Genomic DNA, 144179 nt, shown 5'->3' with positions numbered 1-144179 from the left:
ACCACTTAACTTTGAAAGTCTCCCAAACCATTAATGGTTAACTCAACCCTCTAGCATGGTTAAAGAATTTCCCTAAACTCAACCTCCATGTACCCCAAGGGTCTCATCAAGCATTTATTGCTTTGACCATGGTTATCCTTAATCTTTTGCACAAGACTTTATCCTTTGGGTAAAACCTTTATTCAATGGGTAATCTTAACTTAACCATAACCCTTACCCCTAAGATAACCATGAGGTCTTCTCAAACATTTAATGCTTCCTACCTCTCTTCTCAACCCAGTCTTATGTTGACATTTGTCACCATTTCATTGGTGACAATTGCAAACTTGGATTCCCAACTTTCAAACTCAACCCTTGATTAACTCTTTCAATCCTGACCATCCATTTCCCTATTTTTGCTATAAATAGAGCTCTCGTTCCTCCATTTTCATCATCCAAGTCTTTAGCATCACACTTATACTAAAATCCATCCAAGCTTTAATATATCATTTGTGCTCATTATTTAGCCTCTTTTTCAATAGGAATTAATCTAAATATGCATGTTTAGAGTATTTTCCTTATCATTTAGCTTAATCATAGACTAATATAGCATGCTAGGATAGTCGTGTTACTAATCTTGTCATCTTATAACTAGTTTATTGCATTTATAGGATCATGTATAACTTAGGATGCATTTCATCTTAAAATCAACCAAAGGATCCCTCGTTCTTGTATTTGTCATCCCTAAACCACTTTGCTCAGTGATCTGAGAGAAAAGACATTGGTTTGAGGGACCTTGTGAGATAGAGAACCATGGAACCAACCTTAGGAAGATGAGCCATACTTCATGACTCCATAGCTTGCACCAAGAAGTCCTGTGGGTGTGTGAGCAAGGCTCCTTAGACTCCATTTTTCCACATATTGAGTTCTATCGACCCGCTTTTCCCGCATACAACATGATCTCAGGGGGAGAAGCATATTGAATTTATCATTCACCCCCTCAGTGAAGAAGGCAACACAAAAGAACATGTTGTTTTCGATGTGAAGAGAGAACATGAGAAGATAAGTGTGTGTAGAAGCTACCTTGACTACACACCCACAGAACATTATTGGATCACTACAGCATGTGTCAATAAATGGAGGTTAACAATTGGTATCAGATGTTAATTGGTATGTGCAGGTTGTTATCGACATGTGTGCCAACAGGTACTTGCAGGTTATGTAAGACAATGATGTTGGGAGTTCATTGCATTAACCCTGGTAACATGGAATGAGGTTTCTATGTCTCAGGTGGTATTGGAAAAGCCCTTAATGATAGATGTTGGCCCGGTTGTTGATCATGCAGACATCCATGTCTTTGGGCTAATCGGTTTAATGTATGGGATGGTGGTGTCATTGTATGGCATTATGAGGTTTTCAGATCATGTCATAGGTTGTGGTAGATGCAATGGAATTGAAGGATCATTTGATGATCACAAATGCCAACTAAACCGGTATATGGAGGAGATTGGAGTCCCAACATTGTACCTGACCGGAGATAAGAACCTGAGATGTATGACTCAGGGGGATTTCACGTGCTCATAATGCAGAGCCGGCTTGCTTGAACTCGAAAGGTAAGTAAACTAACTACCCAAACTACAGATAATGAAAGTTACAGTAGGAATACCCAGGAGAGCTTCATTGTAAGGGGTATCTACTTGTTCTTTAGCTAGTTGTATGGGTATTACAATCACATTTGATTCCTAAAGAATTTTGTGATCAAATAAGAAGTGATGCAATTTGACCGGTAAGTGAGCAGTGTTTATTGACACATCCCTCTGAGTACTTTAACAATTGGTATAATTTTTTCTTAATCAATTGGTGTCAGTTGATGGTTGAGTCCTTTATCTCAAAGAGTTGTGACTTGAGAAAATGTACCATCTTGTAACAATTGGTCTCAAAGGAGGAAGTACATCTAGTAAAGAAAAGGGGGATAAAAGACTTTGTCAGTGATCGGTAACAATGAGGAATGATATCCTGATAGTTCCCTTTGTCATTGTTGTCAAAGGGGGAGAAAGATTTTGTAGTATACTGCATACTACATATGTGAGAATCCATGGACCACAGTAAGGGGGAGAACGACTATGTAGGATGCCAGATACTACATGAGTTGACATCAATGCCAAAGGGGGAGATTGTTGGCATTCTATTGTTATTGATGTCAACCAGTATGGGATGACTACCGATATGAGAGGAATAGGCTATGTGCAACACTATAAAGAAGGACTATAGAGCAGGATGAGATATCTTTGATATCTCTATATGTTGCAGGACACCAGTAAGGTTACCAATACAGTGTATCACCAGTAAGGAAAGGATGTCAACTGGTACATGATGTGTTGACATGAAGAAGTCAGATCAACCAAGTTAGTGGTTGACAACTAGCAAGATGATGACCAAGGCACTAGCAGGATGGGTAAGGTGCTTGAGCGGTTGTTTTGTGATGAAGAGATGGAATGCTACCAAAATCACATCAACATAGGAGGATAAGGATGAATAGGTCATCAATTTGTTGTAAGGTTGTAGAACAACAATACTCCCACCAGATGAAGATGCAATCATCATGAGATGTCATGTGAGTGCACCGCAAGATGCAGGTTACAAAGACTCACTCTCACCGGAATATGCACTAGACTATCTAAGAACGCATGTTGAGATGCCAGTACAAATGATGGGTGATGAGTTTGTCACTTTGACAAACTAGTTGTGACATGGTCCGAGTTGATCAAGGAGAAGACAAGGCTAGGAAGATGCAGTCAGAAGAAAAGGTTCGATAGAAGATGGAGTTAGTTGAAGGTTGATGGCAAGGTGTCATCAAGAGGGTTTTACCGGTATGGATGAGCACCAGTAATATGGACAAGGTGTAGATGTAGATGACTCCTCATCTGATGAAGTTGTACATAATGTGGGTTAGCAAGTGTGCTAACTGATTGAGCAGTCCACCAGAACAAAAACAAAGTGCAAGACAGATGATAGACTTGATTGAGGGTTTGACCGGAAGGGTTAGCAAACTGGCAGATAAGAGGAACCAGTAGAGTGTTTGGTCAAGGAACCTATATGAACTGACATGATGATCTAAGCTTGAAGTTGGTTGACATGGATGTCGCATAGAGTCAAGGTGGTGAACCTGCATGCAGCTATAGAAGGAATGTACACCGACAGGGTAGCTACTAAGTTGGTCGACATTAATGACAGATCCCAAAAGTCATAGAATATGTTGCAGAGTTGTTGCAGGGGTTTGTGTCTCAAGGTTTGGAGGATAACTATGAGCCAGCTAAGAGTGATTGAGGAGATATAGGCAGATGAAAGAAACAGCAGGACCAATCTTGGTGTTTGGCTAAGAGACCAGCCGATGGGGCAAAAAGAAGATCGCCAGGGATGGAAGGCGTGATCAAGAAGGCGCATCAATGGCGGAGTCATACAGTTTCCTATCTGGAAGATCAGATCAGATAGGATCTCATTGGATTTAGATTTCCTCGATGGTGATGAGGAAACCCTAACTGCCTAGAATTTGAATTGTCTTTTGGTAGGAAACTCGGGCTACAAATATGCAAGTAAAAGACATTATTAAGTGTTGCTAAATAGAAGAAGGATGTATTGTTGTGAAGTGATTAAGGGTTAATTCTTCATGTTAAAGCAAATCATCCAAGTGCTCAACAAGTATATTAGAAAAGAGGGAGATTGAAGAGTAGAATGGGTAGTGTCCATACCGGCAGATCAGAAGAGAAGGAAGTTGCAGAGAAGGCAGATATAGAATTGGCAGAGTGTAGTACTACTGAAGAGCTAAGAGTGAGGAAGAGATCCAATAGAGAAGAAGAAGAGGAGAGGTGTACTCGTAGAGTCTACCGGTAGTAGATGAGAGCAACAGAGGAGTGAGTCAGTGTAGCAAAGAAGGTATCTCACCAAAAGAGTAAGGTATATGGAATGGTTGCAAGATTCACTTGTAACAAGACAACTACTTTTTTAATTGAAGTTATCTTTGAATTCACTAAATTGTAGCTCGATGCAGGGGTTGTATCTCCTTTGGGTTGTAGCCCATAAAATATATAGGGTTTGGTGCTCCTTGGGTTGGTGCCCTAAATCAGGGGTTGGTGCTCCTTGGTTTGGTGCCCTAAAAATTATAATAGTTTTTCATTGTGAGGCTGGATTGGAGCAGTAGAATCCAGCAACATTACTTGCTGAGGTTTTTCCCATCTTGGGTTTTCCTCGTATATGCTGGTGTTATGTGTTGTCCTTTTGTGTGCTTGCATTTGAGTTGTTCTCCCTACTAATCGGTAAATTTTCTCAGAGTTAGATCTCATAACTGGTATGCACACTTAGGTTGGTTTAAGAGAAAAGTTTGAGAGCCACTGATTCATCCCCCCCCCCCCTCTCAGTGGTGCATTGTGTCTTACAGTTAGAGCTTACCTAGTTAGGGGATTTTACTGTTGTAATTATTAGAAAACAACAAGAGTTTGTTTATCTATTATAATAGCACTACACTTGCTTATTCAGATCCTTTTCATGCTCTTATCTTCTTTTACACAAACTACAAATCCATCATCCAGTTTGGCAACCACACACTCAATTACAACTTTGCCAACACTTTAAAAAAACAACTCATCGACCTTATAAACAAATCAATTAGGTCGGTAACACAACAAAAGCCTAATCCTCATAGATATTACAAACAAGTCAGTTCATGTGTGATCATTGGATTACCTAACAATCTTTGCACATCATTCAAGAAAGCCTCGACCACTCCTTGATCACCGCTTCATCGAACTCAGTAACTCATCACACACTTTACATTACATGCAATGTACTTGCTCATTCCCAAGATGAAAACCATTAACTCAACGCACCAAAAACACGTTTAAACTCTCCTTATACAATATGCATATGTGTCATAATCATTACCGCTCATCATCAAATCATAAACCAATACAACCAATTCACCAAATTTAATCGATTAGGGTTTATCAAAACAATACGTAGAGTTTACCGGTTCAACTCTCCAATACTTAGCAATACCGGTTCACCCCACAAACTTACCAACCGGTTACAGTTCCCTTCACTAGCTCTTCCTACCGGTTACAAAACAACATTATAACAATATCATTATGGGTTAATTGACATCAATGATAACATAATATTTCATTAATGCAATCTTCATGCAAATGCCAAAAATCTCCCCCTTTGGCATTGATGGCAATATAAATATCAATACCATTTATTGTTGTGATTGTGAATAGGAATCTCAGTGTACATTTTATCATGCACTCTCATTGTCTTCAACTTGTAGCTGCCAATAGATCAATCATAAAATTCTGCTCCCCAAAAATCATATAGTTCTTCTCCCCCTTTGACAACAATACCAATTGAAAGTAAAACGTGCAATGTCAAACTCACTGATCAGCATCAACAACGTGCAACTTGATGCTCCCCCTGTAGAATAACTCCACTTCTACACCAATCATGCCATAAATTTTTGCAAGTAGCTCTGGGTCTAATGTAATCTACATCATGCTCAATTAACCTCATGAAGGGGTACAACTACTAGCTGACTTCTAAGATACTCAAAATTAGTCTTAGGCAGAGGTTTAGTAAGATATCTGCAAGCGGCTCCTTGGTAAAAACATGCTCCAAGATCACATCTTTACTCTACACTTTTTCCGTCAATAAATGATACTGCAATTCAATATGCTTGGTTTGTGCGTGCAAAACAGGGTTCTTGTAAATATTTATGGCACTAGTATTGTCACATAAACTCTTTACAGGTTGTGTAAACTTCATCTTGAAACCTTCCAAAATGTGCCTCATCCAGATAGCCTAGGTACAATTCATATAAGCAACAACATACTTAGCTTCAGCAGTAGACTCTAATATACAACAATGCTTCTTGCTACTCCATGAAACAAGTCTTCCTCCCAGAAAGAATGTTGCACCAGTTGTGCTTTTCCGATCATCAACATTACCAGCCCAATCTGCATCTGTATACACTTTCAAGTCAAAGTTACCTTCAAATGGATACCATAATCCATAGTCAATAGTGTCTTTCAAATATCTGAATATCCTCTTGGTTGTTGTCAATTGTTTTTTCATAGGATTCTTTTGAAATCTAGGAACTAGACCAACTACATGAGCCATATTCGGTTTGCTGTGAACAAAATAGTGCAATTTTCCGATCATTGACTTGTACTCCTTTTCATCAATAGATGTGGCATCATCTTCCTTAGACAACTTACAACCTGTAACCATTAGTGTCCCAACTAGTTTACAGTCACTCATACCAAATGTCTTTAATACCTCTTTCACATACTTAGACTATGTAATGAAAATACCACACTTCATTTGTTGTATTTGCAAACCTATAAAATAAATTATCTCTCCCACTAGAGACATTTCAAACTCACTTTTCATTTCATTTGCAAAGTCATTGCTCATGTCATCATTGCCACCAAATATTATATCATCCACAAACACTTCACTAACCAGTATCTTATCTCCTTCATATTTGAGATATATGTTGCTATCTTCACTGCTTCTCTAAAAACCTATCTTCATCACGTGTGAATGAAGCCTTTCATACCATGCTCTCAGTGCTTTCTTTAATCCATATAATTCCTTGTACAACTTACATACCATGTATTTTTCATCAGTCAAAGCATAACCATATGGCTACTCAATATATGCTTCTTCTTCGAGTATACCATTCAAAAATGCAGACTTCACATCCATCTAGTATACTTTGAATCCTTTATGTGCTGAAAACACCAGTAACCTTCCAGTATATAAACTGGTGCAAAAGTCTCACAGTAATCTTCTCCTTCTTGTGCATAACCTTTTAAAACTAATATAGCTTTGTTTCAGACTACTACACCATCTTCATTCATCTTCTTCTAAGTCTACCTATTCCGGTTGAACTGGTGTATCAGTATTTACTTTACTAGTTTCAAGTTTCATAGGTTCTGGTTCCAAAAACAAAATGCAAGGATCTTCATCCTTTTTCTCCACACTAGTTTCCCCTAAGACTTCAAGATACTCATCCACTCGAACATCAACACTCTCAATGATTCTTTGTGTCTAGTTGTTGTAACATTTGTAGGCCTTACTCTTGGTGGAATAACCAAGAAATATACCTTCATCACTTTTAGCCTCAAACTTACTAACATAGTCACCTCTCTTAATAAAACATTTGTTGTCAAATATCTTGAAATAAATAACATTAGGTGATCTACCATACCAATATTCATAAGGAGTCTTGTCCTTAACTCTTTTTACCAAAACCCGGTTCATAGTGTAGACAGGTGACAACTTCTCTCCAGAAAGTCTTTGCTACACCTCCTTGTATCAACATCATCCTAGCATCTTCAACAACTGACTCGTTGTTCCTCTCTACAATACCATTCTATTGTGGTATCCTCAGTGCAGAAATTTTTTTTTGATACCATTTTCTTCACAATATCTAGTGAATTCCTTAGAAGTAAATTCATTCCCTTGATCAGTACTCAAACACTTTATCTTCTTGCCACTTTCCTTTTTAGCTAAGTCCCTAAATGCCTTGAATTTACCAAATGATTTTGTTTTATCCTTCAAGAATGTGACCCGCGTCATCCTTGAGCAATCATCAATGAAGATCATAAAATATCTATCACCTTGAATACTTTTAGTTCTTATTGGTCCACATATGTCTGTATGAACCAAATCTAACAGATGTTTCACTGAAAAAAGACTTGCTTTTAAAAGTTGAGGATGTAATCTTCCCCAACTGATATTCCTTACATAGAGCATTAACCAGTTTGTCCAACTGAGGCAAACCTCTCACTGTCTTGGACTTACTCACTTTAACATTGTTATCAGAATTTAAATGACAAAATCTCTGGCAATCATCCATCTTAGCAATTAAACAGTTGTTGACTTTAGGATTCAAGTGAAACAAGTTACCTTTAGTCTTCTTTTCGGTTGCAATCAGCTCACCTTTGCTCCCATATATTTTTCACATATTGTTCTTAAACGCCAATGGGTATCATCTGTCATTGAGTTGAGCAACACTCAAAAGATTGTGCTTGAGACCTTCAACCTAGTAAACATCATTTGCACTGCTCTTTCCATTAAGAGAAATAGTTCCCTTACCTTTAACCATGCAGAGTGAGTTATTACCAAATCTTACAACTCTGCCATCAAATTCCTTCAAAGAAATAAATTTGCTCTGGTCACCGGTCGTGATGTGAACAACCACTATCAATTATCCAATCAGTAGAATTATCCATGCAATAAACTAAAGCCTTCTAATCAGATGTCTCCTCTTTAATGGCTACAAAGATAATGTCTTCATTAGCATCACCTTCATATTTCTCATCAGTGATACCACCATCAACTGCAATAAGATAATCTATTTTTCCTTTTCCCTTGTACTTCTTGAAATTTTCTCGCTTGTGCTCATTATCACCATTAGGACAGTTAGTTGTAATGTGTCCAATCTGGTTGCATGCAAAAAATTTCAAAGGTAATTTACCTTTGTATTTACCGGTACCTCTGGGCAACCGCTTGGCCAACAATGATTCAAGCTCAACCAAACTGTCTTCATCATCAATTTCTCTACTGGATCTAGATTCATAATTGTGACTGACATCTCTACTTTTCCTCATAGATTGGCTAGAAATTGAAGCTCTAAATGCAGATTCAGATTTCTGAATACTACCATCATAACCATTTAATTCAAAAGCAGTAAGCTTACCAATGATGGATTCAAGGGTTGCCTTGGTTTTGTCAATTGACTTTAGCTCTTGAATGGTTGCAACTCGAATAGTGTAGACCGATAGTAGGGTTCTCAACACCTTACTAACCATTATGGCATCTTCCACTTTACCACCAGTACTCTTGATCTCTCCAGCTATCTCTTTTATCCTCTAACCATATTGTTGGATATTCTCACCTTCAGCCATCCACATGTCATCAAACTTTCCTCTTAGACTCTCTTGCTTGGCGATATTCACATGTTCATCACCTCTATAAAACTCTTCAAGTTTCTTCCATACCTCATATACAGTCTCTAGACCATAGACATCAACATATTCTACATCAGACAAAGAACTGATAATAGCCTCCAGTGCTTGATTGTTTTCTTGTTTCTCTTTCTTTTGATCATCAGTCATAATCCCACTAGGTGCAACATATTGAGTACTAACATGTTCCCAATATTGATTACCTAGACTTTTGATATAAATTTTCATTTTGTCACTCCATATTTTGTAGTTCTCTTTGTTAAACTTCAGACCTTCCTTCTTCATCATGTTCAACAAGATTTTTACCTCAAGTTGTTAGGATTAGACCTTAGAGGACCTGAGAAGAGATCTGATACCAATTGATGGTATGATGAAAGAATAAGGATCTAGTCAACTACTGAGAGCAGGGGTGAATCAATAGATAGAAAAACTGATAAACTTTCACCTAACTCAGAAACAACCTCTCAAAGTAAACTTTAAACTAACAAGTTAAACCACTAAACTATAAATGCAATATCACTGTCAGAATAAATCGGTTGACTATTACAACAGATTAATAGTAAACAAATTAAAACTCACAAACATCCAAATACATTTTCTAACATAAGTAAAACCTTATTTTTGATTTATGTCTGTTAACATAACTTATCAAAGTGGATTAAGTAGTTAAGCAATTCAAATATAGAAAACATAACCACAAAAACATTCACCACTTGACACAATATTTTTTACATGGAAACCCAAATGGGAAAAACCACGGTGAGATGAGACTCACAAGATAACTATTTGAACTCTTCTTAAGTTCGCTCTATTAGGAGCCAAGCCTGTTAAAGCTTTTACAAAAAGTCATGTTAAGAACAGATCTTGTTAGGGACCACTCGGTTAAGAGATTGACTATAATGCCCTATTAGAAGAAATACCATGTGAGGAGTAACCTCAGTAGAGGATTTGAAATCCAAGCTAATGGATCACCTGGTTAGAGGATTTGAATAACACTAAGCTTGTTAGAGCTTACCCGATTAGGGGATTTTAGTGATGTAATTGTTAGAAAACAATAAGAGTTTGTAGATTTGTTATAATAGCACTACACTTGCTTGTTCAGATCCTTTTCATGCTCTTATATTCTTTTACACAAACTACAGATACATCATCTGGTTCGGCAACCACACACTCAATTATGAATTTTCCAACACTTAAATAAAACAACTCATCGACCTTATAAACAAATCAATTAGGTTGGTAACACAACAAAAACCTAATCCTCATGGAGATTAAAAACAAGTTGGTTCAGGTCTGACCATTGGATTACATAACAATCTCTACACATCATTCAAGAAATCCTCGACCACTCCATGATCGTCGCTTCATCGAACTCAGTAACTCATCACGTGCTTTGCATTACATACAATGTACTTGCTCATTCCCAAGATGAAAACCATTAACTCAACGCGCCAAAAACACTTTAAAAACTCTCCTTATACAATATGCATTTGTGTCATAATCATTACTACTCATCATCAGATCATAAACCAATACAACTAATTCACCAAACTTAATTGGTTAGGGTTTATCAAAACAACAAGTAGGGTTTATCAGTTCACTCCACAAACTTACCTATCAGTTATAGTTCCCTTCAATAGCTCTTCCTACCGCTTACAAAACAACATTATAACAATATCATTGTCGGTTAATTGACATCAATGACAACATAACATTTCATTAATGCAATCTTCATGCAAATGCCAACATTAACATGTCAAGTTATCATGAATTCCCAATTAGGAATCAACTAATGCAATCTAGTTCACTTCCTTAAGTATAACCATACATCCTACAAGCTACTCATTCGTATCCATATTCTAGAGATATTTATGACCCAAGAATAACATCATTTCCATTAAGAATATTCATTTAATTCCAACACACACATCACTCAATCATTTGGTCTTTTCCAATCTAGAATTATATACATAATAAATATCCAATTACAACATAGTCATTTACAATGATTTCAACAATAATATTCTATTACAATACATCATTATCTCAATCCACTACAAATCCTATTATATATGATTACAAGATACTAATACATATTCTTCCTTTAACAGTTACACCTTCCTCATGTTACAAGATACATAATCTAAGTTTCCAATACATAGAATATATTCCAAGAATCCATCTACATGAAGAGAAGATATGAATCCACATCCACGCATAAGAGCATCTGATGAAGAACATCCCAATGGAAGAAGGCACCAAACCACCCAACCATGTGGAACCATAAGGAACCACCCCCATGCTAAGAGATGACACAAGATCCCACACACACTCTAGACCTAGGTTGACACCTAACAACCAAAGGTTAACACTCCACACATCACACGGCTAAAGCAAGGATCAAAGAATCATAAGACCTCCAACATAAAATCTTTAGAGGCAACATATCAAATCAATACTCAAGGCACTAGGACCTACATGTAGGGAAAGAGTGTCATCACATGTGGAGCCATCTCAAACTTGAAGGGAGTAAGGGAGATTAGATTTCTTGGGTTACCAAGGCCTTCCCAATCCTATCCCAAATTGCTACCACTGGGAAAGGCAGAGGGGCCACCATCACCATTTCTTATCTTATTAAGGTGAATAGCTAATACTACCCAAACCCCATAGAATTAATTAATATTTATTATCATTTGATTACAAGATAAAACTCCAAATGAGATATCTTGGTGGCCTAGACTTCGGGTAACCTAGCCCTCTACTCCCCATGACACCCCAGTCACTCACTTGGAATCTCACTCCCCCTAGCATGCATTTAGACCTTAGGGTTACAACAAATACAAACATAATATTAAATGACCAAGGGATTTCAACAATACATACTTGGATATCAAAGGTTCTCAAATAGATAAACAACATCAAATTCCATCACAGTAGCCTCATAAACAGTATACATCAATTCCTCAATAACAAAGATCATATCCAACATGAGCCCGAGTAAATAATCACAAATAATCTAATATAGCTAATAAGCTAGTCCTGGAACAAATCAGGAAATAAAATAACAGCCTCTAAAAAGAAACAAAATTTAGGAAATCAACTCAGAAAGCTCAAAAACTAACACATAAGGACACAATAACAGTCCAACACATTTGTTCAACAAAGTAGCGCATTTGATTACCAATTCAACGCTTTTGATCAATGAAACAGCACTTAAAACACATAAACTATTGTATCTGACTAACTGAACAACGCATATAATACGTACGTTAGCGCATCTGACGAACAGAACAGTGAATATAACACGTATGTTAACACATATAACATAGATTCCAGAAAACTTAGAAATGAACTTAGACAATTGAAAATCCAAAATAAATTAATTTAAGGTACAATCAAGTTCTCAAACCAACTCAAAAAGAGACGCAAAGTCAAACAAAACCAAGATAATTCAAATTGAAACAATAAATATAAACATCTCTAAGCAAAGCAATCTGTCAACAATCACACATAGGAACAACAGAGAAGCTACTCACGGAAAAACCCAAGAGATATAATCATTATAACCAAAATCCCCAAAGTACTATATATTTATCTCCTCTTAACTATACAATTTAAATCCTCCCAATTCTGCGAACAAACTTTACACAGACACAATGCAGACACTCCTTTCCAAAAATCAAATATAAGAGACACGGGTGTAATATCTCCAACCTAAAAACATAGAAGTGATGGCCAAATGGAATTGAAGAAGAGCAATCCAAATCTTTAACCATCCAAACGAAGCAAAGATCCAAGAAAACAAAAACCAGATACAGTCTTCAACAAATACAAAATTCTTCCCGGAAGCCAACCCAAGCAAATTCCCAGAAAATCTAATAAATAGAAAATCAAAGCCAAACTATATAAAATGTTGGCCAATAAAAATAATCAAATAAAATATATTTCTTACCAACCTTCTCAAAACCCAAGGTAAGAATAATAAAATATTATTTAATCAACTTACCCCAAAATCACAACCAATAGTAAAATAGGGTAAGTAAGGAATATAATATTTAATTAACTCAATAGATAAAAGGGTAAATAACAATATAAACAACCAACGATAATTGAAATTATGAGCACAATTAAATACAAAATCCCATCAATAAAATAAGAAATTGTATATAAACAAAAACCCAAATTAATAAATAATAAATATCCAATAGTCATTAAATCAATAATATAAAATCACTTATTAAATATAAATCCCAATAATAATCTCTTATTAATATTAAATATTAATGTCAACTATTTATTTAATTTATTATTATAAACTATGTAAATCTATTAATTTAATTTAACATAATTAAACTATATAAATCAATTAATTAATTAATAATCATAACACTTCAAAGCAACCCAGCATAATATAACTCAAGAGACTACTTGACGCTAAAGAACAACTCACACCAAGACACTAAACTAACAAGGGTAATCAACTTAAACCTAGAGTATAGAATGGGATTTCATATCATCTTCGATCAACTTGCCATTGGGATGAAGACACGCTCAGACTTGTGAAGCCAGGTGGATTTGGTGTCTAGTACCTGCAAACCTATCACCACCAATACATGCACGAAAACATAAACAATAACATATATCATGAAATAGGAAGACAAGTGAAGGGGAATCGCAACATCATATCGTGCTCATACATGAGTGGTATGACATCGTCCCTTTCACAACCACCGTAGAAGACACTCACAATCAACAAGCACTATCATAGTCATCATCATATCATAAAATAGGGTTAGTACATAGTATGATACCATCAATTTCTATATGTAAACATGAATCACACATATAAAATGAGTTCATATTAATCATCAAGCATGAGTCCATCATCACAATAATCTAGAAATGTCATCATCCACATTTAATCATAATGTCAAATGCAAGCATAATATGTCCAACATCAATAATGAAGCATCTAAATCATAAATAAATCCATAGGCATCTATCAAAATCATCATAAAATAGTCTAAGCTATGACAATATAGTCTATCGATGCACAAAAAGGAAATATGAATCAGGGAGGGGCACTACAAACCAAGCATAAAATATTATAATCTGTCATTTTCACTAGCTCTTCAAGATGTTAGTGTGCTTAGAAGACACCAATGTGTATGGGTTTTGGATACTAGTGTGTTGCTTGGACAATAGCATGGGACTTGGATACCAACAAGACATTCGTCTTAGGACGAACACGCAAGTCCAGGACACACATGCAAACAAGGGATGCATATGTTGCCTTGATTCTAAAAATGCCTATAAAATGTTTTAAAATTAACAAAAAGGCATGAAACAAGGCTTACCTCATCTGGTAGGTTGCCCTGCTCCATGGTGGTGCACAACTCCTCGACCTTGGTGGCTTGAAATTCTCATATATGAGGTATTTTTGCTGAGGCTTTATACAAATCTAGGAGAAAATCCTTGTGCTTAATAGTAACAATGACCCTTTTAGGGGCCCGCGTGTTGAGTATATAGCTGAATTTTCACCCAAAATTTGTTCAAAATTGTTGTGGTAGTTCTAGATCATCCTCCTTCCTATTTTTCCCATCTCACTAGGGGAAACACACGAGGGGACATATACGCATCCTCTATCAGTTTCTTCTTTTTTTTACTTCTATTAACTCCTCTCAAGCATTCTTCTCATCAAAGTAGTTTTTTTTTTTCATTTTGTGCTAACAAATCTTGATTCTTGCAGCACTTGAACTTTTTACATTGGACATTATATTCTTCATTGCGCATTTGGGGCATTGTTCATGTTCACCTAGATGACTTATGCGACCTCTACAATATCCTTTTTCATAAGGTAATCAACACATTTAATGCATTGCATGAGTTTATTGAATCTATCTTTCTAAGATACTTTAGTGCAACATATTCCTAGAGTTGATCAATTCACTAAAGTTGAGGCAAAATACAATGTCATAAATTACACCTAGTGCATTTATGACACTTTTGCATTACGCATAATTCAATTATGACAGAGCTCATGATCAGAATTTCATCATTCTAACATCATGAATTTCAAATATTAAGTGATGCCAATCCCTCCTAAATCCCATCTGAGATCATTTTCAGATGAAATTTACTAAAAGACTTGAATTCAAAATGGCATATATTCTACATCAAGTTTCTACTGATGCCTATCCCCTCACTTAGGTGCATCAGAAACAGTCACTCTCACCCATCTTGGGTATCAAAACTCCATTCTTTACTCATTCACTCTCTCTAACTCCTCATTTATTTCAAACACTTTAGCTTTTGGTTGTCTTTATCTCTTTGGCTCTCATCTTCCTATAGTGAAGCCTTGCTGGAATTTATATTGAAAGCACTATCACACTATCTCAAGAGATGGATTTGGCTATAATGATTCTTCTTCTCTCTTATCTTATTTATCTCTACTCTTGCAACATTGCATGATCATATTCATTAAATCTTCTAATGCATCTATCATCTAGTTTCTTGTTTATCAATTTATCTTACCATCTCTTGTAATAGGGGTTTTCCTCCATTGAGTAAGGTCTATTTCTATTACAATATCAATTTATATTTTATCTAATCCATCTATTCGTCTATCTATCTATGGAGGTGGAAACACCAAATTGGGGATTTGGCTGAGGCAAACCCCTATACAGCCCCAACATTTTCCCCTTGTCTGAGTGTGGGTAGGTGACAAACAGATTATGTGCACATAGCTGAGTTCAAGGAAACATTTTGGTGATTCTCTATCTTTTGGCCACATAGATGATAGCACGGTGTGCAGACATCCTCATAGCATGCTAGCATCCTAAATCTGAAACTTGATAGATTGGTGGTAACATTTGTATTTTGTTAATAATTGATCTTATATTGTTAGAATACCTTGTATCATTTTATATGGTTCTTTTATAAGAAACATAATATTTTTTATATTCTCTTATTGATCCACTTGATCAATAGAGCACTAGTAAAGTAAGGTAGTGAAGATAGATTTGTTCCTTGAGATCTTGTTATCTTGAGGGTAGAAAATGCCCTCTTCTACAATTATGCACTACAAGAACATGCTCTACCTTTGCAACTTCACATTGGGTCATATGTGTGAAACATATAGAATATCATCATCCACACATTATACCTCTATATGCATTTCACAATTGGCAAGCCCATTGCCACAAGAGTTAGCTCCACATAAGTTTGAAATGTGCAACCATATGCATTTAGCACCTAACAATATTGCAATCCACATGCAATCCACATCATAAAAAATTTGGCAACATCATATCCACATCTACCATGAAAATATATGTGCATGATCATTGTTAACAAGCATGGATATCAATTGCCAACCTAAATTATAAATAAGCAGTGTACACCTTGCAATTGCGCTGCAATATAATGAGTCCAACACTCAAACTCAATTTTTTCACATTAGCAAGTTCCTTGATGGTTTGTATTCTCATTTCTAGCATTCTATATCATTAATGCACGGATGTATTGATCCCTAAGATCATTTATGAGTAGAACTACCAATTCTGCTAATCTATATCCAAATGTATTATGGTTTTTGAATCTTCTTTTCTAGTATGTATACATATTCTACAATTCATAGCACTATTTATATGGCCTATATCATCTGATAACTTATGAATTGTAATTCAATAATTAAGAAAGTATAAAGGAAACAACATTCAACTAATATCAATATCACCTAAGATCATGCCTAAGAAATTTATAAAAAACAAATCCAAAAGGTAAGAGGAGAGAGAAGGTTCATAAAATTATAGAAGGAAATGCATTCAATTGATACCAATACCAATTATATTCTTAGGTCAAAAATAAATTTATAATCATCAACAACAAAAATTGGACAATACAATTATTACAAGATAAACCTAAAATTGAGAAGGAAATGACATCAATTACCAAGAATAATTCAATCAAAGATATTAATTTTCCACAATGCACATTAATAATTCAAGTTTTATTGTCAATATTATTGATAATAATAACCACCAATCCCTTGGAAGAATAAATTTCTTACAAAAATGAAAAATCATAAAATTCAATTAACAATTAGAAAAGTAAAGAAAGGGATCAAAATCTTGGTTTCCAAACAATCAAAATTAATTAATTATTTGATATGTCATCACTTTATTTGAATTATTTGAAATCTAATAATGAAGAAGGAGAAGAAAAAATTGGAATATAATTTGTGTGTGAAGACATTGTTAAAATAAAAGTAATTAGTTTTTGTTTAAAGTAGTGTATTATAAAAGTATGTATTATTGAAAATAATTTGATTAATATACATGATTAAAAAAAATTACTAAAATAACAATTATTTATTATGCACACAATTAAAATTTGACAATAATCTATAAGTATCAAATAATTTGTGTTTGTGAAAGTATTGTTAAAATAATAGTGATTGGTTTTTGTTTTTATTGGTGTATTATAGTCATATGTAATATCAAAAAATAAATTTATAAAGCGTGTCACTTAAAAAGTGTGATGATTATAGAGGATCATCAAGTTTTAATTATGTGTACAATCAATTATTGATATTTTTATCATGTGTATTAATGATAATCATAAGGCAAAGAAATTTACTTAGCATAAAAGCCTCATTTAATGTTCATGAATGATTGTCGAATTTGATGCATGTGGACCATGAGTAGTCATTATACTAATAAAAAACTTGTCGTACATTAATGATAATTACAAGATAAATTGATTCACTTAATATATGTTAGTAAAGAAGAAACGATGAATGTAATAATTATTTAAGGATACTCGATTTATAGTCTATTTTATGATGAATGTAGTCAACTTGATTAGATTAAATAGGCGTACACATTTTCAAATACAAATATTGTTTTCAAACATTTAGTCATTTTGTTATAATTTAAATATCTCTAGATCATACGAATGGCATGGAAAAGTCAAATTGGTCTATAGGATCAAACAATATTCTTTTTAATTTGAAATTATGTATGATTTATGTGTTCTTATATGTTGATGATTATGAATATATTTGCAATTTCTGATGTTATTATATAGTGTGTTCATGTTAAATAAAATGTGTCTTATGAATATATTTGAATGTAATAATTATTTAAGGATACTCGATTTATAGTCTATTTTATGATGAATGTAGTCAACTTGATTAGATTAAATAGGCGTACACATTTTCAAATATAAATATTGTTTTCAAACATTAAGTAGTCATTTTGTTATAATTTAAATATCTCTAGATCATACGAATGGCATGGAAAAGTCAAATTGGTCAATAGGATCAAACAATATTCTTTTTAATTTGAAATTATGTATGATTTATGTGTTCTTATATGTTGATGATTATGAATATATTTGCAATTTCTTATGTTATTATATAGTGTGTTCATGTTAAATAAAATGTGTCTTGTCACTATTTTATTTAGAAGAGGTGGTATGTGCATGGATTAATCTTGACAAACTTATTGAAGAATAAGTACACTTTAATATCTTGTATCCTATTCTTTTTTAAATGTACATAATTAAATTAAAAATTCACTTAGAATGTGTATAGTGCATTCAATTCATTTTAACAATACAAGCATTATACTATTACTATATGTTGCATCTTGTTATACTTTCTAAAACTTCATAAATTTTGAAAAAAAAAAATAGTGTATTTTCTAAACAACTCACTATGTTATTTTTCTAACCACCAATTGTAACTTTTATTTTCCTCCAAATATTTGGGAGTTATAGGTAGTCATGAAATTGATTTTGAACATATACTTGTTTTAGAATATGCACATTAAAAAACTCTACCATGGTTGAGAAAATAATTACATGAGTGATGAAATCTTAAATATTATAAAAAGAAGATATTATTATATATGTTTCAAATGTATAGTATTTTTCCTCAACAATTGCAAACACTAAGATAAAAGTGTGTCTCGAGTGACAAAATGAAACCAAACAAATTAAAAATATATCACTAAATTAAATAATTAAATATACCTTCTTTCCATATTTGAGGTGAATAGCTCTTTATTGAAATAAATTGTGCACACAACCATTAACAACTAAGAAAAAGGTAAATCGTGTTGATTTAACATAGGTGTAAAGCAGAAAAATCGAACCCTAGTCGTTCTCCCCTCCCCAACTCCGAGGAGGGAGAAGGGAGAGTCACTAGGGTTGATGGTTTTCACTTAGGAGGGACTTTACATTCAAAAGAGGGGTTGAAACCCACAAGATCCAATCCCATGCAATGCAAGATTGGATTCTATATGAGTTTCAAGGGTTTGTGATAGCAAGGATACCCTCTTTTGTAAAGAATGTAGATGGAAAGATTGAACTAGGAATGCATAGAAAGTGATAAAGATTCACTTATAAACTGAGATAGGGATATGATATGAAGTTGCGGACCTGGAATTAGCAGTAAAATGTCGAGACGGCGCTGTCCTGCAAATTTGAGCAAAAGTTGACGGGACGATGGCGCCCGGCGTGCACACGGTCCTCCGAAAAATCCGCGAAACGAAGGGGGATCTGTTCGTCTCTGCACAAGGATTCCAGATCTTCAATTTCAGCCGCGTACCTGCAACCTACACACAGAAAAGCGAAGACGATTGGGGAGTTAGGGATTAGGGGTTTGCCCTTAGGTCAAACCCCGGTTTTGGAATTAACCAAGAAATGAGAAATGCTGTAAATGTAATGTAAAACAAGTACTAGTACCTTGTTGTAAGGATGTTTGTATCCTTATGTGTGAAGGTATAGATGTTGTTGTTTGTTGTATGTTGTATGTTGTAGCATGTAATGTGTTGTAAGTGATCTCCTCTTCAATGGTTGAATCCTTGTCTTGAATGCAACACTTAGCCTTGAATGGAGACTCAGAATGATCAATTGCTTGAAGGAATGCTTGAATGCTTGAATGCTTGAAGGCTTGAGTATATTTTCCATGCTTTTTCCCTCATATCGAATGAAAGAGGAAAATGTAGTTTATATACTTGTCAATTAGGGCTGATAGACTGATTTTCCCGACCTTAGGCCGACCAGGAAATGTTATTTTCCAATTTGCAAACAAAAAGGCCCGAAGTCCCATAGGAGACCGGGCCCAAAATAGGGCCAGGGACCAGGGCGCTGGGCGCCATGGTCCTGGGGGACCAGGGCACTGGGCGCCATGGTCCTGGGGGACCAGGGCACTGGGCGCCATGGTCCTGGGGGACAAGAGCACTGGGCGCCATGGTCCTGGGGGACCAGGGCGCTGGGCGCCTTGGTCCTGAAGGACTAGGGCACTGGGCGCTCTGGTCCCACCTCACGGGACAGCAGGGTGCAAAGGAGGTTCAGGCCAGGGTGCTTGAAAAATGCAGTTTTTGGTGTCGTGGACAAGTTTCGGGGTCTCCATTCAGGTTTAGTGTTGCGTCGCCATCGTGAAGACCCAAATGCAGTCGAAATTGCAAGTGTCACAATTTTAGGACGCTACATTTAGCCCCCACTTTAGCGGGAGTATAAGCGTACGCTCATACTTCCGGTAAAGTACAAGGAAACAACATTGAAAAACTTTCACCACGTCAAGGAGGCAAGATACACCAAGCCCCCAATGGACTAAGGATCTTACGACTTCGATTGACAAGGTAAAAGGGAAGATCACGAGGGAGAACCATGACTGTCAGTAGCAAGGTTCCCTCACTATGAGTCATGCAAGAAAGATATCAAAAATTTTCAAGGCAAAGCTAAATTTGTCAAGAAATTTTCAAGTATCTTGAAAAGATATGGACGGGATGTATGCCCCCTACGTTAAAGCGATCGCACACGCCTCACCGGGGGTGATTGCTTTAAGGTAGTGATACATATAAGAAATGAGAAAGGAGCACGTTATCACAAGGATTTAGCCCCCAAGTGTGAGATAAGCCCAAGGATAATAGACACAAAACACAAAGCACGAGGTGACTTCGCTTTCCTCAGGGTCAGTATGCTGTATGATAATTCATGTATATCATATGTATGTATGCATAATTGTTCTTCATTCCCCAATCAAGGAAGGTCACCTAGAAGAAGGGAACACATGTGTCTTTTGAGTCAACATGAGAGAGATCGAGAGATCTCAATGCTTTGCATCGTCCTCAAGTAGACAACACTAAGGACAACAAATAGAAGAATGAGAATAACACATAGAAGAAGTAACGAAAGAGAGGAGGAGAGAATCTGCTATGCTAATGAAACTAGTCTAGCACGTCATCTACCCCCCGATCTTGCTGATCAATGTTTCGGGAAGGCAGGGAACACGCTAGAGGAGGAACATCCAACACAGCAGATGGAGCTATCACAAGATCCAAACAAGGGCTATGTTCATATCCCAAGCCACGGTGTTCTTGTCTAGGAGCTAGGATAAGTGCTTTAGAAAATTCGTTAGATAAATGGTTATCAATATCAACAAGTTCATATTCACTATCAGAATGAACAGGAGAAGTAGCATTTTCATCATGAATAACATTTTCATTTATATCATCATCAAGATTTATAAAAATAGGATCTTTAACTCGCACAGGATCAAGACCATCATGCATCTTATGTTTAGGAGATTTTGGCTCAATTTCCGGCTGAGGAGAAAATGGAATAATGCTTGTTGAAGGTGTTTTTGGGGATTGCAAAGTTTTAGCTCTAAGACGACGCTTTCGCCGGTGTTCACATGCAGAACGATTTCGTCTAGTCTTAGTAAGAAGTTGAGAAGATTGAGGAGGAGGAATGTTCTCATCCTTATCACTTGGGTGTTTAGGTTGTGGTCTCTTAGGCTGAACAATAGGAGAAGAGGAAGGTCTCTTCTCTCCATAAGAGGAAGGAGGAGAAACTGCTCCATATAAGGGAGGAATATTTGGTTTTGGGAGGAGACCAAGTCCATCATGATGAGGAGGGATAGGTCTACTTTTAGGAAGTTTATTAATCATAGGCATAGTCACATCCATAGGGATGGGTTGGGAATCTTCTTGAGGAAAGACATTAGTTTTATCTTTCAAAGGAAGAACTTCCTTCTCAAGAATGATAGGAATGTCAAGTTTGGGTGTTCTAGGTTCACTTAGAGATAGGATCATATCTGTTTTCCACTTTTGATAAGATTTGAAAAGATGATCACTTCGCGGAGGAAGAGATTGGAATTGTTTAGGCCAAAAGTAATCAAGAGGAACGCTAGAAGTTCTTTCAGCTGGTTTAAAGAGACTATGATTGACAGTAACAACTTCACCATTATGGGGAAATTTCAAACACTTGTGAATAGGAGAAGCAATAGCTTTCATGGAAGATAGCCAAGAATAGCCAAGCTTCACACGAAATTGTTCAGAAGATGGAATAATAGAAAAGTTCACATCAAGGGATTTGTTACGGACCTCAATAGGTAATGTAATAGAACCAATTGCAGGAGAAGAAAATGCATCAAATAGTTTCACAACCACATCTGTTTCATCATAGATTACTTGATTCAATTGTAAAGTAAAAAGAAATTCTTCAGTAATGATTTTAACCATGCAAGAAGGATCAATAAGCACTCCACGGCAAGGTGTATTTTTGACTTTTGCAACTATATATAAAGGACCATCAGGTGCCCTGATAGTTTCGCTAGAATCAAAGGTGATGGAAAGTTCTTTAGGGATTTTCTGCTGCTCTACAAAGTTAATCACATTCGGAGTCATGGACACAAGATCATCAAGTGAGACAGAGGAATCAGTAGTATCAATCGCATTAGAGGTGTGAGAAGGTAATGGATCAGTGAAAATCTGAAGATTTTGGTTAGGAGGAGCTACAGATGTATTGCCTTTATCATTCACACCAGAAACAGAGATAGTATTATTATCAATCAAATCTTGAATTTTCCCCTTTAAAGAAAAACATTTTTCAGTATCATGCCCAGGTTGACGATGAAATTGACAAAAAGATTTGTTATCAAAATAAGGTGAAGTAATCTTTGCAGGATCAATTTGCCTTATAGGAGGAAGAGTAAGCACATTTTGTTCCAATAACTTATTCATAATACTATGCAATGATTCATTCAAAGGAGTAAACTTTCTTTCTCTCTTGAAAAACTTAGAAATAGGAGACACACCTGATGCTGCATTCACATTGTTGTTGATGATGTTTTCATTGAATTTAATGGACTCTCTGTTCGGTTTAAACTTCCCAAATGGTTGTTGACTACTATCACCCTTATCACTCAGAGTCATAGGATGTGATTGTTCCATTTGACTCACAGTTAGTTGATAATTGTGAAGAGTTGCGCACAACTGTTGGAAAGAAGTAAACTCAGAAAATAGGAGTTTGTCTCGAATATCTTTTTGTAAATTAGAAATAAAGATTCTTTGAATATCATTGTCAGGCACTGGAAAAGAAATTTGAGCATACAAATGCTTATATCTACCAATGAAATCAGTCACTTTTTCTTTAACACCTTGTTTACAATGCATTAAATCAATCAAAGTAACTTTAGGACTTATGTTGTTTTGAAATTGTTGAATGAAAGCATTTGCAAGTTGTTTGAAAGAAGTAATAAAATAGGAAGGCAACGAGCAATACCATTGTAGGGCTTTGTCTCTTAATGTTCTAGTAAACAATTTTGCAAGCAACCTTTGGTCATAAGCAAAATCAGTACATATTGTTTGAAAGGTCTTAACATGTGTTAGAGGATCACCCTTACCATTATAAAGCTCCAAATGTGGAATTTCAACATGTTTAGGGGGAATAGCTCGAACAATGTCAAGAGAAAGTGGACTCGCAACATCAAATGTGGGCACACTAAACTTAGATTGATTCATAGAGGCAATTTGTTGCTGTAAAGAAGAGATAGTTTGTGCAAGATTGTTAATGGTCGCTTCAGTCGAAGAGTTCATATTAGACGTGTTAGATTGTGATGGAGGTGTTATGTTATTGAAAGAAGGTAGAGAGTAAGGTGGTGGGACACTATGATAGTTAGTCATAGGAGATGATTGGACAGGAGGAACACTACAAGGAGGAATGGAAAACAAATTGCCCCCTTGTGTCATGTTCATTTGTGGTGATATAATAGGAACACTCATTGAAGGAATGAATGAAGAAGTTGGATTGAATGAAGGAAGAGGGTTAATTGAAGAAGAGGGATTGCCCCTATGACTGGTGATCATAGGAGGAATGTCTTGTGTTGAAGTAGTCATTATGTTTGATGTAAAAGTAGGTATACTAGCAATAGGAGTCGTCAAAGGAATAGAATGATTGTCTTGAGTAGGAGGTTGTGTATAACCTAAAGTTTCATCACAACTTTTCATAGGCATCACATTTGAATCCACAATGTGTGCAATACCACGCAAAATATCAATTCCATTCTTATCACTTTGAAGCATACGTTTTAGACCCTCAATTAAAGGAAGAGCTTGACTATCAGGGTATTCTTGAGACATCCATGTTGAAAATCATCAAATTGGTTATCCAATTTTGAAAGTTGTTCTACAGAAACCTCATGGAGAGCTTCTTCATCATTAAGAGGATTAGAGGAATTACCCATGTCCTCGTTAAAAAGACCATTCAAATTAGGTTCCATCTCCTCAGTAATTAAACCTTGGAAGGACTTAATTCTAAGGCTTCGTCTAACAGGAATAGTGTAAGTAGGACTTATTGTTGTAAAACTCATGCACTAAAGAGAGAGAGAGAAGATTTTGAATTTTAGAGGTAGCAAATTTCAGTAAAACTAGCCAATCTTCTAGATTTAAGCTGTTAAATGCAATCATGACAGTCTCCCGAAATTTCAAAAAAAATGTCCGGGACCGTGGCGCTCGGAGTGCACACGGTCCTCGCAACTTTTTTCGAAATTTGCAGGGATGAAAGTTATGATGATTTTACAGCTAACCTGAAAAAATTGAGTGATTTTACGATCTGTAGATAGGCCAAATTAAAGTTGCAATCTCAAAATTGAACCCTACCCAGATTGTTGAAAAATGCAAAATTTGAATTTTGAAAAAGAGAGGGAAACTGAAATTTTGAATTTTATGATTTTAGAGGGAATGTTAAGAGCAATGCAAGTTTTGAAATTTGAAAATTGACTCAATTTCACGCAAAATTCAATTCTGAAAGCGGAAATCAAAGTTGTTGTAATTAAGCACTTAATTTCAAAAGTCACAAATTGCAAGAATTTGAATAAAGCACTGAAATTTTGAATGAATGCCAACACACTTTTCAGATTTAGGATAGTAAGAAACACAATTTTGACATGAATTTCAGTTTCGACAATTTTTGAATGATTAGAAGCCTCAATCCAAGCAATCACTAGACTAACTTTGACTATAATTTTGAAGGTGTTAAAATTGATAAAATCAGCCAAAATTCTGGATTTTAGCAGGAAAATACAGTAAGATCTCGCTCCCGAAATTTCAGAAAAAATGTCGGGGACGATGGCGCTCGGAGTGCACACGGTCCTCGCAACTTTTTTCCAAATTTTTAGGGATGAAAGATATTGTGATTTTATTGCGGAATCCAAAGTTACAGCTGATTTGGAGATGTTTTGATTAGTGAAATTATCAGTCAAAGGTTGAATCAAGAGGGTTTCAAAAATTAGGGTTTTGACACTTAACCACTTAATTTTCAAAATCAAAGCACAAATATGAATTGATAATTTGTAATAGAAGGGCAGATCTGAAACAAGCATTAACAATTAAACATTTCACAAGTTTAATTACTTAAAAAAGAAAATTTAGGGTTTTTATGCAATTAACCTCTAAAATTTTGCAAAGGATCAAACATGGAAATGTAATCAAGGAATCCAATTTTCAGATCTAACTATGAATAACCAGAAAGGATGTTCACGTCAGGTTCACCAAAATGTAAAGCGAAAAAATCAAACCCTAGTCGTTCTCCCCTCCCCAACTCCGAGGAGGGAGAAGGGAGAGTCACTAGGGTTGATGGTTTTCACTTAGGAGGGACTTTACATTCAAAAGAGGGGTTGAAACCCACAAGATCCAATCCCACGCAATGCAAGATTGGATTCTATATGAGTTTCAAGGGTTTGTGATAGCAAGGATACCCTCTTTTGTAAAGAATGTAGATGGAAAGATTGAACTAGGAATGCATAGAAAGTGATAAAGATTCGCTTATAAACTGAGATAGGGATATGATATGAAGCTGCAGACCTGGAATTAGTAGTAAAATGTTGAGACGGCGCTGTCCTGCAAATTTGAGCAAAAGTTGACGGGACGATGGTGCCCGGCGTGCACACGGTCCTCCGAAAAATCCGCGAAACGAAGGGGGATTTGTTCGTCTCTGCACAAGGATTCCAGATCTTCAATTTCAGCCGCGTACCTGCAACCTACACACAGAAAAGCGAAGACAATTGGGGGGTTAGGGATTAGGGGTTTGCCCTTAGGTCAAACCCCAGTTTTGGAATTAACCAAGAAATGAGAAATGCTGTAAATGTAATGTAAAACAAGTACTAGTACCTTGTTGTAAGGATGTTTGTATCCTTATGTGCAAAGGTATAGATGTTGTTGTTTGTTGTATGTTGTATGTTGTAGCATGTAATGTGTTGTAAGTGATCTCCTCTTCAATGGTTGAATCCTTGTCTTGAATGCAACACTTAGCCTTGAATGGAGACTCAGAATGATCAATTGCTTGAAGGAATGCTTGAATGCTTGAATGCTTGAAGGCTTGAGTATAGTTTCCATGCTTTTTCCCTCATATCGAATGAAAGAGGAAAATGTAGTTTATATACTTGTCAATTAGGGCTGATAGACTGATTTTCCCGACCTTAGGCCGACCAGGAAATGTTATTTTCCAATTTGCAAACAAAAAGGCCTGAAGTCCCATAGGAGACCGGGCCCAAAATAGGGCCAGGGACTAGGGCACTGGGCGCCATGGTCCTGGGGGACCAGGGCGCTAGGCGCTCTGGTCCCACCTCCCGGGACAGCAGGGTGCAAAGGAGGTTCAGGCCAAGGTGCTTGAAAAATGCAGTTTTTGGTGTCGTGGACAAGTTTCGGGGTCTCCATTCAGGTTTAGTGTTGCGTCGCCATCGTGAAGACCCAAATGTGGTCAAAATTGCAAGTGTCATAATTTTAGGACGCTACAATAGGTTTGTACATCAATTCATTAACAACATTGCTTGATCTATAACTCTTGTGCAATCAAATACACTCCAGTTCATTGCATAGTTGTCTTTCACATAAATACAAAGCCAATTGTATTGCTTCATACCCAATCAAGGAAGAATCAACCTGCTGAGTTATCCATGTTCAAACTTTAAAATTATTTTAGTGCAAGCTTTATTAGCCTCCTCAAAGCATCTTTAGCTCCTTAAAGTATTGTGATATGCCTATGCTACACACCTCCACACTTTGCACTACAAGAAAATGCTCTATCTTTGTACTTCACATTGGATCATATGTGTGAAACACATGGAATTTCATCATCCACATGTTATGCCTCCATATGCATTCACAATTGGAAAGCACTTTTCCTTATGAATTACCTCCATACAAGTTTGATATATGAAACCATATGCATTTAGTGTTAGTAATTGACACTCATTGGATTCACATGTTGTCATTGATGGTAACAATGTTGGTATTATGGATGTGTTGCATTAGTTTTGTCATTTATGTCAACACTTATCCTTCTGGAGATCTTTGGTTATGTTGAACTGGCACATTATGTTCACCGACAAGTTCAGTGACTTATGAACAGTCACCGTTATATTGTTCACCAGCAGGTTATATTGTTCACCACCACTGAGGATGACTTGTTATCATCTGGAGATCACCTAGTTATGTCGAAGACATGGTTTAGATAATTTGTTTTGGTGTTTTGGTTATTGGTCTAATCGGGTTGACATATTTGTTGTTATCGGCAAATTGGTCTAGGTTATGTACCGGCATGCATTACCTATTCCAGATCAGCACGGCACATTATGGAGATGATTTATTAATTGGATATTGTTGTAAATGTATTGAGCCGACATGATGCATCACATCTTGACTTGTTTGTAATTGATTTTATTATAATATTCTTAGTAAGCCGACCTACACATTTGGTCCTAGGTTTTGGTATATATGTAAGGTCTCATTTGTGAGATGAGATATGGTATGAGAAGAGAAGAAAAAGGTTATGGTATGTAACATGGTATGTGTGAATATTCAAGATCATATGAGCATACCATAGAGAAGGTTCAAGGAAGGTTTGAAGGTGATTATCAGAGCCTAACCGGTACTGAATCCAAAATTGGAGATGCTACTTTAAGCAGTACATTATCATTGGATTTAACCATCCAATTGTGGTCAGTGTGACTCCTATTTTGTGAATGAGTAGTGAGCTCTAGGTAGTTGGCCTTTCTGCATGTGCAAACCCCATTTCTATACACATACTATCTGCAATAGTATCATCTGATTGTGGGTAAGGTTTCCCATCGTGGTTTTTTCCCTTACAGGGTTTCCATGTACAAATCTCTATGTTATGTGTTGTGGATGTTGTTTCTCTTTTTGTTTTATGCATTGAGTTTCACCGATATTAATATTAACTGTTAATCTATCAATCGGTATTAAGTTTGGTTTACTGATATTAAGTATTAAGTTTGATTAAGTTATATTTTGGGTTGAAATTAATTGATAACAGATTCACCCCCCCCCCCTCTCAGTTCCTCTAAGTCCTAACAATTTGTATTAGAGCTAAGTCCTCTTTTTGCAGAAGTTTAACAGCTTGAGGAGATTCTATGGTAACAAACTTTTTCAGGAAGGACAGTCTGAAACTTGATGGAACTAACTATGGTATATGGAAGATCAGAATGGAGACACATCTGAATTGCATTGGAAGAGACATATGGGATGTTACAAAGAATGGCTATGTTGGTCCTACACTGAATCAACCTAATCCACCAACATTGGGTAAGGATCAAGAAGAGAATGATTGCCAAGCAAGAGAAGCACTCTTGAGCGCCTTATCAGATCAGCAAATCTTGGGATTATCAGACCGTTCTACTGCTAAAGCTATTTGGGATAAATTAGAGACATTGAATGAAGGAGATACCATTGTCAAAATTGCAAAATTGGAATGCTTCCAAGTTAGGTATGAAAATTTGAAAATGGAAGAAGATGAAAGAATTTCTACTTTTATGGAAAGGGTTAATGAAATTGTTTTGAGAATTCAATATTGTGGAGGTTCCTTAAGTGAAGATGATATTGTTTCTAAAGTTTTAAGAGCTTTTCCACCAAGATACAAAATGAAAGTAACTGATATTAATGAGTTGAGAACAATGCCTAATACATCAGTATCTAGAGATACCTTGGTTGGAAAACTTTCAGCATTCGAGCTTGAGGAATTTGGTTTTGTTGCTACAATTAAGACGGATTTGACCTTAAAAGCATCATCATCTATAGCATCATCATCATCATTTGACAAATCTGATTGTAAAGCACTTTATGCAAGAGAACTTGAAGATATCATAAAGGAAAATGAAGAACTCAGAGAACTTGAAGCACTATTTGCAAGGAAAATGCCTAAAGGTCCTATTGGAAGTAAGTATGAAGATAAAGCACCATTTAAATGTTTTAAGTGCAATAAAGTTGGTCATATGGAATCTAGATGTCCTGATAGACATGCAAGATTGAGAGAAGAAGCTAAAAGAACATATAAGCCTAACCCTGAATATCAGAGATACAGATTTAAGAAGAATAGAGACAAATCATGTTACTATGCTGATGAAGGAATTACTGATGATTCTGATGAAGAACCAGCAGATAATGGATGGGCTTTTTTTGCAATAAAAGAAGATCAACCGGCACCTATTGTTCCACCGGTAGAGCAGGCCCTGGCAGCTAAAATTGAAGAAAAGGATGAATGGATTATAGATTCTGGATGTTCACATCATATGATTGGTGATAAAAGTAAATTCTTATCTTTTCAGAAATACAATGGAGGTCTAGTAAGATTTAGGGATGATAAAGCTTGTTTGAACAGAGGAAAAGGCACTATATCTTTTGATGGTAAGAACAATACTGACAACATTTATTATGTTGAAGGTTTGAAGCATAATCTTTTGAGTGTTGGTCAATTAGTTGAAAAGAGATTTCAGTTACAGTTCAAGAATGGTAAATGCAAAATTATGAATAGAACTGGTTTAGAAATTGCAACCGATAATCAGACTAGAGGTAATATCTTTCATTTGAATAACAATGAAAAGGCATGCTTGATTGCACATATTAATGAAAGTTGGTTATGGCATAAGAGACTTTGTCATGTGAATTTTGATTGCATTGTAAAGATCAGTTCAACTAAGGCACTAAGGGATTTACCTAAGATTGTAAAACCTCATAAGCCGGTATGTAAGGAATGTCAAATGGAAAACCAAGTTAGAACAACTTTTAAGAGTATTTATGAGAAATCTGATAATGTTCTTGATTTAATCCATACTGACTTGTATGGTCCGGCAAGAACTAGAAGTCTACAGGGAGATAGATACTTTATGCTAATCATTGATGATTATTCTAGAATGTGTTGGGTTACCTTTCTCAGGGAGAAATCATAAGCTTTTGGAAAATTCAAACTATTCAAGGCAATGGTAGAAAATGAAACCAGTAAGAAAATCAAATGTTTAAGATCAGATCAAGGAGGTGAATTTACATGTAAGGATTTTAATACATTCTATGAAGTGAATGGAATCAAAAGACAATTATCAGCACCTTAGACACCTCAGCAAAATGGAATTAAGGAAAGGAAGAACAGAACTATTCTGGATGCAGCCAATAGCATGATATTGGAAGAAAATCTACCTCATGTGTACTGGAGAGAAGCAGTGAATACAGTGGTTTACACTTTTAACAGAGTTCACATCAAAGTTGAAACCGGTAAGACCCCTTGTGAACTATGGTTTGGTAATACTCCTACTCTTAAATACTTTAGAATATTTGGAAGCAAATGTTATATTAGGAGAGATGAGTATATTGGAAAATTTGATCCTAGAAGTGATGAAGGAATATTTCTTGGTTATTCATCTAAGAGCAAAGCATATAGATGTTTTAATAAAAGATTGCAGAAAATCATTGAGAGTGCAAATGTGAAGATAGATGAACACTTTAGAGGAAATTCAAGGTCTATGGATTCTGAACTGGCAGTTGAGATGATCGTAAATGAACTATACAAAGTGCACCAGTGCAAAATGTGGATCCAGTCACACCGGCATCATCAGAGAATTCCACAGTGATTGAAGAACAACAGCAAGTGAACAAACCCAGGTATGTGAGACTGAATCACTCTAAAAGTCAGATAATTGGGAATAAGTATCAAGGTGTTATGACAAGAGGGAGATTGGCAAATGAAGAGGTATGTTTAATTTCTCAAATTGAACCAGCATCTGTTATTGAGGCATGTGAAGATAAACATTAGAGTAAAGCTATGGAAGATGAATTAGAACAAATTGAAAAGAATAATAAATGGACATTGGTTCCCTGGCCTAAAGACAAAAATGTAATTGGAACTAAATAGGTATTCAGAAATAAACTCAATGAATATGGTAAGGTAATCAGAAACAAAGCAAGATTAGTGTGTAAAGGATACTCATAGAAAGAGGGAATTGATTACAATGAAACCTTTGCACCAGTAGCTAGAATTGAGGCAGTCAGATTATTTCTTGCATTTGCAGCACACAAGAACTATAAAGTATATCAGATGGATGTAAAATGTGCATTTTTGAATGGTGATATTGAAGAGAAATTCTACAATGAAGATCCTGATGGATTTTCATTGACAAATGATAAAGATATGGTTTGCAGATTAAAGAAAGCTTTGTATGGATTGAAAGCTTTGTATGGATTGAAGCAAGCTCCTAGAGCTTGGTATGCTAGATTGGACAAATATCTTTTGAAAATTGGTTACACTAAAGGTAATATTGACAACAACTTATATTTCAAAGTGACTAATGATAACATCTTGGTTATTTAATTTTTTGTTGAAGATATCATTTTTGGAGGAGAAGATGGATTGTGTAAAGACTTTGCTAATAAGATGCAGGAAGAATTTGAAATGTCTATGATTGGAGAGATAAAATTATTTTTAGGATTGCAAATTTCACAGACCAATAAAGGTATATTCATATGTCAAACAAAGTACTTGAAGGAACTACTGAAAAAATTTGGTATGGAAAACTCTAAACCGGTAAGTACTCCTATGACTGCAACTGATAAATTGACATTGAAGGATGATTCAGCTCATGTTAATCCAACAAGATATAAATCTATGATTGGAGGTTTACTGTATTTGACACAAACAAGACCCGATATAATGAATCCAGTATGTATTGTTTCAAGATTTCAGAGTAATCCTAAAGAAAATCATGAATCGGCAGTGAAAAGGATTTTCCGATATCTACAAGGTACAACAAATCTTGGTTTATGGTATCCTAAAGATGAAAATTTTGACTTATTTGCATACACCGATGCAAATTGGGCAGGAGATGTAGATGACAAAAAGAGAACCACTGGCAGGGCATTCTTTCTTGGTAGTAGATTAATTTCATGGTTGAGGAAGAAACAGAGTTGTACATCATTATCAACAGCAGAATCAGAATATGTTGCAGCAGCAACTAATTGTACTCAGGTATTATGGATTAATCAAATGTTGAAGGACATAAAGGTAAAATACAAAGAACCTCTAATCATTTATTGTGATAATTTAGCAGCAATTGATATATTAAAGAATACAGTATTTCACTCTAAGACTAAACATGTTTCTATCAAATATAATTTTCTGAAAGAGAATGTTGAAGCAAAAGAAGTGAGATTGGTTTATGTGAATACTAAAGAGCAGATTGCAGATATCTTTACTAAGCCTTTGCCTAAGGAAAATTTTGAATATCTCAGAGAGCAGCTTGGGGTAATACCCTCACCGATAGAGAATTAGATAGTTGAAGATTGGCATCAAACCAGAAGAATTAGTAAAGAAACTTTTTTCTAGCTTTGATGGAGGAGAGCTACTTCTCCGGGGGAGTAGTTGGTTATAACAGTTGGTTATATGAATTGGTTGTATATTCTGGTATTTGTATTGCTTTGGCATTTGATGTCAAAGGGGGAGAGATATCTATGGAAAAACAAACATTAACATTATCCTTTGGGGAGAGATTATTCATTGGGGAGAAACATTTACTCTCTACATTTGTATTTTGATTTCTGGTATTGATCTATTCTGGAGATTGTTGGTTTTTGGTTTTTGGCATTCTTTTTGGGCACTTAGATGTTTTTCCATCTTGTGTTGCCATCAATTCCAAAGGGGGAGATTGTTGCTATTATGGATGTGTTACATTAGTTTTGTCATTGATGTCAACACTTATCCTTATGGAGATCTTTGTTTATGTTGAACCGGCACATTATGTTCACCGGCAAGTTCAGTGACTTATGCACAGTCACTGGTATATTGTTCGCCAGTGGGTTATATTGTTCACCGGCAGTGAGGATGACTTGTTGTCATCTGGAGATCACCTGGTTATGTCGAAGACATGGTTTGGATACTTTGTTTTGGTGTTTTGGTTATTGGTCTAATCGGATACATATTTGTTGTTACCGCCAAATTGGTCTAGGTTATGGACCAAAATGCATTACCTATTCTAGATCAGCACAACACATTATGGAGATTATTTATTAATTGGATATTGTTGTAAATGTATTGAGCCGACATGATGCATCACATCTTGACTTGTTTGTAATTGATTTTATTATAATATTCTTAGTAAGCCGACCTACACATTTGGTCCTAGGTTTATATGTAAGGTCTCATTTGTGAGATGAGATATGGTATGAGCAGAGAAGAAAAAGGTTATGGTATTGTAACATGGTATGTGCGAATATTGAAGATCATATGAGCATACCATAGAGAAGGTTCAAGGAAGGTTTGAAGGTGATTATCAGAGCCTAACCAGTACTGAATCTAGCATTGAAGATGCTACTTTGAGTAGTACATTATCATTGGATTTAACCATCCAATTGTAGTCGGTGTGACTCCTATTTTGTGATTGAGCAGTGAGCTCTAGGCAGTTGGCCTTTCTACATGTGCAGACCCCATTTGTATACACATACTATCTACAGTAGTATCATTTGATTGTGGGTAAGGTTTCCCACCTTGGTTTTTTCTCTTGTAGGGTTTCCACGTACAAATCTCTTTGTTATGTGTTATGGATGTTGTTTCTCTTTCTGTTTTATGCATTGATTTTCATTGGTATTAATATTAACTGCTAATATGTCAATCGGCATTAAGTATCAAGTTATATTTGGGTTGAAATTAATTGACAACTGATTCACCCCCCCCCCCCCTCAGTTGCCTCTGGGTCCTAAAAAATAAGATTCTCTAGAAAGAATACACCGACAAATATCGGCAGATACCGACAGATACCTGCATTGGAGTAATTAGGGTCATAACCGGCACCAACACCGACATCCAACACTTAAGTGAAGCCGACATTAGCCTGGGATCTGGGAAAGGTTTTATTTGTAAAATCATTTTGTAATTATTGTATAGAGCCAACATTGAATATCTTTTGTAACGTGTTGTCATCCGACATAAGGTATATTGTTTGTAAAGGGTATATAAGTCAGTTTATTAGGTCATTTTGATATATAACGAGGTGGAGAAGAAAAATGATGTGAAGGATATGTATATAGATAATTTGTATGCGAAAGTAATATCATGCAATGGTTAGTAGACAGTTTGTAAATCATTCTTAGTGAAAAGGAGGTACTGGTAAAAGGGTTTAGGGTTTATGAACCAGTACGGAACAGAGCTATAACCAAAACCCTTTTTGGCATTGCAGATGCATTTTATGAGTTCACCATTATTGTTTTATCTTAGTAGAAGCTTGTAGTCAGTGAGACCTTTTGTGTTGAGCAATGTTCTCTAGGTAGTGTGTCTTCCTACATGTGCAGGCCCCCATGCTATGTAACATCTTTCATATGGCTAGTGAATTGATATTGCGGGTCACAAATCCCGCCGTGCTTTTTCCTCTTTGGGGTTTTACACTTATAAAATTCAGTGTGTTATGGTGTTCATTCATGTGGCTGGTTTATTTACTTCATGTTATATGTTTCTTCATTTACCAGTTTATATGTGTATGTTGTAATAAGGTAAAATCTTATAACACTGACAGAACATTGATTCACCCCTCCCCCCCCCCCCTTCAGTGTTCTTAGATTCCTTCTATTCCAATAATTGGTATCAGCGCCTAGTGCCTCAGAAGAATTTTTAATAGCTTGAGGAAGATCCTGAAACTAGAATCATTGAATATGACTATGGAGAAGCAACTTGAGATGGCACTTGAGGATTATGATGCTGAAAGGTTGAAGAACTTAAAGCTGCAAGATGAATTGAATTCTACTAACAAATTTATTCTTGTTTTGCAAGAAAGGTTATCATCTACTCAGGCTAGGAGGAAGGAACTTTTTCAAAACCGGGATGATGAAGAGAAAAATGCACTTAAGGAACAATGTCAAAAGTTGAGTCAAGAAAACATGCTCATGAAGAATGAAATGCAAGACCTGACTATGAGGATGTCAAAACAAATCAAGGACAGAAAGAAGAAGGAACAAAATCTTGTTGATCTCTGAAGAACAAATTTGAATAATGTGGCAAATTGGCTCATGAGAATGATATGTTGAGAACTGATTTGGTACAATCCTAGAATAATGAACAAGATCTTGAAAGACAAATAATGATTATAAGAAATGATCTGACTACTGCAAGTGAGTATAAAGAAAAATTTAGGATTAGTGTTGTACACTTGGATGATTTATTGAAAAGACAAAGGCATAATGAAGATTCTAGAGGACATGGATTTGAACAAGGTGAAAGCTTCGATACTGCAAATTAAAATCAGACAACCGGTATGCAGAACTCTTCAGACAACCGATACTAGAGGAAACCGGTAAGGCAATCTAATGCTTACAAATTCAATGGTAGATGCTTTGTTTGTAATAAATTTGGCCATATGGCTAAACAATATAGAAATAGAGCAAATCAAAACTACAATTCAGTTCTCATTCAATGCATAAATTGCAAGAAATATGGTCATAAGACAGAAGATTACAGAATGAATGTTAAGTGTCATGCATGTGGAAAGTTTGGACATTTGGTTAATCAATGCAGATCAAGGAATGATAATGGATATGGCAAATCAATTCAAAAGAACAATGTTACATGTTATGCATGCAACAAAATAGGTCATATTGCTAAGTACTACAGAAGCAAGACTAAACCGGTTAGCAATGACAGAGAAAATGAGAAAGGAAATCAGAAGGTAGATGAATTACAACAAGATTACACCAAGTGGAGATGCAACTACACCGGTAACTACACCAGCAACTCCACCGGTAGAACAGTGCATTCCTGCACCAGCAGGAAATTCAATCGATAACTGAGGCAGATGCCTTAGGGGTTGGCAAATTCATTCCAAATCTTGCATATTCCCCGGAAGAGATCTGGAAAGAGATCTGGAGAGTTGTATTGATCATTGATGGAGGTTTATCTGGCATAAAACTATGAACCCAGCATCTGGTAGGGCACACTGGTAAGCATTTATGACAATGGAGAATTAGGGTTTACTCACCGATAAGAAAGGAAAAATCGACTCATTTTCACTCACCTAGCACTCCAGCAAACCAGGGTGAAGAAAAGGCAAATCATAGGTGATCAAAGCGAGCAAAGGCATTCTAAAGATATTTCCAGTAGTTTTTCAAGAAGTAATTAAGATCTTTCAACTGTAATTATTATCCAAGTATTTATTTAAAATGGCATCTGGATCATCCTCTGCTCCTACTTTCATTGTGAATCCCACTATAGTTGAGGTTAAGGATAGGCTTAGACATGTTTTCAAAGAAGTTCCTCAAGTAGAAATGAAGGAAGACTCTATTGGCACTTTTTCGAGGGTTCCCAATGGCGTAGTATATGTGGAAGATGTCCAGGCTTATAATCACTGCACTTTGGAGGAATTAGGCACTTGAAGTTAAAATTGGTTTCAATAAGAAGAGGAGGGAAAAGAAAATAGAACAAAACTTTGCATTCATTAAGATTGTAATTCATAGGATAGATACAGAACTAGGTTCTAGATCTAAACTGGTAGATCAACCGGCAATGGCAGCTGCAGCAACTAAAGTGACAAGTCCTCCAAAGTTAAAGAAACCAAAAACCTTCATATCTCCTATCACTGACTTTGATACATAGGATAGTCAACCTCTTGGATTCAAAAGGGTACAGAGGAAGAAAGTTGACAAGCCTCCGGTAGAAGTGAAGAAGATGAAACCCAGGAGGAAGCTGGTAAGAAAGGTGACAATTAAAGAGCCAACAACATTCACACCTCCAGCAAGGAAACCTTCCCAGAAGAGGAAGCCAGCTCCATACGCCCCTGCAACCCCCGGCAAGAAGAATAAAAAGAGTGAGATAGATGAAGCAATTGAATCGGGTAATGTTACCATCATCCCCCAAATGACTTGTACAAAATTAATAGATGAGGTAACTAAAGATGGAATTTTGAAGAATGTGTCAATTTTTTATGAGCATTTAGATGATAATGAACAAAATAAAATAGAAGAAGCAATTTTGTTATATTTAGACATATATAAGAAGGATTTGGTAGAGATTATGAGGGAAATTCCTTTATCTTTGTTTAATAAGTTGGATGCAAGGAGATTAGATGCAGTCAAGAGGGATAGAGAGATTAAAGAAGTTGAACTTTTAAGCATTTGTGGTACTATAACTAATGAGAAAATGAAAAGATGTATAGGAGTTGCAAATAGAACAATCTTTACCAGCAAACCCAAGCAAATAATCTTAATGATGGGTAGAGTCAATGAAATAATAAATGAGACCAGAGAAGGATGGGCTATTTTTTTCCAAAATAATCCTGATTTTCTTACTTCCCAAGAAGATTTTCTAAGGCAACAACTCCCACTATTCCAGACAGATACAAAGGAAAAGAAATTTTGGCGACCTCAGATCAAATTTTGAATGAACCGGTAGATAATTCTCAATCAGATAAGAGTGTATAGACTCCACAGGTAGATAAACCTTAAATTAATGAGAGTGTACAGGCTAAACTAACATAGAAAACATATGTACAATCTAAGCAAGGTAATATAGATAATGTACAAGATACTGATAATATTGTGGATAATAATCCACCGACTATTACAGATACTGCACCAAGTGGCGAAGCCACTGGTGCAAAAGAGGATGAGCAAAGGGATACACCGGGAGAGAATAAGGAAAAGAAAGAAAAGGAGAAGGAGACTGATAAGAGTAAAGTTGCACAAACATCTAGTACCAAATCGGTAGATGATTCCTCATCAAAACTTTTGGCAATCGACACTTCTCAAGTTGAGAAGAAATCCATCATAGAAATGAGTCCCACAGAGCTAATGATGATGGCTGCTCAAAAACTAATGAAGGGGGGATCTGCAAACAAGGGGATAATAAATCAGTCAATAACAGTTTTTCATAGATTGATTCTGGAATGTATGATTGAGGATGAAGCGAGCCCTTTCGGCAAGCTTAAGGTATTGACAGAGCACATCTCTAAAAAAATTTAATCATTACAGCAGATCTTTGATCGGCAAGCACTTGAAAGATTCACTTTGGCTAAGAAAGCCTCTTTTAATCTGATCATTGAAACAGAGAAGAGGAAGATTGAAGAGAAACTTATACTTATTGAAAATTATTTGAAACAATGTACTAACATTTACAGGGTTTGTTGTAATATAGAGATTCTTACAGAAAATGTAGATAAGAGGATAAAGGAGTTACAAGAAAATATTGCTAATATTGCTAACTCTTTTGATGGACTAATTTCACTTACAACATCTATTGATGGACAAATTTTGACTTTGGAGAACCAAATTTTTTCTTTTTAAAAGGAAAGAGATAATATCATTCGGAGAGCCAAAAGTCTCATGGGTTTGGTGAGTCCAAGATTGGATTCACTTGGTGTACATAATAGGGAATGCATAGATATGCTTGGGAAACCCACACCGGCAGAAGCCACTGAGAAAGAATCAGTTGCACATTTATTGAGTGGACTTGTATCCATATCTGACACATTCAAAACTAGTTGGGATACTTATATAGAGTTACTAGAAAAAGCTTATCCATAAATCTTGAAATTGGTCAAGCTCCGATAAGTAATATGTAATTATTCATTCTTATGCATAGATTCCTAACAATTCTTTCAATTCTTTCACCGGTCTTTGGCATTGATGCCAAAGGGGGAGGATATGTATGTGAAAAATGAAATGAAAAGGAAAGTATGTATATAATCCTAGGAGGAGGATATCAGAGAGAGAGTATATGAATCAAAAGAGGAGATAAATGCAATCATAGTCAATCAGCTCAGGGGGAGCATGTTTATGTTTCAGTTGAACCGGTAGGGAATCCATTTTTCACATGAGTGTTGCCATCAATGCCAAAGAGGGAGATTGTTGGCAATTGACACTCATTGGATTCATATGTTATCATTGATGGCAACAAGATTATGTAGAAGGCATACACTAGAAGATACCGATAGATACCGACATTGGCGTAATTAGGGTCATAACCGGCACCGGCACCGGCATCCAACACTTCAGTGAAGCCAACATCAGTCTGGGATCTGTGAAAGGTTTTATTTGTAAAATAATTTTGTAATTATTGTATAGAGCCGACATTGAATATCTTTTGTAACGTGTTGTAAGCTGACATAAGGCATATTGTTTGTAAAGGGTATATAAGTCATTTTATTAGGTCATTTTGATATATAACAATGTGGAGAAGAAAAATGATGCGAAGGATATGTATGCAGATCATTTTTATGTGAAAGTAATATCATGAAATGATCAGTAGATGGTTTGTAAAGCATTCTTAGTGAAAAGGAGATACCGGTAAAAGGGTTTAGGGTTTATGAACTGGTACAGAACAGAGCTATAACCCGAACTCTTTTTGGCATTGCAGATGCATTTTGTGAGTTCACCATTATTGTTTTATCTCAGCAGAAGCTTGTAGTCAGTGAGACTTTTTGTGTTGAGCAGTGTGCTCTAGGCATTGTGCCTTCCTACATTTGCAGGCCCCCATGCTATGTAATATCTCTCATATGGCCAATGAATTGATATTGTGGGTCACAAATCCCACCATGGTTTTTCCTCTTTGAGGTTTTCCACTTATCAAATTCAGTGTGCTATGGTATTTATTCATGTGGCTGGTTTATTTACTTCATGTTATAAGTTTCTTCATTTACCGGTTTATATGTGTATGTTGTAATAAGGTAAAATTTATAACACCAGTAGAACATTGATTCACCCCCCCCCCCCCCCACCCCCCTCTCAGTGTTCTTGGATTCCTTCTATTCCAACATTTAGCACATAATAGCATTGCAAGCCATATGTAATCCACATCTTACAACACTTGGCAGCATCATATCCACATCTACTATGAAAATATATGCTCATGATCATTGTCAACATACAAGTAGGTATAAGTTTTCAACCTAAATTTTAAATTTGAGCAATGTACACCTTGAAATTATTGCTCCAATTTAGTGAGTCCAACAATCCAACTCAATTTCTGCACATTAGCATGTTTCATTCATTTGATTATTTTTTCTCATTCATAACCTTCTATATTATAGATGCAAGGATGTATTTATCCCTAAGATCATATATGAATAGAAGTAAAAATTCTACTAATCTCTCTATCCAAATGTATTATGGTTTTTGGTATCTTCTTTTCGAATATATGAACATATTCTATAATTGATAGCACTATTTATATGGCCTACATCATTCGATAAGTTATGAATTGTTCTCCAATTGTCTAACTAAGCTCGAATAAAATTAGTTACAAAAAGGTTTATAATAAATTATAAAGGAAAAATGCATTCAACTAATATCAATATCATCTAGATCATGCCAAGGAATATATAGAAAACAAATCCAAAAGGTAAGGGGACAGAGAAGGTAAATAAGATTATAGAGGTAAATGCATTCAATTGATATCAATATCAATTAAATTATTAGGTCAAAAGTAAATTTTGAATCTTTAACAAGACAATATAGGTACTCCAAGATAAACCTAAAGTTGGGGAGGATATGACATCAATTACCAAGAATAATTCAAATTTTATTGTATATATTATTCATAATAATAAGCACCAATCACTTGGAAGAATAAAATCATAAAATTCAATAAACAATTAAAAAAGTAAAGAAGGGAATCAAAACCATCCTCGGTTTCCAAACCATCTAAATTGATTAATTATTCAATTAGTCATTTCTTTATTTGAATTATTTGAAATTATATAATGATCAAGGAAGAAAAAATTGGGATATCTTCCGAGAATATTGTAGAATATTGTGTTTGAGTGATTCAATCATTTTCAAGTTAAAAAGTGTTGAAAGATTATGTGATATAATGACCAAATTAATTAAAAGATCGTGACAAGAATCTATTAAAACAAAATAATATTTACAAAAGAATTTAAAATTTGCATATAGATGTCCAAATAATTAATGATTTAACAAGTATTTAATGAGTAAAGGATGATTCCATCTAAAAGAATGTTCTAAAGTAAAATTAATATGACCCCTTTGAGTGACTACATTGTTAAAATAATTTGTGTATGAAAACATTGTTAAAATAATAGTGATTAGTTTTTTTTGAATTAATGCATTATAATCATATGTACTATTAAAAATCATTTTATAAAATGTATGTCACTTAAAAAGAATTTGATGGTTATAGAGGATCGTCAAGTTTTAATTATGTGTACAATAAATAATTGCTATTTTAATGATATTTTTATCATGCGTATTAATGATAATCATAAGGCAAAGAAAGTTACTTAACATAGAAGCCTCATTTAATGGTCATAAATGATTGTCAAATTCGATGCATGTGGACCATGAGTAGTCATTACACTAATGACACATTTCTTGTGCATCAATAATAATTATAAGACAAACTAATCCACTTAATATTTGTAAGGAAGAAATGATGAATGTAATAATCATTTAAGGTTTCTCGCCTTATATTCTATTTTATGATGAATGTAATAAACTTTAATATATTAATAGTTATACACATTTTTAAGTGCACATATTGTTTTCAAACATAAAGTTGTCATTTTGTTTTATTTCAAAAATATCTAGATCATATGGATAGCATGGAAAGTCAAATTGGTCTATAAAATCCAACAATATTGTTTTTGAATTTAAATTTTGTATGATGTATGTTCATGATTACAAATGTGTTGCATCTGTATTAAAGAAATGATGTCATGACACTCTTTTATTAAGAAGAGTTACTATGTGCTTGGACTAATCTTGAGAAAATTATTGAAGGATGAATACACTATAATATCTTGTATCGTGCATTTTTTAAAAATGTACATATAATTAAATTAAAATTTACTTTGAATAGGTACAATGCATTCACTTAGTCTTAACAATACAAACATTATATTATTACTGTATATTGGCATCTTGTCATACTTTCTAAAACACTTTAAATTTTGGAAAAATTAAATAATGCATTATCTTAACAACTCAATGTGTTATTTTTATATCCACCCATTATAACTTTTGAGTTCCTCCAAATATATGGCAATTATAGGTAGTCATGAATTGATTTTCAACTCATGCTTGTTTTAGAATGTACACATTAAAAAAATATATAGGATCAAGAAATTAATAACATGAGTGATGAAATCTAATATTATTATAAAAGGAATATGTTGTTATATAGCCTACATATATGATAATTTTTCTCAACAACTGCAAACACTACGATGAAAATGTGTCTCAAAATGAGAGAATGAAATCAAACAAATAAAAAATATCAATAAACTAAAAAATAATAATTTGCCTCATTTCCATAGTTGAGGTGTATCCTTATTGAAAGCAATTGTGTGCATAGAACCATTAAAAACTAAGAAAAAGTTAAGTGTTTTTGATTTAATATAGTTGTGTGCATCAAATCATTAACAGCATTTCTCGCTCTATAACTCGTGTGCAATCACATACACTCTAGTTTAATGTATAGTTGTCTTTCACATAAATACATATCTAATGGTATCGCTTCATACTCAATCAAGGAAGCATCAACCTTATAGTTTATCCATGTTCAAACTATGAAGTTCTTTCAATACAAGCCTTAATAGCCTCCTCAAAGAATCTAAAGCTACTTAAAGTATTACAATTCACATATGCTTCACACCTCCACATTGTGCACTACAAGCACATGCTCTACCTTTGGAACTTCACATTGGGTCGTATGTGTGCAACACATGGAACATCAATATCCACAATTATGCCTCCATATGCATTTCACAATTGGAAAGCCCTTTGCCATAAGAATTAGCTCCATATAAGTTTTATATTTGCAACAATATGCATCTAGCATACATCATTGCAAGCCACATGTAATCCACATCATACAACACTTGGTAGCATCATATCTACATCTACCATGAAAATGCATGCACATGATCATTGTTAACATTGGTGCGGATAAAAGTTGTCAACCTAAATTATAAATTTAAGTAGTGAATGCCTTGCAATTATTGCTCCAATTCAATGAGTCTAACACTCACTCAATTTTTGCACACTAGCATGTTCCATTTATTAAATGGTTTGTTATTATTCATAGTCTTCTCTATTATAAATGCATGGATGTATTTATCCCTAAGATCACATATGAATAGAAGTACCTATTCTACTAATCCCTCCATCAAAATGTATTGTGGTTTTTTGTATCTTCTTTTCTAAATAATTTAAAGTTTATTGTATATATTATTCATAATAATATGCACCAATTTGGATTAATAAACTTCCTTGAAAAATAAAAAGATCATAAGATTTTAATAAACAATTAGAAATATAAAGAAAGGAATCAAATCCATCTTTGGTTTTCAAACCATCTAAAATAATTAATTACTCAATTAGTCATCTTTTTATTTGAATTATTCAAAATCTAATAATGACCAAGGAGAAGAAAAAATGGAATATCTTCCTAAAATGTTGTAGAATTTTGTGGTTGAGTGATTCAAACATTTCTAAGTTGAAAAATGTTGAAATTTTATGTTATATAATGACTTGATTAATTAAAATATTGTGAGAAGAATCTACGACATCAAATTAATATTTATAAAAGAATATAAAATTTGCATATAGATGTTTATTAATGAATTAACAAGTATGTAATGACAGACTTGGAGGGAAAAGGCAGGACCCAGAAGAGATATGCATAGACTTTACAAAGGAATTGGAGGAGGATGTGGTCTTTTGGGAAAAGCACGTAGTCATTGCAAGGATTATTGGACTAAACTGGCCAAGAAAAGAAATCAAAAAAAGGGCGGAAGGTAATTGGGGGATGCGAACAGTTATCAAATTCATCCCCAAAGGATTTTTTGTGTTCTTGTTTGAAGATGGCAAATACATAGATCGTATCCTCAATCAGGAGAATTGGTATGCAAGTGATCATGCAATCTACCTGCAACCGTGGTCCCCGAACTTTGACCCACTACCCTTGGTTGTCTACCCTGCACTGGTTTGGATTCAATTGTATAATCTACCCATTGAATATTGGAGTGAGATAATTTTGGAAAAGATTGGCAGAACCCTGTGGACTCTCTTGGAAGTAGACCTTGATGATGAAGATGACCTCTGCAAATTTGCCCGGTTGAGGATTGTAACAGTATTCCTGTGTCTATGACTCTTTTAACCTCAAGTGGCGAATGGTGGCAACAAGTGGAAATTGAAAAAGAGATCAAACAATGTCCCAGATGCGGGAGAAAATTTCATGGATTGGAGGCTTGCAAGATGTTTGTGAGGAAGGTGAGGAATGTCATCCGAAAGCCATCTCAGGTTTGGAGGCAAAAGTCAGGAATAAAAATGGTTACGGATCAAGAAGGAAAGAAATCTGGAGAGGATGGTCACCACGATCAAATCCCTTCGACTTCCCTGGTTTCAGCCTCCTGTTTTGAGAAGGCATCTAATGAGGAAGAAAAGATCTTGGTCCTAGGAGACTATGACAATGGCTCGAATATTAAAACAGGTGAGGAAATTGATGCCCCAACCTCCCCAAGATTTACCCCTTTGTGCAGAGGAATTTCAGATATCAAATTCAAATTTGAAAAGGGTTTGGATGATGATTTTCTTCCAGAAGATGAATTGGAAAACATTGATCCAAGGTGTATCAGTCAGTCGGCTAATGTTTTATTGGGGAAGGCCAAAGGTTTTATAGGTAGAAGGAGCAATCGTCAGAAATGAGAGGAGAGAGTAGGGGGAAAAGGCATCATCAGCGTACTGGAATTTATGAAGAAAGCCAAGGGAGAAGGGTTCTCCCTTGGTAAGAGATGAAAATCACATCCTAGAATGTCAAGGGCTTATCAGCCCCTGACAAGAAACACTTGATCAAGCGGTTTTTGTGCACTCACAATCCTGATGTGTTATTATTACAAGAGACCAAGCTTGGTGGAGATAAAACTGGGCAGTTCATTAATTCTTTCTCTAAATGGGATGGGTTTTTTCAAGATGCAACAGGCTCTGCAGGTGGACTAGGGGTGATGTGGAATCTGGCAACTGTTGTGGTGGAACCTATAGCCTCCCATGCGAACTGGATGGCATGTGAGATCAAAGGCATTGGCACAAACTTTTGATTCCCAATTTTTAATGTTTATGGTCCGACAAAGACTGAAGACAAATCGAAAGTCTGGAGAGAAATTACAATGCAAGCAACTCTTGTCGAGCAGGATAGAGTTATCATAGCTGGTGACTTCAATGCTCTACTGGATGTGGATGAAAAAGAAGGTGGACTCAAAAAATGCTCAAAAGTTATGGAGGATTTCAAAGATTTCATTGAACAAAATAAGCTTATCGATATTGTCCCGAAAAACAACAAATTTACCTAGACGAACAGAAGGCTAAATTTCTCTAAAATTTTGGAAAGACTGGATAGGTTTTTTGCTGGAGAATGGTGGTTGTCTGGGGACATGCTATTGGCAACATGTATCATCCCCCAATAAGGCTCTGATCATCTACCAATTTTGCTATCAATCGGCAAGGAGACTCATAAACAAAGGGGTCATTTCAAATTCCTTAGTATGTGGTGGTGTGACCCTGGCTTTAAAGATAAACTCAAGGAGTGGTGGTTGGAAGGAAACTCATATGTTGGCACCCCTAGTTTCAGATTTGTTAAAAGACTTCAATTTTTAAAACATAAGATTAAGATCTGGAATAAATTGACCTTCAAAAACATTTTCTCAGAAAAATTGAGATTAGAGGAAGAACTTGAAACTTTAAACCAAAAAGTGATGATGGTTGTCAAGAGGATTTTATGCTTGAAAACATTTTGAAAGAGGAGTACAATGAAGCTCTAAAAAGAGAAGAAATATTTTGGAGGGCTAAGTCACATGAACTTTGGATTTCTGAGGGGGGTCGTAATACAAAAAAATTTCATACTTCCTCAAAGCCAGAAGAATCCACAATAAGATCAATGCTATCAAGGATGAGAATGGTCATTGGAAAACGGTCGACGAGGAAATTCATCAAACCGCCCTTAATCATTTTCAAAGACTTCTAGGGAATGCTGAATTGGGGGGTGTTGATTTTGAACACCTTGTCGATGCAAATATAAAGAATAATCTTCTTTCCAATTCAGATGTTGAATTGTTGGTAGAACCCTTCACCATGGAGGAAGTTAAGGTTGCGACGTTTGGATTACACCCAAACAAAGCCCCTGGTCCGGATAGGATGACTGCAGATTTGGTTCAAAATTGTTGGGAGTTCATGGGGAGGGACATTTGGCTGCTTGTTGAAGAATTCAGGAAAAAACACAAATTTGTTAGAGAATTGAACCACATCATGATTGTGTTGATTCCGAATAAAGAGGATTGCATAACCATGGCAGATTTTCGGCCCATTTCATTGTGCAACACAATTTACAAAATTATCTCAAAATATATGGCCAATAGACTTAAGAAAATAATGCCTAAATTGATTTATGCAAACCAAAATGGCTTCACTCCTGGCAGAGAGCTGGCGGATAGTATCATTCTGGTAGCTGAGGTGTTGCATTCCATGCTGAAAGGCAAACAAAAAGGTATGACCACTAAACTTGACGTTGCAAAAGCTTATGACAAAGTAGTTTGGGATTTTCTTATTTGTGTTCTTAATAAATTTGGTCCCGAAAGAATGGATTGATTGCATTAAATTTTGTATCTCTTCGGTGAGTTTTTCTATGATTATAAACGGTGCGGTCTGTGGATTCTTCGAGGCCACAAATGGGCTGTGCCAAGGGGATCCTCTTTCCCCTTCATTGTTTGTCCTGATGGCAAAGGTGTTGAGTAACCTCATTAAAAGAAGGAATAGTGAAGGCCTTTGGAAAGGCATCAGGGTGCATGAAAACTTTGAAGCCATCACTCATTTACAATTCGCGGATGACACAGTTTTGTTCGGCGAAGCAACTTTGAAAGAAGCAGTGGAAATCAAGAATGTATTGGACATCTACAGTTTAGCTTCGGGACAGGTGATGAACAGGAACAAATCCTAGGTCTTCTTCTTCAACACCTGCAAACCCCTTCAAACCAAAATTGCCAACTTCTTGGAGTTTAATATTGGGGATTTCCCCATCAAATATTTAGGGGTTCGAATCAACTCTAGTTGCAGGCAGAGCCATATATGGGAAGACATGATCCATTCATGCCAGACGAAGTCTATATTGTTGAAAAACATATGGCTCTCACAAGCAGGATGGTTTACTATGATCAAAGTTGTCCTCTCGGCCATTCTGATCTACAGTATGTCTTGTTTCAAGTTGTCACATGTGGCTGGGAGGAAGTTGGACTGGTTACTCAAGAAATTTGTGTGGGAAGGTGCCAAAGACCAAAGGAAGATTCCCCTTATCAACTAGGACACCATGTGCCTTCTAAAGGATGAAGGTGGTGTTGGGCTGAGGAAGATGGCTCTCCAGAACCTTGCGTTGGGGGTGAAACTAACTTGGAAGATGTATGAACAACTGAACAAGTTGTGGTACAGACTCTTCTAGAGGAAGCATTTGGATAAGGAGAGCCCGAACAAAATCCTTACCATTGCTGATGTTGTAAGAGGTTCCTTGACCTAGAATTTCTTGTGGGATTGCAGGAACATCATCACCAATCATCTATCTTGGTGCATTGGTAATGGTCTCACGGCCATGTTCTGGCGTGACTCATGGGAAGGTGAGCAGGTGTTATGCAACCTTTTTGTAGAATAGGAATGGGTCAGAGAAGTTGAAAGCAAGGTTGGCCTATTTGTTAAAGACTATATCATCAGCATCTCGAGTAATGGAGGGGTACTGGGATGGAAAACAATTATCATTGGTGATAGCAGGCTATGCTTGAAATTGGTAGACCTTCTTAAAAATAGATGTATCTTGCAGTCGGAATAGAAAGACACCATTTTTTGGTGTGCTTCCAAATCTGGCAAGTATAGTGTGAAATTAGGATATGAGATCCAACTTCACCAAGAGAGAGAAAGCAAATGGCCTAATTATCTTTGCTAGAAAAATATTGGTCTCCCTAAAGCTGGAGCCTTTTTGTGGATTTCTCTTCATGGCAAAATTCTGACTGGTGATAGATTGAAGCTTATTGGGATTTCAGGGCCAAGTTGGTGTGTAATGTGCAAAGGGAATGAAGAGATAGCCAATCATCTACTATTTCAGTGTCCCTTTGCGAAAGCATGCTAGGATTGGCTCATGGATAAGTTGCAGTTCTTTTTGGTCAGAAATGAGTTACTTAAAGATTTCCTCCTGGGGTGGCCAAAGGCAATTCATTCGAAGTAGAGTGGATTGTGGTTGATTTCCCCTGCATTGTTAGCTTGGCACATCTGGAAGGAGAGGAACATGAGGATCTTTAGAGAAACTTGTCTCTCGGTGGAGGAGGTGATAATCAAAATCAAGGTGGCAATTGAAGAAGTGATTAATGGCAAGCCCCCCAAAGTCAAATCACTTAGATACTGCAGTTGGGACACGGATATGGAATGAAATTGGTCACTCAAAGATTGGGGGTTGGGGTGTACCACTGTCCCCAAAACCAATAGGAAGTTAATCAGATGGGTCTCTCCACAATGTGATTGGGTGAAACTAAATTTTGATGGAGCAAGTAGAGGGAATCCTGGGATTTCAAGTATCGGTGCGGTCATCAAAGATTCCTCGGGACAATTGTTAGGAGGCTTGTTTGGGTGTCTAGGCCTCACTACAAATAATGAAGTAGAGATTAGGGAATTAGCGGCTAGACTAGACTTATATGTTCAAAAATGTTTTGACAAATTCTGCATTGAGGGAGATTCATAGATTATCATTAATGGTGTAGCTAAATCTAGCTTTCTGAATTGGAAACTAGGTAAGTGGTTACCTTACATTAATAAATCTTTTGGATCCATTAATTCCTTTGAATACAAACATACATTTTGGGAAGGAAATAAGGTGGCAGATCTCTTGGCCAATATTGGGATTGATAAGGATATTGGAATAATCATTTTCGATAAAGAGGATGCAGACACAGTGGTAGTGGATGCCATTTTGACTGAGAGACCAGATGGGCATCGTACGGGGATTGGATAGACATTGTCTGATGCTATTTTCTCACATACGGGACCATAGGTGACAAAGTAGCATGATTAAAAGGTAAATAGGTCTATGATTTGGTTCCTTGTGAGTCCCAGCAATCAGAGAGTGGCGGTGATGGGTACAGGCTAGTTACTCCTCTGGCAGTTTGCAATATGAGTTTGCAGGTTAATGCACAGAGTGCGGATACCACATGATTTCTTTGGTAAGAGGGATTGGTAGATTCTAGGGATCAGCATCCTTTTTAAGGAGGGACAGGAGTGAGATAAATCATGTTTTGCCAAAATGTCTCCTTTTGTGGGTCTGAGTTACGTCAACTGTAGAAATTCCCTGGAGCGACAATGTCTAAATCTGTTTTTACTAGAGGAATAAATATGTGGGGCAGTCATCACCTTGGTGGACTTCTCTTTGAGCCTAGAACACCATTGGTGTGATGGACTTGTATACGAAGCAGTAAACACTCCTATTGTGGATATCCTGGAGTCTCGGGTGGAAGGTGTCAGCTTGATGCAAGGCTTCGTGAACCTAGTGAATATCCATGCCGTAGCGGATGCTATTTTCGAACTATGGGAAGGAGCTAGGGAGAGCATCCTAAAGTTGTACTTCAAACTTGCAGAGAGCATTTCTTCTACATCAGATACAGAGGACTCATCGGGTAGCTGTCAAGAGGAGTCAGATGGTGAAGACACCATCGAGACAGAGGCAGATAGCGAGGAAGGGCCGGAGGTTGATGAGGGAGAGGACCTGGATGCGGGCTCGACAGAAATGTCAGACTCAGAACATAGCGAGGAGGAGGAGGATCTAGATGAGGAGGCTCATGGAGATGAGTAGAGAGGGAGAGCTCGCTTTGCGAGAGAGGCCTGGCATACATTCAAAGATGGTGTGTTGAGCGGCAACCTCAACAATTTCAAGAGGCTTCTGGAATATGAGGATTGGTGGCTATCTGAGGGCTCAACTGACAATCTCCTTAGCATAGGGGGTGCAATAATGGATATCCTTCACTTCATCAGATAGAACTAGGGATTAGGACTCAGATGGTTAGATTGAGTAGGATGTATTGTAGCTTTGCCTCTTCCTTAGGTGAAGAGATTTTGATCTGTGAACATAACTATGTAGCTAAGCTCCTTCCCTGGCGAAGAGTTTTTGGATATGTGATAACATTATTATGTACTTATTTTCTCTTATTAATATAGGACTCTATCCCCACAGCTGATAGCACTTACCATTAAAAAAAAAAAAAAGATCATAAGATTTTAATAAACAATTAGAAATATAAAGAAAGGAATCAAATCCATCTTTGGTTTCCAAACCATCTAAAATAATTAATTACTCAATTAGTCATCTTTTTATTTGAATTATTCAAAATCTAATAATGACCAAGGAGAAGAAAAAATGGAATATCTTCCTAAAATGTTGTAGAATGTTGTGGTTGAGTGATTCAAACATTTCTAAGTTGAAAAATATTGAAAGATTATGTTATATAATGACTTGATTAATTAAAATATTGTGAGAAGAATCCACGACATCAAATTAATATTTACAAAAGAATATAAAATTTACATATAGATGTTTATTAATGAATTAACAAGTATGTAATGAGGAAATGATGATTTCATCTAAAATAATGGTCTTAGGTAGAACAAATACAACCATTTGAGTGACTCGAAACAATAATATTATTTTAGGATATAAAAACGTGTTGAGAGAAATCCAAAATCTAGATACCCAAATCAAATACCAAGATATAATATGTTAATGTTGAGTTTAAACAACCATTATCCCTTGGATAAACAAAATGGGAATGATAATGAATTCAAATTGTAAATGAATTATAGAACTTTCACATAAAAAGAACTATAAGAAAGATGAAAAAATGGACATGAAAAAAATATTTTGATTAGATAAGCACGGGAAGGGCCCAAACCCAATGCATGTTAGCCATCAAGGAAAATGGAGCTAATCTCACAAGAGGTGAGATTGGAAAAAGGAAAAAGAAGAAGAGGGGGAAAGATTTTGATCAGAGTTGAGAACTGCCAAGAGACCAGAGTCTCAACCATATACATCAAAATTCTCTTTTTCCACCCCTAAAAGAGTAAGGGGGAACGAGAAGGACCTTATTCCTATGAACAACCATCCAAGCTATGTTATCATCCAGAAACCCATGACAAAGGGGAACAAGAGATGGGTCCCTAACTAGAGGATCAACAATAGTTGAATGAGGGACTATAAGGTTACTAAAGAGGGGGAAAATACGGAGAAGGGACAAAGGAGGTTACAATGCAAAGAAATCAAACAAGACACAATACAAATGCAAATAACCAAATTTATACCTTGTCTTTCACCTCTCCCTTGGATTGAGCTTGATGAAGTGAAGGTGCCCCTTTTGATGATCCACTTGATTTGCTCCTTGCTTGACGTGGATGTGGATTCCTCTCCTTTTCTCAACAAGATTAGGATTTGATAGGATTTGGATTGATGGATTATTGATGGATGAGGATTGAGGATTTGATAGAGGACTATGTGAAAATGATAAAGATGTGATAGAGGGAGATGAGAGGAGAAATTATCAGCATAAGGATAGAAAAATGGAAAACCTATTGATTTGAGAAGGAAAGATGCTCCAATTTATAGATTGGTCGAGGCCAATGGGGGGACAAGATTGATTTGATCATGAAGGGTTAAGATTGATTCAAGATAGTGGACATGGATCAAGGATGCCTTGGAAGAATAAAGAGGAATATAAAATTTCTTGGGGAAAGGGGAGAGGAATTAAAAATTCCAAAATAAAGGATGCATAGGGAGATTCAAAGAAAATTGAATTTCTTTGAGAGGTTCAATGTTGATGTGACATTAGTGAGAATTTTAAAAAATGGTAAGTGGGATTATGAGAGATTCTAGAAGAATTAATTAGGTTGAGTGGGGATTAGGAAAAGTGATTTGTAGGAATCACATGATTAGGTTAATTAATTAAAATTAATTAACTGAGTGGGTTTAGAGGAAATAATTATTGGAGGGACTTTAAAAGAATAGGGGAATAATTAATTTATTTGATAAATTAATTAATGGACAATAGTGACAGGATTAATTAAATTGGATTTAATTAACACTAAGAAGAATAAGGATAACACAATTAAATCAATTTAATTATGTTGTTAAGCTTAAATTAATTAATATTTTTTTTAGGTGTCTACATTTTGCCCCTCTTTGATATAGTGTCGTGAAATGATGTTATATCAAAAAAACATAGAACATAGCGGAAGAAAAGGATAAGGACTAGTAGCATGATGCCCCAATCATAAGATGAGGAAGAATTACAAGGAGGAAGGATGAAGAGGAAGTAGTTGTATGCCCCCTCGAGAGGACATGTGGGTTCAAAGAACATAGGTGTGCTCTCGAAATGGATTAGAAGACTAGGTGATGAAAGGATGAAGATGATGAAAGAGGGAGTGAGGATGGATTCAAGTCTTGTGAATGAAATGAGATAAAGAAATGATAAATGGATGGGATTTCTTGTTGAGAAAATATAGAGAGAAAACCTAGGTTTGATATTGCCATGGATAGTCTACACCACTGATTATAAGAACCAAGATGATATGAAGATCTGAAGCGTGGACTGACGCTCAAACAAACAGGTATGCTTTGCACACAATCATGCAAGTGTTGATAAACACTAATGCAGGGTTGTCGGTTCGTACAAGGAAAACCTTCAAACACACCATGCCATGAAAATTGTGCTTCATTATACACCATCCAAGCCATGCCAAGATATAGGATGATCAAGGTAGTCCTAAACAAGTATAGTCCTAGGACACAAGATGAATATTAAAGTGAAAAGATCAAGGGTGCAAACAACATGCACATGACCAACTGACATCTTTGTCCAAGAGTAGGCTATGGATTTGGATAAACTGTTAGACTGGGGAAGAATGTATCCCAATGGGCAGGTGATGGATTTGGATGGCCTACTAGACATGGGAAGGATTCATCCCGATGGGCAGGGTGTGGATAGATTGATGGATGATAAAAGACAAGTTGGATGTGCAAGGTCTGCGAATGAGAGGATTGCCACTTGGATTTGATTAACACGGGTGTTTGGATTAGGCACAAGTCAGTATAAGCTTAGGTAGATGGAAAAAGCTCAGTTTTATCAATTGGATAGGATTGGAAAAAGGATAAATGATTAGATAGGATGAAAAGGGGGGATGGATGATTGAGTAGGATTGGATTGGGGATGGGATTAATAATTGAATTGGAAGATATGGATAATATGATTGGATGAGATAGGATTGGATTAAAAATATAATTGGATAGGATGAGGTGGATTGGTGGATAGGATTTGATTGACTAGAACCAATGACGAGGGAGAACCAAGGATTGGTAAAAGAATGGATGGATGGGGAGATTGCTTGGATAGGAGATAGATGGATCAAGTGGATGGATATGGATAGGATATGGAGGAATAAAGGATGATGAGGAGGAGGATGGAGACCCAAGGACTATGTTGCAAAGGAGGAAAATTCCCCACTAAGGGTAGTGGAATGAAGGATAGGAAAGATGGTGGATAATAATGTATGACATGGAAGGATAATGTGTAATGGATATGGATGGTAGAGGACTCAGGCTTGTGTGTTCCAAAGCATTCATAAACATTATTTTGTCTCTATATGATCAAGACCAAAGATAATAATTGGAGGATTGAGTTTGGATAGGATGAGGGGTATGAAATGGAGGATATGGATAGGATAGTCAAGATCAAAGATAGGAAAGGATGATGGACTTAGATAGGATGTAGATAGAAGATAAGGAATGTGGATGGTAGGATTGCATGGATGAAGCTTTCCCCCAAATGTAGAGTGTAAGAGGATGAGGGGATTACACATGATGCTTGTTTGCCAAGTTTTAATCATGGTACTTACCCAAGGTGCCACAAGAAGTGGTTTTCACCGTTGGATGAAATGATTTTTCTTTACTTTTTCTCATTTTTTCTTTTTTTTTTACATTTTTTTAACTATTTTTTACTTCTTTTTTTGGATTTATAAAGATGAGGGTAAGTGGATATGAAAGATAGTGGATGCATGAAGGAGGAAGGGAGGACTCAAGCATCTAGTTCCATGGATGGTATCCCTTAGTATTTCTTTGAACTAGAGGTATGTTCATAGACATTGGTAAAAATAATAGGGGAGATGAAATGGATTGGGGATGGAAGATAAGGATTTGCAAAGGATTGGAGTAACGGAACGGGATTGTGAAAAATGGATGGGGTTTTGAAAAATTTGTGGAAGATCAACATTGGCACATGCCTTGAAGGGTGGTGGAGTAGTGGAGGAGAGGGTTTTGAATTAGATAGAGGATAAAGTGTGGATTTTGGGACATGAAGACCCAAAATAGAAGAAGGGGATGATGTAGTTGGGATGGTGGATTTTGGGACATAATGACCCAAAATGGATTTTGAAGATGGAGGAGTGTTATACGAAGGATTGGAGGACTTATGAATGGATGGATCTTTTGGATTAGCAAGTTTGGATACCAATTTTGATTTTACTTTGAGATGCATTGCTTCTTTGAGTAGTTTGGGAATCCATGTAGTTTTTTATTTTTTCTGTTGGGGCATTTTTGGCCTTTTTTATTTTTCTTTCTTTCAGATCATATTTTTCTTTTGAGCATGTCATTTTGAGGGGACATGTTGATCCTTTGATTTTTCTAGATTTTTATCTTTATTCTTTTTAGATTGGGCATCCAAATTGCTTCCAATAGCAATGGGATGGGTACATAAGAATGAAGGGTTGATGTATTTTATGGATGGTGGGATGATGGAGGGAAAATGTTGGGAGGGATGGAATGATGTGTGCCTTTGTTGATCTTGCTTAGGGATTATTTGAGGTCATGGAGTGGTGGATGGAGGGATGTAAGAACCCAAAATGGATAGAAGGAATGGAGGATTTAGCTTTGGAACATAGGGTCCCAAAATAGATGTGGAAGATGAGGGATGGCGGGATTTTGATTTGCATGAAGGAATTTTTGATTTAGGAGGAAGAGAGGATGTACCAACATCCTGAGCATTAGCTTGAGGACCCTTATTATTTTAGAAATAAGATGCGAGTACATTTTGAGGGGGATGGGATGTGTAAGGAGGATTAGGATCTTTAGATGGATTAGGATCATGACATGGAGATGAAGAGATACTTTGATTTTGTCTAGGGAGGGTATCATGAGATGGAGTGGAAGGGGTGATTGTATCATGAGCTAGAAGAGGATCATGCGAAGGAGGGAGAGGGTTGGATAGAGGAATCATATGATCATGAGAGGAAGTGGAGGGAATGATATCATTAGATGGAGTGGAGGGTGATGCATCATGAGATGGAGAGGATTCTATGCTAGTATGCTTTGGAACAAGATTTTGACATGTTTGGAGTTGTGTGGATTGTGTGATGGAGGAGGACATGGAAGCTTCGATGTGAGTAGATGGAGGAACGGGGGTATCATGAAGTGCAGGGGATTGGGATTTGTTTTGAGGTGGAGGTGATTGGGGTGGATGGAGGAATTGAGGAGATGAGGCAAGTTGATTTAGAGAAGGGTATTTTGTCTCCTTTGCTAGCATGTCTTAAATAAGATTATGGATGATGGACTTGGAGGATGTGGATAATACAGATTTTGGAGGATTAGGATTAGATGGATTGGGATAATGGATCGGGGGATTAGGATTAATGCTTGGTGGATTATGGAGTAAAGGATTTGGATGGGGAGTAGAGGTAATGAATGTGTTGTAAAAGGATGGGGATTGGGATATGGATGGGAGGGGAGATGAAGGTATATATACGGATGAGGGATAATATGGAGATACGGATGGGGAATAAGATGGATTTCCCTTGTCAAAGGTAGAGGAAGGGTAAGAGATATGATAGATGGATGGGACATTATGGGATTGACTTGGTAGGAAGGTTGAGGTGGTTCATGAACTTCCATGAGCATCTTCTCATACCAAGCTTTGAAATTTTGGGTAGCCATGTTGAGAATGAGGGATTAGATTGGAATTGGATGAATATGTTTTGGGGGAGAAAGATGATGAAGATGATGTTAAATGAAGATCAGGATTAGGACTTGGCTTCGAATGATGATGGATTGGATTGAGGATTGATTGGATTTGGATTCGATTTGATTTGGATTGGACTTGATTTGATTGGATTGATCCTTGGATTAGGACTTGATTTGATTTGATTGGTCCTTGAATTGGATTGAATTTGATTGGGGACACGGTTGATTTGGATTAGGATGACACCTTATCCTTTAGATTAGGACTTAGATGGGAATTGATGATGGATTGGATTTTATTAGATTAAAGGATTGGATGATTGAAATGAGAGATTGGATAATCGGATTAGAAAGATGGATTGATTGATTGATTGGAATTTTGGAGATTTGATTGTATTAGAAGAAGAATTTATTATGGAAGAATGGATAGATAATAGGAAGGAGAAAGGGGAAGGCTACCCAAAGTCGGATGAATGATTTGGACAGAAATATTGGTTGAGGAAGGATGATTGTTTGAATGGATGAAAGTGGATTAGGGATTGGAGAATTTTTTGGATAGATTGATTGGGGATTGTTTTGATGATTGAAAGAGGAAGGATGGACTTGGAAAAAGATATCAAGCAATGAATACACGTTGACCACACAGCATGCTATCCTAGGAAGTTGGATGAGGAGGAAAACCTTTGTTTGCTGACTCAGGTACACACCCAATAGCTAATTAGAATATGGTCGTTGGGTCTCACGCAATGGATTCCCAATGTCGTATTAGCCGACTCAAAACGCTAATAGGGGCATGATATGGCAAGTCTCTTGGGGGAGTTAATATTTCCCTTGCACAAAGATTATCCACCTTTCGGAGGTCAACCGAGTGGTCTCTAATCCTAGAGTTATTAATTAGGATTTTTGTTCGAAGACTACTCCTTGTATCCGCGCAAGCGCAATTGAGGCCTATATCCCTACAAAGTACCAAGGAAGATGTAGTCACGCAAGTGTGATTGAGACCTAAAGGCCCTACAAAATGCCCAATATGAGAGGGAACTCTCAAATAGCTCCGTCCTTCAAAATTTTCATCCCAAGAGGCCTATTTATTATAGTGAGTTGGAATGCTTGGGTTTTAGCCATACTCGCTTGGGTCGTTCCCCTCTCACCAATGCCTGTGAGAATGTGCCAGGAAAATCGGGAGGGTAGGCCCGCTAAAGGTATGCACACAATCAAACTAGAAAATATTAGAGGGTCTAGATTTTTGATTGTCTAGATAGACAAGGGCATACTCTCCTACCTCCACGCTTTTCCCAAACAAGATCAAATAATTTGTTCATTTTACCCCTAGTTAAATCTATGTGCCTAGAAAAAGATTAAGCAAGCACAAGGTTTGGTTGAAGTTTCTTAGACAACCTGCAGAAAACCAAATTAGTAGTTTTGTTTTATGTCTTGGACAATCAAATAAACCTACGAAATCACAAAAATGTGATTAACAGAGACATGTCTGCAGAAACAGAGCACGAGTTGTTATGCAAACACCCATGTCGAAGCATCTGTGTAGGCGCTGAAACACCTAAGTGCACACTATAGAGGAGCAGACAATAAAAAAAAGGACAGAAACGTATAGAAAATTTTAAAATGTAGAATATACCTTTGTGGTCGCGATGTTCTATATTTGTCCGTGCTGAAACAAGTTAGTAAAGAAAATAGAACAAAATCCAAAAATTTGAAAATAGACAGGATTTATATCAAAGCGCTTGTACTATTTGCAGAGCGCTTGCAATGAACCAAGATTTCTAAAATGAAAAACGTGATTGGACAAAACTAACTAAAAAAAATATTTTTTTAACCTTTTCTGCTTTTTAGTGTGTTTTTAACTGCTAATTAAGGAATGAAATAGAAAATATACAAAAACACTAATCAGAAAACAAGTATAAAAATTCCAACGTCGGACGCGTTGTTTTAGTGACGCTCGTGTTGTTCTTATGTCCTACAAAAAGGGCGAGTTAATATTCGAATTTTAAATCACCTGCGTTGAAGCGCATGCGCACGCGTCGAAGTAGAAAACACTCATGTTAGTCCCGTGGTGGTCGCACTAATTTGCATTCGCTTGCATTGTTCCAATACCTGCGTTCAAAAACTCACAAAAACTCCAAAAAAGATTAAATTCTAGGGACGTGGGTCCCACCGAGCGTGCCAGAATGAAGGGAAAAAGACGGAGAAGGGACAAAGGAGGTTAGAATGCAAAGAAATCAAACAAGACACAATACAAATGCAAATAACCAAATTTATACCTTGTCTTTCACCTCTCCCTCAGATTGAGCTTGATGAAGTGAAGGTGCCCCTGTTGATGCTCCACTTCATTTGCTCCTTTCTTGATGTGGATGTGGATTTCTCTCCTTTGCTCAACAAGATTAGGATTTGATAGGATTTGGATTGATGGATTATTGATGGATGAGGATTGAGGATTTGATAGAGGACTATGTGAAAATGATGAAGATGTGATAGAGGGAGATGAGAGGAGAAATTAGCAGCATAAGGATAGAAGAATGGAAGACCTATTGATTTGAGAAGGAAAGATGCTCCAATTTATAGATTGGAGGAGGCCAATGGAGGGCCAAGATTGATTTGATCATGAAAGGTTAAGATTGATTCAAGATAATGGACATGGATCAAGGATGCCTTGGGAGAATAAAGAGGAATATAAAAATTCCTTGGGGAAAGGGGAGAGGAATTAAAAATTCCAAAATAAAGGATGCATAGGGAGATTCAAAGAAATTTGAATTTCTTTGAGAGGTTCAATGTTGATGTGATATTAGGGAGAATTTTAAAAATGGTAAGTGGGATTATGAGAGATTCTAGAAGAATTAATTAGGTTGAGTGGGGATTAGGAAAAGTGATTTGTAGGAATCACATGATTAGGTTAATTAAGTAAAATTAATTAACTGAGTGGGTTTAGAGGAAATAATTATTGGAGGGACTTTAGAAGAATAGGGGAATAATTAATCTATTTGATAAATTAATTATTGGACAATAGTGACGGGATTAATTAAATTGGATTTAATTAACACTGAGAAGAATAAGGATAACACAATTAAACCAATTTAATTATGTTGACAAGCTTAAATTAACTAAATATTAATTTTAGGTGTCTACAGTTACAAGGACTATCATCTCCACCTAAGAAGAGGACAGTTGTAAGGGAATAGCATGTGTGGCTAGAGACAAACTACGAGCCAGAGGAATCACGATAGGAGCATCAGGGCACAACAAAGCCTCACTCGCATTTGGAAGCTTGTTAGAAGTGTAGTCATCAACAATCTCAAAGGAGGTGGGAACCTCAACGATTAGATGATCATTCTTAGCATCCTTCCACCAAGTAGCAGCACCTTTTTGATGAGATAGAGAGCAATCCGATAACAATTGGCCAGTAGCGAAGTGGCAATGACAATGAAAGGGGAGGCCTCTATAATCCAGTGTTTGCATCCAAGGCATGTCCCTTACCATCAAAATTGTATCCCCTTGAAGAGGTTTGGAGATGTCACTATCTACTAGAATGTGAGAAAAGGTGGAGTGACCCATGTGAGAAGTGGAATCATCTACCTTCAAAAACAACCAACATAGTTTGCAATGTCCTCGTAACAAGTTTCCTCCCAGAATTGAAGGGGAAGAATAGGCAACCTATAATGAAAAAAAATTTACAAAATATTGTAGCATCTATAATGAGGATTCATGATTTAATTGAGCCTATTAGATCTAAAATGTAATAAAAATAATAAGTAATGTATGATTGTACAATAAACAATATCAAGTGGAGGCTATATGAACTAAAGAAATCAGCATTTCTTGGTATTAGCAATAGGCAAAGTCAAGGACCAAGAACCTCAATCTTAAGGAGCAAATAAAGTAGGTTCATTATATAGCGTTACATATGTAACAAATGAGAGCACTTTTAATAATAAATCTCAAATATACCAATATAATCCCCAAAAATTGGCATTGAATGGATCCTCGTGATCATAACGTTTAAGAATATTGTAAAATGAAATTGATGAAAAATGCTTGATATTGGAGACAATACAAGGAATAGGTAGGTGTAGCTATTTTTCTTTAAGCCTAATCAAATAATTTAACTTTTTCTAATGAAGTTAAGATAATTTTTTGAAAAGGGCTCCTTAAAGATCACAACTATTCATGGCAACCTTATTCATATATAGGTGACTCACTTCAACTTAGAAATAAATAGGCTAAAATAAGTTATATTGATCTATTTTTATCTATTATTGTTTTTTATTAAAAAGAAAAAATAGATTTTGAAGGAGCCCTAAAACCTTTCACAAAAAATTTGCTCATTAAGATAAAAAAATAAAAGTGACAATAGGAACCTATAACAAAAAGTTAGTCCAAAAATGGACCAAAGAAGAGACAACTGACCACAAACCTACTACAGGTCAACAACAAACATGAAGAAGAGCACCCAAGAACAAAGCTTATCGTGGACCACCTAAGAGGCACCAAATACCAAATACCAAATACAAAGGAACCAGTTACAGGGTCATAAGGGGGAAAGGCCCAGTAAAGCCATCCACTTGAACAACAGCTAGATCCAAGTAGCCACACAATTCAAGGAGGTTTGAAACTGAACCAATTTGTCAAAGAATCAATCACATCCATAAATTTATCATTGAAGATGGCTCCCCTTAAGACCTCAAATGAATATTCAATAGCCCACCCCTTATCAGGGATCAACATTTTATCTAATTTTGTTATTTGAATAACATTTTTTTTATTTTGTCTCTTGATATTTCACTCAACTATTATATTACTATAAATTCTTAAGAAAATTGGCTCGTTAATGGGCTTTCTTGGGTTGATCCAAAAAATAAGGTGGTGAGAGGTGAAAAAGAGGTAGGAATTGAATGACAAAGACTTGAGGAAGGTTAGATTAAAGTGAATTTCGATGGGGCGTTGAGGGGCAGTAACTGGTGTTGGATTCCACACCAAGGCAAGAAGATTAGTGGATGGCATGAACAATGAAGCATAGGCATGGGTGGCATTGTGGGGTGTGAGGATGGCCCAACATTTGCCAATACCTCGTTTGCATTTGGAAGACGCCTCGCAAATAATAGTTAATTCTATTATTAAAGGAGAGGCTATTTCCTAAAAAATCAGCAAGTTTATTAAAATTATTAATATTGAATTAGAAACCTTCCAATCATTTCGAGTCAATCATGTGTTGAGGGAAGGTAATGATATAGCTGATGTACTTTCCAAGGTGGCTATATCATTGCAGGAGATGAGCAGTGAAGCGGTGTGCGAAGATTAACAAGGCATTGAGTTGGATGCCATGTGAGTCATACATCACCGAAGGAGGAAGCTTTAATGATGATTTGACAAGGGTGTCTTTATTGTTATTAAATTACAAGTGTGTGTGGTGGCTTTATTCTCTAGGCTGGGTTGTAGAGAAAATGACAGAAGTTCGTGTTAGGAGTGTAGGGAAAGAGATAGAATGGAGGCCAACTTTTTATTTCATTCGATAAAACAGCAACTTGCCTTTTTTGGCAAAGTATCATAGAAGAGGCTTTTGGGGATGTTTAAATTTTATGACTCTGTCTTTCTTTAGATTTTGGACATGTTGCTCGGTGAAGATGATCTGAATTATGGATTCGGATGACAACGCCTGAGTGAGAACCTGCGGTATTGTAAATTTTGTTTACAAGAACCAGAAACCATAGAATTGAAGCAAGCCAAAAAGTAGTCTATTAGAAGTTCATGAGATTCCAAGGGTCACAAAAATCCCTTGAGAATCAAAGTCCAACAGTCACATTTGTTTATTACATAATAAAATCTAAAACTATGTAATTTTTCAAAAAACTATATAAAATTTGTCCTAACTTTAACTAGGCATAATTTTCTGCACGGGACTCAAAATTACAAGCCGTTTAACTCGTTGGAAAGGTCTCCAAGAGTTGTAGATGATATTTTCAATCTTTAAAGGGCTAAAAATGCCCTGAAGGCCTTCAAAAATGCCAATTACTAACGTATAGACAAACTAAAAAAATATGAAAATATTTTTTTTAGCTATTTCAAATTTTCTTCCGATCATAAGATTACATGAAATTAGAGTTCCATTGCAAAACAAACATGGACATTATCTCCATGTTAATTGCATGGGGTTTGGGGCTCGGCACAAAGGAGAAAGTTTTGTGGGTTGTGCAGGCTTGTGTTCAAGAGTAGTACACATTTGGAATAACATACATTCTCATGAGAGCTAAAGTGAGCAGGGGGATATAGCGCTAGTTTGGAGAGGGCATGATGCAAGATGAGAAAGACTCAGAATTCAGACCACTCATCTTGTGGAATGATGGTGCAGACCGAGCTTCCTGAACGGAGGAGGTGTGTGTGGGTTGGGAGGCGCTGAAGGATTTTGTTTGTGAAAAGGGTAGACGATGGTGAGGAAGGCGGAGAAGAAAGATGTTAAAAATATAATAAAATTTGAACCAAAAGACTTTTGGGTTAACAGACCATGTAAAAAGTTGTAAATTTGTTTATGTTTTTGTTCATCTTGTTGGATAAAGACTTAAGGCTTGTTTTTTTATGGCTTTCGAATAGAGTAGGGTTGGTAGTAAAGCCATATTTTGATGGTGTTTATACTATTTAATGGGGGTAGTTAGGAGCTTTAAAAATCAATGTCTATAGCCTATAGTTTGTTGTACAGTAAGGCATTTTTTGATACAATGATAACAGTTTGTAGGAGTGATTGTTTGTGATCAAAGACTTGATACAAGGTTAATCCCTAATTTTGCAAGTATTTTATGTGTATGACTTTAAATATATTAATAAAATATACTCAAATTATCAATAAAAAAATATTAAGCAAACTATTTATTATCACTTTTAACCCAACACATTTATAATCCAAATATTATTATTAAATTGTTCAAATTTATTAATGGTATATTTATCTCAATAAATGTTTGAATGCTTTAATTATTTACATCTTTTTACTAACTCATTTTACTTGGAGATTGGTTAAACATTATTGTTGGACAGAAATGAAAAACCTTATTGTGTTCTTGCTTGATCGAACTATGACCATATAAAATACAAGATATTAAGGCTATATATTTAGTTATAGTGTACATGCTTCCATGGAGAGAATAGGGGAGAGAATATTGTTTTTAAACTCAAAGTCAACAATAATCTATTTTTCAATCTACTCAAATTTGTTTGTGTTTCTTGAGATTTTGCTATTCTAGAGTCTTGTTGGTCTAGCCACACTTCTCAATATCCAAGTTATAGAGCTTAGCATTTCATATGGTTTCTAATAATTGTTGTCTAGTGGAAGTATAAACTTGGATAATTGTAGAAACTTGGGGTGGAGCATAAATTGCACTTATTTGAAGATTTACCAGTTGAACGGTGTGTGGGAAAAATGGAGCAATTAACTGTATAAGTAGATAAGAAATTGACATTTTAAATTATAAAAGTGAATATGAAGTAGATAAGGAAGAATCTCATATATATCACAATGCAATAACTAAAGCAATATCATAAATTACCATATGAAATTTTTTTAGGGTATGTTGATTACTTTCAAGCTTAAAATTAGGGTTCATCATGGTATGAAGTTTTAAAAGTGTGACACTTGGTAATAATTAGTTGCCCTTCTATTTGAAATTTAACTGAAATTATATTTAGATGAAGTTAATTTAAAACTTGTCAAAATAACATGAATTGAAAAATTTACTTAAACTTAGTAAAGATGTGGTTTGTAAGAACTTAAACATAATAAGCTTAATACTTCAATTACTTTGTTAGCTAAAACTATAGGAGTTGAGAAAATACAACACCACAGGTGCCCAAATAATCTCTGCAAGCTGAAAAACCTGTTACAAGGAGAAGCAATGAAGCAAATCACAGAAGGAAAGAATACACAGGAAAAATATGCTCCAAAAGATGAGAGCTCAATAATCTCCAAAATGTATTGTCAATAATAATCATTCTTCATACAATGAAAAGAAAGAACTCAACCTTTAATAGGTCAAGAAACCCTAAAAAGGGAAAACCTAGGTTTGCACATAATAATTAATTAAATAATTAATTATATGCACCTAAAGTTAGCTTAAGTGTAAAAGAGATAAAGGGAACTTAAATAATTAAACAAATAATGTTTAATTAATCAAGTAAATACCTGAATACTCTAACACCCCCCCTTAAGCTAGACTTAGGGAGAAGCTAAAACCTAGAACAGCTACTGAAAGCAATAAAGATGGGTCCCAGCAACAAGACCTGATCAGGTACCCAAATACAATGAAATCTCTATGAACTGGAGAAATAGAGAAAACCACATGGGAACAAAACTCTACTCCAAACAGAGATGGAAAAGAATATCACTGAAGCATGAAGAACCTGCAAACTCTGTCGAGGAATAACTGCTGATCTAAAGAACCTCCACTGAAATAGAACATGACCAAGTAGAGAAGATTGTAATCTGTATGAGTGCCCTCAAATGACACTACTCGAATCAGGACGCAAATAAGGCAAAAACAACTGAAATCGAAGATACAGATGGCATGAGAAACCAAAGCCTGAAGAGCTGATCAATCGAACCACGGAAGCATTAGAACCAACAAGACAAGCCTCCCCATAATGCGGAAGTGGGAGAGGGATAGGAACACTGAAAAGGACAGCCAAAAACAACTGCATGACGAAGAACCAAGAACATCAAAGGTGCTGAGACACATCATCATGAGGCAAATGTCATGGAAGGAACACTCACTGGACAAAGGAAGATGGCAAACAACAGGCAAACATCAACCCCCTCATGGCACTTGATCAATAGTGCATGTACAACAAGACACAAGATATGCAAAATTCCAAGTAAATAATGCATGATGGCACTTTATCTCAGTGTGTTTGCATAAATACAAGCTACAATGATAAGAAGACTGGAAATAGAAACGTGAACCAAAATAGAGACATCCTACTCAAAGAAGAGATCCCAAGACCTGAAACAACCATGATATCCACCTGAGTGTTGAAAAGCAAAAAATTGAATAAAATATGCATGGAGTAGAATCTGGAAATAAAACTTAGATGGATGGAAAGAAAACATCACACGCTTTCCAAAAATATAAAATTTTCAAAAAACGGATGTCGGATGCTCATTCTATGGGTCCCGGAGTGCAAAAACTAGACCTCACTTTGACTGAAAAAAACACAGTCAAACAGAAAAATTGGAAAAAATTACCAATACCATGAGGTCGGCCTCAGAACCATCTTTCCGACACCTATTCATTTTCAAAAAAATGAATCCGTATGCCCAAGATAGGGCCAAAAAACAAAACCCCCCCCCTGAAAAAGCCAAAAAAGGGAGTTTGGTGGCTTGTTTGGGTGGAGGTGGCCAGGGAGCGGCGCTCTGGTGGCGCTTCGGTGGCGGCCTGGTGGTGGCCTGGTGGCAAGGCGGAGCCTCCCTGTGGGCTGGGCAGAGCAGAGCCAGGGGGTCGGGTGGCAAAGTGGGTCGGGCGGTGGAGGAGGCCGGGTCAGGTGGCGGAAGCCGGCAGCGGGGAGGCCGAGCCGGGCTGCGACCGGGGAGCTGGGGGCCACAGGTGGTGGGGGTCGTAGGGAGCGGAGGTCGGGGACTGCAGGGAGTGGAGGCCGGGGGCAGCAGGTGACGGCGGGCCGATCGGGCGGCAGGAGGCTGGGTGGCGGTCGGGGAGCTGGGGGTCACAAGCGACGGTCGAGTCGCCGGAGGTCGGCAGCGCGAGGTCGCCGGAGAACGCAGGGCCGGTGGGGGCCGAAGGGGCCGTCGGTGGGGGCCGCAGAGGCCGGACTGACGGGTCTAACAGGCCTGTCAGTCCGATACCCTGCGGTACCCACAAACCCCAAAAAAAAAAAATCTTAAAAAGAAACAAAACCCCTTTTTTTTTGCTTTTTTTTTCAATTAATTTTTTTAAAAGCAAATTTCGGCCTACATGTTGTAAAAAGGCCCAAAAAAAAATTCAAGATTTTTTTCTCGATCTGCGTGTCAGGGTCGTACGGCTTGGATTTGAGAAAAAAAATTCACCCAGAGGCTCAGGAATCAAAATAGGTCAAATTTTTTATGACCATAGGGGTTTTTGGGCCTTCTGAGCACGATGGTGAGGTCCGTTTAGGCCCAAAGTGCTCATAAAAAAAGGTCAAACCCTAGGTACATAAAAAAAACCCTGAAACCCCAGATCTGCTTCCAAAGCAAAAATTCTCAAAACAAGAACAAGTAGCTGCAAATCTGAAGCTCTGATACCATATAGGAGTTGAGAAAATACAACACCACAGGAGCCCAAATAATCTCTGCAAGCTGAAAAACCTGTTACAAGGAGAAGCAATGAAGCAAATCACAGAAGGAAAGAATACACAGGAAAAATATGCTCCAAAAGATGAGAGCTCAATAATCTCCAAAATGTATTGTCAATAATAATCCTTCTTCATACAATGAAAAGAAAGAACTCAACCTTTAATAGGTCAAGAAACCCTAAAAAGGGAAAACCTAGGTTTGCACATAATAATTAATTAAAATAATTAATTATATGCACCTAAAGTTAGCTTAAGTGTAAAAGAGATAAAGGGAACTTAAATAATTAAACAAATAATATTTAATTAATCAAGTAAATACCTGAATACTCTAACAAAAACAAAATTGCAATAAGTAAGTTGCAATAAATTATAGAAAATGTGTCAATAAGAATTATAATTTACTCTATATTGATATATGTGTTTTACATATCTTACCTAACAAAAGTTGTGATTCGTTTACCCCTATATCTGATTAACATTTGAACTTGAACATTTAATCTTGAAACTATAACTCCCATCAATGCAAAATATTAAATGATAATATTCTTGAGTAGACAATCACTATAGGTTGAGTAAACAATCTTATATTTTATCTAACATTTAAATACATATAATAGGTTAAGTAGCCTACCATTTATTGGTGAAGAATGGCTTACAAAGAGTCCATCGAGATAAAAGAAGTCAATTATTTGTTCTAATCATCGTGTTGCTAAATAATTCAAAATATTTATCATCTCAACAACAAAAAGAACTCACATAACATTCACACTCTCATCTATAACTATTTTATAATTAAAACTTTATAACTTATATATAAATCACTCATTACATAAAATAACATTTATGTTCTCTTAACCATGTTTGATAATATATATCCTCTCACCACCAAAGAAAAAAGAACTCACATACATTAGGGGAAGAGCACCAGTAGCCGTCATAGCTAACTTCACGCACCCATAGATCCTAAACGATATATCGAATTTTGATTTTTTTTTTCTTCATATGCGACTTAACTTCTTAAACCTATTGATCTGGCTTCTAGCTAGTAACGATCCGATCTCTATGGGTCGTTATGCGTCGAAAGGTCAAAAAGTGGTCATTTCAAAGTGTCGACCGATACTTGACCTCTTTTGCGCCAATACCTACACACCAAAACACTATTATCCATTTGTAAAATACCTAAAAACTAATATATTTTTCACCTTTTTATAAAAAATAATTAACCTAAAAAAATTATAACATGCATATAATTAAAAATAATAATAAATGTAAACAAGTTTAAAATGGGTGGTCAAAAAACATGTTGACCACCCATAACCCCCTTCCCGCGGATGTATGGTGGCCCCACGTGGCACGAACTCCCGATATCTTTTTTGCCCTAAAAACTTAGGGAAATAAGCTTTTTCCCTAACATTTGGCTATCGCAAGGTGTTGTTTTCGTCGGCAACCTCCTCCCTCCTCCGCAGCCTCAGCCTCCTCTGCAACCTCCGTCGGTGGCCTCCTCCCTCCTTCGCAGCCTCGGCCTCCTCTGCAACCTCGGCCTTCGGCGGCCTCCTTCGCAACCTCGACTCCCAGGTAATGATAGCTGCATTATGCTTTGTATATTGATGATTTCTTCGTATGCTCTGTTAATTCATATCTCTTCGTTTACTTCGAAACCCCTTCATTATTTTTCATTTCGTTTTTTGGTTGCATTGTTAAATGGTGTTTCTCTGTTTATAATGCCGAAATCATTACAGTTAATGCGAAAAAAATTGATTATTGTTCATAATAGTTTGAAACCTCTTCATTATTTATCATTTCCTTTTATGGGTGCGCTGTTAAATGGTGTCTCTCTGTTTATAATGTCGAAATCATTACAGTGAATGCGAAAAAGTTTAATTATTGTTTATAATTGTTCGAAACCCCTTCATTATTTATCATTTTCTTTTATGGGTACGCTGTTAAATGGTGTCTCTCTGTTTATAATGCCGAAATCATTACAGTGAATGCGAAAAAAATTGATTATTGTTTGTAATTGTTTGAAACCCCATCATTATTTAACATTTCCTTTTATGGATGTGTTGTTAAACGCTGCCTCTCTATTTATAATGCCGAAATCATTACAGTGAATGCAAAAAAAAATGATTATTGTTCATAACAGTTTGAAACCCCTTCATTATTTATCATTTCCTTTTATGGGTGCGTTGTTAAATGGTGGCTCTCTGTTTATAATGTCAAAATCATTACAGTGAATGCGAAAAAGTTTGATTATTGTTTATAATTGTTAGAAACCCCTTCATTATTTATCATTTTCTTTTATGGGTACGTTGTTAAATGGTGTCTCTCTGTTTATAATGCCGAAATCATTACAATGAATGCGAAAAAAATTGATTATTGTTTATAATTGTTTGAAACCCCTTCATTATTTATCATTTCCTTTTATGGCTGCATTGTTAAACGCTACCTCTCTGTTTATAATGCCGAAATCATTACAGTGAATGCGAAAAAAAATGATTATTGTTCATAATAGTTCGAAATCCCTTCATTATTTATCGTTTCCTTTTATGGGTGGGCTGTTAAATGGTGTCTCTCTGTTGATAATGCCGAAATCATTACAATGAATGCAAAAAAAAATTGATTATTGTTCATAATAGTTCGAAATCCCTTCATTATTTATCGTTTCCTTTTATGGGTGGGCTGTTAAATGGTGTCTTTCTGTTGATAATGCCGAAATCATTACAGTGAATGCGAGAAAAATTGATTATTGTTCATAATAGTTCGAAACCCCTTCATTATTTATCATTTCCTTTTATGGGTGGGTTGTTAAGTGGTGTCTCTTTGTTTATAATGCTGAAATCATTACAGTGCCTGCGAAAATTATTGGTTATTGTTCATAATAATTCGAAACCCCTTCATTATTTATCATTTCCTTTTATGGGTGGGCTGTTAAATGGTGTCTCTCTGTTTATAATGCCGAAATCATTACAGTGACTGTGAAAATAATTGATTGTTGTTTATAATTGTTCGAAACCCCTTTATTTTTTATCATTTCTTTTTATGGGTGCGTTGTTAAATGATGTGTCTTTATTTGTAATGCAAAAATCAGTACAGTGAATGCAAAAATAATTGATTATAGTTCATAATTGTTCGAAACCCCTTCATTATTTATCATTTCCTTGTATGGGTGAGTTGTTAAATGGTCTCTTTGTTTATAACGTTGAAATCATTACAGTGCATGCGAAAATAATTGACTATTGTTCATAATTGTTTGAAACCCCTTCATTATTTATCATTTCCTTTTATGGTTGCATTGTTAAACATTGTCTCTCTGTTTATAATGCCGAAATCATTACAGTGAATGTGAAAATAATTGATTATTGTTTATAATTGTTCGAAACCCCTTCATTATTTATCATTTTCTTTTATGGCTGCATTGTTAAATGTTGTCTCTCTGTTTATACTATCAAAATCATTACAGTGAATGCGGAAATAAATGGACTATTGTTCATAATTGTTCAAAACCCCTTTTATTATTTACCATTACATATATACACACACACGCATATACATATATGTGTGTGTGTGTGTGTGTGTGTGTGTGTGTGTGTGTGTGTGTGTGTGTGTGTGTGTGTGTGTTGTTAAATGGTTAATGGGTGTGCTGTTAAATGGTGTCTCTCTGTTTATAATACCGAAATCATTACAGAGAATGCAAAAAAGATTGATTATTGTTCATAATTATTCGAAACCCCTTCATTATTTTTCATTACATATATACACATATATGTGTGTGTGTGTGTGGGTGTGTACACGTGGCACAAACTCCCACTATCCTTTTCACCCTAAAAACTTAGGGAAATGAAGATTTTTGTGGCATTTTCATTGTTTGCTCTGTTAATGCATGGTAGCTTATGCAAGATAAGATCTTCCTAACCTTCCTTGTTCTGTTATTTATCTACATGCTTCATGTCTGATTTATATTGCATATGATTATCGGGCTTAATTATATCGAGCATATTTGTTATCGGGTTTAATGAATACACCACTTCATTTGGCATTAACATTGGTTAACAAATGCACCGGTTGGATTATATTCATCGTGCACTTTGAATCATCGGTGTTTATATGAACCGATTCATTAAATTGATCAATCATTATATTATGATATTACAATATGCTATCGGGGGTTTTTGAACCGATAATCAGCATTGTGTTAATGGTATAATTGTAAAGGCACCGATCAATGGGTGCATTGATTGGTCATGCCTAAAAGGCATGACCGGTCAATACACCAATTGACCGGTTGCCTAAATGATATATATGCCAATTGAATTCATTTGGAGAAGACATAGAAAATATAAAATGATCTCTCTCCTTCAGACCTGCAGATAAAAATCAGAATTATTAGACATTGACATAATTCCTCATATCCATATACAGCATTCATAGTTCATAACTTGTTCTTTAATTAAAATTGAGATAACTTTACATGCTCTGCCTTCAATTTGTTAATATATTCACTGTAAATAATATTATCAGGCATACCATGTAGTACTTCCATTAAATTTCATATGAGAAATACAATAACATCATTCAGCCATTTACTCATTTTGTTTTCAGCTATATGGTTATTGTCTATATTATCATGCATACAGAAATAGAGACACAATACCATTTTATTTTGTTCAAAGATGTTCAATGATGAGTTACGGAAATAGATTTGTTTTTCATCATTTATCTCAATGGCATTGACGGGTTAATTTCAATGATCTTTGTCTGTATATATATTTATACGGTAGCATTTTTTTTGTTGTTGAAAGATGTTCAATGATGTAATTGTTCTCTATCTAGTAGAATATCAACAATATCCAATTTTCAATCACATCACAGTTCACTATCTCATGCTTCTAGTTTCTCTCCTTGTTATATAATGTTTCAAGTTTTGTACCTATGTCTGTGTGTCTATATATATATATATATATATATATATATATATATATGTATATATATATATATATATATGTATATATATATATATATATGTATATATATATATATATGTATATATATATATGTATATACATATACATACATATATACATATATATATATATATATATATTATATATATATATATATATGTATATACATATACATACATATATACATATATACATATATATATATACATATATATATATATACATATATATACACACATGCGCGCGCACACAGCATAGTTACATACTTATAACTCCTACATGGCTCTTTTGAGTTCTCTGGCTATATAGTTAATGTTATATAATGTTTCAAGTTTTGTACCTGTGTGTGTGTGTGTGTGTGTGTGTGTGTGTGTGTGTGTGTGTGTGTGTGTGTGTCACAGTTACATACTTACAACTCCTACATGGCTTTTTTGAGTTCTCCGGCTATATGGTTATTGTCTATATTATCATGCATACACAAATAGAGACACAATACCATTTTATTTTGTTGAAAGATGTTCAATGATGAGTTGCAGAAATAGATTTGTTTTTCATCATTTCTCTCAATGGCATTGAGGGTTTTATTTCAATGATCTGTCTCTCTTTATATATTTATACGGTACCATTTATTTTTTGAAAATCATGTTCAATGATGGAATTGTTCACTATCTAATAGAACATCAGCAATATCCAGTTTTCAATCACATCACAGTTACATATTTTGTTCCTGCATCTCATGCTTTTAGTTTGTCTCCTTGTTATATACACTTTCAAGTTCTCTGCCTAAATGGTTATTGTCCATATATATGTAACTCATACATATATATACACACGTATACATATATATGTATATGTATATATATACATGTGTACATGTATGTACATATACATGTATATGTATATGTATATATACATGTATATGTATACATGAAGAAACACACAATAGCATAATATATTCTATAACGATGGTTGATGTGAGTTCTCTGGCTATATGGTTATTGTCTATATATAATTTTATATGTATATGGACAATAACCATATAGCCACAGAACTTGCTGTAATCAACAACAGTTTCCTTATTCAAGGGTGGTCATTCAGATTGGTACACATTGAATAAGTAAATTCCTTCTACAGTCAATGTTAAATGTTATAAATCTTTCAATTTAAATTATACTATTTTCAGTAAACTAGCATTTATTTCAATATAGTCATTGTAAATAATATTAATAGCCATGGTGGATGTCCAATGATGGTTTATGCTCCTTCGTAGCTGCATTATGCTTTGTATATTGATGATTTCTTTGTATGCGGTTTACAGTTTCATTTCAATGCTCTCTTACAGCTTAGTGTGCCTATATGTTTGTCATCCACACACACACACACATACATGTATGGTTATTGTCCATACACACATACACACACATATACATGTGTGTGTGTGTGTGTGTGTAGAATAAAACAGAACAATTCAAAGCAATGGAGGTCTGCATATTCAATATGACATGAACGAATGTTTCCCACAAAAATTCAAATTTGAAAATTGGTAGCTACCACAATTGAATGCATTGCACATTCGAATTATATTATAAGATAAAATTTTCCATGTCACTTTGATTACAATCCAATTCATTGCATATTTCTGAGTTCTGCAAATTCCCTTTGCAAATTCCTTAGGTAACTATTTCTTTGCAATATGTATGTATGTTATACATATGCATATGTATGTATGTATGTTATACATATGCATATGCATATGTATGTATATGTGCAATTCTATGTACATGTGCATATGTATGTAGCTGGATATGTATATGTATGTACTTATACATTCAATAATGTATGGATGATTTGTTGTTACAACGTTATGCTACCCTAGAATATTGTTGTTTTTTGCAGGCGTGCTAGAGCATCGAGGGAAGAACCGTACTTGTGGAAGATCATCATATCAATGTAAATGTGTTTATTAACCCACTTCAATTCTTTGGAGATTATGCCTTTAATGCTTACATTTCATATTAATTTGTGTAGATATCTTAGGTAGTTATGCATTTCTTATTAAATGTGTTTCTTAACACACCTTAGTTTGTTTTGCATTTTGTTGTGATTGTTATGGCAGGCAATGATCTAAGACTCACTATGTCAAAGACAACAAGCATGCCTCTCAGGTAAAGTCCATATGACTTTACTTTGGCAATGATCTAATAGACAATGCAATTTGTGAATTGTTTATGTTTCAATTTCTGAATTGTTTGTGTTTCAATTTGTTTTAATTTCTCACTTAGTTCATATGTTTCAATCTCCTATTTGTTGGAATAGTACTTTCGCAATGATCTAGTAGAAAATGTAATTTCTGATTTGTTTATGTTTCAAATTCAGAATTTTATTTTTTTTCAATTTGTTTAAATTCCTCACTTAGTTCATATGTTTCAATCTTTTTTTTTTATCTGTACTTTGGCAATGATCTAGTAGACAATGCAATTTCTTATTTGTTTATGTTTCAATTTGTTAATTGTTTGTGTTTCATTTTTTTTAAATTCCTCACTTACTGCAATAGAAAAAGGAAGTGCCCTATTGTTTGTGTTTCAATTTGTTTCAATTTTTGAATTGTTTGTGTTTCAATGATCAAATGGAAGTGCCCTATTTGAGGAAAAGAACCAGACGAAGAATTGTCTTATATTGCCTTAAAAGATGTCTTGTTAGATACTACCAAGAATGATAACTTGGCAGCTAACAAGATATCTTTTAAGGCAATGGAAAATAGTTCTTTGTCTGGTGTCTTTTTACAAATGGGACACTTCCTTTTATCATTTCGAGGCAATGACCTAGTAGACATATTACACACTGCAATTTATATATGATGACTGCAATTTGAATACTTATAATATGATGACCGCAACTTGAATATTTATAAGTGTTCAAATTTCTCACTATCAAAAGAGGACATATCAGTGGCATGTGAATAATCAAATGTCATTGATATGGCCTTTTTGATAGTGAGTAATTTGAACACTTATGTGACCTTTTTTGATAGTGAGAAATATACGAGATCAATTCAACTGATATATCAGAAATATCACATCACAGAAAACAAACATATCAGATTTGCAACAACACCATCAATTCATTGGAATATCCATCTGATATATCTGAAAACAAGGGAGTTCTAAAGACATTACAAAATATGGCAGTATGTCATTCTATAATCACATCACAGTTATATCGAAACTCAAAATCTGCTCTCCATTTGGGTATTAATCACATCACGGTTATATCAATTCTCCATTTGGGTATTAAATGGAGGAGGTGTGACAAATCCAACCCCAACGGATTGTGGCCTACTAGGGTCTGGCCCACCAAAATTGTTTTCTTCGCTGTGAGGGGTTTGTAAGCAACTTGCTATTTGAGCAAGGAATGCCTGGTTTACACCTGAAGTAAGTTGCACGGTGTCTGAGGGTCCAAGTGCAGTCCCCACCTGCATAGTATTAATAGTTGCAAAGGCTGGGGACAAGAGGTTCATCATTTCCATGAGAATTGGTTGTCGAATGGGTAGAGGTTCTGCGACTGTGGCAACATCTTTTGTCCTCTTCGCACGCTTCGCTACCTTTTCAGCTTTCATCCTCTCCTTCTCAAGCTTTGCTTCTGCATCTTTCTTTGCCTTGTCTTGTCTTCGAATGAACTTGTCTTGGGAATCCTGCAATTTTTTGGCCTGTTTTTCCACCCTCATAGCCTCCTTTTCTATCACTTATGCTTCACGTTGTGCCTTCCTCTGTCTCATCTGCTCTTTCTTTCGCTCTGCCAATTCCTCTTCTCTTTTCCTTTCAGCCTCTTTATCTTTTTCCGTTTGAATGTACTCATCAGATGTCAAGATATGTGACTGGCTACTAAGACGTAGAACCCCTTTCTTACCTCCACGTGAAGATTGGTTCATTCTCTGCACTGGAAGTCTTAAGAATTGGTTGATTTGCCTTGGTTGTTGTTGCCCATCCTCTTGTGTGCATGGCACAAACTCAAGTTCGTCTTCACTTATGTGAACTTCCTCTTCACCATCAGCAACATCTTGCTGGTCCCAGTTTACTGCATTGGTGAAGTAATGAATGACATCTGGTGGATCAATTTCTGGTGGAGTAGGCATGGAAAGCGTTTCATCATCACCATTGGCTGCATGTTGGGTCCACTCTGGTATGTCAGCTTGTGTTGGCAAAGACATGCCTGTTGATGTATTTTTGAAACCCTCATTTGGCTGGCTGGTATGTGGGGGCAGACCTGCTTCAGCAGTTTCTGGTGTCAAACATATACCCTAAACTGTTGCTTGTGATCCGCTATGGAGCTCTACAAAATCTTGAATCTCTTCCTCATTATAACCTGCCAATCGCAAGCACGCTTCTGCTACCATATACTCTAGTTCTTCATCCCTTGAAGCAGCATCATGTTCTATTCTAACCTCAAATGCCTCACTTGGTCTCATGTCATTTTGTAATGCATTTTGGTTAAGTGGCCAAATCCCTGTCCTACGTAAGCCACTGATTATATTGGCCAGTGTTAATGCTTGGGCAAACGCCTTGCTCGCAAGAGTTGCCAACTCTTCCCTTCCAATTTCAATTTGTGGGAACTTAGACATCCATATACTCCTTTGTTGTTTGAAATAATTTTTGAAAGGTGAGAAAACAGAGACATCAAGCGGCTGCAGTTTGTGGCTTGTATGAGCCGGAAGGGTCACCGAATCAATACCTATCCGCCTTGCTTCTTCAATTGTCTTGAAGGCTACATGGCTGCCATGACCGTCGAAGATCAGTAGGGCCCTATGTGAGGGTGAAACTCCACCAGGGACTGAACGTGCAAAATGTTCCAACCAATTTAAGAATAGCTCCTTCATCATCCATGCATGTTCTTGGACTGCCATGCATGCTTCTGGCTCGCAGTTTGCTATGTAGTTTCGGATATGCCTCTTAGACTTGAACAAATAAAATCCAGGAATGCTGAAACCGCATGCACTAACACATGCCAAAACAGTGATCCACTCTCTACTCTTCGAAATTAGGTGCGGTACACACCTCTGCCCCAATTTGGCTATCACTCTCATTCCACAATTCCTCCCAGCTTGAGCACCAGTCTCATCACAATTCCAAATATGATTCCTACCATAGTGCTTGAGGTTGTACATTAACTCCAAGTTGTCATAGAAAGAGGCAACAATAAAAGGTCGAAGCATAATAGCCCTATCAAAGTCCACTCCTTCTGTTGTTCTCATCGTCAGATCAGGGTGCCTTCGTCTAAAACCTGCCCACCATGACCTCCCTGGCATCCCATTTTTGAATGGATTGGGCCTATTCTCAGTAATTTGTGCAATAGTTGATTGAAGTTGACTGATTTGGAGACCGTGACCAATTTCAACCATGTCTTTGCACCATTGAACAACTACATCCTCCTCCTCTGTTGATAAAATGGTGCATGGACCCCTCACAGTTGTAGTTGTGGTTCCCATAAGCCATGCCCTCAAAGAAGCAATGGGGATACCATATTTGATTGATGTGCCTCTAAGATACATGTGCCTATCTTCGATGCATGAAATTGCCTCTTTCATGTCAGATATGCTCCATCTTGGTTTACGATCCTTTGAGGCCACCTGTACTTGTGGTGTTTGTGGAATATGATTAGAATCTGCAGTAGAATGGTCATGTACAGCAGCAGTATCCACATCAGTTGCATTGTTAGGTGAGTGGTCATCTACAGCAGGAGTCAGTGGGTCTTCATTCTGGACAAAATTATCTTCAGCAGGGAAGTGCACCCCACGAGTGACTCTAACTGTTTGACGTCTAACAGACCTGTTTCCCTTTCTACCTCGTGCCATTATGTTCAGTGAACCTGCAATAGATCATTTCCATGAAACCCTCAATGCCATTGAGATAAATGATGAAAAACAAATATATTAGTGTAACTCATCATTGAACATCTTCAACAACAACAAAAAATGCTACCGTATAGAGAGACAGATCATTGAAATGAAACCATCAATGCCATTGAGAAAAATGATAAAAAACAAATCTATTTTTGTAACTCATCATTGAAAATCTTTCAACAAAATAAAATGGTATTGTGTCTCTATTTGTGTATGCATGATAATATAGACAATAACCATATAGCCGGATAACTCAAAAAAGCCATGCAGGAGTTGTAAGTATGTAACTGTGATGTACACACACACACACACACACACACACATAGGTACAAAACTTGAAACATTATATAACATTAACCATATAGCCAGAGAACTCAAAAGAGCCATGCAGGAGTTATAAGCATGTAATTGTGTGTGTGTGTGTGTGTGTGTGTGTGTAGACACACAGACATAGGTACAAAACTTGAAACATTATATAACAAGGAGAGAAACTAGAAGCATGAGACAGTGAACTATGATGTGATTGAGAATTGGATATTGTTGATATTCTACTAGATAGAGAACAATTACATCATTGAACATCTTTCAACAACAACAAAAAATGCTAGCGTATAAATATATATACAGACAGAGATCATTGAAACGAAACCCTCAATGCCATTGAGATAAATGATGAAAAACAAATCTATTTCTGTAACTCATCATTGAACATCTTCAACAACAACAAAAAATGCTACCGGTTAGAGAGACAGATCATTGAAATGAAACCATCAATGCCGTTGAAATAAATGATATAAAACAAATCTATTTCTGTAACTCATCACTGAACATCTTTCAACAACAAAAAAAATGCTACCATATAAATATATATAGAGAGACAGATCATTGAAATGAAACCCTCAATGCCATTGAGATAAATGATGGAAAACAAATCTATTTTTGTAACTCATCATTGAACATCTTTCAACAAAAAAAAAAGCTACCGTATAAATATATATAGAGAGACAGATCATTGAAATGAAACCCTCAATGCCAGTGAGATAAATGATGGGAAACAAATCTATTTCTGTAACTCATCATTGAACATCTTTCAACAACAAAAAAAATGCTACCGTATAAATATATAGAGAGAGACAAGTCATTGAAATGAAACCCTCAATGCCATTGAGATAAATGATGAAAAACAAATCTATTTATGTAACTTATCATTGAACATCTTCAACAACAAAAAAATTGCTACCGGTTAGAGAGACAGATCATTGAAATGAAACCATCAATGCCATCGAGATAAATGATGAAAAACAAATCTATTTCTGTAACTCATCACTGAACATCTTTCAACAACAAAAAAAATGCTACCGTATAAATATATATAGAGAGACGGATCATTGAAATGAAACCCTCAATGCCATTGAGATAAATGATGGAAAACAAATCTATTTCTGTAACTCATCATTGAACATCTTTCAACAAAAAAAAAATGCTACTGTATAAATATATAGAGAGAGACAGATCGTTGAAATGAAACCATCAATGCCATTGAGATAAATGATGGGAAACAAATCTATTTCTGTAACTCATCATTGAACATCTTTTAACAACAAAAAACATGCTACCATATAAATATATAGAGAGAGAGAGACAGATCATTGAAATGAAACCCTCAATGCCATTGAGATAAATGATGAAAAACAAATCTATTTCTGTAACTCATCATTGAACATCTTTCAACAAAAAAAAAATGCTACCATATAAATATATATAGACGGATCATTGAAATGAAACCCTCAATGTCATTGAGATAAATGATGGAAAACAAATCTATTTTTGTAACTCATCATTGAACATCTTTCAACAAAAAACAAAATGTTACTGTATAAATATATATAGAGAGAGACAGATCATTGAAATGAAACCCTCAATGCCATTGAGATAAATGATGAAAAACAAATCTATTTATGTAACTCATCATTGAACATCAAGGGAAACAAAAAAAAAATGGTATTGTGTCTCTATTTCTGTATGCATGAAAATATAGACAATAACCATATAGCCAGATAATTCAAAAAAGCCATGCAGGAGTTCAATATGTAACTGTGATGTGTGTGTGTGTGTGTGTGTGTGTGTGTGTGTGTGTGTGTGTGTGTGTGTGTGTGTGTGTGTGTAGACACACACAGACATAGGTACAGAACTTGAAACCTTATATAACAAGGAAAAAAACTACAAGCACGAGATGCATGAGTGGAAGATGTAACTGTGATGTGATTAAAAAGTGGTTATTGTTGATATAGTATAAAGATGTAGATTCATTTCTCAAATGAGTAAATGGTTGAATGATGTTGTTATATTTCTCATATGAAATTTAATGGAATTACTACATGATATGCCTGATAATATTATTTATAGTGAGTATATTAACAAATTGAAGGCAGAACAAACAATGAAAATGCCACAAAAAATCTTCATTTCCCTATGTTTTGAGGGCAAAAAAGATAGCGGGAGTTTGTGCAACATGGGCCCATAACGTGTCCGTGGGAAGGATGTTATGGGTGTTCAACATATTTTTTGACCACCCATTTTAAACTCTGCAATAAAAGTTGTCTGGCCTGGTGTGTGTGTGTGTGTGTGTGTGTGTGTGTGTGTGTGTGTGTGTGTGTGTGTGTGTGTGTGGTCACTGTAAGTAATAGTATCAAGCATACACATTGTTGTAATGATAAATAATGAAGGGGTTTCGAACAATTATGAACAATAATCAATTTTTTTCGCATTCACTGTAATGATTTTGGCATTATAAATAGAGAGACACTATTTAATAGCGCACCCATAAAAGGAAATGATAAATAATGAAGGGGTTTCGAAGAAAACGAAAAGATATTCAGTTGTTTTGCCATTCTCTGTGATGATTTTGGTGTTATAAAACATTCTATGTGAGGATTTTGGCATTATTAAACTGTAAGAGAGCATTGAAATGAAATTGTAAACCGCATACAAAGAAATCATCAATAAACAAAGCATAATGCAGCTACGAAGGAGGTAAACCATCATTGGACATCCAATATGGTTGTTAATATTATTTACAGTGACTATATTGAAAGAAATGTTAGTTTATATTATTTATAGTGACTATATTGAAAGAAATGTTGGTTTATTGAAAACAATATAATTTGAATTGAAAGATTTATAGCATTTAGTTAACAGTAGGGAATTTAGTTACTTTCTGTGTACCAACCTGAATGTGCGCCCTCAAGTAAGGAATGTGCAGAGGGCATTTGCAGAGCTCAGGAATATGCAATGAATTGGATTGTAGTGAAAGTGACACGGAAAATTATGTCTTGTAATATAATTCGAATGTGCAATGCATTCGATTGTGGTAGGTAGCTATTTTCAAATTTGAATTTTTGTGGGAAACAGTCGGTCATGTCATATTAAATATGCAGTCCTCCATTGCTTCGAATTGTTCAATTTTCTTCCCTGCTTTGAATGAAACTTGGTTTTTTAAATTGGATTCTATGCAAATTCTTGGATATTGGGGAGCCTTACACTAGTTGTTGCAAATGCAGGTACCAAATGCACATCAATTTAATGCATGAAGCTATGAAGTGATATTTGGAAAGATGTACACTTGAGTGTCTAAGAAGTTTACAATTGATTGTTTTTATGTCATGTAATGCACCAATAGCTGTGCATATGTAATTGTAATTGGAGTACATTTGTACTCTTAAGCCACTTGCATAAAGTGGCAAATGTAAACATTATGTTTTTTTAAAAATAAAAATGTTTATTATTTGTGCAAGATGTTTTGTATTAAAATAGGAAATGTACCAGTAGATGTTTTTTTTTTACTTTTTGGTTGTCAGCTATTAATTCATTTTTGAACATGTATTGATGCTAAAATAAATATTTACTGGTATTTTTTTATTTATGTACTGGCAATTTTTTTTTTTATGTTTTGGGGGGTCAACATGATATTAAGGTGACAGTTATTGGAACTATTTCAGCTATTGATACTCTTCCCCTAACCTTTCATCCGTAAATTCTTTTTTGTAACAATCATTCATTATATAAAAGTACATTTATGTTCTCTTAACTGTCCTCATTGTACTTGTTTATTATGGTTAGCTTAATTTTTATCGTGACTTTTTAAGTTCATTTTTGGAGGAGAGATAACAAATATGCTACAAAAAGAATAATGCGTGTCCCAATTAACCTACTTGTGAAAGCTTCTTGCAACTTTTCCCTTCAGACATGTTGAGCTCGTGACTCACATTATTAACTTACGTGAACAATAACAATATATTTCCCAACAGTGTGTGCCCTCATCAGCTTTAGAGACTGCTCTGTTTATTTTCACTTAGTTTCTTATGGGCAATAGTTCTGTTTAAACACCTACCTACTTGAGGGTCACACTTAGCTCGAGCCTAACCTGGTCAGATCTCCACACCGTTTCTAAGATACCCTCAACATACCATGCCATAAATGTGGAGTGATGGGCATTAGTTAGGGCTGAGCAGCCGTTTTCAGTACTTAGTAATAATTTGCATAATGAGCATTAGTCAAATTGCATATGTCAAAGTAGTGAGATTTAACTACTTGAATTCTCTGATAGCATTGTATCATGTTGAAATCGATTTGTATCCTTAATAAATCAATCTCATGCATTTGCATTTGGCATAGAGTCTACAAAGTTGGCTCGTTATTTGTCAGGTTTTATGTTCAGATGGTAAATATTAAATTCACCAGTTAGTTAGCAAGTTTCAAACAACAATGTACTGATAATGTGCTCCATGAGCAGAAGTCACTCAGCCATCCCAGTGGATGATGAGCACCCCTCCTGTTATGCACTCAAAATAATTAAAAACCTTGGGGCTGTGTGAAGACTAAAACATTGTTGCAAAATCATTTCTAAGCTTGTTAGGTGAAAAATTGACGTGTCAGATAGCAGACTTTACATATGATCCATGTTACTGTGATGACTACTGGTAATGTCGAACAAAGTTATAATTCCTAATTAAATACATTGGGACTGCAATGAGACTATAAATGTTGTTGTAAAAACCTTCTAAGATTGTTAGGTGAGAAATTGTCATGCCAGATAGCAAACTATTCCAGCATTTTAAATATGGTTCATGTTCCTGTGGTAACTATTGGTAATGCCAAACAAAGTGAGCAAGAGTTAAATAAAATTTGAATAGCTTGCCTTCTCATTGAAAGCAAGTTGTTAAGTTACAGGATTATTGATCTAGGGTGATATTTTATTGGAAAATGGGAGATGGATAGAATAACAGCAACGAAATTGAGTTTGCATTGTAATAAGATTTTCAGATCTGTGTCTCAATTGGGATGAGTAACTTGAAATTCTGTTGAAGAAACCAACATGCCTGATCTTTCCATGTTTGATTTACCTTGGTTAGCGGAAAATTAATTTTAAGTTACCTTTTAAAGGAAGCCTCCGTATATTTGTGTTGTGCACATGCAGGAGGAGGAATGCTTTAAAATTATAATCAAAAGCATGCCATAAAATAAAAGAAATTGAAATAAGTGACCTTACAAAAAGCTTTTCAAAATAGCATAAATGATGGGCTTTTTAAGGAAGAATGCAACAACCAGCACAATCTGTAGTAAAAAGAAAGAGACTTGTGATGTACCGTAAGGCATACCATATAAGAAAAGAAATCAGATTGAGTGGATAGCGTTACAAAAAGCTTTAGAAAAAATACTTTAATCTCAAGATGTCAAATAAAAAGCTGGACAGAAGCAAAAAATGGCACAAAAAGCACATGCTTGAGTAAACAGAAACAGACTTGTCCTTCTACGTACAGGCGCACCATGTAAGAATAGAAATAAAATTGAGCAGGTAGCCTTAACAAAATACTTTTAAAATTACTTTAAACTCGACATATCTGAGGAAATGCATTGTAAGGTAAGGGAAGAATGGCACAAAGTATACATTATGGAGTACACAGAAACAGAACTGTGAGAGATGTCATAAGATTTCTAGGTGATGGTGGTCTGTATAAGAAGCATAAAGGTTGTTAAGTGAGAAATTGGATAACAGATAAAACGCGAAATCCAAATGACAGCAAAAAGTAATCAATGCCAAAGAGAACAAGCAAGCTGTAACAAGCGTGCCTCTAAAAGGGAGACAATTAAGAGACGCCCATAATAATCAATTTAATCTCTCTAACTCCCTTCGCTCCTTTGCACTCAAGGTGTTAAATTGTTAATGTGCGATAGTGGAATATAGGAGGTGATGAACATGTTGATCAAATATAACAATGTAAGTGTTTTTATTAAAGACTCCACTTTGCTTTGCTTCCTCTTGTAGTGTTTTTATTGAAGACTCCACTTTCCTTTGCTTCCTCTTGTTTGGGTTGGAACTTGGAACTAATTCAAAGAATCTTTAAAAATTTCTTGCAATTTCTCCAGCAACATGCAAAATGAGTTTCTGACGATTTTGAGATGATTTTAATGAATAAACTATTTCACCCCCAGGCAATATGTACCACTAGTCAGCTGAATTGCATTTTTTTTATTTTCTACAGTAAACTGGTAAATTTTTATTTGCCCTTGCACTCTTGAGAAAACCTCTAGCAATCTATTGTAATTTGTACCTGATGTGAAGTTGATAGCATTTGGAAAATACAATGAGCCAACTCTCTCTCCATTTGACCCTATCCCACCTGAAGTCCTTTCTAGAGTTAATCTCACAAATTCGTACTTTGTATAAAGCTTCACTTGTGGCAGCAAATGGCATTTTGATTTACAAACCATACTTGCATTAGTCTTTTATGTACTCTGCTGGAGACAAAAGTACTTTAAGGGGAAAATGTTTGCATCACCAAGTATTATGTTAGATTACAACATCTAGTTTGCTTGAAAAATCAGACTAATGAACTAAACAAATGTTGCTCATGCTCCATGGAAAAAATTTATTCATGCAAGTTTGTGAATAAATTTTAGGCAATGCACTTCTACATTTTGGCAAGTCCTTAAATAATAAATTGACAGTCCAGCATCTTCCATCCTCTCAATGTTCTTCTATCCAAATAGCAATCCACAAGTCACTGGTGAGAACAAAATTCTCAAAAGGATATTTTCAATTGGTTGGAACCAGTCCTTTTCAGCTTCTGTATACTAATTTTGTATCTTTCTTTTTTCATTTGTTAATTTTGCTCTTTTAGTGTGGCCATCAGGCATTAAAAATAGTTACAAAAGTGCCCCTCGCAGAATCATGTAAATAAGTAAATCCCCAAATTATCCAAAGCAAAAAGATTTTGTATCCAGCAGCTGATTTTGACAAATTTGCTAGCATAAGCTTCATCTTCAAAGGCATAGTCTCAAATTTCAAACTGTTCATGTTGTTTCAGAGTGAGTGGAATTGTAAGATGCCTGATTCTTGAGTTCAACTAGAACACTTCATCAATCCCAGCCACCTTTGTTTCTCCTTCCAGTTTTCTTTAAAGAATGCACTTTTTTAGATTGCAATCTTTTCTGCTCGCCAACTTCTGCCCTGCAAAAGATAAATGCATCTTTAAATATCCTAAAAAATGTGTATCAGGAGGTGGTATGTATTAGAAACAGAATGACTTTTCAGTAAAAAAAAGCAACTAACAAAGATGTTCTTCAAGATAGGATATAAATTATAATGGGCATAATTTCTGATAGTAATTAATTCCATCATACGATGTATATATTTCTTAGTTTAATTCTATCTTATGAGAATAGCTGCCTCTTCTGTTATTTCAAGACACTGATGCTATATAATTGAAGTGTGAAATAGGACACTGGAAGATTATCCAAATCCCACTTTACAAAAGTTTAAAGTTCACAGTAGTAAGCGGTTTTAAAACATCAACTCCAATTAACAGGACACACGAACTTAGGATTTTTGTTCCACAACAAGCTCTCAAGATACTAGCCCTGATAGCATGCCAAGGATTAGGCCCAATATTGTTAAAATATTATATAATTGTTGTTGATGCATGATAGCCTCGGTAAGATAAATGATTGAATGAGAGATAAATGAAGTCTCTCATTCAATCATCTATCTTATCGATAGACTATGATAAAGACTTCAGTTATCATTCCTTCATTTGATGATTATTCTTCGACTTATATATATACAGCATTGCTTGCAAATTCCGATCAACATCGGATTCTTAACCAATGTCTAACTACCGATAATTATCGGTTGTAAATCATAAAGCACAGAATACCGATTGGTATCGGTTTACCTTGTTAATCATATGCACACCGATTAGTAACAGTCAAACATGTTAACTATATAAATACCAATTGTTATCGGGTTTAGTAAATGACTGCATACATACCGATTAGTATCGGTTCACTTGTTAATGATATACACGCCGGTTGGTATCGGTTAACTTGTTAAGTTTTATATATACCAATTGGTATAAGATAAATGCGATTATGATTGAAGAGGTGCGATCAAGTAATATCTTGATCGGTCATGTCTAATAGACATGACCGGTCAAGGTATTGCTTGATCCTCCTTGTTAGCATATATATATCAATCGGTGATTATGAGAAGGACATCGAGATTGATAAATGCTCCTTCTCCATCTGCATCATACCAGATAATAATCAGATCTATTATATTAAGAAATAACATATACCCGAAAGAAAAAAAAAATAACCTTGAATATAACTTGCATCTTGAATTGAAAATCGAATTACATTTACAATTGTGTCCATACAAAAACCTAAAAATGCAGACAAGAACACTCAATCCAAACAAATCAGACCATACATATAATTCACATTGTATACATTTGTCACACATAAGTGTCCTTACGTTGGATATTCCTTTTCCACTAATAGGATTGTCCAATTTCCTTTACATATACCACCTATCTATTACCATATGCTCTCACATGTGAGCATTCTGTTCATTAAATTTTGCATTTCTTCTTATATATGCTTCTTACAAGCATAAATGGTTAACTTTATTCTCTTAATTTTTTCACTCACTAATGTGAGCATTCTGTTTATTAAATTTTGCATTTCTTCTTATATATTTCTACTACTTTTTCTTGATAATTTCATTTGTGATTTTAAAATAGCCCTTACACAAACCTATTAAACTTTCAAAGTTTTGACCAAGTATATCAAATAGCCATTAATAACAAAGAAGAGCTTAAAGGTTGGAGGGTCATGCAGCACATTTTGAGAGTAAAGTAGGAGAGAAGACAGAGAACAGATTATCATTAAAATGGTAAGCTCATTTGAGGAATGTAGATACCATTCATAAGCACCTATTCCCATTTGATTTAATTCTGTTGCTTTTCTTTGTTTTTTATTTCTCATTTTAATTTTCAATCTAGGTCAAAGCTAGGGTTGTCATACAGTCCAACCCTAGGTACATTATATAAACTACCCAGTACACCTGTTGCTCCATCACAAAAAGCATTGACCAAACTTCTATTTTCCATCATAGAAAAATCCTACTACCCAATGAGATGAGGTCAAGTGGTCATCAGCTAGAAGAGACCCATGTTCAAATACCTGGGAGACGTGTTAATCACTTAAAATGTACAAATGTTGCATGTTGAATGTTGACTTGGTAAACTACCCAATCAAATTATAGTTATGGCAGTACCCCAACAAATGACACCACGTGCAAGATCTGGCTGAATTGATGAAAGAGATACCCCTTGATCATGACATCTATGCTGAAGAACACCCCTTGAGGAGAATTTATAAATAAAACAAATCCTATGAAAGGCCATAAAACAAATTCACCCAATCAAAAAACACCATTGTCTTTCCTTGTACAATAATTAATAAAACATAGCCTTATTGTTGGAATTATCACCCAATCCAAAATTAAAATGGCTATAAAATGAAAATACTGAGAATATTGAAGCTAGTATATGCATTGGAAACCTGAACCTTGGACCTTTGTCATGTCCTACATCAACCACCAAAGAAACGGACCACCTTATTCCAACAACCCAATGTGCTCTTAGATACATTCAAAGTTTACCAAAAATTCAAACAAGTGGAAAGGAAGCGTGCAAGGATTGTGCACTTGGAAAACACCACAAAAAAATATTTCCTAGAAGTGCATGGAGAACAAATCAGTCATTGAAGCTTATCTATTCAATTTTGTGTGGTTCCATGTCCAAAGAAAGCATAGGTATAAAACACAACATGATTACATCCATTGACGATTTTACCAGATACATATGGGTTTTTTTTAATAAGAGTGATGCTTTTTGAAGCCTTCAAAATGTTCAAGGCTATAGCAGGAAGAAAGGATACATAAAGTGTTCAAGAATAGATAGAGGTGGTGAATTTTCTTCATGAGAAATGAATTTTGTTCAAAAGCAATGAGTCCAGAGAAAGTAAACAACACCATTTAGGCTTATACACTACAACAAAATGGTGTGGCAAAAAGAAAGAACAAAACACTAGTGGAATCAACAAGAAGCACGTTAGAAGCAAAGATTATGGACAAGATGTTTTAGGCTGAAGCTATTAATACTGCTATTTACATCTGGATAGGAGGCCAACTATTACATTAAGAGATATGACAAGAATGTCTACAAACGCACAATTGAAGTATTTGGTTGGTTAGCATATACTCACATAGGTGATAAGAAATGACAGAAATTGGATGTAAATGTGATGCATGCATATTTACAGGTTACAACACAGAGAGCAAAGCCTACAAATTATATTCCCCTCAACGAAGAAAAATAATTATTTATAGAGATGCAATAATTGTTTAAAAGAGGAATCTATGGAAATAACTTGAAGAAAGATTTAAAAAAACAAGTCAAAGAATAATTTAGAATAAAGAAGAAAACGCTGAAAGTTTGAAATCTACATCAAGTTCTAACAATGTCATCACACAAAATACTAAGGTAATGAAAACTTGTCCTCCAAATCTAATGATAGATTAGAATTTTGAAAGAAGATTAACAAGAAGTCAAGTTAGAGAAAGCAATGAGGTTAATGAATTGATCAATTATGCATTTTATTAAAACATTAAGGTGAAACCTATTGAATTTGAAGAAATGGTTGAAAAGAATAGGAAGGACACAACAATGGGAGAAGACATTGATTCTATTGAAAGAAACAAAAATTGGGCATTTGCTACCAAACAACAAAGAGGTGACAAGAACTAAATGGGTATACAAGGTAAAGCATAAAAGTGATGGTACACTTGAAGGATACAAACTAAATTGGTTGCAAAGGGATATGCTCAAAGGGATGGTGTAGACTATGAAGAGATCTATGAACCTATTGCAAGACATAAGGTTATAAGATTAACATTATTAATGGAAGCACAAAAATGGTACACCAGCCTGATTTGAAAACTACATCATAAGAAGGTGTTGACGTGTATTTTGTACACAATCATACACAGAATAAAATACCCAAGGGTACCTTATCCTCTCTTGAATAAAATCTCTAACTGCTGAAGATATCGCAAGAAGGATCAGTTAGGGTGACTTCAATGTTCTTTTAAGTAGGGTCTCTACGTGTGGATAAGCACCAGTGGTCGTTGTGATTGTTGTTTCATCAAGGGGTCTTACGTCAAATCCAAACTGCAGGAACAGGATCTCCTAATACTAACAAGTTCTCAAAAAAGATCAAAAGAGTAGGGCTTGCAAGAGATAAAGTCTAATCTAATCCTAAGAATGACTCAATGTGGACGAGACTTGGCAAGATTCTACCAACTTCAATATTGCCATAAAGTAACAACTCAATTGAAATTGATGCGATCTTCTAAGGTAACAAATGATTTTTTCAATTCATCAAGGATCATAAACACTACCACAAAGGCACATGTCCAAGATACAACAACAATTGAAAGTTAAAGTGATTCAAGTTGATCCAGTTGACCACGCAAGGCGTTCTTACAATCAGCAAGAAGCTAGTGGTTTGGAAAGTGAACCTCACCGACGATCAAATCCGACACTTTGTCCTCCAAATTAAAATACTACTTTGATTGAGAATGATTCAAGAAAACGAACAACCATGAAGATAACCACAAGAATTGCAATAAAACACCATAACTTCAATATTTTATTGATCTCAAAGCCATCATGAACAACAATTGTTTGAAATTCCTTCTTCAAAGCTCAATCTTGCTACAAAATACTTGCTTCTATCAAATTGCTAATCTCTAATCACTAATTTCTTCTCTCTCTCTATCTATCTATCTATATCAAAATGAAAAGAAATGAGGGTATAAATAGCATCCTCAATTACAATGAACGGTCCAGATCAAAAAGAAGATCAATGGCCAAGATTATGACACCTAAACCCTAATTAGGGTTTATTACAAATAGTCCCCTTTTTACTGAACAATATTAAATGCATAGCCAAATATTAAATTTTGGCACAAAAATCTAGGAGACATAGACCAATGAGAATTAAGGTGCCATGTCATCTATAACAACCTTTCTTCTAGAATCTTATTCCCTTTCCAATGCTCCTTTTTAGCATATGCAATGAATCTTGATACGATTCCTTCGATCTCAGCAATTGGAATCTCGGGAAGATTCCTCATTCGTTCCTCCAAGTGGATGATCTGATCAAAAGCCTTGAGGAGAGCAGCGTCCCATTCAGGTTCAAGTTCTTTGGTCTTCTCAATCAGGAGCATGGTAGCAAACATCTGGTCCCGTTGCTCATCTGTAATAATATTTTCATCTTTGCAAAAGATGACCTTAACTCTTTCCTCCAATTCTTGCAAATCCACATCTGTCTCAACTTCGATCCTCCTGCCAAGAATAGTACGTAGTACCTCAAACACTCTGTCCTGGATCGGGTGGATAACCTCCTCAACATGATTGCATCTAGTACTAATGTCCTCAAAGAGAACTTCCTTCATCTGGAGTAAAGTCGACCACTGAAGTAAACTATGAGGTCCACCATCCACTATCTTTTCTTGTGCTAGGACTTTTCTTGATGTTTGTCTGATTACTTGCAGGACAGGAATGATAACATCTTTAGTATGAGCAAAGGCGGCTACCGTTATCATCAAGTTGTGGATAATCTCAAGAACCTAGATAGCTCGGTGAATAGTCTGCATCATCCTTGTTGCAAATTCCATGGCGACTGTATGAGATTTGTCAATCCATGAGCTCATAAGCTGGACCAAACTCCTGACTCTCTCTGCCTCACCAATTGATTGAAGGGGAAGTGCCTGTACAGGTGATCTTGCTGGATCCTGACGTCCCAAAGGCTGATTGAGATGGCTGAAATATGTCCTCCATGCACCGACCTCTCTCTCAAGCTTTCTATTTTTCTCCATTTCTTCTCTAAGCTTATCTTTCAATGCCTCAAATGAATCGGTGGCATCATCTAGTGTCTGCTCGGCTGTGAGTGGACCGAGCTCAAATGTCTCTACATCATATTCCTCTGCAAGGATTTCACCTTCATACTTGTCCACTGCTGGTGTAGCTATCTGCAATTTCCTGGATCCTGTCTCATCTCTGATCATCTTGGACATTTTAGTGGCCTTCCTCCTTTCTGTCATTTCCTGAGAATTTCCAACAAGGCTCTCTAAATCAATCACATTATCTTCGTCCTCAACTACAATCACCCTTGTCAGTCTCTCCTTTAACCAATCTGGAATGGCGGATCTTGTTTCTCTAATTTGTATCTCCTTAAGCAATGTTTCTTCTTCTCTGAGAGGAGATGTCACTTTGTTATCATTCTTGTCTTCATGCAGCTCATTGACTTGGAGAGATTGGTTTGATGAGCGTTGAGTTGCCTGTCCTTCTTTATCGTTCTGTACCATTGATTCCATAGACTCCTCCATTTCAAGTGTCCTCTTCTCTTGTCGAGAAGATGTGCCGGATGAACGATCTTGGTTGGCTTCTTGCTTCTTCTTGAAGGATTCTCTTTTCTCAAGTCTCTCTTTTCTCTTTGAGCCTCTAGGATGGGGATTGCCTTCACTTACACTTCGGAGGTTGCCTTCACTTGCGCTCTTGGTATTAAGATTACCTTCACTTACACTTGCTCCACCTTCAGCTGGTTTTTCTTCCAAAGTAAAAGTCATGGATATGCCTTGTTCCCTCAACTTCTGATGCTGCACATCAACCCATCTGCGAGTACAAGACAAGACTGGAGCCATCAAAGCATCTAGATCCACAATCTCGGGTTCATTCCAATCTAACCTCACTGATTTGCTTTCTCGATCATAAGATGATTGAAGATGTCTGCCACTGTCCTGAGCTTGGTCGGCCACTCTGTAAATTTTGCATTTCCTGATGAAATCCAAAGGCAATCTAGAATGCATTTTTCTTTTCACCTCAAGATCGTCTAAGAGATTCATCATAAAATCTTCTATCTGAAACTCATGCTTATATTTCCTACCGACTGTCTCCTCTATATATCCATGTGGATCAAAGCTCTCTCTCAAGGCAAAAAATGAAAATGAATACAAAGCCAACTCCTTCTCTGCGTCATCCATGGCTAGAGCATTAGGACATACCTCAACTGAATTGCCTAATATGATAGATACAGGAACTCCATTCCCATGTCTGTGTCTGAATGCCTTCGCATAAGCTGCCAACTGTCTTGTTACCTCAAGTAACACAATTCTGTCTGTCGGATATCTCGGCAACATGTATGGGGGTGAAGGACATCCATGAACTCTAATATATGTAAATTTCGGGAATTGGATAAACCAAGCACCGTACCTCTTTACTAGTTCTTGTGCATCCTGTGATAGCCTATTGTGAATTCCGCCTTGCAACGTCCTGGTGATGTTCATCGTGAAGGTATCATTAACTAACTTGTAGTTACTTCCTGGCGGATGATGCAAGTGAACATAGGAATCACAAACTCTGACCTCGCCGGGTCCTCTTCCAATCACTCCTCTGTGAGGTAGTCCTGCGTACTCAAAGCTCCTGACCAAGGCATATATGATGTATGAACTCATGTGGAAAGACTTGATAGCCTTCAATCTCCTTAACTGTACGTCCAAGCAATGGCTAATTATTCTAGCCCAATGAATTGTTCCTTTTCCTTGAACTATCACTTGGATGAAATAGAACATCCACTTCTCAAAATAGAAGGCTTGAGGGGCTCCTGTGACTCGGTTGAGCAGTGTTATCAAATCTCTGTACTCCTCCTGGAAGTCGATCCTGTGTGGTGTATTCGGAATCTTGCTCAGGCGAGGACGACTCTTGAGTAACCAGTTCTTATTGATGATGCTTAGGCAAGTGTCTGGATCATCTTCGTACATGGACCTGGCTCCTTCTATGCTTTTGTAGATCATATCTCTGTGCTCTGGCAGATGAAAAGCCTCACTTATAGCCTCCTCTGAAAGGTAAGCCAAAGTGTTTCCCTCCTTGGATACGATCGATCTGGACTGTGGATCATAATGGCGAGCACACTCGATCATCAACTCATGGCACTGGATTGCTGGAGGGAAGCCGGCCGCCTTGATGATGCCACTTTCAATTATCCTCCTGGCGACAGGTGATGGCTTGCCAATGTAAGGGACCTCTCGAAACTTCTTCGTACTGAAGTTGCCCAAGTTGGTATCTCCAATGTTGCTCCACTTAGACACGATCTTGGTCTCCACTTCTTCGTTCTTTTGATCCTCCTTCATGAGAGCTGGACGATTGGTGGATGCTCCCGTCTTCGGGGTCGCCATTGTAACACCTACACAACATTTCATAATAAGTAATAGATTTTGCAATGTATAACTATAGATTAGAGATTAAATTTAGGAAACTTCATGATAAGTCCTTGAGTTATCATTTCCTAAATACGATCGAGCTACTTGAAATTCAAAATTTCAAAAATTCAAAATTTAAGGCTATGACGATCAACATTCAAAACAAGAGAAGATTTCGCCATACCTTACTTGAGAGCTAACTCTAAAATGCAAAATTAAGAAATTCGCCTAGGCAAAAATCGATGTTTGATGATTTCAACGTGATCCTCTTCAAGCGAACGTCTTCCTTGCAATTTCGCCACCTTTGGGGGTCTTCAACGTGATGATGGCAAGTTCACTCAACTCCAACCAAACTCGCACTCCTTTTGATGATGTTCGCACCTTGTATCCTTGATGAAATTCGCACTCTTCTCTAATGATAATTTCGCACTTCCTTGTCTTCTCCAAATCGCATGCAAATGAAGGTTGAATGATGATTTGAAAAATGAAATAATTTACCTCCCCTTTATAGGCGCTTGCCCTTTCAATTACCTCCAGGCTGACTTGGTAAAATAAGGTAATTAAAAAACAAATTTTAAATAAAATTAAGGGTCGACTTTGTAAAATAAGACAATAAAACCCAAGCGCCCCAATTTTTATTTAAAATAATAATTAATTCATTTAATGCCTTCGTTTTTTATTAATTCGATTTTTTTTAAAGGCAAAAAAAAATAATTAATTAAATGTCTATGCGCAATTTTTAAATGCTAATTTTAATTAAATATTTCAAATTTCATTGATCTTAGCATTTAATATAATTTGAAAAATGTCATTAGCGCCAAAATTTGGGAGATGCAAAAATACAAACCATATCGCTCTGGTCCCTGGGAGAGGGACAGGAGCGAATTAGCATTTTAGCCTTGATTCTCTTACCTTTTACGTTCAAAACCACCATCTCCACGTGGAAACTGGCATCTTTGTTGGGTATCTCGAACTTGATCGATTTAACTTTGTGGATAAATGCCTCTTAAGGTCAATATCGCCCTGGTCCCTTGGTGAGGGACAGGAGCGAACTTAGCTTTTCTCCTTGATCCTTGTTTCTTTGATCACCAATCTTCATCACGAGGCAAGTAACAACGTTATCCCTTCACTCCACGCATACTTTACTCGTCCTTAACTAGGCACATTTGATGTTTGAATGATTTTCGCCCTGGTCCCTTGGTGAGGGACAGGAGCGAACTTTGTGTTCTGGCCCAAATTGATCATTTTGTGATGTTTAACTTCTTCGCGTATCATCTTCTCAAGAACATCTCGACCTTGTGCAACCTAGTACGTCCTTGCCTTGACGTAATTTTTTTGAAAGAGATGGCCAATGTAGTGAATATCGCCCTGGTCCTTACCTGAAGGACAGGAGCGATCCTTGGTGTCTTGGGCTCATCCTTGTTCTTATCAACTCGCAATTGCCTTCACAATGTAAAACGATGTCCTTTGATCCTTCCTGATCGTATGAAATAGAATTGATATTCAAAATTTAAGCTCATTTAGAGATTTCGCTTTGGTCCCTGACTGAGGGATAGGAGCGAACTTGGGCATATAGCGCAAATCCTTCATCTTTGGCGGTCTTTGTAACTTCATTCTTTGTCGAGGCGTTCCAAACATCATTGCTTCCTTGTACCCTGACTTGGAATGACTTAAAACTTGGAGGAAAGGCCACATAACTAATATTTCGCCCTGGTCCCTGGCTGAGGGACAGGAGCGAATTTACACTTGTAGGCTCAATCGTGCTTTGCTGACTTCCAAATTTGTCTTCAACGGACTCGTTGTGCCTCCTTTCACTTATCCTTGGCACGGTATTTGTTTCAACTTGGCGAAAAATTGATTTAAAGAAGAAATCGCTATGGTCCCTGGCTGAGGGACAGGAGCGCCTAGGCAAATATGAGCCTCACTTTGGTGTTTTGCAATCTTCAATTTGTCTTCAATGGGTCCGTTACACCTTCTTTGCTTGCCTCAAGCCTAAAACTTACTTGATCTTCGCCCAAATTTTGCCCTATAAGGAAATTCGCTCTGGTCCCTGGGAGAGGGACAGGAGCTAACATCAAATTTCGCCCTAGTCCCTGGCTGAGGGACAGGAGCGATTTTGCTTCTAGGGTCCATTTTCCTTACGTTGGCAATTTCAAGTTATATTCAACTGATAAGATGCACTTCCTTGGTCCTCCTCAAATCGCGAAATCGTTCAAATCTTGCAAGGACAAGGCAATGTTAGATTTTAAGCTCTGGTCCTTCAGTGAGGGACAGGAGCGATTTTTGCACCTGGCAAATTTCCATGTTTGCGAAATTCTTCAAATTATATTCAACAGAAAGAACATGCCTCCCTTTATCTCTTCCAATCCAAAAATCGTCTTGATCCTGCGAGGACAGTAAAATTTTGAGAAACAAGCTCCGATCCTTCAGTGAGGGACAGGAGCGATTTTTGCTTCCCTAGGCCAAAATATCAAGATTTTAGAGTCTTAACCACTTGACAAGGCAACAATAAGACCTTTCCAATACCCAGAATCAATTATCAAAATTTTCAAAATTTGGTCAAAATCATTCAATCAGACAAAATTCCATAATCCATCATTTAACACTTAGACAAAAATTGGACTTTGCATTCAAAATTCCGACTGAAACTAGATAGATTCACTTGACCACTTGACGAATTCACCTTATTCAAAATTGCATCCTACGGGAGGAAGCTCAATAGCTCTCAAGATTGACTGGACTCTGGCCTGAAAACACTAAAACGGGAACCCTAAGGCTTAACCCTAATCCAGATGGCTCAAAACCCTAAAAGCAGAGAGAGAAACAGGCAAAACCGAGCAAAAAGAGGGGGTCCCCATTTTAAATGGGGCGATGTGTGAAATGGTCACAACAGAAGGCAAAGAAGGATATGTTTAATAGGTTCAAGAAAGCACTCTCTGGTTTGAAACAAGCACCAAGAGCATGGTATTCAAGAAGTGATACATTGCTCCTAGCAAATGGATATGTGGGAAGCAAGAATGTACCTATGGTATATTTCACTAAGGAAAGTGATGAAACATTTTATATTTGTCAATATGTTGATGATCTAATTTATACAAGCAGCTCAAATGGGATTAAGAAAGAATTCAAAGAGGCAACAATGTAAAAAATTAAAATGAATGAATTAGGACTAATGCAATATTTTCTTGGCATGGAGGTAACCAATATCATGGTACAATCTTTATTTGTCAAGCTAAGTATGTGCAAGATATGTTGATGAAGTTTAATATGCTAGATTGTAAAGGAGTTGATGCACCCATTGCATGTAATGTAAAATTTATGAAATAAGATGGGTCGCCAAAGGTAGACAAAAGAATATACAAAAGATTGTTGGGAGCTTCATGTATCTAACAGCTACAAGGTTGTAATGTCCCATCTTTGGACCACTTAGATTTCATTTCCAAACTGATAGATTAAGGTATCAACTAGGGCACAAAACCAATAACCCTTTTGGATTTATTATGTCACCTTTGATTTACTCAAAAAAAATCAGTCTAATTTAACAATAGTTTTGGTTGTTGATCACATATATATAGAAGAAGATATTAAGTCAATAATAATGGAGCTACATTTCTGTAACGAATACTGAAGTTTATGTTTCGAAATACTGAAGGCTTCTGGGGTGTATCATCAACATGTTAATAACATTAATATAACTCTCCTATTATGAAGTTTGATATAACTGTGGGTATCTGATGGTAGGCCTAATATGACCCTTAGAAAATGGACAAATCTGTTCAGGTTAACTGAGCAGTGGATTCTTTCCAATTATCACAATTGATATAATAGAACTTCTGACCCTTATATTGGTATGATTTCCTTGTCTATATATCCCTGTGTTTGTAGTGATCCGTCACTTGATTAAGACCCAGCTGTAGTAACCGATCTGCAGAACGAAGTGTTTTATAAGATAAGATTCAATGGTTCCATGCCCTGTTCTAGAATGCAAGAATGGTCCTTTATATCCTTGGATTGATTGTGGGTAGTCATGACCCTTACAGCCGTTGCATCGTTTGCAAGAGAGGCACCCTTTCCTTCTTCAATCAGTACCTTTCCCATAGTTAATAAATTGCATTGTTTAATCTTAATGAATCATTCCCTAACAATATCTCTTAAGTTAACCAAACCACCTTTTAATAATATTTCTTATACTTAGCAAGTCGTTGGTCACCAAGTGTGAGATCACTGACCTTTGAAAGTGGAAACGATTCATGATAACATCTTCCATTCTTCATGGTTGGTGCAGAATGTTCGATTTTGAAATTGTGAAGTCTTACAACTTTAAGACAATTTCATCATTGGAGTAAAAAATCATCCCAAACCAATATTGGGGGTTTGTATTCCTTATTTGATTTTGTTGACCCAATGTTTGCACAATATCCTGGATATCTCTCTACATCAAAGCGAGGGTGATCTTAACATATATGAAGATGAGGATTAGAAGCATGACACACATCTATGACCTCAAATGCAATTCATGTCTTTCTAGTTATTCTCGTCTCTAAGACATATCAAGTATGAACCAAATACGGAGCATACACATAAAAACACAAAGCATACACATGAATATATGCAGACATGGAGTAAACAAAAAAATACACATGATGTTAAATCCTTCCTTTATTTTTTCTAAGCTAAAAAGTGGGCCTAACCCCATCTTTCCATTTGAGCCAAAAAGTGGGCCTAACCCCAGTCCTTTTACTCCTAATCCATTTTGAGCCAGAGTGTGGGACCTAACCCCAATGCCTAACCCCAATCCTTTTGCTCCTAATCCATTTCGGAGCAAGCAAATGGGCCTAACCACAATCCTTCTGCTCCTAATTCATTTCGAGCCAAAAAGTGGGCCTAACCCCAATCAAACTGCTCCTAATCCATTTTGTCAGGAAGTGGGCCTAGCCCCAATCCTTCTGCTCCTAATCCATTTCGAGTCAAAAAGTGGGCCTAACCCCAATCCTTCTGCTCGTGTATGCTCATTGATGTGTCATAAACTTTCTCCAATATGCTTCAAACATTTGCTTAATGCGTCCCATAGATCTTGGGGATGTAAGGGCGCCATAATTACTAGATTGGCTCCTTCACAAAGCTCCATTTGTTTATTGTCCTTGCTTGGCTGCTTTTAAGATCTTCCTCACCGTGCCTTGTTTTCTTACTTGGATTTCCTTTTGTTTCACCATCGAACATTGCCTCTATGTTACGTAATTGGCTGGCGCATATGTCTAGGCCTCCATTATTTCTTGCATTTGAAACACAAACCTTTTTCTTTTGGGTCTTCTTGGCATCTTTTAAATTTTTCTCAATTACAATTGTGTCCATATTCCCATTATTCCTTACAGTGGAAACGTAGACCTTTGTTCATAGCTCCTTTCTTTCGTTATAAGATACAAGGGGAGAGTGTTGATTTTTTGTATGATATTTGTTCCTTGATTTGGCACTAAGCCGAGCATCTTTTAAGATTGCTTCATGAAGGGTGGTTGGGTCAAATGCACTTACCAACCCATAGAGTGAGTCTGAAAGGCCCTCTACATATAAGTAAGCCGTTCTTCAGATATTTGGGGACCATAATAGCTAACCTTTGGAATTCTATGATGTAGAGTTCATGGGTCCCTCTTTACCTTATTCGTGTGAGTTCTTTGAAATGTTTTTGAGGATGTGTTTGCTCAAATCTCTCAATGACCTACATCCTTGCCTAGTGTGCCTACATTTACATCTTCCACACAAAATGTTAATCCTACACATGTAAGTCATGGGGGCAATCAGGTACTAATCGATATTCTTACATACCTCCTCTCGTGAGTCTTCCATTTGTTTCACAACCATCTCCTATACCAACATACCACAATGTTCCCCCCTCCTTATTCTCAACTTCCACTTTTTCTTGAAAGCACCATAGGATTTTATTATTTTGTGGTCTCGAGTAACTAGGTCGTGATGCCACCATTCGTGTGCCATTCCTTCGAGGTGTAGTATGGTGAATGTAATAGCATCCTTTTCTATCATATGATAGAGAGTGAGGTATGTTTCCAATTTTTGCATCCATGAATGTATGTATATAGTACATTTATAAATATATTTGTGTTTAATTATTTATTTATATACATGCATGCATGCACATATGCATACATAAATATATATGCTTATAAATAAATTATATATATACATATAATTAAATAATATATATATACAAAAATTATATATATAAAATACATACATAAATGGCCTATTAATGGGCATGGCCAGGTGCATACAGAAACTAGTCTTGCAAAGGAGGTAACATAGCTGAAACTAAAATATCCCCTGCAGAAGATAGACTGAATGTGCAAGAAATATTTGCAAACAGTTGGCTGTCAAACTGCGTGTTATGCGGTTTAAGTAATTTGCGTGTTATGTTGTTTGACTGTCTCAGAGTTTTCAGACTTGTTTAGGAGATGTCAACCACAAACTCTCATCAATGAACAACTAGCAAACAACTTCTTAATGATAGAACAATTCCCTAGGATGATCATACAACTAGTTTAAAATGTCATTACACCAATTTGGACACATAATCATATACCTACAACTAGCTGTAATTTCATCAAACAATTGGCATGAAACCTTGGACAAGATCCAACCTTATTACTCCTTTTTATTCAATAGACAATGATCAAATAAGCTCTTACATTACCCTCACTTGTGACCAAACTCTTAACATTTATTACTCAGAATTTCTGAGGACATATGACGGCCATGAACATTAACAAACTATCTGAAAAGTGCATAGAATGGTGCCAAAAGAACCTGTTATGAATCGCCTAGCCTGGTAATTGAAGAAGCAAGCAATATCATCAATTTTGGAGTCTTCCATAAGCTAAATCGACCCTTCTCTCCAAATCGCCCCTGCTGCTGTCATAAAGGTCTGATTATCATTGATTTTCCAGCGCTACACTTTTCTTCTCAACTCCTAAATGATCGCTGTCTCCCTCCAATCCAATCGCCAATGCCAAATGCCAAGTTCGATGCAAATGTGGGTGCCTAGGAGCAAAACCGTGGGAATTAGCAGTCTGATACAACTTGTCTTCAGGTCCGATTTGGACACTAAATTCTTCTTATTACCCCTCTCAAATACTTCTACTAGAATCGCCTTATGCTTCCAAGGCTAGCGCTGTCCTCCAAAGTATGCTTTGATGCTTCAACTAGGAAATAATAGCAAAACCGAGGGTATGAAGGAAGGAACCCGATTTGTCTCAGACCTGCAACATGACAAGTTATCTCCCAATTTCCACCTCTAAATGGTCTCCAAATAAATCGCCTTCCTTCTCTAATAAAAATCGATGCACTTAGGAGGCCCAAGATAATATGTTGAACACACCACGAAGCCAACTATCATGAAGATGCAACAAATTTCAATAAGCACAATATGGAAGACTAAAGTTATCTCCCACTCTCAGCTGCAACCCCTCGGAGGATCTTTCACCACCTCAGTTATGCAAATCATAGGGAGTTTTCGTTCCCAAATGATTAGTCTGCAAAAACCCTTGGCTCCACAAGTCTACACAAGAGAAGATATCCAAACAACCAATGATGAACAATGAACCAACCCCCTCTATTTATTCTTTACTCCTCCAATCAATTGGTTCCTTCTAGAAGATTCTTCTCATATCCTTTTATTACACTATTATTTTATTACACATTAATTAATTTAATTGCACTTTGAAATATTATTACATTATAATTAAAGTGCACACGTCTCAACATACGTGTAATCTCCTTATTTCATCATAGAATCAAGTAGACACAAAATGTGAAGCCACAAATAACTGCCAAATCGACCCCTTAATCAATCTCCTTGGCCTACAAGGGTCAAATGATAGGCCAATCCCGTGAATGTCTGCAAACTAAGGAGAAGGGGACATTACGGTCCACCCTCCCTGAAATTGCTTGTCCTCAAGCAATCTCAATGCTGGATGTTGTAAAATATCATCTCTCCCATGTAGCATCCTCAACCGGCAAATCTCTCCACTTCACCAAATATTCCCTGATGACTTTGTTCCTCAATCTCCGCTCCCTGGAATCAATGATGGCCTTAGGAACTAATATCAATTTCCCCTCTTCTTCAAGAGGAGGTAGCACTGTGGAAGGAGTAATATGATGTCCTATCGCCTTTTTAAGGCGTGACACATGAAACACATTATGCACCCTTACATCTGCAGGTAGCTCTAGCTCATAAGCCACCTCTCCAACCCTCCTAACAATCCTGAATGGCCCATAATAACGCGGCTTGAGCTTTTTTGCACCACTTTTCTTAAGGGTGGACTACCTGTATGGCTGTGTTGACGTGTATTTTGAACACGACCAAACACAGAATAAAATACCTAAAGGTACCTTATCCTCTCTTGAATAAAGCCTTTGAATGTTGAAGATATCGCAAAAGGATCAATCAAGGTGACTTCAAGGTTCTTCGTTGTAGGATCTCTACGTGTGGATAAGCACCAGTGGTCGTTGTAAATGCTATTTCTTCAAGGGGTCTTACGCACTTTCTGAGAAAGCTGGTCCGTGTTGCTCTCACTCGACTGCAGGAACAAGATTTTCCTAACACTAACAAATTCTCAAAAAAGATCAAAAGATAGGGGTTTCAAGAGATGAATTCTAATCTAATCCTAAGAATGACTCAATGTAGGCTAGGCTTGGTAAGATTCTACCAATTTTAGTATTGCCAAGGAATTACAACTCTACTGAAATTGATGCGATCTTCTAAGGTGATTAGTGATTTTCAAATCATCAAGGATTATAGATACTGTCATAAAGATACATATCAATATTTCAATAATGATTGAATGTTCAAGCAATTTCAATATCTCCAGTTGACCACACAAGGCGTCCTTACAATTAGTAAGAAGCTAGTGGTTTGGATATGAATCTCACCAAAAATCAAGCACAACACTTAGTCCTTCAAACTTAAATACTACTTCGACTGAGAATGATTCAAGAAGATAAACAACCATGAAGATAGCCACAAGTATTGCAATAAAACACCATAACTTCAATATTTTATTGATCTCAAAGCCAAATGGACAACAATTGTTCAAAATTCTTTCTTCACTACTCAATCTTGCTACACAATAACTTTCTTCTCTCTAAGCTCTTCTAATTTCTAATCTCTCTTTCTAATATCTAATCTTCTTCTAATGACAAAATGAAAATGAGTGAGGGTATATATAGCATCCTCAATTACAATGAACGGCCCAGATCAAAAGAAGATCAATGGCTAAGATTTTGACACCTAAACCCTAATTAGGGTTTGTTACAAAAAGTTCCCCTTTTAGATGAACATTATTAAATGCATAGCCAAATATTTAATTGGCACAAAAGTCGAGGAAACATAGACCAATGAGAATTAAGATGCCACATCATCCTATAACAACCTTTCTTCTAGAACTTTGTTCCCTTTCCTGTGCATATCCAACGAATCTGGACACAATTCTTTCAATCTCAGCAATAGGAATCTCAGGAAGATTCTTCATTCGTTCCTCCAAGTGAATGACTTGATCAAAAGCCGTGAGAAGAGCCGTTTCCCATCCAGGTTCAAGTTCTTTGATCTTCTCAATTAGGAGCATAGTAGTGAACATCAAGTCTCGTTGCTCATCTGTGATGACATTCTCCCCTTTGCAAAAGATGACCTTGACTCTATCCTCCAACTCTTGGATGTCCACATCTATCTCAATCTCGATCCGCCTGGCAAGAATGGTACACAATACCTCAAACACTTTATCCTGAATTGGATGGATGATACCTTCAACTTGACTGCATTTGGTGCTAATGTCCTCAAAAAGAATCTCTTTCATCTGGAGCAGAGCTGACCACTGTAGGAGGTTATGAGTTCCTCCATCCATTATCTTTTCTTGTGCCAGGATCCGTCTTGGTGTTTGCCTTATTACTTGCAGGACAGGAATGATAACATCTCTAGTGTGAGTGAAGCGGCTACAGTTATCACTAGATTATGGATAATCTCAAGGACCTAGATAGCTCGATGAATTGTCTTCATCATTCTTGTTGCAAATTCAACGGCTACCGTGTGGGATTTATCAATCCAAGAGCTCATAAGCTGAACCAAGCTCTTGACCCTTTCTGCTTCGCCAACCGACTCAAGAGGAAGTGCTTGTAAAGGAGATACTGTTGGATCCTGACGTCTCAAGGGCTGATTGAGATGACTAAAATAGCCTCTCCAAGCACCGACCTCTCTCTCAAGCTTCCTATTCTTTTCCATTTCTTCCTTAAGTTTGTCCTTAAGTGCTTCAAATGAATCGGTTGCCTCTTCCATTGCCTGTTCAATGGTGAGTGGACCAAGCTCAAATGTTTCCAAGTCATACTCATCTGCAAGAATTTCACCTTCATACTTGTCCACTACTGGTGTAGCTATTTGCAATTTCCTGGATCCTGTCCCATCCCTTATCAGCTTGGACATCTTTGTGGCCTTCTTCTTTTCTGTTATCTCTTGAGAATTTCCTATAAGGCTTTCTAAATCAATTACATCTTCTTCCTCTTCAACCACAATCACTCTTGTCAGTCTCTCTTTCAACCAATCCAGGATGGCGGATCTTGTTTCTCTAACTTGTATTTCCTTCGGCAATGGTTCATCTTCTCGGAGGGGAGATGTCACTTCATCATCATTTCTCTGATCTTCCTGTAGCTCATCAATTCGGGGAGATTGACTTAATGAATGTTGAGGTGTCTGTCCCTTCTCTGGCTTATCATTTTGCACCATGGATTCCATAGATTCATCAACCTCAGGTACCATCTTCTCTTGACCTTCAGCTTGACTAGCCCTCTTTTCATGTCGAGAAGATGTGCTTGATGGGCGATCTCGATTGGCCTCTTGCTTCTTATTGGAAGATTCTCTTTTCTCAGGTCTTTCTTTCCTCTTTGCGCCTCTAGGATGAGAAGTGTCTTCACTCACGCTTGCTTCTCCTTCTTCTGGCCTTGCCTCCAAAGTAAAAGTCATTGATACGTTCTGCTCTCTCAACTTCTGATGTTGTACATCCACCCGTCTGCAAGTACATGATAAAACAGGGACCATCAAAGCTCTCAAGTCTAAAACCTCGGGCTCGTTCCAATCTATCTTCACTCTTTTATCTTCTTTGTCATATGACGACTGGAGGTACCTGCCATTGTCTTGGGCTTGATCAGCTACTCTATAAGCTTTGCATTTCCTGATGAAATCCAAAGGTAGCCTGGAATGCATCTTTCTTCTAACTTCTAAATCACTTGAGAGATTCATCCAAAAGTCCTCTACCTAAAACTCATGTCTGTACTTCTTACCAACTGTCTCCTCCATATAACCATGAGGATCAAAATTCTCCCGTGAGGCAAAGAATGTTAATGAATACAAGGCTAACTCCTTCTCTGCATCTTCCGAGGCTTGAGTGTTAGGACATAGTTCAACTGAATTCCCCAATATGATGGGCACGGGAACTCCAAATCCATGCTTGTGTTTGGATACCTTTGCATAAGCTACCAACTGTCTAGTTACCTCAAGTAGCACTATCCTGTCTGTCGGATACCTCGGCAACATGTATGGAGGTGAAGGACACCCATGAACTCTGATATATGTAAACTTTTGAAACTGGATGAACCACGCACCATACTTCTTCACAAGTTCTTGCGCATCCAGAGATAGTTGATTATGAATTCCACCTTGCAATATCCTAGTGATGTTCATCGTGAAGGTATCATTGACTAACTTGTAGTCACTTCTAGGCGGATGATGTAGATGAATATAAGAGTCACAAACTCTCACTTCTCCGAGTCCTCTTCCGATCACTCCTCTGTGAGGTAGCCCTGCATACTCGAAACTCCTGATTAAGGCATATATGACATATGAGCTCATATGGAATGATTTGGTAGGCCTTAATCTTCTCAACTGCACATCCAGACTATTGCTAATAATTCTGGCCCAATGAAGTATTCCTTTCCCTTGGATTATCACTTGAATGAAGAAGAACATCCACTTTTCGAAGTAGAAGGCTTGAGGAGCCCCCGTAACTTGATTGAGCAAAGTTATCAAATCTCTGTACTCCTCCTAGAAGTCAATCCTATACGGTGTGTTGGGAATCTTGTTCAGGCGAGGCCAACTTTTGAGCAACCAATTCTTTTTGATGAGGTTCAGACAGGTGTCGGGATCATCTTCATACATTGACTTGGCTCCTTCTAAACTTTTGTAAATCATGTCTTTATGCTCTGGAAGATGAAGAGCTTCACTTATAGCCTCCTTTGAAAGGTAAGCTAAGGTGTTCCCTTCCTTGGATACGATCGACCTTGATTGTGAGTCATAGTGGCGGGCACACTCGATCATCAGCTCATGGCACTTGACTGTTGGAGGGAAACCTGCCGCCTTGATGATGCTACTTTCAATTATCCTCTTCGCAACAAGCGATGGCTTGCCAATGTAGGGGACCTCTCGAAACTTCTTCACATTGAAGTTTCCCAAGTTGGTGTCTCCGATATTACTCCTTTTGGACACGATCCTGGTCTCCAATTCGTCGTTCTTCTGATCTTCTTTGATGAGAGCCGGGCGACTAGTAGATGCTCCTGCCTTTGGAGTTGCCATCTTGACACCTACACAACATTTCAAAATCAGTTCTTAAGCATTATATCTTGAAGTGTAGAAATTAAGACTCAAAAGGAAGATTTAAGATTCTAATTAGGAAACTTTATGATAAATCTAGAGTTATCATTTCCTAATTGACTCATCAATCACTTAGACTTTTCTAAAAAAGTGTCCAAAAATCAAGTCTTGAACAAGAATGTTAAGATAATTTCACCATACCTCCTCATGAGTGCTAAACTCTAAGAAATGATGCAAAAATGGATTTCGCTAAGCAAAGTTTAGATCAAAGCCGTCTCTTGGATGAATTGCGCGTCCTTTAGCCTTGGAAAGAATAAACTCCACTTCTTTAGTTTTCAACACTTGAAAGAAATTCGCTCCAAACCAGCTCTATTTCGCACCTCCAATTAGCTCTCCAATTTCGCACTTAAAAGGATGATTGAATGAATGATTAAACTTGATCAAAGCATCCCTATTATATAGAGCGCTCACCCCTTGCTTCCCCTAGGCCGACTTGGCAAAAAGGAGGTTAAAAAATAAATAAAATCTCAAAAAGGGGGGCCGACTTGTATAATAAAAGCAAATTAATGCCTTGAGCGCTCACCAATGAATTTTAATTTAATAAAAAATTAATTTTAAATGCCTCCAAAGTAAAATTTTGACTTTCTCAAGGCTTAAAATTAATTTATTAAATGCCAAAATGCTTTTAATTTAATGCGAATTTAATTTTAATTTTCCAAATGCCTCGATTTTAGCAATTTTGGCAATCTAATGCAAATTGGAGAATATCAATTTTTAAAACAAGGCTTAATGAAACTTGCAAATAATTTCGCCCTGGACCCTCTCTGAGGGTCAGGAGCAATTTTCCAATTTTAGCCTTGAATACTTCGCATCTTGACTTGAAAATCAACTGGAGGGTAAATTGATATCCAGTTAAGGTGTTGCACTTCAAATTTTGACATTTTGCATGAGGAAAATAGGTGGAAATGTCAATTTCGCCCTGGACCCTCTACAAGGGTCAGGAGCGACTTTTCATTTTTTAGCTATAATCCACCTTAGCTTGATTGTTGACCCTTCAATGTCACTTCTAAGATCCATTTCCTTGCACTACCATGTTAATTCATCAACAATTTTGAAGGAAATAATGTCTTTAGAGGAAATTTCGCCCTGGACCCTCAGCAAGGGTCAGGAGCAATTTTCCTAATTTTGCTCAAAATTAGCATTTTTCAACGTTCAAAATCTCTTCAAGACATTTCAAATAGATCTTCTCACTGGCTCCCAGACTTTGCTCTATCCAACTTGGGAGAAAAAGTGCAACTTTGGTGTTTTTCGCCCTGGACCCTCAGCAAGGGTCGGGAGCGATTTTTTCAATTCTGACTAAAAATCTTCACTTCCTCATCAAAACACTTTTTCACCAAGCTAGATCATGTTTAGGCCTCCAAAATAAGCAAAAAAAATCCTCTTTTCAAATTTTTTACCCTAGACCCTTAGCAAGGGTCAGGAGCGATTTTTGCAAATTAAACTCAATCCTCCACCATTTTTCATTGAAAATTTATTCGCCACTAGGCAATGTTCTTCCTTTATCCACTCAATCCAAATTTGCTTTGTTGTTGCAAGGTAAAATGAGAGTTTTCAAAATTTTCGCCCTGGACCCTCTCTGAGGGTCAGGAGCGATTTTTCATTTTTTGCCCAAGATCATCAAGTTTCAAATGCAAATCATCATTCATCATGCTTTTGGAGGTCCTTTCTTCCTTAGCCTAACCTTGCCTTAGCAAAATTTTGAAGAAAACATGCAGTTTTTGTGATTTTCGCCCTGGACCCTCTCCAAGGGTCAGGAGCGACTTTTTGGTTTTAGGCATATTCCTTCATCTTTTAGACTTCAAATCGCTTCTAAGGCATAAAACATCATGTCCTCTTCCTATCCAAGCAAGATTTTGCCTTAATTCTTCAAATAAAGGAGAGAATCCTGGAAATTCGCTCTGGACCCTCAGCAAGGGTCAGGAGCGATTTTTACAATTGTCTTCAAAATCCTGACTCTCAACAATCTCTTTTCACTTCAAGGCAATTTAAACATTATTTCAAACCCATGTCTAGCCTCAGCTTCGCTCAAACTTGGAGGAAAAGGTTCAATATTAGGTTTTTCGCCCTGGGCCCTCAGCAAGGGTCAGGAGCGATTTTCCAATTTTGGCTTGATTGCTTCCTTGTTGATCGTCCAAGTTATATTCAATGGGTAAGACATGCTTCCTTGACTCCATTCCAATCATAAAAACATTTTAACTCTGCAAGAAAAATGTGCTTTTGAAAATTTCGCTCTGGGCCCTCAGCAAGGGTCAGGAGCGAATTTTGCAGTTGTGACCAAAATACTCCACTTTTCATCTTAAAATCTCTTTGCCAAGGAAGATGTCATCTTGCATCATGCTATGAATAGGCTTTCATGTCCAAGAAAAGTCAAAAAATATGTTTGCAAAGAATTTCGCTCTGGACCCTCAGAGAAGGTTAGGAGCGATTTTACCTTTCTTGGGCAAAATTCCTTCATCTCATCATCTTCAATCAAGTCTGGATACTTCATCATGCTCATTTCATCCTCCACCATGCCTTTGACATCTCAAATTGATCAAATAAAGCTAGAAATGACCTCCATGAGGTTTTTCGCCCTGGACCCTTAGCAAGGGTCAAGAGCGATTTTGATGATTTCAATAGGATCCTTCATCATTTCAAGCTAAAACTCTTTCAGGCGGGTGGAGAAAGTCATTCAATTTTCATTCATGCTCAAAACTTGGTCTCTTTCCATTGCAAAGTGAGGGAAATCAAAATTTCGCCCTGGGCCCTCAGCAAGGGTCAGGAGCGATTTTGCCCTTAGTCTCCAAAATTCATCACTTTTCTTGTCTTCAAAACTTCAATTGCCTTAAGTGACGTCCAATCATCCTTCCGAGAGACCCTGCACGAAACAATTTAGAAAAGTCAGTGACAAATATGCTTTAAACAACATTTTTCGCCCTGGACCCTCAGCAAGGGTCAGGAGCGACTTTCTCGTTTTAGGCTAAACTGTTCAAAATTTGAGTCTCAAACCACTTCACCAAGCAAAGTCAGGTCATTTTCAAGGCCAGGAACTAGTTAGCAAGTCCATCAGAAACAAGAAATTGTGCTTAGGATAAAGTTCGCCCTAGACCCTCAGCAAGGGTCAGGAGCAAAATCTCTGTTTCAGGCATCATCTTACTTTCCAAAAATTGATCAAAACTTACCCAGGCAAGAACACACAATTTCTCCTTCAAAAATGCTAACACTTAGTCGAAATTGGACTTTACCCCAAAAAACCCCTCTTTCAATCAGGGCCTAACCTGAGACCTACTCTGACTCCCCTGAAAGGCTTACCTCATTTCAATAATCTCAATTCTTCGGGACGACACTTAACACTTTTCCAAAATTTGACTGGACTTAGCCTGAATGACGTCAAAAAGGAACCCTTAAGGTTTAGCCCTAGCCCAGGATCACTTACTCACTCAAAACCCTAAAAAGAGAGAGAAGAACAAGCAGAGAGAAAGCAAAAAACAAAGCAAGAAGAGGGGGTCCCCATTCTAATGGGGCGATGTGTGAAATGGTCACAACAGGCTGCAACATCAAATACACCATATCACCTACATCGAATGATCACTCAACTCTCTTCTGGTCCGCATATTGTTTTTGCTGGTTCTATGCCTTCTGTATGTTTTCCTTCAATGATCTCACAATGTCCTAACTCTCCTGAAGAAGATCCCTAGCACTCGGCACTTTATTGTCACTCAACAACAAGTCCAGAAAGTTGGGCGCATCATACCCATACAAAGCCATGAATGGTGTCATCTGAATGGACATGTGATAAGTAGTATTATAACAATACTCTCATAGATGCAACCACCTCACCCATGCCCGTTGTTGTCCGGCTATATAATTCCGGAGGTAACCTTCCACCGACTTGTTCACATTCTATGTTTGTCCATCAGTCTAAGGGTGGTAACTCGTACTAGGGGTGAGCTCGATACCACTAAGTCTGAATGCCAAAAATTACTCATGAGTCTGTCGTCCCTATCACTGACTATAGTCTGAGGCAACCCATGGAGTCAAAAAACCTCTCGGAAGAAAAGATTTGCAACCTGTACTACTAAATAAGTAGCTGAGCTCGGGAAGAAATGGGCAAATTTCATAAGCCGATCCGCAACCTGTACTAGGATGTTCGAGAGGGTATAGCAAGATTTTGTTTGGAATTTTGATATAGGTGGCAGCTTTTGTTTTTTCAGTTCAAAGATACAGTGATGTAAAGGGTGGATTGGGAAGCTTTTGGTTACAACCTTTTGATAGGCTATATCAATGTAAATGCTATTTCAAATTTACTAATAAAATTATCTATTACTGACCAAAAAAAAATATACATAAATACATAAAATATAACTTTATAAATATAAATATATATGTACTTTCTATACATATATAAATAATATATATACATATACACCCGTTCATGGGTTTCCAAGGTGTAATGCCCCCATTTTTGAACGAAGAATAATTAATTAATTAAATTAATTAAGTTGTCCCAATTATTGATATTTCTTAAAGATAGCTTAATTAATTATTTTAATTAATAGTATTAAGTTAATTATTTATAAAGTTATCAAATAAATTAAAAATTAAAATATGACTTTATATTTAATTGATTTAATAAAGTGACTTAATTTAATATTATATCATAAAGTCACTTATGTGAATAATATTATTTCTAGAAGCTTCTGGATGATGGATTAAAAAAGTATAAAAGGAGGTTTAGCTCAACTTCTAATCATCCAAGATTTTATATTTGATTTTGAGTTCGTGTGGAGAAGGAACCAGCTAGGGTTTCTGCCATTATTCCGCCTTTGGGAACGGTAACTCTCATAGGTTAAGCAATTTTGAGGCTGTGAAACTATCAGCTGACATTATTGCAGATGGGAGGTGATAATTCAGTCATTTCATTGGGAGCTTAATTGGTGGCCAAGGGCCAAATTATGCTAGGGTTCAATTTGGAGAAGCATTGGAGACAATTTTGGTGTTAGGAGTCTTCATCAATTCTACTATCTAAGGGCTGATTGCATATACCATTTTTTGAGTCTCATCTCGGTAATTTTCATATTCACATTAGCTGGAGAAGTGCAACGATTATTGTTCATATGGCCTCATTCGGATGTTGTTTCTTTGTGGGTATTTGAGCATTCATCTTGGGAGGTCTTAGCAATCATTTTGGAGTATTTTGGAGGAGCTATTAGCTTGCTGATAATCAATTCTAGGGGTCTGATATACTGCTGCTAGGGCATCATTGGACACATATTTTTGTTCACATCTTCACTTGAAGGCATCCTTTGGTTATGGGTATTTGAGGAATCAATTGCTATCGTCCTGGCAATCATTTCTATACCAATTTGGAGACCTTTATTTGCTGAATTTATTTATTATTGACATTCATGTCAGAACAGGGGAGAATTTGAAGAAAGGCACAATTTGGCAAGGTGAATGCACATAGTGGAGTGATATTGCTTGCTTCTTCATCGCTACACCTGGGCGCTTCATTCCAGGTTCATTTGGCATTGTTTATCATTGAGTTTTCAGTTGTATGCAGGAGTTAATTAGCTGCCATTAATACTCAGAAAAGTCTGAAACTAATTTTGTTGTATGCCAAGAGTCTTGGCACTTGCAAAATCATTTGTAATTCGGGATTGCATTGAAAAAATGATTCAGTTGTGAAACTCTATAAGTGCTGTTATAAGTTTGTTCCAATCTGAGGTTGCATGCCAAATGTTTGTCAAAATGTCCATTCCATATTTGAGTTGTATTTGAGGTGAAATTCTTCTTGTTAGTTTGTTGTATGTTCTCTACAACATTTTGACATTAGTTTTCAGCATGCTTCAAACTGTTTGATCATATTCCTTGGGCTGCAAACATCAAGACGGCAATCAGATTTTAGTAACAGCAAGTTTAAGGGTTGTAGGACAACTGCTTGACAATATCCCTTGAGCTTATCTCCAGCATTATGAAGCCATAATCAGCAAGGGATATTACACAAGGGTTAATCCTTTTTGTAAGGATCATGGAAATAAGGAGGAGATTTGGTCAAAACCTGAGGAGAGATGGGTTAAGATCAACTTTGATGGGGCCTCTAGGGGCAACCCGGGTATTTCTAGAGCGGGATGTGTGGCTTGCAATGATGAAGGGAAGGTTCTTTTTAAAGGTGCAAAAAGGTTGCAAGATGGAACTAATAATGACGCAGAGGTGCAAGCGGCTTTGTTAGCAACTAATTTGGCAGTTAACATGAAGGTTTCGAAAGTCCATTTGGAGGGAGATTCTCAAGTTGTGGTTAACGCAATCATGAAAGGAGTAACCCCGAGTTGGAGATTAAAAAAGTTTATCACCTTAATCTGCTCAAAATTAAAAACCTTTCAAGGTTTTTGTATTTCTCATGTAAGGAGAAGTGGAAATGTCATTGCTGACGGGTTGTCCAATATGGCATGCGATTTAGCTATGGGAGAGGTGAGGTGGTGGGATGGAAATGATAGCACCAGTCAATGGAGTTAAGACGGCCTGCTAAATACAGTACCAATGACATACTTGAAATGTGTTTTTTTTTTTCCTTTGTTCGTGTGCCTAGGCTAGCTCGAGCATTGCGGACAATTAATGCCGAATTCCTCTGCAACGGCGGCGGAAGTTGGCAGAGCCTCATTAATAGGTAGAATGAGAATGTACGCTCATTCATTGTGGCAAATGAGCGAATTTGGAGGTGGTGAAAGTAGTTTCTTTGCAAAGATAGGCGGTTTTGTGTGGTGCTCGAAATGGAAGCCAATTTCACACTCAAAACAACTAAACTCATGCATGCCTTTTGGGGTCCCGTTCCTGAAAAACGGCTGCAAAATATGTTTCTTGCACGAGATCCCTTGCTCTTGAGGGTTGTTCAATTGGTCCTAGGCGAGGAGGTGGCAGTCACTGGTCACAGATACAGAACCCTACTCCTTAATTATGGCGTGGGGGCTTGAATTTGGTTATTCCTGTGCGGAGGTTAGAAGTGTGATGACGGCGATAGTGTCGAAAGATTACCTGCTTATTATGGATTCTCTGTTGGAGTGGGCGTTCCAGGGATGGGGCTTTAATGTTTCGGAAGGCATCCCGAAGGAGCATGCAGAACTTAGAGGCAAGAATATGCGGATTCCTTTTCTGCGACACTGAGAAGAAGTAAAAGCCAGATTTCGTGAGGATGCGAGGAGAGGGTGGGAGGGCCTGAAAATGTATGTTCAAATCATGGAATTGGAGGAGATCATCAGGCAGGAGAGGGAGGAAGTCGGGGTGGTGGATGAGGAGCGAAGGAAGCGGTCAATAACCAGGTGTCTATCTGCGGAAATGGCCAAGCAAAATGAGTCGCTAGCAATCAGACTGACTGGTGGAGAGAATTGGGTGGATGGTGTTTCGAGCACCTCAACTGCAGAAGCGGTGAAGAGAGATGAAGTTTCTGTGGGCCAGGGTACCTCTTGGTGCCAATTTCCTTTTTTTGCTAAATTTTGTTTGAAAATCTTAACTTTTTGTTAAAAATTGTTTGAACAGTATATGCCAAATTTAGTATGGCATGATGTACATGGACATTTTCGTACTCATAGTAGTGGGGTGTGGGGTTCGAGCAGGTTACTGGTTTGTGAATTTATTTTTGTTGATGGGTGATTTGGAGTTTTTGTGGGTGGTTTTTTGGGGAAGTGGTTTGATAGTTAAATTTTGGATGAAGATGTATTGTTTTAGCTTTATTTAATAAAATCACAAATATTACCGATCAAAATATATATATATATATACATATAATTAAATAAAATATACATACAAAAATTTAATAAAAATAAAATATACATAAATTAAAAAATACATATACATACATAAATATATAAAATATATATATATATGTATTCATACAAATTTTAATATATATAATTTATATATTTAAAAAAATAATTTATTTATGTATATATAATTTATATATATAGATATTTCATATACATACATTGAAGTATTTATATGTTTTATTTATTTTTGTGTACATATAGATACACACACACAAACAAATAGAACATATAAATACTTATGTACATGTTTTATTTATATGTACAACTAAATAAATGTTTCACATGATTAAGCATCACTTGGTTTCAATTTTCACAAAATGTTCCTTTGAAAATCCACCTCCTATATCTCCTCTAGTTTTTCTTCAAATTATTGACAAGCTTTTTCACATTACTCCTATCTTTTCTAGTTCTCTCTATAGCTAATGATAGTTTTTTGCTCTCAGCAACCATACAATAAGCAGCCTCTTTGTGCTAGTCAAAAAATTAGTCATTTGGAGAGGTGTGACGAAATAAAAGTTTCATCCTATCTTCTTCTAATAATGACTTTACCTTGATAGGATGCACTTATATCAATTCCAAAACTTTTTGATTTTGGGAGTTGAAAAAGATTTTGTAAGTGGAGTTAAAGAGACCTATTTTTTGTAGCAATACTTCTTCAATAGCTCAAATATTACCCAACATAATTAAACTAATCAATAATTATCATCAATTTTTTTCAATCATACATACATATTAAAAAAAGGTCATTTTATAGCCATCTATGTTCACTTTTTAGCATTTTCCAGCGTAAGGCCACATGGGAAAAATATACTCTCAAATTCTAACAACAATCTTAGACTATGTTTCTAGCAAAAAAAATTTGAGAAACATAAAGAAAGATTTTGAGGTTGATCTTTAACTCCATGAATACATTGTGGAGGAGCTAAAATTTTCCTAACACCCCTATGCCTACTATAACAATGATTTTTGGTTGAAAATATACCAACAGATCAACAATAAACTTTATTTGGTTGTCCATACCTTCATGTTGACAATGATTGGGTAGGAGACCCTACATACGTATAACTGGTTGTTTTCTCTAAGATTTCCTTGTCGAAGATGGCTGGAAATTATTACCATTACCAAGGGATTGCACTCCATCCCTTTGTGCTCTAATTTATGATCAATTATATAATTGTGATAGATGAGCAATATTAGTTGACTAAAAGTCCGAAAAGAAAACTCTTCTAGTATATCTTGAACATCATATTCCAAGTCCTTCCATTGTTTCCATAATTAACTTTTCATTTCGTCATAGCATTTATCATTGAAATTGGAAAGTGTCCTCTTCGAACATTTATTTGATTGACAAGTGATACCTATTCAACACTATACTTAGTGGTTGGCCTTTCAAATTACATTGGTAGAGATCATCATGATTTGAATTTTTCTTAATGTTTTCTCTCAATTAAAAATAAAGAACACATTACAACAAAACTTGAATATCATAGAGAAGTCCAATAAGTTCCCTCATTTAGAATTTCTTATTTTAAGTTCTTGGGAGATTTAAAAGAATGAAGAGAAAAGAAAATAAAAACCAAACTTTGTTTGCATTGCATTATTTACATTTGATCGAATTGTTTTTAGATCAAGGGAGTTCTTTGAGAGTCACCAAAGATCGGATGATAGAACCAGGCATCTTAACAAGGAGAAGCATCACATGTCAACATAGATCAACTAATTTTTTATGCAAGAAAGTAAATTACTATGATAGATCATTTAAGAAAAATTCCAAAATTGCATTAGTTTCTTAGGATAAGAGCTCTACTAATAACTTGGCAACTTTACAATTTACCAACTTTTGTTTCAATAATCATATATAAATGGCTTAATGAAATTTATTGTTACAAATCTGAATTATATTGACACAATAACCCTAACTAAACGATTTTAAAGTTGGTTGGATCCTAGCGTTATTACAGTGGTATCAAAGCCACCTCTTCTGCCAATTTGTGTGTGTGTGATACAAAAGTGATAAAGAAATGAAGTACATGTGAAGGGAAAAAAGAAAAGAAGCTTTGATGAAAGAAATGAGAAAACCAACATCTGAGAGGTCAATAGGACTAAAACAGAGAGGTTGGCCAGAGAATTTTGATCCACCATGAGAGAATCTATGGCAGAGATTGTGAAGACTTTGAAAGGCATGAACCAACAATGGACTGCTAGGAGGTTCAATCCCAATGGTGCTGAGAGAAGCCACTCAGCAAATGATGGAAATCTTTGCAAAGAGAGGGAGAGGACCCATGAAGAGCAGCAAATAGCCAAATACCACCAAGACTTGAGGATGACATGGCAAGACATCATGTTGAATATAGTGCCCTAGACCTAGCCATCCATCGTGACGTCATTCATGGGGTATCATGATATGAAAACAACAAACGATCATTGTAGAGATATACAACAATACGGAAAGATCACAATACCTACCTATGATGGTTCCAACAGGGTTACAAATAGAGCTTGGTTGAAGAAGTTGCAAACCCATTTCTCCTTAAACCCCATGTATGAGGATGAAGTAATTAAGTTTGCAATACTTCACCTAAAGGGTGTGGCTCATGAGTGGTGATACCATGGCACGGTGACCCAAGAACATGGTTTAATCACTACCTTAGAGGAGTTCAACCATAGATTGATCGAGAGGTTTGATAGAAAGGATCTGGAGATTCACTTTAGGGAGCTAGCATAATTAAGACAAGAGGCCACAGTTGAACACTATGTGGCAGAATTTCAAAGGCCATCAATGATGTTCCCAAATGTGATAGAGAGGAGACCCATAGTTCTTTTTGTAGAGGGCTTATCTTAACCACTCAAGGGTTTTAAAATAAATCATAAGCTTTTTTAAAAAAAGTGCATTTAGAAAATGGTATGCGTGGAACCAACAGGATACAAATTGATTACAACAAGGCCTCTTACAATTTTGTAATCTTTTTTATCTTCTCGTCTGTTGGAGCTGGTGGAACATAAGCAGCAGCATTAATTATTGCCTGCCATTACAAATACTTGCCTTATAAGAAAACTGGTGCTAAGTCATATGAAGGTCAATCTTTGAGTACATTGATTATGCTGAGTTAGCAACAATAAATGGCAACAAGAGCAACCTTATGTTTTGCTAAAAATATTAAATTCAATTTATATTAAAAATACCATTATTTAAATATCTGCATAATTAAAAAAACAGATAAATTCCAGGTCGAATCATTCAAGTAACACAATAATAATACCTGAAGTTTTCCCAGTGCATCGTTAATATTGTCCCTGTGATTTGACACTATTTCAGTCAATATTCTCAGATAATTGATGAAAGTTCTTCAAAATATGAACAGTGACTATGTAAAGGACCTCAGAAGCTAAGAGTATATAATTACTTCTGGGACCGGGTTTTGGTGGACGAAATAACAATTTCTCCTTCACTGTTGATTCGATTCTTTTCCTGTTTGACAATATTAGAAAACCAATTATTTTGTCCATGGGATATAAAAACAAGAAAGATGAGGCATTTAGACAGAAAGGCATATTTCTTTGATTTCAAATCAAACCATTATTAAAAGAATACAGGAAGCTTGGTCCTACATCAAGAGAGTTCATGAACAGACCATTTGCAATATTTTTTCTCTGACTCGTAGAGGCAGCCAACTAGCACCCATAACATTGAACCGCATATCCACCTTTGTGCTCACTAAAACATTTTAAGTAGTATATAAGGTAGCCTCTGTATTATTTTAATTGTAGCATAATTAAGAAAATTAGAGCAAAGTGCAGCCATCCAAACTATTCTGAGTGTTACAGAGTACTTCCCTTTGTTCGGTAGCAAAGATGGGAAATGCAAATATATATTTGAACAGGCTGTTCATATATTAGTTTCAGTTCTGAATCTTGTAAACGGTTAACAATTGTTAAGCTCAAAGGACAAAATTTAAAGCCTAATTTTGTTTTCACAGCACATACCTTATGAACAGAAGACACATGCAGTTTCAGACATCAAAACTATCTCTTGGGGAAATGCACTTATATAGGCATGGCTAAATGCACAAGTGTTATCCAACGACATATCAGGGTTATGTGATTCAAAACATCATGAAAACTGTAACACTTAAAATTACATTTCTGCATAATCTAATATGTTGCTACTGCTGGGAAGAAAAACTATAGTTATAATTTTATAAACTATAGACACTTTAAAAGCAAAAGAGACATGGATTAAGTCACAAATTAAAGCTGTCCATTTCAGTTCCAATTTGAAAAGATATCATACATACCATTTTACAAGTTAAATTAGGGATCAACTGTTAGCCCAAACAGGCAATTTGACAATATAATACCTTGAATTTGACTATAAACAGATTATGGATGTTACAGAATTCAATAATTGCTTTTGCAGATTCTAATCTTGTGTATTCACCAAGAAAATAAAATTTGAAAAGTATACCTTTATTAACATTTTGTCCACCAGCTCCTCCACTTCTTGCAAAACCCACTGTCACGTGTTCTGTATGATATACACAATCAATAAAATTTTAGCTCTCTAAGCATTGAGAATAATGAAAATTATACACATATAATATGGTCAATGTGAAAGAGTAATAGATAGACCACTGTCGACAGGATATTTTTCAACCAAAAGAAGTCAAGGATAGATGTAATGTTGTCTCAAAGGATATTGTTGGATCCCAAAGCAGATTGATTACACCCTAAAAACAGATGCGTGCAGGATACAATGTAAGCTTTTACAAAGAACCCAAGATAATAATGCAGAAAGTGGTTAGGAATTAATATAAGAATGCAAGAGAAAACAAAGGTAAAATACAGGCACAGCAATCAAAATCACAAATTGAAATAATTACCCTCTCCTTTATGTCCACTTGGGCCATTTCCACATAGGATAAGTTTAGTTTTGAGTTTTCACTCAAAGGATTCATCATCCAAGATGTTACATCCGATTTGTGCCCTAGTTGTTTTTATGCTACATTTACACCATGTTCTTTGTGCCCTAGTTGTTTTATGTGATATTTACACAATGTTAATCGTGCCCTAGGTGTTTCATATTATAACTGAGTAATGATGCCCTAGATGTTTATGTTATAACCCAGTGATGATGCCCTAGATGGTACTTGTGCTCAATACAATGAAATGATGACTCAAAACTTTTAAATTGATGTTTTGCTATTTAGCATGATGACATTTAAGATGTTTTACTTTTGTTGATAATAATTTTGAAATGTCAGAATCATGACAAGATTTCAGGCTAATTGTTTGAACTGGCCAAGTGTGTGCAGGAGTTCGTCATCCTCCGAGAAGGGAGGGGAAATATCATCAAGTCGGAGGTAAATGAAAGAGAACTCATGCCATTTGGAAACCCTACCCATAAGTCTGTCAAGTCGTCTCATGTTGACCATGTTATTTTCGTTGGCCTGTCGTGTGATTGGTATCTTCTTCCGGAAGACAAACACTTTAGGCATGAAACTTGTGTGAGGAGCTTGACAGCGTTTTGGCGTGAGCATTCTTTGTGGAAATTGAGGGAAATACAATCTATTAGGGCAAAATGAGGATGGATTCCTTGTTGTGAAGCATATAGGTTTGTTTTTGGAAAAACGTTACACATTCTTCTGGTGGTTGGAAGATTATTTTGTTCTACAAAAATCAGGGATAGGGAGAAGCGCTTGTTGATTTTGGAAGCTTTTCCAGCCGAGGTTAACCTGGTAGGCGCCACAGCTCAGAAGATATTATTGGTGGATTTTGCAAAAGAGCTTGGGGAAAGAATTTTACAACGGCTGGAAACTACTTCTATGAAGGAGTACTTAGCTGCGGTTTGGCAAAGGAAGGCTCTCGAGTCTCCATTTCAAGCTATATTCAGGTCATGATATTTAATCCGAGCCTAATGTGGCTATTTGCCATTATTCTTTACTTCTGAATTTTCAAAGATAGGTATATAACAGATACAATTCCTTGACGATATGGCTATGAATTATGTTAGCTGAGAGCTGGAAAAGATTTTATTCATAATGCTAATTAATGTATGGATGTGAATGCTTTCTAAATGGCAAATGAGAACACATTCTCTAGATGTATTTCATAGAATGGTTGTGATAATTGTAACTTAATAAAGAGATAATACCACACAGTTCACTAAGGTGTCTGGCTGTGAATATATCTTCGTTTGAAGAAGAATACTTTGCACCACGTCATATGCTGTATGACTGTGAGTGTTTCATTAAACAGTAAGAAAAGTATATACATTGGAACCTATAGTAAGGTTGAATTTAGTTCGAATTATGAAAATAGTATAAATGAATACTTGAATGATTATTTAGCTAACGCAGTCTTGTAATTTAGAATAGTGTTGGAACTGCAACAAAACCCTTAAATTTCAGTGGTGCTTAATATTCAAAGTTATTCAGAAAGAATATAGTTGAGCTGTTAAGACTAGAATTTAACTCATCATCTAGAATTTCATTAAGTGGGAAATTACACTTCAGCAGTGTTAGCTGTCTATACAATCTTAATAATAACTTCCAGAAAATTGAGTTATAACTTATCTTAGTTGGATAAAGGAAAAAAGGCTTAAATAGTTTTCTGCACTCCTAAATGCAGATTGGCATATTAAGAATTGATTAAGAGAATTTAATAATTGTAGCAGTGACAAGAACAATTACAAATGCAGAATACAAAACATTGAATGTACAGGAGAGCTGGTAGCTCTAAAGCCTATCATTCCTTTATCAAACTAAGGAAGACTATTTCGGTCCAAGTTGGAGATGGTGGAATTAGAAATAAACTAATACATCTAGTCATATTATGGTCCTAAATCTCAGGATGAGATCAGATAACGGCCATTATATTCAATTAAACCCAATTTTGGATAATTTGACTATTGCTATTAAATTCAGTGTGGCAAGAAACGACAGGCAAGAGTAGAATTCAGTACTCATTAATGCAGTTGGGCATAATAAATACTACAGGTGCACTTAGACATTTAGTAAACTTACCGTAGTGCAAAAAGATGTGATAGACAAGGAAGCTTATAGTGCTTCTTAATGCAGATAGTCATGTGTATGGAAATACATAGCTTTACTGCTTCCTAATGCAGTTTGGCATTCATACAAAAATATATAGTTTCACTGGACGGTACAATAGCAGCACAAATGCTCATAATACATACAAAACATAGAAGCTAAAGCTGATGAGGGACATAGCAGCCTGTTGTCCATCTCATCTTTTCCACACTAAGGTAAGTTTATCGGTTTAAACCATGCTACAATAAAACTAGAAGGGAACAATTTACATATAAAATAAAATAAGGCCTTTAACTTCAGGATGAGGTAGAGTACTGGCCAGTACAATATGTTGGCATTTGGCATAACTAATGCAGATCAGGTCATGCAGTTGAAGTTGGATGACTCCACCAGTAAAGGATAGAAGTCTATTTGCGATGAAGAGATTGAGATTCTATGAATATATGACATGATCAGTTATTTGTGTTGTCATTGCTGGCAACTGATGTTACTGATGATTTGTTTTATCATCTAAGTGATTTGGTTTACCGGAAGACAGGGTTTACCAGCAGTGGACTAAAGTCTGTGAATTAGGACGTTAACCGGTAAAGCTGAATTGTTTTGATTGGATCAGTCGATTGGCGATGATTGGTAATTTGCGGTTTGGATGGTGAACTTGTATCATGGAAAGATGTATGTGACCGGAACCAGAACTTGTGATGATTACCGGAAGGCGTGTTTCAATTTTTGATGAAGTTTTGCTAAGGTTTTAGTAGGGTTTAAGGACCGGTGAAGAAATCATTAAACCGGTAATGATTTATGTTACAACGGTGATCGACAGCGAGCCTACTTAAAGTTGGTAACACGGCACAACCCGCATGAAAGATTTAATAAGTGTTTTAGCGCGATTCAAGGAAGATTTTCTTGGAAATCAACGCAATGCTTTGGAGAGTGTTTTGAGGATACAGATTGGATTTCCGTGATGAGTTATGAATCAACGATTGACATTGCATTGTAATTTGTTGTTATGATCTGGATAGCGATCTACGATGATCTTTTGTGATCTTATTGGGAATTCATGATGTAATTAGGTTGTGTGGCCGACCTAGTTGAGATGGCTATTTATGTTGACATAGTTGTTGTTTATTGTGTCGGTGGTCTTAGAGAATGTGTTAAGCCCAAAGAAACAGGGCTCGGACTCGGACTCGGGACTCGGAGTCAAACTCGGCTTCAAACTAGGTTGGACTCGGGAAAGTGAAAAACTCAAGAAATTTAGAGATTATTAAAGATTTAAAACTTGTTTCAAGCACCCTTTATTGAATACACCTTAAAGACACAATAACATCATCAAACTTGGCCCATTTGATTACATACACAAGTATACATCAATCACATAAGCATAAACGCAAATTGTAGCTAAAGGAAATAACAAACATAGATATATAAATATTGTCAAATGTATACAATATTACAAAACTCATGGAATAAAAAATCCATGTCATCATATGATCATCATCAAATGTTTCATACAAATACCAAAGGTAAATACAACTACAAGCTTATGGCTCAGAGGAGCCTGCACCCTCCGGCCCCACCCCCTGCGAAAGCGTCTAAGGTAGGTCCTAGATGATTCGATAGCCATAGCCGCTCCCCGTGACACCATGCCATGCTCACCAACATCAGGAACATTCGTGTCACTATCTGCCTCTGAATCTCCTGTATGTGCCCGTGCTCTCCGCTCCTCCTCTGCCATGGCTACAGTCTCAACCTCTATATCTACCTGGTCAAGCCAATCAGTGTCAGACTCGGAGGTTAAATTTTCCCTACTTCTATCGACGCAGTTTCCCCCCATATTTTTCGACGAGAGTTTGGGGGCAGCGCCCCCAAGGTGGGGTCAAGGGGCATCGCCCCTTGCGGGGTCAAGGGGCAGCACCCTTTGCACGCTCCCTATCGCGATACAGGGCGAGGTTGAGGGGCAACGCCCCGCGAGGCCAAAAAAACTTATTATTTAATAAAACCGTCGAGTGTTATTTTTCTATTGGCTGACATGTTGTAGCCCTAATTTTTCTCATTCTCAAGTGGAGGTTGTAGTGAACAAAGACTATACCATTCATTTTAAAAAAACTTTTTAAAATGTTTTAATTTGTCATTTTACTAACCCAGCCAGTAGCCGAGTTTGGGGCTCGGGACTCGCCGAGTTTGGCCCAACTCGACGAGTCTGGCGAGTTTGCTCGCCAGACTCGAACAAGTCCGAGTCCCAGAGACTTGGCGAGCATGACTCGGACTCGGACTTGCCGAGTTTAGGCGATTCATGGTGATTTTCGTTTCTCTGGTTAAGCCGTCCAAGTGAAGTGTGTAATCTGCCTGAGAGTTGCAGAGTGTTGTGTATAACTGGATCTAATCAAGCAAGCAAAGAAGTGCAAGTAAACAGATCATTCTTTTACTGTTGTTCCCTAACAGTTGCAGCAGATTAAATCCCTTGACCGAGTAGGTTCTAACAGGCCTTAAACATTTAAGTCCCCTAACAAGGCAGCTCTCAAAAGCGTGTTAAATCCTCTCACGAGGTTGATCCTAACAAATCATCAAGCTCCTAATCGAGTTGCAAGGCAAATCCCCTAACCGAGTGACTCCTAAAAGGTCTACTCTTAACCAGGCGCATTGGAAGCTTCTAACAAGGCTAAGCTCCTAACAGGGCGTACTTCAAAAGAGTACAAATATTTGTGGGTGCCAACTCCCACCGTGGTTTTTTCCCTATTTGGGTTTCCACGTCAAAAACTTATGGTGTTCATGTGTGGAATGTTTTTCATGTGATGTTCTTGTTTATATTTCATTTCATGCATTATTTTTGAGAAACTGGTTATGATATTTTATCAGAAGTTTATCAGAGATTACCGATACTGATAAGAAGTTGTTTGAGAAAGTATTTGATCTTATTGTTAAAGGTTAATAAGTTGGTAATTGATAAAGTTTATATGATTACTTTGGTGGTGAAAGTATTGATAAAGATTTGATTAATGTGTTAAGCAAATCTGATAAAGAAGTTATTAGATCTGATTACAGAAGTTGAGTTATTTGTTAAATAGTTTCAGATCTGAGATAAGTTGAAAGAAGTTTGACTTTGAGTTTAAGTTGAATCGGTCTTTGTAATGTCCCTACTAGTTAGAGATCATTATCCTGCAAAACAGATTGTTAGAACACAACAAAATATATACATAACTAATCTAATTTGCAATTAAAGTTCAATTACTCCATTAACACTAATTTCAATTCTTAAAAAGGATACGAGTGCAACACTGGGACATGTCCTTAGGCGGCTGTGGGGCTCGCCTTCTTGGAACCCATCTTGGTTCCAAGCCATATCAGGAAATCGAAGGTTAAATCGATTCCTGTCTTGGATGTAATTTCTTACACCCAAGCAATCCAGGAAATCGAAGGTTAATTCAATTCCTGTCTTGGATGTAACTTCTTACACCCAAGCCATCCAGGAAATCGAAGGTTAAATCGATTCCTGTCTTGGATGTAATTTCTTACACCCAAGCCATCCAGGAAATCGAAGGTTAATTCGATTCCTGTAACTTCTTACACCCAAGCCATCCAGGAAATCGAAGGTTAATTCGATTCCTGTTTCTTACACCCAAGCCATCCAAGAAATCGAAGGTTAATTCGATTCCTGTTTCTTACACCCAAGCCATCCAAGGAAGACCCTATGTCAATTCCTTGCCTTGGATGATGCATCTCATCATCCAAGTCCTCAGAGGGGACCGGCCAGATCCGTCTCTTCTTGGATGAACTTAGTCAACCAAGCCATATATATGCATATAGATATTCAGTATATATACTACCTTAGGGATTATCATAATCCCTCCATTAAGCTAAGGGAATTTCCTCCCTATAGCCTCCATCATATAATCACATTTATATTACATTTTACAATTTATTACTACTTTCCATTCCATAATCCACATTTACATATTCCTAACTTAACATGCATTCCATAACATCTATTCAAACAATGTCCATTATCAAATATTCGCGTTTATTTAATAACCTATATTCCTAACTATTCAATGATATGTATTCATCAACATATGTTTATACATATTATTAACATCTAAAAACCATACTTTAACATATGTAATAAAATGTTCATTATTTATATTCGTTAACATATATAGTAAAATATTCATTCATTATATTTATTAACCTTTGTAATGATCCTAGATATACATATGGGTTCTATCTGGGTATCTATCTTATTTAATATATTCATATAAATAAACATTAGTGATACATGTAATCATAAATATGCACTAGTATATATGTGTGTGTGGGGTACACACGTCCACACACATATATATCTTATGACCCCTACCCTTCTTACCTATCCGCAGATCGCAGTTGATGTTGACGTTCACAATCTACAGTTGTCGTCTGCAGACGGGAGTCCTTGTTTTTGCCTTGAGCCTTCCTTGCTTCCGCAGTGGCCGTTTGTAGGCTTCCCTATTTCCTCCCCTCGTGCCTCCCTCTACCTTGCTTTGCAATGATCCTCCCTTAATATCCCTTGGAGGAGAAGGGTCGCATCCCCCCACGGGGTCCCTTCCGCAGGAAGGGGTGTGACGATGGTCGCAGCCCCCGTCCCACCACTTCCCGCAGGGAGGGGCCACCATTGAGTTAGCTCTCCACGTGGGGGGGTTGCCTCAACATAAACATACTTTTACGCAATTTACTTTGTCCACTCTTCGCTCCATTTAACGTGCGTTAAGTATTACATTATTTGATTTGCTTATTATTTAATACTTCATATTTCCATCTTGTAATAAATTTAAATATATTAATATTTTTTTAATAGTTTATTTTATATATTAATTTCATTTAATATATCAATATTATTTATATATGTTAACATATATTAACTAATTGAATTTATCACATTTCCAGTATAAATATTAATATATTTATTAATTAAATAATTTATTAAATTAATAAATAAATTTCAAAATAATCATTTGTTAATCATTATAATAATCAATAGTAATACTTGCCTCATTTAGGATATATATATACCGATCGAGAGGACATGACAGTCTTAATACTAATTCACCCCCCCTCTCAATAATAAAGGGATCCTCATAGGATTAACACAATAAACATGCCAAACTATGGAGAACTATCGACCGTTTGGTACTTCATGTAATATTCATGTGTGAAAAAGGGCATTATATGTTAATCACTTGCAACCCAATGGCAGATACCGATTAGTAAAGGCCAAGTATGGGCTACTTCTCTTGTGTAAACAGCATTGACATTGCGTGAAATATGAACTATTCGACTGTTGTACTCGTGAGAGAGCAGGTTGCTAGCTCAAGGGCACAAGTATGACTTTGTATTAAATTAATCTAGGGTTTTGACAAAAGATAGGTTACACCATAAGAGTATAAGTCACTGTTGTGAGGTATTCACACATCGCCCCATCGCAAATGGGGACCCCCACTTTTTTCCTACTTTCTAGGTTGTATTAGAGTCCTTAGCTATAAGCCTTTGCATTAGAGGGGCATAGGTGCTCAAAAGCTAGGAGTCAAGTGGACAGCCTTGTATAAGTGTGAAGTGAGTAAGTTTGTAAAGTCTAGATATCATGAATTCAATCATGAGTAAAGAAGGATTGCTAATTAGAGGGTCACTTTAAGCGCTTCTCTTGAGGAGCGAACTTCACTTCATGTGCACCCCTTATGTAGCGAACTTCTTGCACTTCTCCAACAAAGCGAAAACTCATCCTAAGACCTCATGTTGAGCATGTTATCATGTATTGAAGTTGAGAGAGTAATTGAAAGAGAGCAAAGGAGAGTTTAATTTTGGTTTGAAATCCACTTCATAAGCTCAACCTCAAGAGAAACTTCATCTTCAATGTCAAGAGAGCGAATTTCAAGAATGGAGGTATATGAGCGAACTTCACAAGTTAAAGGAGAAGAGCGAATTTGTTTTATTTACTCAAAAATAGGATGCCAAACAGCCAATAGATCATTTCCTTGTGCTAATTTGATGTCTTAACAGAGAACAACTTTAAATTTGAATGATGAAAGGTAAGTTAGAGGGCTACTTCAAGATTCATGATACAGGAGCGAACTTCACATTTGAAGCCACATGAGCGAACTTCAAGATCTGACGAGGATGAGCAAACTTCAGGAATCAAAGCACATGAGCGAACTTCAAGATTTGACGAGGATGAACAAACTTCAGGAATCAAAGCACATGAGCGAACTTCATAATTGGAGGTACATGAGCGAACTTCATGATTTGAAGGAGAGCAAAATTTATGTTGGAAGTAGAGGAGTGAAGGAGAATTTGAGAGCATTTACCTTGAGCGAACTTCATCTTCAAACACCAAAGGCGAACTTCAAAAATCAGCCCACATGAGTGAACTTCATGTTGAACTTCATGAACTCAACAAGATGAGGGAACTTCAAAAAAATCAATGCACATCAACGAACTTCAAAAATCGATGCACATCAGCAAACTTCAAAAATTGATGCACATCAGCGAACTTCAAAAATCAATGCACATCAACGAACTTCAAGAATCTATGCATATGAGCGAACTTCATGATTAAAGGGAGATGAGCAAATTTGCCCAAAACAAGATACAAGGCAGCTAATGGATCATTTCCTAGAGCTAATTTGATACTTTAGCACGCCTAAAAGAGAACAATTTTGATTTTGAGATGATGAAAGGCGAGTAAGAAGTTAACTTCATGTTTGGAGCTACATGAGCGAACTTCATGTTTGGAGGTAGATAAGCGAATTTGTTAAGATACAAAGGAGAGTTTAGTCGTGATTTGAAATCAACTTCAAGAATCAAGATTGATTACAAGACCACTACCTTGAACTGATTTGATGTTTGAAAAGAGTCATTTTCAGTTAAGAAGATGAAGGTAGAAGTTCAAAGATAACTACATATGAAGCAAAGTCAAGGCGAACTTCATGTGCTCCACTCTCAGAGCGAAATTCCTATAGAGGCCTCCCTTAAGGTAGTTCGTCTTGTTGTCATCAATTAGTGACTAAAAGCTTTAAAGTTGAGCTCATAGAATGAAAGAAAATGAAGGAGAGCAAGTTCAAAGACAAGGGTAATCTCATGAAGGGTGAAGTAAACTTCAAGTGCTCCTTCATGAAGACGAATTCTCCCTACATGCTCTTATCAAATCTGCAAAACACCTAACATCAAGGGATATATCAAGTTAGAAGAACTATCAAGGTTATATATTATGTATTTTATATCATGTTTATTTTGTTTTGCAGATGAGAGACGATGGTGATTGCAAAGCGAAAGGAGAAAGATTGTAAGACCTACATCACCATGCAAGGAAGAAAACTTCATTTACAAGCATAGAATGCCCAAGAGGAATCTCAACTCTCACAGTAACATGAAGGGAGTCACAAAGGAGGAATGATAGGACACATGAATGACTTACCATAAATAGAAACTTACTAAAAATAGTAAGTTTGATTTTTGGCAAAATGACGACATTCCGGGACTCAATAAAATCCCTAAAAAATAGGAACTTTCTAAAAATATAAAGTTGCTCCGTTTTGGCTCAGATTTTACTGGGAGGTTCCTTGAAGGGTCCTGATTCCAGTTGTATGTTTAATTTTTCCAAAACCCTAAAAGAAACCCCTAAAATCTAAGACTAAAGGCAGAAACCCTAAAATTGATGAAACAGGCCCTAGACTTCACCAAATTTGCTCAAACGGAAAGCAGACTTAACCAAATTGACCCCCAAACACTCGCAAAACCGAGAGATTAACGAGACTGCAACCAAAACCCACAAAAAACCAAAACCAAACGACCAAAAGGGCCTAAAAGGTAGGGGGTCCCTATCTGGGATGGGATGATGTGTGATTAGGTCACAGCACAACCCACTGAAAGCACCAACTCCCACTTTTGAATTTGTAGGCACCAACCCACTGGAAGCACCAACTCCCACTTTTGAATTTGTAGGCACCAACCCACTGGAAGCACCAACTCCCACTTTTGAATTTGTAGGCACCAACTCAGCAAGAGACCCCAATCTCTCCTTTAGGAAGCACTGACTTCCAAATCATGATTCCACCTTCAATATGTTGCCATCTCAATAGATGATGGACAACTTAATTGCTCAAAGGTTTCCTTGAGTATGATATACCTTGCCTTCAGATATTGTCACGAGTCTGATTACAGTCATGTATAATATTCTTTCACAAGACAACCATAAATATCTCATTGTCTTCCTTTAAAATCTGCTCTTACAAATCACATATGTTTAATAATATAAATGAATCTTAGATCATAAATCTCTCTTAGATCTTCTTGCAAGTCTTTGTTCACTCTGCTCATACATCTTTGTTCACTCTGCTCATAAATCTCTATTAACTTTGGTCATAAATCTCCCTTTCGAATCTACCTTTATTTTCATACAAATCTTCATCGCCGAAAGATCTTTTTCTTTATCAGTACATTCTTCTATATACATATATAGAAGAGCAATACCCTCACAGTCCTCTTGTTTCACTTCTCTGAAACATCCTATTTGTGGCATACATATATATGTGCAATTTAGTGCACACCACAAACAGTGAACACCCCTTCTCTTCTCTGATTTATATTCTCAGCATATCTTCCACGTATCCACATACTTCTAGACTTGATTTCTTAATTTATTTATATCTTATCTTACCCTTACATGAAGGGATCATGTATGTTGGTGAAGTTTATTCGTAACCAACAGTTATGTTTTGTACATATTATAATCTTATTAACCATCAGTTAAGATTACCGATTTATATTATGATTACAACGTTTCATATAATCAATGTTGTGATCACCGATTATGTTATAAACAGCTCATAAAATTAATTCCTTCAATTCAAGGTTATGATACTTCCTTCAATACTATGTTAATTCCCATGTGATTTGATTGTTCGATGAATTCCTTCGATACTTGTCTGCAGTATCAAGCCCGATCACAACTTATAATGAAACATCGCTGATATTGCATATGGTTCGCTTTAACAGATCGATTACTGCTCGTAATGGAACATTACTACTGACTTATTTACTAGTAAATCGTTGTCTTTTAATGATGCACTTTCAATAATCTGTTTGTTGTTCATGTAACTTAAACGCTGCCTCTTATCACTGCTCATCTCTTAATGAATTCTCTGTTCATGAAGTCTCTCTTCCTCGCTACTTTCCTTTGTTAGATATCGACCCCTTGATGTATTAGAATATCTCTGTAACATCTACTTTGTATCTTAAACAAATTGCCACTTTTAAAATATATTAATTACCTCTCAATTCACTGCATATTACATTGTAATGAATCACTGGTAGCTAGATGAAGATCGATCAAGGACTTGTTCTTTGGAAAGCATTTAGAGTCTTTGTATTAACAATTCGACCAGCCTCACATCGCTCCTCTTCTTGTGATGATCGGACCCTTAAGTCTTTGCATGTGATAATTAATCGTTGCTTATTATTATATCCCATGTGCTGTCTATCAATATCTTTGGTCACTGATAATATAGTCGCTGAGTGTAATCTTTAGTCAATTTAGCGCTGCCTTTATTTCAACGTTGTCTTTGACCATTAATTGGTGTTTGTTCTAATCAATAGACTGTCGCTTTTCTCTTAGTAAAATTGCTGTCATGAAAAGAAGTCAGCAAACTTGCTCAACAAAAAGTCGGCCATGTTGCTAATGAGATTATGTGATAATCTAACAAGTGAATCTTCTTTGTCATTCATCGCTGCTCCCAAACATTCATATATTACTTTTCAATTCTCTATCTTCTCTTTGCACTATTATCTACGTATGAATTATGCCTTAATACAATAACAAGCAAGGAACATGTTCATTCTTTATGATTCTTATTTTCAGCGTCTAAAGCACTGGTTGCTTTATCAAGAACTGAAACTTTATTGAGTCACTGCTTGTCTTTCTTTAAGAACTCATCTAGTCACCATTCTTTTATAAATTTGCTGCCTTATAATGTGAATCACAGTCATAGCTTGTTTTCTCACCTTTGACATTGATGATAGTCTTGTACATAACATTGTCTCCTTACCTTTTACATCAATAGCACAACTTCACTCCTTTGACATCAATGACAATAATTCCAACAGACCCCATTCCAAGTCCACAAGAAATGAGAGGATGGTACCTCTCTCATGCTCTTATCAAGTACACCACCCAAAGTACACCACCCAAAGACGGAATGGACCCTTCCATGCTCTTAGTCCTGATTATGGAGGATGGCCCCCCTCCAAGGTGGACTAGGAGTTGTAAGGATGGGCCCCCTTACATGCTCTCAGCAATATTGAGGATGACCCACCTTAATGTTGCTATTCGCAAGTATTTCTAAGAAATTCAAAATATGATTTGCTATAAGGCATATACTATGATGTATTGATCCTAATATTAATGATGCCATAATATATTGATTTGAGTATTATTGATCTTCAAAAAAACAGTTGACACTCTGAATCATGGTAACTTCTACAATAAATCAAAGCATCCCACTTATACAAAACAGTGTCTATAAGCCTCTTCATGTAGAGCACCAACCAATGGTAAAGTGCAAACCACAAGCCTTCCATGATCAACATAAAAGAAAACTCCACAAATAATCAAGAGATCAAGCATAAAACATGGTAGAATTGGGTACAGATTCTCCTAAAAATATCCTTGAACTCAAAATGCTTAATAAAAGAAGAGAATTTACAATATGATATGATGCTTGGATGTGGGTGAGAAAAGCCTCATATTTATACACTAACTCCTAATAGAATGTAAGCTCAGCTGATCACTCAAAAGCCTTAGGCACCAAATTACATCCCAATTTCTTCCCTAAGTTGAGGAAAAAGGCAATGGACAAAATAAGAGAGATTCATCGACTCTATCACAAACTTGAGAATCAGAGAATTCATACTTAAAAAGTTCACCAAGATTTCTATACTTCTAACAACATGCGATTCCTCTAAATTTTTCCTACTTCGACTCCACAGGTTGTGAGCTCGAGCTGCTAGAAAACCTCAAACCACCAAATAGGTTGCTTTGACACACCAATCAATGAGAGACAAGCCTCAAATGGCTACATGTAAAGAATTGGAAAACAAACAACCTAAGATGTGAGAATTCGGTCTTATATAGACTGTGCTACCTCTGACTGCTGGAATTCCCTTTAGACGGCCTCAAACAGTATGATCTCTCGCACAACAACCCAACTCTTCCTTCACATCCTCGAACATCGTGATATTTGATTCTAAGAATGGCCCCAAGTTGCCTACCTGCTGTCTTAGGTAGTAAGCTAACTTTAGGCTACCAAATCATGTGATCTAACACTTCGGTGCGAACCTTTTCTCAAGTGTTGAAGTTAGCTTTTGCTCTTAATAGGAGTCAATCTTATATACAGTTGTTTCCAAGACGAACCATAGACAAGGTCCCAAACTAATCAGTGTTTCCCAAACTTAACCATATGTGTTTCCTTATTAGTTTTGAGCCTCTTCCAACACTTTTCAAACTTCCAAGCTTCGGCTAAATTTCACCTTATTGAACCTACCAGCATTTTTGTATCACCTTAGGTATTCAATTATAATATAATCCAGTCAGATGAGCTCATCACTAAGCTTTTCTACGATGGATGATAAAGGAGTGAATTTTATCTTGCTTGCTTTAATTTTCCTACCAGTTTATAAGGGTCAAAGTACACGAAAAACTATATTGCATTAAAAAATTAATGCATGCAAATATGAAAATTTTATTGTGCCACATTATAAAATATACCAAGTTACAAAGAAAATTTGCTGCCTCATAAAACTCAAGCGGCAAGATAGTCAAAGGGGTTGAGCTTAATTGATTAAATCATTGAGCTATCATTGTGGAGAGTCGGGTCCAAACCCCCCGAAGTGATGTCTAAAATGGAAATCTAAGAACATACTAGAAGATTGAAATCTCAATCATACCCAAAAAAAATACTGTGAACTCAAGTTATGTAACATACCTAAAGTCAGTTTTGGCACCGGTTCATTTGCATGTTCAGCTCGTGCTTGAGCTTCTTCGAGCACTTGGTGCACCTGCATTAACCTTGCCGATATCTTCGAACTCATATATTGTACTATGTAATTCGCATTCCCTCCTAATCTGATTCTGGGTTGGGTGTACATCCCCATCAAATTTTGGACAGGGGCTAGCTGAGTATTGGAATAAGGTAAAATGGATGGCATTTTAGAAATATGGTCTAACTTATGAAACAGATCAATGCATCTTCTGCCGGCCATGTTTCTTTAAGTCCTTTCACGCAGAAACAATCATTTGCTTCATACTTTGCTTCATACTAATCCCTCAAATTACAAAACCTGAAGAAAATAGTATAAAGGCAGACTAATTAACACCATTCTAATGGCAGCTAACAACTCGAGAATAAAATAAAATATAAGAATTTTTACCCTAATATTTAAGCTAGCAGAGAAATCTTAAAAACTCAACCAGGCCATGAAAATAAAAAAAGCCAACAAAGGAAAAAAAACACCCGCATACCTTTAATCTAAGTCGAGCCAAAATGTAACGCCATATTTTCCACCCCGATAACATAACTGCAACCAAAAAGTTTCATCAGACTCCTTTAAAAGCGACAAATATCTTCTATCCGCAGCTTGCGGGGAGAAAAGTGCTCCAAACGGGCATGGTAATGGAATTCAAGGCAGAAATATTCTTCATTCACAACCTGCAGTGAAAATAAAGCTTGGGTTAAAAACATTAATTTGTTGGGATCTCAAAAGATATGCGAGGGCGTGTAAATCTATCTTTTTTTTTTTTTAAACGTAAAGTTTAAAACTAGCAATTGCACTTTTGTGTGCAATGGGTAGCCAGGGGCGCAAGGTCAATTAGGACATATTTTATTCTATTTTTTTGCATACATTTGTGTAGTAGATGACTTTAATAGGTAACTCATTTAGAAACCGATGTTGTTTGTTCAACAAAAATTTTTATGGAGAAGTGATAGATATTATATCAACTATGCATCCACTTATAGGATCAAAACATGATTGGTAAAAAAACTCAAAATTAGGAGGATAATTAGGATCCATTATGAATAGGATCATGTTATATTCGCAACAAGGAGTGAGAGTGAGTGTGAGATATAGATAAAAAGAGGGAGAAATAGAGGGGGGAGATTGAAAGATATAGAGAGAGGGGAGGGCTAAGGAGATAGAGATAGAGAGGAAAATTGGAATTTAAGACCTCTAAATATGGAAAAGGGAGAGGGAGAGGAGGAGAGAAGGATGGATAAAGAGTTAGAGACATGTCTAGAGATATAGAGGAAGAGAAGAAGGTAGATATAAAGATGAAGAGAGAGAGAGGGGGGGGGGGTTGGGCTGGGGTAGGGATAGATAAAGAGAGAGAGATATTATGAGATAGAGTGATAGAGAGATATAAATAAGATATAGAAAGCAGAGAGGGAGAGAAGAGACAGAGATAAATAAATAGATAATTAGAGATAGACAAACAAAGATTGAAAGAGGGAGAGAGAAATCAAGTGAGATAAAGAGAGAGAAATCAAGTGAGTGAGAGAGAGAGAGAGGGAGAGAGAGAGAGAACCAAGATATAGAGATATATGAGAATATGAGGAGAGAAAGAGATACATAGAAAGAGAAAGGGAGAGTGGTAGAGATGAAGAGATAAATAGAGAGAGAGAGAGAGATGGATAGTGGGTGATGTAGCGATAGAGAGGACAGGGAAAGAGATAGAGAGAAAGGGAGATAGAGGTAGAGAAAAACATGGATAGAAAGAGATAGATGAGTAAAGGACAAAAGAGAGAGGCGGTTTAAGGAGATATAGATAGGGAATATAGGTAGAGAATGATGAGACAAGTTTATAGTCCTATTTTCTAAGGATTTATTATGTTGTTCATGATGATACTTTAGACTTTGAGATTGTGATATCATTGTTTACTATGCTATTTCTTTAGAAACTATTACCTTTTAGGCTTAAGTATAACCTTGAAACAATCCATGATACTAATGCATATGCTATGTAATTATCTATTAAATGTGCATGTGTTTAAAAGAATGTTGTTTCAAGATGATTTGAAAAATGTGGTTGTTTGTGTGTGCTAATGTGTTTTGCAAGTCTGTACTAAGAAAGTGGTGTTATGATGAAGATTGCAACAAGGAGCGGGACTCTTATCAATTGGCCGATTGTTGAAGAAGTCAAGGAATAACCAACGTAGAGGAGCTTTCTCTACTTAATGTTGTAACTATCCTCTTAATTAATCGTGTACAATCAATTGAGTCTATTTAGGGGCATGTTGCGTTGTATCTCCGTTGAGGAAGTCCTATCTAACTTGGCTAAGCGCATGCATGAGCTTTCCTTTCCTCTTTTATGCTTTTAATAAATGGTGCCCTCTTTATGTTCTAGAGTTGGTCCCCCAGTTAGTTAGGATAGTTGGTAGTTTTTCTTCTATACATAATGTTCAGATGATCTCTCGTAGGAGGTTGAACATTCTGATGTTTTAAGTTTACTTTCAGCTTTGGAATACAGTTTAAGAGCATGTCATCATATCTTATGTACTTTTGTTTTGATGAATAAAATGACATTATGATTTTTCAGCACTTGTGTTAATCTTGGAAGTCTCACTCAAGGGGGCCCACTTGGTGAGAACTATGTTCAGTTAGCTCAATGGTTATTCTTCATTCAGTGGTTAGTATCGTTCCAGCAGTTGACAGTTCCTGCAGCCACAAAACTCTGCTATATGTTTGTTCCTGCAGCCAAAGCGGGTAGAGTAGTTTCATGTTTGTTTGTTTGTTTGGAATTTCATTCCTGTAACTTGTGTTAGTCTAAGATTTGCATGTTCAAATTAGTTGTTAATCTAAAGTTCAGCTTTCTTCATTAGTTATTTACAAAATTTCAATTCCAATATTGTTCTTTTCTTAAGTCGTGATGGCCACAACAGAGTCTTAGTGCACATATAGTGTTGACCCATTTCAAGTTCACGTCCCTGAGTTGATAAGTTAAATGAACCTACATAATGAGTCTGATAGCTACTTAGTATAGATGCGTAATCTTTGAGTTGTAGCTTTAAGGGCTTAGTTATTAAACCATTAAAGGATGCTGAGAGAGAGGATGACAAAGATAGAGATGGAGAAGGGGAATGTTATGGAGAGAGAGGAGAGGGAAAGGTAAAGATAGAGAGATGAGAGAGGGATAAATAAATTATATGAAGATCATAGATAGGGAGAGAATGAGATGGAAGATAGAAATATAAAGGTAGAGATAGGAAGTTGTATATAGAGAGATGTTGAAAGAGGGATGTACATAGGGGTAGAGAGATGGAGATATAATGAAATAGACATAGTGGAAGAGATGGAAGAATAAATGTGGAGAGGTAGAGATGAAGAGGCAAATGGATATATATATAGAGAGAGGTCTGGGAAGAGAGAGGGGGCTAATTGAAATTTAGAGGTAGATATAAAGGGTGAGGAAGAGAGGTAGAGAGCAAGAAATAGTTAGAGAAATGGGATAAGTATAGGAAGAGATAAAGATAGAGAGAGTGGAAGAGGAAGAGAGGGAGGGAGAGAGACAGAGAGAATTTTAGAGGAAGGAGGAGGGATAGAGAGAGATACAGAGAGGTATAGATGACCTGAGATGGAGTGATATATATATATATATATATAGAGAGAGAGAGAGAGAGAGGAATATATATGGATGTATGGGAAGAGAAAGAGGGGGGGGAGGGAGAGACATGGGTAGAGAGGGGAGAGAGGGAGAGAGAGGGGAGAGAGCGAGAGAGGGGAGAGAGGGAGAGGATGATATATAGATAAAGGGAAATATGGAGATGGAGAGGGATAGGGAAAGATATAGAAATATATGGAGAGAGATAGAGGGCTAGGGGATAGAGGTTGCACTTGTTTCTCATCTATGGAAGTCTTCAATTACACTATGCCATTGTTTTCTTTTTACCCATACTTGATTTTCCTTCATTTCACATAGAAACCTATGATTGTGTAGATACTCTTTTGATTATACATTCTTGAATAACGATACCATTTGAGGTCAATTCTTGCTAGCATCAATAAAACCTCACACCCTTCTAATGTTTTTTTTGTGTATCATATGTTGGAATGAAGAAATATTTGATTTGATTTTTTATTAAACTAAAAGAGGAAAATGTGTCATGTAGCTCAATATCAATTGCATTCATTGGTTTAAATATATTTAGATAAAGATAAGAAGTGATATATAAAGAGACTTAGAGAGGTAGAGATCAAGATATCTAGATAGAGGGGAATGCGGGAGAAGAAATATGAAGAGATTCAGACAAATAGGGAAAGAGGGAAAGAGATATAGAAATACAAGTATAGGAAGAGAAATATAGAGAGATAGAGACATGTCTAGAGAAGGAGGGGGGGAGGAAAATAGAGGTAGATATGAAGATAGAGGAAGAGAGGAAGATAGAGAGATAGAGGTAGCGAGAGAGATAAACACACGGAGAGATATTGAGAGATAAAGATATAAAGGATGCGGGAGAGGGAGAGGGAGAGGGAGAGATATAGAGGAATATAGATGGTGAGATAGAGTGGCAAAGATATAAATATATATATATATATATATATATATATATAGAGAGAGAGAGAGAGAGAGGAATGTTGTGTACAATTCTCTTTTCAGTTATCTTACGTCAATGTCACAACCTTCCTATTCTTGTCTGACATCTTTGCTAACATGAAAAGTCTCACTTTCTTCTTCAATGTCACAAAATTCTTGTTCTTGTCTGACATCTTTGTTGCTTCTTCTTCAATGTCACCCTACGATGGGAAAACATTAGCATTACATCAAAGCATCTAAGAGGATAAATTTGAAATTAAAGATGGCAAAATATACAACTTGTAACCTTATTTAAAACATTCCAATCAAACATAGAAATTTGAAATTAAAGAAAGCAAAATATACAACTTGTAGCCTTATTGGTGAGTTAGCAAACATATACGTAATTTGAACAAAATATTGGATCTCTCCTCTAAAAATTGACGCATTATGTTTGTTAATGCATAATGTTTGTTAACACATTATATTTGTTAATGCATAGTGTTAAAATATTAGATCTCTCCTCTAAAAATTGACGCATTATGTTTGTTAACGCATAATATTTGTTAACACATTATGTTTGTTAATGCATACTATTTGTTAACGCACATTCTTTGTTAACACATTATGTATGTTAACGCATAGTGTTTGTTAAGGGTGTGTATATATTATGTGTGTGTGTGTGTACATATATACATACATGCATACATATACATACATGCATTCATACATACATGTGTGTGTGTGTGTGTACATTGTATATACATATATACATACATATATGTATGTACATGTGTGTGTATATATGTATGTATGTATATATTTATATATACATATATATACACACATATACATACATATATATGTATATGTATATACATACATACATACATGTCTGTATATATATGTATATGTATACATACATATATTTATGTATATATATGTATATACATATACATACATATACATACATATACACATATATATCTACATATATACATATATGTATGTATATATATAAAGATATACATATATATGTATATATACATACATGTACATATATGTATATACATATATATACATGTACATATATATGTCCATGTACATGTATATATATGTATATACATACATATATGTATGTATATATGTATACACACAAACACTTATATATATATATATATATATATATATATATATATATATATATATATATATATATATATATATATATATATATGTATGTATGTATGTATGTATGTATGTATGTATGTATACACACACACGTGTATACATATATACATACATATAAGTGTGTGTATACATATATACATACATATAAGTGTGTGTGTATACATATATACATACATATAAGTGTGTGTGTATACATATATACATACATATATGTATATATATATACATATATGTATATACATATATGTATGTATATATGTATACACACGTACATATATGTATATATATATATATATGTATGTATATATGTATACACACACACTTATATGTATGTATATATATATATACACATACACATACACATATATGTATGTGTATATATATGTGTATGTGTATGTATATGCGTGTTGGTAAATAGATTTGTCACTGCAGTCGTTTATCCAAAACTGACCCTGTTTGCCTGATGAGCAGTGATGAACATTCCAACAGTTGGAGAGATTGTGGTAAAACCACAATCTTCCTCTGCGTTTGAGAGGGACAACTCCCTCATATGATAGGGGTATTTAGGATTTTTGTGTACTTTTAACCTGAAAGTACATAAAGGAGAAAACATAGAACTTAAACAAGATTAATAACAGAAACCCTATTAGAAGACATACGAATACCAAGTAGGATTCCATAAATGATAACAATTACAAAAGGGGTTACCACCAAATAGGTTAGTCATGCAACGATGATGAAATAAGTACAATAAACCTTGACATACGAAGAGATAGTTTGTACTAGCGCATGCAAGTCAAGATACCATGAAATGATGTGTTTCATCGATAGATTTCACCAATACTTGAAGGGATTACTAATTCAACATACGAGAAATTAGTAACGATAACTCGTGAATACATTCAAGACACATGAACTCAATGCATTCTTCATTATTCTTTTTTGAAAACATACAAGTTCAAAGACCCCTTAGTACAAATATATGAACATCAAAAGTTCTCATTTAGTTTCTCTACAAAATTCTGTAGAGTTTCCCCCCGTCAAATTCCCCCTTTACAAATGAAATAGCCTTGCATTTATAGGCTTCCTAGAATAACCACTTTAGTAACTAGCTTTGGATAGGTTAATAACTAACTCATTTTTATGCAAAAGGAGCTTAGTTAAAAACTACTTCACTTTTGTGTGAATAAGGTCCACTTTCTAACCATTAGCTACAATGAGTAACATAAGTCACTTTTAGAAAAATTAAAGTTCAAACTTGTAATATGGATGAAGAACTGAGTCATGAGTTATGTTGAGGTACTTTTCCATCTTCATCCACTTCATTTGTAGCTGTCATCGTCTCACCATTTGAAATCACAACATGTTCATACGTTAGTGCATTGATCATCAAAATAAAGTAGTCATTCGTCCTCCAAAGACATGCATTCCAACTGCATTAGCTAGATATCCTTCATGGTCGCCTTGCATATTTGTTAATTCTCTTTGAGAAATTTGGCCATCATATCACATCCTTCATGTCACTCACACTTCCTTAGAGTTATACAGCCTAGCATTTCCAGACATAACATCCTTTCGATTCTTTTTGTCAAAGAATTGCTTATGATTTCACTGATCAATTACATAAATATTATAGTTTATGTGACTAGAACATCTACAACTCTCATCCACCGCACAAACAAAGCTTACAATGTCGAGCTACATTAATTCAATGATTTTGAGAGCTTCCTTTGCAAAATCCATTTTGTGCACTCACTACACTCATTGCGGTCCATGAGGTAACATCTCTTCAAGGTTTTATGTCAACTAACCCAATTCTATGCATATGCTACAATCATGTCATTTCATTCCTTGAGATGGCATCCTTTTGTGCGTTTGAAAAGCTTTCATGTTCCTTGTCTATGCGAACATATTTGCATTTGTATCTACCAAAGCATTTGTAAGTTAAATATCTGACAAAAATTCACTTTATCTTTTATACTTCATTCGATGACCATACAATGTTAATAAGCTTCTATATTAGTAAGGCCAAAAAGATGTCAGCATATGTGGTAGATTTTGGCTTAGGCAAGTGCAAATTGCATTTATGTGAGAGTTTTTTTTTTAATCCTTTTCAACAAACTTATTTCATTCTCTTTCCAGCAATGTTGCAGTCCATTAACTGGCATCTCTTTGAAGAACATTATTAAACATTTCGCAATACCGTCTTTTACATGCATTTCTATCATAGCATTGCCATCTTTAATATCCAACGAAAATCTATTAATCAATATGCTTTGAAGGATGTTCTTAACTTGTTCTAAGTCTCCCATTCTTGCGTGGGCATAGAGAATGATGTAGAATTAGGCTTTACACTTGCTAATTGTATTATCTTGAAATTTTCTATAGAGTTTTCAAGAAATCCATTTTGTGCATATCCTGCAATCATGGCATTCCATGAGATCACGTTTCTTTGATTTGGTCAAACACTTTAATAGCATCCACTAACTTCCCATTCATCACATTGTCTATGTTTCCACCTTTTGCAGTACACGAAATTCTCTCAAACACTTCACAACATTGGCTATGCTTCACACTTCATGTGTATTGTATTTGCTACCATAATCTGCATTTGTCAAACACGACATGTATATGTGTATTGGCGATGTCCCATGATTTGCATTCTGCAACATTTTGTCAAACACTTCACGTGTATTGCCTGTGCTTCCACGATGTGTATCTCTTCAATCATGGCATGTCGTGAGATGCAATCATTAATTTGAGATATTTGTCAACCAGTTCACTGCACTATCTATGCTTTAACATTTTGCGAACATATCGGTCAAAGCAGTTTCAACTTTTGTTGAGCTTCACGATTTACAATCAACAGTTGCAACGGCTTTATCATGCCTCTACGATTTGCAGTCATGTCTCTCAAAGTAGTTGTACCTTTGTTATGCTTCCATGGTTTGCAGTCATACAAACACACGATTCCAAGAAATTCTCGGCTTTGGCTAGGATTCCAAGATTTGTATTCATGTCACCATAGTAGCTGCAACGAAAACACCTGATGAAATCTCTCTATCTTTATGCTTTGATGAATCTCCATTCGTTGATCAAAAGCTCCCATTTAAAGGTTGTGTAATTCGGCCTTACATCCGCCAATTGCAACATGCATTATGTCAAACAATTATCATGCACACATTATATCAAACAACTCATGTGCATTGTCTGTGCTTCCATATTCTGCCTGCCACGTCCTCGGTGTAATGCGTGCATATCAACTTTACAAAGAAATTTATAGTACGGAATTTGGCTTTACATCCGCCAATTGCAATATGTACATCCTGCAATATTTTCACTTCATTCCTCGAGATGACGTCTCTTTGAAGCACTATGGTAAACACCTCTCGTGCATTGTCTATGCTTGGATAATTGCAATTGCGGTATTCTGTCAAACTTCTCACGGTACGCTATATTCTCACGTTTTGCAGTCACATCTACTAGAGCAATTTCAACTACAACACCCAATGAAATTCCTTTATCCTTCTAAGCTTTGATGAATGTCCATAACCTGTTCATAAGCTCTCGTTTTTGTAAGGATGGGATGGATGGTAGAAAAACTTGTAGGATTAAATTTGCATTATTTACCATGTTGTCTTCGCTTTCACATTTTTCATACTGTGTAATGCCATGAGATTGCATTTCATTTGAGCATTTTTTTATATCTCTTGTGAAGAAGGTTAAGAATGCTCCAAAACGGAGCATTTCTAACTTTTTTTATGCAAAGGGGGTCCACACAAGGTTAAGAGGTTAGAGATGCTCCATTTTGGAGCATTCTTAACCTTTTCTTTTTTAGGTTATAAATATGGGTTAAGAATGCTCGAAAATGGAGCATCCTTAACCATTTCTTTCAAAGACTATGATCTTGACCTCCAGAAACCATTGACCACGAAGGAGAACAAAGGGGAAATGAAAATAATGATGTTTTTAGATATCTTTCTCCCTCAAACGACCACAATATTAAAACAATTTAAATTATTAAATTATTTTTGAAAAATAATTTAAATATTTTAAATTTAATGCTCAAACTTAAGAAAAATGGCCATAACTTTTAAATGGTAAGGAGTTAGGCTCTAAATTTTGAAACACAAGTTGATGGTAGGGAAATGAGAAAAAATGATCATTTATTCCTCATGACAATACCTAGGATGAGGGATTTTAATTATTTGAGAGTGAGGGACATCAAAATTTGAAAGTTTAAAATATAGCAAACTGTGAACCGGGTTCAGGCAAAAATTAGCCACATGACACAAAATGATGCTTAGAACATGTCTATCAAATGATTTCCCTCAGTTATTTGTAATTTTAAAAACTCATCCATTTTTCATATTTTGACTAACAACAACTTTGGATCACGTGCTCACTCATTACGCACAGACACATATTTGGGTCTTCATTGAAAACATCAAGACCAATTTGAAGTTCAAAATTTTAGGTATGCCAAATATGGGGCAACAATGTGTATGTGTATGTGTATGTGTATGTGTATGTGTATGTGTATGTGTATGTGTATGTGTATGTGTATGTGTATGTACATATATATATACATATATATATATATATATACATATATGTATATATATATATATATACATATATGTATATATATATATATACATATATGTATATATATATACATATATGTATATATATATATAGACACACACACACACATATGTGTGTGTGTGTATGTATAGATGTATACATGTATATATGTATATACATACATATATACATGTATACATGTATATAGATATAGAAATACATGTATATGTATATAAATACATATACATGTATACATGTATATGTATATAAATACATATACATGTATACATGTATATACATACATATACATGTATATATATGTATAGATGTATAGATGTATATATGTATGAATATACATATATACATGTATATGTATGTATACATACATATACACATGTATATGTATACATACATATACATGTATATACATATATACATGTATATGTATGTATACATATACATGTGTATATGTATGTATACATACATATACATGTATACATGTATACATATATATATGTATATGTGTATACATATATATATATACATACATACATACATACATACATACATACATATATATACATACATACATACGTATGTATGTATATATATGTATGTATGTATGTATATACATACATGCATACACACACACACACACACATATATATTTATTTATTTTCCTCACCCCGTCCGCACTCTGCCCTAGAGAAAGGGGTAGGGCAGGGGCGTGGCACCCTCGTCCCTGCCCTATTTTGGGGTAGGACCCTTACTAGGGTTGCATT

At 36.1% G+C, this 144179-nt stretch overlaps 1 protein-coding gene across 3 annotated transcripts; it reads right to left on the bottom strand.

Moving 5' to 3' along the window:
* Positions 1–84721: 84721 nt before the first annotated feature.
* Positions 84722–133823, bottom strand: LOC131037054 (uncharacterized). 3 transcript variants are annotated; one of them, XM_057969090.2, is made up of 8 exons: positions 133573–133822; positions 133037–133391; positions 118448–118507; positions 117615–117697; positions 117387–117451; positions 117243–117276; positions 116935–117005; positions 84722–85321 (listed from the first exon to the last, which is right to left on the bottom strand). In XM_057969090.2, exons 2-8 carry the CDS (start codon positions 133311–133313, stop codon positions 85291–85293), a joined length of 621 nt encoding a protein of 206 aa, XP_057825073.1. In that variant the 5' UTR covers positions 133314–133391; positions 133573–133822; the 3' UTR covers positions 84722–85290. The 3 variants fall into 3 exon arrangements, with proteins under 3 accessions (XP_057825073.1, XP_057825072.1, XP_057825074.1); XM_057969089.2 differs by having other exon boundaries at positions 84722–85326; positions 133573–133817; XM_057969091.2 differs by lacking the exon at positions 116935–117005 and having other exon boundaries at positions 84722–85326; positions 133573–133823.
* Positions 133824–144179: the final 10356 nt, after the last annotated feature.

This window comes from Cryptomeria japonica, chromosome 4 (assembly GCF_030272615.1).
Source record: "Cryptomeria japonica chromosome 4, Sugi_1.0, whole genome shotgun sequence".
In the NCBI taxonomy this organism is placed as follows: Eukaryota; Viridiplantae; Streptophyta; class Pinopsida; order Cupressales; family Cupressaceae; genus Cryptomeria; species Cryptomeria japonica.
The sequence above is the reverse complement of the archived record's forward strand: the minus strand, read 5'-3'. Positions and strand labels throughout refer to the sequence as shown.

What these genes read in the sequence shown, in the direction of transcription:
- LOC131037054 (XM_057969089.2), bottom strand. Translation starts at nt 133,313, where the DNA reads ATGGCCGGCAGAAGATGCATTGATCTGTTTCATAAGTTAGACCATATT. An exon ending in ACCAAAACCCGGTCCCAGAA is followed by an intron (nt 117,277 to 117,386) that starts GTAATTATATAC and finishes GTCAAATCACAG; the next exon opens with GGACAATATTAACGATGCAC. An exon ending in ATAAAAAAGATTACAAAATT is followed by an intron (nt 85,327 to 116,934) that starts GTAAGAGGCCTT and finishes TATCTTTTGCAG; the next exon opens with GGCAGAAGTTGGCGAGCAGA.